This window comes from Lissotriton vulgaris, chromosome 3_1 (genome assembly GCF_964263255.1).
Source record: "Lissotriton vulgaris chromosome 3_1, aLisVul1.2, whole genome shotgun sequence".
NCBI classification, from domain to species: domain Eukaryota; kingdom Metazoa; phylum Chordata; class Amphibia; order Caudata; family Salamandridae; genus Lissotriton; species Lissotriton vulgaris.
In genome coordinates, this window is record NC_141689.1 from 1431740320 (window position 1) to 1431884498 (window position 144179).

Genomic DNA, 144179 nt, shown 5'->3' on the forward strand with positions numbered 1-144179 from the left:
GGCAGATAACAGAACAGATACATATACAGAAAATGAATCCACATATCTTGCAAAATCGCACCAAAGGGGAAAGCCAAGATTTCAGCTTCCACTTCTGAGGTTTGCAGCTTAGTTGCTGGATGTCGATTCCTGCAATGGAAGTACTAGTGGCAACCCATTACCTTCCATGCTCCATGAACATGTTGGGTGCATTTTGGAACTTCACAAGTGTATGGCTGCTGAAAGTGAAACATGTTTCTTCTTCTCTCCTAAAATAAAGTCCTGCGAAACAATCATTCTCCAATAATGTAACATGTTTTTCTAAACATATGTTTCCTTTTTATTAGGTCACGTTTGCCGACAGCATATGTGCTGTCCACTGAGAGAGGTTTTGTATAGTATAAAGGGCTTGGAGCCCGTCTATTGCTTACCATTCGTTGGCATAATTGTATTTCTTCTTTGCTGCTTCCTGATTGGTCAGAATGTGCTGGCATTACTTTATTTTCTTTGTGTGGAACATGGACCAAGCACAGATTGATTCATCTTAATTGATGTCGCCCGCTGCTCACTCTGTGATTTAGATACATACGGGCACATGCATCAAAGCCTTTTGCAATCGCAAACGGTGCGATTCGCAAAAATTGTACGTTTGTGATTTCAAAATTTGCTTTTGCGATGCATCAAGGGTCAAGGACCTCGCAATTTGAGAATTCCCAATTAATTGCGAGTTCTGAAATTGCGATTGCATTTAAGGAATCGCATTTTGCGATTCCGTAAATGCAATGCATGAAAGTAAAAAAATCAGCGATTTCGCTATTTGGGGGAGCAAATTACCATGAAGTTGAACTTCATGGTAATTTGCAAAAACTTTGAAAAATGCACTTTTGTGCATTTTTCAAATTTTCATGCTGTGCACACACATGCCCTTAGGGCATGTGTGTGCGCAACATATGTGCACGGATCCATTTCAGGGGTGCAACAGGGTGTCCTTTTGACACGCTGGCACCCTTGAAATTGCATTCTATATTTGCGAATCTCTAATTGAGATTTGCAAATTGAGAATGTCTTCCCATTCATTCGTATGGAATGAATGGGGAGGTATTACTTAATTACGACTCGCAATTTGCGGGTCGCAATTAAGGAATGTTTAGAAATCGCTATTTAAAAAAATATATATATTCGTCAATTTACACAATAGGCGCATGGCTATGCACACCAGAGTCCACTGCAGTATCACATTACACAGGTAAATGACAGCAATTGACTTTTTAAAAGAAAACAAGGTACCAGCACATTTGACAATGAGCGTAATTTAGGATAACATCCCCAAGTGTCCCAACTGTTCCCCCCACCCCCCTTCCCGGGTTGCGCAACCATCACGGAAACCCACCCACCTGAGCACACACACACGCCAGACTCCCTCCCCCTGCGCCAGGCCCAACCACACCATCCCTGCCCTCCTTCCGCTGAGATAGCGGTTGTTTCAGACGGAGGCTCCAGCCACAGGCCAATATATAGCCAGCCCACCGCTTCCAAATTTTATAACGCTTACGCGGGCACCCCCAAGCCACAAAGATTGGCCACTCCAACCCCATGCAGAAGTCCAAGCCATTTTTCCAGGCTGCCACTGAGGGGGCCCGCGCATCTTTCCACATCTTAGCAATATCGCGTTTCGCCAATGTGAGGCCCAGCAGTAACAAGTGCCGTTTATAGATATTGCCCCCGATCCCTTCCATCATGTGCAATAGGGCAAAATGTGATATACGCGGGAGCGACCACCCCAGGACTTCAGAGTGGCAGGCGAATATCCCTCTCCAAAAACGGTCTAACGATAAGCATTGCTAGACGGTATGTAGAAATGTGCCTTCCGTTCCACTGCACGGGAGGCATTCCGGGGAAGCAGCCAGCCCCGCCCGCCACAATCGTACCCGAGTAAAGTAAACCCGGTGAAGATATTTAAATTGAATGAGGTAGAGACGCAGAGCTATGGCTGCCCTGAGGTAGAAATCGCTATTTTTTTATTTTTTTTAAATAATTTTTATTTGGAAAACCTCACTGGTACATTACAGGTAAAAGCAGGCACAGGCCGAAGAACCACTAGTCAACAACACATAAGGATTCGAAACAATACGGTAATCTTCAGGCCGGCGTAGCCCATTAAATCAGGATTGGAGAATAAATTTGTCCACATTGTTCCAGGATATGAGAGGATTCCAATTTATGATAAGGGTAGAAGGATCTGATAGCATGCAATATTGCGACATCGTATACTAAGCTAGTCACAAAACAGGTTAGTAGTTTTCAATAGAGGCGCACCATTGGGATGGTAAAAACAGGATATGAAGCTATAACCACTTTGTACTGAACCACAGTGTCCTACTCATGAGAGCAAGAGGCAGCAACAAATTTTCAAAAGTACACATTACAGAAATCTTCCCAAGGAAACTGAACCCCCGTCCCTCATCTAGTAAAGAAGTATATAAAAAGAAGAAGAAGAGATACAAAGAGAGGAAAGAGAAAGAAAGTAGGGCCATAGAAACAAAGCACGTCCCATCCCCCAACCCCCCACCCTGCATACCAGCAGAAGGCCACTGCCTACCCCCCCCTATAGGCATGCCTGTCGCCCCAGCAAGAACCCCGAAAAAGGGAAAAACGGAGGAGGGCCCTAGCTCCAGCCCCGATCGCACCCCCCCCCCCCCACAAACCCGAAAAGCATGTAAGCCCACCAAGATGGAAAGTGACCATCACTTTACGTTCATCCCAATCCCCTTAAGTCACAAGCACAAGCCATGTTTCACTTCATCACCGGAATCATCCACAAAGTACCATAAACAGTCTACGTTCAACCCTGGCCAGTCCAAACCGAAGTCGACAAGCTCCGTGTTCCATGAGCAGGCAAACTCAGTGGACCAACAATCTCGGTAGGGGCCGCCCGGGCCATAAGTAAAAACAGCAGCATTGATACAGTAACGCATCTCCATGGTTCACTCTCTTTCGAGAAAACAAGGCACTGTAGATCAGGAGATGGAATAACAGACTGGGGGATAAAAAGGGCAGCAGACACACAGCCCCGGCCGCCGTGCTCACTGTTCTCACGATCCAGCACGACACACCCCAGGGAATTCTCGACGTCAACAAACTGGGAAAGGTCGGGCACCCGGTTCTCCTTGTGCCCGTCCGTCGTTAAAGATCCTGTGGTCGTCTGTAAGTCATCCATGACCAACCATTGACGTTTCAGGGCCGAGTGCAGGTCCGTGATAGCCAGAAGGATATCCCTCACCGTAGGTTCCATCACCCCTCCGCCGAAATGTACAACACTCCTCGTCTCCAGGGACCCTCCGAGCAGGATAGAGAGCAGACTCAACAGGCGGCCGGGAAGTTAATCGCTACTCGCTGCGTGCGAATGGGTCATAACGAGGCACACTCGAGCCCACATACACGCACAATGCCGCATACCGCTTACCAGCCGTACCTGGAATCTCCACCGAAGTCAGCCTCAGATGGTGTGTGGTCGCTCTCCGGCAGCCCCCGGAGAAAGTCCAGACTGGGCCGTTTGCTCCAACTAGCAGCCGGGTATTTACGCAGTCACAGGCACCAGCAGAAACATGTGCAGCAAAACTTGGGGGGTCCAGCGCCGTGTCCTGCCCATTCACCTACGGCCGTGTGCGTCTTCAAGTCCCGGTCCGGATCACCGGACCAGCATGGCCGACCGGGGCCGATGTTGATCACTTCTGAGTCAGCTGCAGCGCTACTCGAGGTCCCGGCTCGCCCACTGTAAGGGCCGGAAACCTAACGACGACGGTTCTCGGTCGTCCGGGGTGGTTGTCATGCCGGAGTTACATGGCCGGGCACCGCTTGCGTTCATCTACACGGGCCCGCGATTGGGATGCAGGATTGACGCCAGGATGGTGCGGGAGGCGAGGGCGAGCGGCGGAGCCGGGCGTCTATGCGGCCATGTTGGCCGCCGTCTTGGCTCCTCCCCCCGAAATCGCTATTTTTTAAGAGATTTCTGCATGCTTAGGTTTTTGCGATTCCTTAATTGCGATTCCTTAAAAATCGCAATTAAGGAATTGCAAAAACCAACAATGATGCATGTGCCTGTATATCTTTCACTGCTGCACTTTTTATATAATCCTCTTTTTGGTTTGCTTATCACTATACACATACCTGTTTCAGGACATTTCCTCCCTTTGCAATTATCATACTACTTTCCCTATTTGTTCTGTTTTCAAACACAGTTTTGGACATTGTTTATCTACGCCTACATCTTTTGACTTACCAGTACAACTAAAATAAAATGACATTTTACATGTGTTGGATTAAGCTGTTATGATATATAAATGCCACACTAACAGCACATTTACACCTTCCTGATGCTTGCTGCCAGACACCTATTTATGTTGCCTTTCAACTTCTTTATACTGCATACATTTGTGTTGATTTTAGGTGTGGTCCCTTGTTTAAGTTACTTACATCGAAACTGTACTACTCTAAGCCACGCCACTTTATGCCAATCCACTCTGTGCCACGCCACTTTACTTCACTCTACGCGACTCCACTTTATGCTGCCTCTCCACTCCGTGCCGATTCACTCCACTGTACTCTGCATCCCTCCACTCTATTCTACTCTATTCTACTCTACACAACTCTACTCTATATCAGTCCAGGCTGCACCACTCCACTGCTCTAGGCCACTTTCCTCCAGGCCACTCTCCTTTATTCAACTCTACACCACTCTACTCTATGCTATTCCACTTTCTAGGCTTCTCCACTCTTCGCATGCCACACAATTCTACTCAATGCACTCATTTGTACTCTACTATATACTACTCCATGTGACACCACTCCACTTTATGCCACACTGCATCACTCCAGTCCACGCCACTTCCCTCTTCACCACGACACCCAACTCCATGAAACACCACTCCATCCTACGCCGCTCTATGCCACGCCACTCCACTCTACACTACTTCACTCCACATCATTCTACAGTACACCACTGCACTGCACTCTATGCTGTTCTACGCCACTGTACTCTGCTCTATGCTGCTCTGTTATACTCCACGCCACTCCAGCCTATACCACTCTTCTCCACTCTCCTCTACACCACGCCACTAACTTTTAGCAATGCTGAACAGCAGCCACGCTGCTGTAGAGCTTGGCTAAAATATATTGGCAAAACCCATAGATCTCGCATAGGAGAGAGCCATTGGCTTTGCCAATGCTTGTTAGTTTTCTATGTTGTTAGTGTTTTCTTGTTGAGTGTATTAAATGAGGTACAGAAACGTAAAAGTGCAAATGATTTTTTTTAAATAAAGTTCGTTTTTAAACTTTTCGTGCGGGATGTAATTGCCCATCTATTCTACATCTTATGTTCAGGTGTTTTCTGCAGTTCATATAAAATCTCCCTTTTGAGTCAAAAATGTTATGTTTTCAAAATAGTAAAAAACAATATTATTATTAAGTACTAATGATTTCCTAAAGATACTCTCGGCCTCCTTCTCTTGCCTGACAATTGTTGGGCATACATATGAGACCACAACCCTTCTCTGTGCCCCCAAATTCTTTAGAACAGAGCAAGGCAGGTGCCTGGAATTTCTTTTTAGGTCGAGCAGACCTACCCTCAATGCGTGAGCATTGAAGGTGTCTGCTTCAGACCTATTGTGGCCCATATTTAGGAATGTGGACAGCTATCAGACGCGCGCTTTGACAATGTCAGATTTCACCTCGGGAGCGCGCGTCTGAGCTGCGCTTGCGCGGTGCAAAGCCCTTGCTCACACACAGACACAGGCAGCCCCCACCCCTCTGCATGCACGCACGCACACACACACACAGGCGCGTGCATGCACACGCAGGCACACGGCACACATACAGGCACACGGCACACTATCCCCCGCCTCGCATTCTCTCTCAATCACACACAGTCACGCATGCGCACACACATTCCCTCGCGCACACACGCGCGCACACACTCCTCCCCCCTTCCCTCCCCTCCCCTCCCCTCCCCCACAGGCATACACACAGGCACGCACGGACTTCACATCAGCCCTGGGCCCCACTCACCGACTGCGCTCTTCCGGCGGGGCTCCTCTCGCGCTCCGCTCCTCACGGCGCGGCGCGTCTCCTCTTCTAAATCGGGGCTCCCTTAGGTCAGAGGAGCCCCGCAACAGGCGCCACACTCCTCCTTCTCCCCGGCCCCCTCCTGGGGACCCGGGCTACCCCGGACCGGCAGGGAGCTCCATGCGCCGGCAGCTCGCGGACCTCGGGAGGCGGGACTTCCGGTCGTCCGCGAGCGGATTGGCCGGCCGGCCAAGAGCTTCCGGGTCGCCGCGGGCAGCGCGGCGGCACCCTATAATATGAACTTGTTTTGTATATAGTGGTATTGTAAAGCACTTTAGGCTGCATGTCTGCAATTTCTAAGTGCTATGAATAACGTATTAATATTACCGAGTATAATAACATTTCATTTACACGCATGAAAGAAAAGTGTTTTCTACTAGAAGTTGCACTCCTGACCTAAAGATCGTAGCATATACTGGTTGTTTAGTATGAAAGGAGTGGCCCGCATCTGCAAGTAATTATTTTGTTGTGCCATATTCCAAATAGAATTTGATAATTGCTTGAGTTCTCCAAAGTAAAATATAAGTCGCAGGTCATGTGCTAAGCGCTGGTGCATGAGTAAAGTTAGACAGGGGCTGACAAGTAAATAATATCTGGTTTCAGTCTCAGCCTTTATTTTGTAACCTGCTGCTCACTGTTCTAAGGGCGCAGGCCAGGCTGAGTCGGCTTGCTCTGGGCTTCTCTCTCAAAGACTTCCCCTCCCACACACAAACTCGACTGAGAGGTGTTTCTTAGCTCCAAGCTGATTTTCTCACATCTCACTCACCCTGACTAAAGCAGAACAAGCATTTGCAATGCAATAGGTCTCGTTGTGCCTTTCTGCCCTCTGCACCACCACATTATCACTCAGCACCACCACAGCACCACTCAGCGCAGCCACCACAGCACCACTCAGCGCAGCCACCACAGTACCACTCAGCGCAGCCACCACAGCACCACTCAGCGCAGCCACCACAGCGCCACTCAGCGCAGCCACCACAGCACCACTCAGCGCAGCCACCACAGCACCACTCAGCGCAGCCACCACATCATCACTCAGCGCAGCCACCACAGCATCACTCAGCGCAGCCACCACAGCACCACTCAGCGCAGCCACCACAGCATCACTCAGCGCAGCCACCACATCATCACTGATTCAAATATGTTCTCTCAATGTTTCAAACTTTATTACAAATGTCACAAAATGATGTTAATATTTCACTTCTGTTCTTGGATTTTCGTCACAATAAAATACACTGAACATAATCTTAAAGTTATTTACAAATGTTTAAGCTATTGCCATTATAAATTACAATCACTTTTATTTAGGTATTAATTATTTAAAAAAAATAAAAGCCATTGTTATTTGTAATATCAATACATCCAAGTCACGTAAATACAAATCATGTTGCATACAAATGCTATAGGTGTCACATTTGCGAATGTTATAACTATTGGCATTGTAAATGACAAAGCTATTAATTTAGCTATTTTTAAAAACACATAAAGAAAAAAAATTGCCATTTACAAGACCAATAGCTCAAACTTTCCTAATGCGAGACCTATTGCATTGCAAATGCTTGTTTACTGTGCAGCTAAAAATAACCCAGGGAGGCATGTCTGGCAACTCAAACCCCTGTGCCTGGGCTCCTCTTCTCACCATCCCACTGAAACCTCTTGGAGTGGTGGGGGAATAAATTGACCCAATCATCCCTGGTTCCTACCATACATTAGGGCCCATAGCACTCTTGTTATGCTGTTGGCCTTGGGGGATTGGTAACAGAAAAGGGCTCTGGGAAAAAATATGTGTGGTAATTTGATTAGAGCAAAAACAACAATTGATGGACAGAATGCAGAACAATGTACAGTACAAAGATCTGCGCCTAAATCCATCATTTTTTGGCCCATCATGCCATTCCAGTTTGAACCCAGCCATATGCAAATCAGTCTTGACTTGTGCCTAATGGGAACAGTCCAACCCGAACTGCCAGGCCAGTTCCTCCCTAAAATTGGAAAAAAGCATCATAGTACCGGTTTCGGGGGTTTACCCCTTTTCAGCCAGGATAGCTTGACTGCAGCGGCCCTAGCCCAAGGGGCTATACAGCCCTCTCCACAAACAGCAAAATCAGTCACGAAAGATCCTGGAGGAAAGGCTGCCATGTGCGAGGTAGTACTCGCATCAGAGCCCATCCTATGTGGTCAAGATAACGTAGCTGCTACTATTGCCACTGTTTCTACCTACACCAACATTCCCTCTGCTGCTACCACTACCACCACTGCTCTCGACCCCGAAGCGGCAAGAATGACCCCCTGGAAGGATAAAGAGGCTGATGAAAGCAGCCTTGAAAATCTGAATGCCAAACCAATAGACCCACAGACCCCAGACTTAGTAAATTAAATTTTTTTCTTTTTCTCAGATGGGTCTCTATCTGGAACAGACAATGAGCTATCAAGCTCGACAGCAAGCAGCAAGTCTGAAGGGAGACAAAATGGTTCAGTTTCCGAAACTATAAAAAGAAAGACCCGAAGTAAAAAACGTAGTCAGCTGAAGTGGGATCACTCAGATTTACACAGATCTTTATCCGTGGGTACCTCCAATACGCAACAAGGAGCTAGCCCACTGTTAACCACCTTAAATACGCCTGAACCTTCTCTGTCATCAATCCTTGTGTCTATCAAGCAGTTTCGGGAAGAAGTTAGAACAGATAGTCTCACCACAAAGGGGGCGTCTAAAAAACTCCATGGTGGCATCAGAAAATTAAACAAAATCTATACTGATATCAGCGACCGAGTCTCAATGGTTGAAGGGCGAACTGAGATCCATGAAACTGAAGTAACTCAAGTGAAAGAACACTGCACCACCCATGACGTTTGCCTCACCGACATGATGACTAAGCTAGAGGAACAGAAAAATAGGCTACCGAGGAACATTCTGAGACTACTAGGGATACCGGAAGGTTTTGAGGGTGAGGACCCCTGAGGGTTCATTGTAAAATTACTTCAGGCAGCTTTTCCTTCGCAGTCTAATTGGAACTGGGATCAGGAGATCCAAAGGGCGCACCGCCATCCTTTTAATCTGAAGAAGAACCGAGATGGCAGTAACTTCGGAAATGAGAAGCTTAGAGCATTTTTTTTTTTTGGGGAACTTTCTTTTAAGACAATTAGTATATGATCAGGCTAGGCCGAATTCCCAGAAAGAAGTAGACGGAATCATTTTTTTTTTCCAAACCAGACTTCAGTCACACAACAGTCGAGCGAAGATGGCGGCTGCGCCAGATGATAACTCCCCTACAACAACTAGGTGCTCAAGTTTTTCTGATGAATCTGGCAAGGTTGAAAGTAATACAAGAAGGTTCAACCCGGGTTTTTCTATCCGAGATTAAAGCTGGATAGTACCTAAAAAAAATAACGGGGAGGAGGAAAAGCTAAGATATCAACCCTATGACTCTGGCAAGGACTCTCCAGAATATAGTTCTAAGGAGTGGGGTTGGGCCCGACTGGTTTTCCCAAGCTAAAGGTAAGAAAAAATGCTTTTCGAATGCTCTTTTTCTCATTCCTTGTCTTTTCTCTTTTGTTTTTTCCCCCCTTTTCTTATCTTTTTCTTTGTATACAAGAGTACCTGTATTCTTTATCGTACTTTGCCTTTGGGTAGCCAGGCTAGTTCAATCTGGGTGACTAACGGATTAAATTCTGAGTGGGGTGGCGGCTGGGACCTCACACATGCTCACCATCATTCAGGGTTTCCCTGACTATCTACATTGAGATCTACATATAGACCATCAGTAGAATAAAACAATGAGCTCACCAAATAAACTTAGATTTGTCTCGCTAAATATCTGTGGTCTGAACAATTCACTGAAGAGACAGAAAGCTGCGCAGACATTACGATTGATGGGGCAGATATAATTTGTCTCCAAGAGACTCACGTCGAAGGGGGCCAGAAATCATTGCTGAATTCTTTAGGGTGTAAAGTTATCGGGCAACCTATCAGGGCACTAGGGTGAAGGGTGCCGGGATTCTGGTGCGGAAAACAGTACCTTTAGTAGTGAACCAAGTTAAATCCGAGACATTAGGGAGATGTGTTATAGCAAGATGTTCTCTTTCCTCTAAATTTGTATTTACGATTTGCTCTCTATATGCAAGTAATCTAAACGATCCAGGGGTAATAAACTACGTAAATGAAGAGCTAGTGCACTGGCCCCTTCCCATAATTCTATGCGGGGATCTGAATTTAAACCTGCCTAGCACCTGGGACTCAGATGGGTCTTGGAACTATCAAGGCAGGAAACCCTAAGTCTTCCGAGCTTTGCTTAATTTAATAAGTACTCATGGCTTAAAAGATGTTTGGCCTCACTCGAAGCCCGATCAGCACAGCTTTACTTTTTTTTCAGCCCCTCACCTGTCATTAGCTAGACTTGATTATTTTTTTGTCTCATCCGCTCTAATCCACGATTGCTCTATTGAGGCAGCCCCCGACTACTGTCGATCATAATCCCCTCATTTTAAATCTAAAGGGCTGGGTCAGTCAGGGGCCAAGTTCGAATTGGACTTTTGAAAAGGCATTATTATATGATAATAGCTACCGAGAATATATGGATGGCTGGATACAGGGATTTCTGAATATAAATGATGGGACTGCACCTTTAATGGTGGTTTGGGATACCCTTAAGGCGGGCATAACGGGCGAGACATTACGTTTCTCAATCAGGAGGATTAGAAAGGAGAAGACACAAATTAACTTGTTGCAAAATCAGATGATAGAAGCAGAAAAAAAATTAATACAGGCGGTTCAGGCAGGAACAGTAATAGAGGAGGCACAGTTAATGGTTTTGGTTGCTAAATCAGAGATGGGCGCAGTGCTAGTAGAGAAAGGTAGCTACTAAATGGGCAGCAGCAAGAGAGAAATGTTATGAGTTGAGTGAACTTATTGGTCATCAGTTCCCCATCTCTACTAGACAGCAGGTAACTCTCAATAACATTACTGCAATTAAGACAGACACTGATTGAATAACTTCGGAACCTAGTAAAATAGAGAAGCATTCAGAAACTTTTACGAGAAGATATACTTAGATGAGATAAAAGGAACAACTGAACTCTTGGAAATTAAGATCAGGGAATATTTAGAGACAATACAGGCCACTAAACTTAATACTGACACACACGATGTAATGGAAATCTCTCCAGTTTGGGAGGAGATCGCAATTGCACTGGCTAGTCTTCCGGATGGTAAAGCCGCCGGGTTGGATAGTGTCCCAGTTGAATTCTATAAAGTCTTCTCACTGCAAATAAAATATATTTTACTGATTTAGTAAGATCCATCTTTGAAGGGATTACACCACCGAATTCCTGGTTATCAGCTAAAATAGTGATATTTCCTAAAAAGGATAAATCACCCCTGGAAATGTCATCAGACAGGCCTATAACGTTAATCAATACTGACTCTAAAATGTTCTCTAAAATTATTGCCACTAGACTCTCTATAAATATTGAGCCATTAGTTTCTAGTTGCCAACATGGATTTATTCCAAAAAAGCCACTACCGAGCATATCCGCTGGCCCATCACCCTATTTGACGCCGCAGAAGTGTCAGAAGAACTGATCTCATTAATTCTTTTAGACGCTGCAAAAGCGTTTGATCGGGTCTCCTGGCAATTTCTCTGGGTTGTCATGCAGCGGACCGGCTTTGGATCAAGAATGATCCAGGCTGTGCAGGCACTGTATCAAAACTCCACAGCCAATATATTAATTAATGATCATTTGTCAGAGCAAATAAAGATTTCAAGAGGAACGAGGCAATGGTGCCCCTGCTCGCCCCTACTCTTTGCCCTCTATATTGACCCTCTGATAAAAAGAATCAAATTAAACTACGCTATCTGGCCAGTGAGTATGTTTGGCATAGATACAAAGATCATGGCTTATGCTGATGATTTAGCCATAATAACCCCGGAACCCGAGGCGGCCATCAGGGCCCTCTAGCAAGAAGCCCAGGAGTTCGGACTGATCTCTGGCTACGCCCTGAATAGAACAAAAACACAGATCACTGTTAATGGAAAAATAGCCTGGGCAGATAGCAGAATTATGGAGAAAGCGAATTACTTAGGAGTTAACATAGTTTCAGACCTAGATACGCTGGTGGCAGAAAACTTGACCCCTCTGGCTACTGACATGAAGAAATCACTCCGGAAAATTGATAGCCTACATCTAACTATTGCAGGAAAATGCAATGTTTTAAAGATGACTTATTTTCCTAAATTACTTTACTTTTTCCAGACAATTCCACTTGTTTTTATTAATCATATACTTTCAGTTTTTGAACAAATCTTTTCTCGATTTATTTGGGCCTACACACAGCCAAGAAGAGCCTTTAATCTCCTATCTCTACCTAGGGAAAGGGGAGTCTGGGATCTCTACAATTTAAAACTATATTATTGGGCTGCTGCCCTTCAACATTGCTGTGAACTAGTGCATGAGGATTGCACTTTAAGCTCTTCGGGTTTGCCTTCTCCTCATCTTTTACTCTTAGGGGAAAATGCAAGGGGGTGTCTCTGGCGTCATTTGGAATTCAGCTACTACAAGCGAGTTAGATTTAAAACGATGATTAGCGCTTACCGGGTCTTTTATAATATTAGTAAGGTATTTGGAATAACCAAGCTAAATTGTTATACCCCTATCAGACATAATGACAACCTGCCTGTAATATTTAAAAACACATATCTTCAAGAATGGTACTCGGCAGGTATTTGCAGACTAGGAGATCTGTTTAGCTCTGGCTGCATTCGGTCATTTGAAGATCTGAAAACCTGTTATAAACTGAACAATAATCAGATTTTTCAGTATCATGTCATTAGGAGCTATTTAAGTAATAAAACTGGGGGGCCCGCTAGGTTTGCAGCAGTCGGCTTTATAGATAAACTACTTGACTCTAACTTACCAAGGATAGGAAATATCTATTATATTCTGAATGAACAACAATTAGATGACTTAAGCAAAATAGACGCAAAATGCCAGCTTAAACTAAATACTCCACCTAATGTCTTCTGCTCCGCTTTGAGCTTAGCGCAAACATATTTGCTATCTCCTAAATTGCAAGAGCAATTTTGCAAGACGGCCTATTTTTTGTATATAACCCCCAGCAGGGTTGCCAAAAGGGCAACTGGTCCTGGAACTACTTGCGTGTCACTGTACAGAACATAGCGCAGATTCAGTACATATGTTTGCTGTATGCCCAAAACTTGACCCACTACTGAAAGAGGTACAACGGTTTTTAAGTAGAATTCTCTCTTTGGATATTTAACTCACGCCGATTACCATCATGCTAGGGCTGTTTGCAACGTATTGGAAAGATTTGAATCCCCATTCTTTCGGTCAATGGCAAGCTAGATTATTTGCTACCTACAGACTGGAGAGGGCAATCTATGCTAAAAAGGGCAGAAGGGCAAAAAAAAAAATAAGGGTCTGGTGGTCTGGGATCCTCTGACCAGATGGCTCGACACTGTGAATACTTAAGATGCATAATGAAATGGATTCTTTATATTTCTCTCTTTCTTTTGTACTTTGATTGCCTCTTTCCGCTCCCCTCCCCCATTTCCAGTTAGCGCCCCGTTACCCCCCCCTGTGACCCGCCACCCATTCCCTCCTCCCCCTCATCTCTTTTGGTGCTTTTACGTCTCTGCTCTTTAAGATATGATATCTTCTTTGTGTATCCTTTCTTTTCTAGTATCTGTTGATTAGCCAACACTGAAATGTTTATGTATATTGAATGACCATCCCAATGCTGGTAAGCCTAATTTGTCCTAATAGTAATTTATTTTTTAATCTTTCTTTCTCGAACCCGGGGTGAGGGGTGGGGGGGATGATGTTCGTAGATGAAATAATTGACTTTGTGATTTGCTGGTAAAGTGTAAAAAAAAAAGGAAAACATCTCCATGTTTTTTAATGTTTCGAAATGGTTATCACACAAAGTGTTATTGTTCCATAGACATACTCCTCGATCTCTCCGCCGCCTTTGACACGGTGGACCACACCATCTTACTGTCCCGTGTCAGGGCGGCTGGAATTGAGGGATCAGCCCTGGTCTGGCTTTCCTCCTTCCTGAGGGACCGCACCCAGGCGGTCCGGCTAGGAGACTTCACGACCACCTCACTCCCCGTCACCTGTGGTGTTCCCCAGGGCTCTTCTCTTTCCCCCTTACTGTTCAACCTTTATATCTTTCCTCTCATTTTCGCACTTCAGCAGCTGGAGGTCACTGTGTACAATTATGCGGATGACCTCCAGCTCATCTTTGACCTATCCTCCTCTCCCCTCTCTGTCTCTAACTTCCAGTCCACTATGATATTCATCAGGGACTGGATGAACCACAACCATCTCAAACTGAACCCGGATAAAACCGAGTTGGTTCTCACCGGTGGTTCTTCCAGTCCCTGGAACTCTCTCTTCTGGCCCTCCTCCCTTGGTCCCGCCCCCACTCCTTCAACCACGGTCAAAACACTGGGTGTCAAAATGAACAACCAACTCACCCTCCATTCAAAAATCAGCTCTGTAGTCTCCTCCTGCTTTCTCACCCTCCGAACCATCCGCACTGTCTCCCGCTTCTTTTCCCCCCAGGCACTCAAGTTGATCATGGCCGCACTGGTGATATCGCGGCTGGACTATGCCAATGCCCTATACAACGGCATCCCAGCATACAGCCTGCGGAGGCTCCAGATGGTCCAGAACCAGGCGGCCCGGTTGGTCTATGGTCTCCCACGTTACCACCACTCCACACCCCTCCTCAGGGAGTTCCTGTTAAGGAACGTTCCCTTTTTAAGACCGGCTGCATGGTTTTCCAGGCCCGCCAAGGCACTGCCCCCGCCTTCATTTCCTCGCTGATAAATGAATACGTCCCCACCAGAGAGCTTCGCTCTTCTTCCAAGTCTCTCCTTCAAATCCCACGTTTCAAACGTAAAAAGTGGGGTGGGACCAACTTTTCTACCTTAGCTCCCACTTTCTGGAACTCCCTCCCCGCCCACCTTCGTTCTGCCACTCATTATGTTTCTTTCCGCAAAGACCTAAAAACGTTCCATTTCAAACAGGCCTTCTCCGCGTACCTTCCCCTTCCTGCCCTACGACAGGTTTACTTTGCCTCTGTTGCCGAACCCTCCACTAGCGCCAAGAAACCGTACGGTGCACGTTGCGCTCTATAAATGTTTTAAATTGGAAATTGGAAATAGACATGCTGTAAAATATTCATCCAAGTACTAAACATGTCCCCACTGCATTTCACGCCTCGCAGGCACTTTATCAGTGGAATATACTGTGAACGAATAAGAAGGCAATGTCCACAAATGAGTCATGAATATGAACAGGGGAATTGGCACAGTTGGTGAAATACTAAGCGATGTACACCAACCTGAAATTTCTGATGTTTGATATCGTAGATATATAAAAAATGCAGATATTATTTTTGCTGACCTCTTGTGAACACCCGTACAGACATAAAACGTCTAACCCAATCTGGGGTATACGACCAGGGCCACTGGGAACCAACACCGGCTCTGGCAAAGTGCTCGGCTGGCCCCCTGGGGCATTGAGGTGTGTGGCTGAGCTGTTTGCCAGGGCCTCTTTCGGTCAATTTTGTTACAGGGGTCGATATTGCAGCTGTGCTGCAAAAATGGCCCTGTAACAAAAACGGCCCCCCAGAGGCCCAAAACTGGCCCCCATCCTGGCGGCCCACCGGGGAAATGCGCGGTGCCCGCTACGGCCAATCTCGCCCTGTATAAGACTGAAAATTAGTAAAGTCGCCACCAGTGTGAACCAGTTTCATTTATCAGTCATGCCAAATACCAAGAACATCCGTTAGTTGCTATGAAGCAGGTATTTTCAATGTGAGCCAATCCCATTTACCATACATGCAAAGTGCCAAAAGGGTCCTCTGGACCCTTGTTACATGGAATTTAAATTTGAATTGCTCAGTCCAATATAATGGGTAATTACATCTTGAAGATTATAGTCACCACCCATGTGAACCAAAAGCACAAGTTACTTACCTTTGGTAACGCCTTATCTGGTAGAGACTCTATCTAGCTGCGAGATCCTTACCGTAGAATATTCCCCAGGAGTCAGACTGGATCCGGAAACGTTTTGTGAGCAGTACCCCTGTGCACTGGTAGGTGGCGTCATCCATGTCGGAAGTGACATGCTTGATGTTTATATATGCACCACCCCAGCACATTGTCATCAGTTTCTTTTTGCGACTTTCCACACCAGAAGCATAAACCATGAAGAACACTGACTACTGGTACGTCAAACTAAGGCCCTTGAAAGGGGAACTGCCCTTCACCCTGAATCCGTTTGTAGAGCGGGGAGGATGGGTGGGTCGTAAGGAATCTGCGGCTAGGTAGAGCCTCTAAAGATAAGGCATTACAGAAGGTAAGTACATTGTTCAGATGATAGAGACTTCTAGCCGCGGATTCCTTACTTTATAATAGATATCCAAGCAATACCTCCCCAGAGGTGGAGCTTTGAAATGGATTATACTATAAATTCCTTTAGGAGCAAACAGGCAACATGTCTGTCTCAACGGACCTGACTGCCAAGGCTCTAGTGCTTTGTAAATGTGTGCAGAAAAGCCCACGTTGCCGCCTGACAGATATTCAGGACGGTTAATCCGCGAGTTAATGCATTGGTGGCAGCCATGGCTCTGGTGGAATGAGCTTGCAAAACTTTAGATTTTTATGCAGAGCACTATCCGTCGTGAGATGGTCCATTTCTGCACCACAGTCGTAAAGATACTAAACGCAAAACTAGATTTGTAGTTTGTGAATGGCAAAAAAAATTAAACTTACACCAAAAGTGTAAGATTACCTTTGTGAATAAGACCCAATATAATTTTCCTTGCAAAATGTAATAAAATACCTCATTCATTCTCGGTGAAGTTGTTATAAATCTTTTTCTTAAAATCCAATTTGCTTAAATCATTTTGAAATCGCGTCTCAAAAGTATTGAGAATTGTATGCACTATAGGAGGCATATAGGTTCTCTTTGGCTTGAATTCCATGTACAAAGGACCATTACTGCCTGGAGACGTGGTTTCAAGAGTCGTGAAAAAATATTTTAATCCAAGATTCTGCATAAATCTTAATACAGCTATTTCTGTTTCCAGCTTTTTAGACCTATATGTCGGCACAAAAGATGTCCCTTTGTTTAGTACCATCAGTTGTTTACTGAGAATACATGATATGAAATTGATTATTAAATTTTCATGCAACTGCGTACATTCATTTTATCTTTTTCTTGCTGTTTTTCTTTGTTGCTTTACGTCCTGATTCATTGTTGGATGCTGGACTCGTTGTAAAAAAAGACGTTTTATTGTTTGCAAATTTTTTGCAAGATTTTGTGTGGATCCTTTGGTTTTGTCTGTTACTATAATGGTAAATATACTTTTATTAGTAGGAGTTTCTCCATCAAATTCAATGTTTTCATCCAAGGTCACCAAGGTCGATTTTTTAAAAACTTTTCTTTGTGCTTAGACCGCCACCAGAGATTAAACTCCATCGACCTTATTGTGTCTCGTTTAAAATTTCTGAATTTTTCTATTATTTATTTCTTTGGAAGACGTATATTTATGTACTCTAGAGTCTTTTTAATTCTTTTTGTTCTAATTTTGTAAAACTCTGCTGGTCAGCAATTCGCTTTTTAAAAACCTAATTTCAGTAAGCTCAATATAAAAATTGTTGCAGCACCACTGAAATTTCTAATTGAACAATTTTAAATAATACAAAAAATTCTCAAGCCAGATCAAAGTAGAACGGTTTATGGTATATAATCCCAATTTCACGGAGAAATGACATGGGGCCCCCCCTGGTGTTTTTGTCTAACTCTCCACAAAAAAATGCTGCTGCTGGCCCTGTCTGCCAGCCGATGCACTGAATAATATACTGAAGGAGGAACTAGTGATGGCCTTACAGTGCATCAGATACACACGTTATTCATATGAACAAACTTCATTGATTTGTTTGACCCTGATTCATAGTGACTTCAAATTTATATGGGGCAATTACATGGCAACATTTGGCAAACTGAACTGGGGTGGCGAAGTGAGCCAAAGAACGATGATGGATTCAATCCAGATCTGTGACTAGGGTGAGTGTCTGAAAAGTTTCAGCGCTCCGACCATCATCTCCTTGAGTTTACATTTGGAAAAAGGGCATAGGAAGGTTCTGAAAAAATATGAACCAGGGTTATTTATTTTCCCGTTTGGCTTGCATTAACGTTGGCACACGTTTTAGGCGGGAAAAAACTAAATTAAAACCATTTTTTACTTTAAATATTGAGAATCTCTGACCAGAGTCGGCTGGCATGTATGAGTTTAGAGCCTGCGGGTTGTGATTCACAATGAGGCTTGTGGGCATGGGATGGGACACTGAGCGCAGATGTTGCTCTCAAAGTTGGAGTCTTGCCATCCATTATTAATAAAGCTGCAGCTGTGTGCGCGATACTCTGTTATGCATGGGCTCCTATGATCCATGCTGGTTTAGCAGGGAGGGTCTGCGGATATTGGAAGGTTCCCACCCCTGCTGCTATGACACCGATGTGCCACATTGCATGCACAGGCAGTGAATGTCTTACACATATCAGTGCTTAAAGTTACATTATTACCTCTAAATTTGGCGTGGAATATAAAATATGTACTTTGCTACCTACGCATTTCATAAGTGGTATAATTTGTGGTATGGCATGTGCCATCCCCTGCGACATCGCTAGATCAGGATTTCTGCTATTTGTGCACATACGGCACATTTTGCCCAGGTTTGTTTACCAAATGAGCGCCTGTTCATAAAATATCTTTTCTCTGACCTGTGATCCCAGAAATCAGGAGTACATTACATCCCTAACCCTTGTAATTGCCTCGCCTCATACCACAAGAACCTACCTTAGGAGTTGAACCCGCAAGGGATAGTAGTCGATGATTTTCTCACTCGCCGTGGCAAATTCCAGCGCTTGGATCACGTCCCCTATATCGATAGGTGTCAATTTCCTCCAATGTGTAATTTATTACCACATTACTAATGACAAGAGTGGGCTATTTTACGCCATGCCTTTTAACCACAATCAATGCAGTTTTGCAAATGGAAAAAGTAATTGCTCTAGGTTTGTCATTATTGATAACATACTGAGCAAACTAGTAAACCCATGCAATATGTACTAGGGGATTAAATAGCACTTCAGTACAAATAAGCACCACCCCCGCAGTTTATTTGATCCAATTCCATGTCTTCTATTTGAGCACAACAAGCTCAAATTTTCAAGGGTTATATGAAATTGAAATGTCAAAATGGACATAGGCATTTCTTATAGCTAGCCTGAGCTGTTATTGTCAGGATACATTATTCAGTTTCAAACCAACAAAGGAAAGGAAAAAAACGACCATATAAGACATACAACAAATTTTGCTTCATTTAATAACTTGATATATGAGCCCGAGCTCTTATACTATGGTGATATTGCTTCATTGGCTGCACCCATTCCTTGATGAATTCAGAATATTTTGTGTCTGAAAACAACAGAAAATATGAAAAAACCACACAAGTTAGGTATACCATTCATGCCCTCTAAGCAGCCTGTCTGCTTTTGTTGAGCCACCCCCTTTCCTTAGAGCCACAATACAAAACTTGATGACATTTATTTTAAATGTCAGTGTGGTCACTGAGCCCTTTTCACAAGTCAGAATAGTCTCTGCCTACTCTCGGAGCTGCAGAGCCGCACCTCCACCCCCGTCTTCCTGCACTAACCCTTGGAGGTGACTCCCTGCACACAGGCGTGTGGGAAACTGGCCCGCGCAGGCTGAAGCCTCTCACAACTCCCTCAATAATTACATCTGCATTTACTGTCTCATTTCATAACGCAGGTGTTTCCTTTGTTATACCCAGCAATTATATTGTTTGGAAGCAGATGAAACCTTCCAGGTACGGTACAGCAGAGATGCACACCAAACACTGTGTGGGCTAGACCAAACCTCCTCCCAAATGTACATTCAGGGAGGGGCTTGTGCTTCACATGGCCCTTCATGGTTTGGATAGCTACCAAAGCCGCAGAGCAACAGGGGTGCACTATGTTGTGCTGCGGTGATCAAGGTTGTGTCCCTCAGCATGCCTTCTTCAGCACCTGTGAGAAAGATGTTATGTTATGTTAATAAAATGTATACTGCGCACGAATACCCTCGGGTGTCTTGGCGTTTCCAGTGCTACATACTGTACTCGGTGCTACTACTGCTGAAGCAGCCAGGTCTTCCTGAATTCGAGAAGGGGGGACATTTTTCTGAGATATGAGGGAAGGGAATTCCATTCCTTGATGGTGTTAAAAGTAAAACTCCTCCCCCAAACAGTCCCCCCCCCCCCCCCCCCCGCAGTTCATCAGATGTGCATTAGCGGAACACCGAGTTTTATTTGGAGAATACTGTCTGAAATGTCCTCTAGAAATTTCGGCTCTTCTTTGTGTAATACCTTAAGATAACAAACCCTCCATGTCTACATGAACAGTTTTCAAACAAACATCCACTGATTTGCTCAGACACATTGAACATCCATTGCCATAGCCAACTGGTCTGACTTTTTGTTGGTGGAAATGTTTGGTTATAATTGGGAAACTTTGTATTACCTCTAGCTGTCCTACAATGAGAATCCCCTAATGAAGCACATACTAAGCCTATATCAATTTGGAAACTGGGAATGGGGCCTCTTTCATGAACAGAGTGCAATAAGAGAGTTAAGCTGCACCCTCACAGAACTTTACACCTTCACAGACCTTTGATTTGTAAGTGTTTGCAAAATGTTTCGTGGCACGTATTTTGGTCACAGGGCCAGTATTTCTGTTGCAGCATATAAGAATGGCTATATGCATGCGTGCCTTTATGTTGTGAGCAGAAAAACTGTAAATCCAACAACATGTTTTCATTAAGGTAAAGTAAAACAACAGACTGTGCAAGGGCAACATTAGTCAGTAGCATTGAGCCTTTTTAGCAGGTAAAGACAAGCAAACAGTAAGCATATCTTTAAAAAAGAGCCATAAATTAGCAGTTAAAATGTTGTTGTGTCAACTAGGCAAATACATCAAAGAGCACAACATGACTGTAGTCTACAAAAAGACCAGTTCAGCCCTATCACCAAAACATAAGGAGAGCAGAAATGGGATAATGTAACCATCCACCCAATGCAATGCCCTTGATTCACAGCTCTTCCAATCAATAGGAAACCCTGAAAAACCATGCAAATCAATTTCTGAAGGGAGGGAGCCAAAACTCATTTTATCTATACTTATTATGACACTTTCGTAAATAATCTATGACCTGAAGTCTGCCAGATGGCTAAAGTTGAGAGAAGAGCACAACTCTCACAAAGGTACATTTTCATTTTTTGCTTGTGATGTAGCATTTTTTGGTTTAGGAACTAGTTAAATAGCTCCAAGTACAGTAACAAGAGAAACCTTTTCAACAGAGATACACTTTCTGGCTTGATAATCTGAACTGTCTGGCCTCTAAAAGTCTGTTCAAGTCTGTAAACTTCATGTGGTCTCTTTAAACTATCATTTGAGGAGCACTAATGGGACAAATGAAGTGGAGCTGAACTTCTTGAAAGCATGTGTTGAGTGGGTTTGACTTAATATCCACACTATACATGAGAACAGGGCCTGGCTTTTGGTCGTTGTAAAATGAGTGCAAACCATTGAAGGGCCATGGTCAGGCTCATGAGGTTTTGAAACACTTGTACATGATTAAATGGGAGTCTGCTCCTTTAAGAATAAAGGCAGATCAACTTTCGGACATGCATGGCGTGGCAACACTATGCATCTCATTTTAAAATGACCAAAATACTGGCACAACTGACACCAGACCTTAGCAGAAATCAAGCTTTACAGAAACACTACTGGGTGAGTGGCCTTGTCTTGTCCACATTTTAATCATCCTTCCTACAGCATTTCATTGGAAGAAGCTTTGTGCTTCTGGATTAGGGTGCTTGTATTACACTCCATGCCATGTTGCAAAGCCTATGCTCAGTAAAGTAGGCCTGAATTGGTTACAGTGACAAACTGAGGATGCCATATCAGATGTCAAAGATCTGTTTATTGTGGGAAGTTATGACGACGGCCAGTAGGCCTGATTGACTTATTTAACAATAATATGTTAAAACAAATAGACATTTAAGGGTGGATTGACTTTAACTTTGTCAAAGCCAGTAGCCAGGTATTTAGCCATGGAATGTCAGAGATTATTGTAGGAGGCAAGGTATTAGGTTTGGGTGTACCCTTCAGACAAACTTGAGGGCAGAACATTGAATCCTTGTTCAGGGGTAGTGAGCTCTGAAACCGAGCTCCCGGCTCAGTCGAAAACGACCTAAATAAAGCCCCCCTAGCGCTTCCCAACACCAGGAATGCGACCGGAGCCCAAGACGAAAAAGTGCAGCCTGTCCCGCTATCGGAAAGCAGAGTCCTGCCGCCTGATCACGCTCACTGGTGATCGGCGCCCCTCTGCCTTCCTCGCGACCCCAGGACACTCACCCGCTTGTTGCCGACCGCTGCCGGACCCATCTTCAGCGCCCGCACCAGGAATCTTACACGCTTCAGGCCCACTCAACACTGAAGAAAAAAGTACCTTCACCGGAGCTCCCTGACTCCCGCCACTGCCAATCCCCGCGCCTGTCTTCAAAATGGCAGCCAAAGAGGACGTTGCCTGACCGGATCCTCCACGGAGCCGCTTTTCTTCACCCTGTAAGCTCACTGACTGTTAAGTGGGCGCCAAGCTACAGCCCCGACTGCCATTAAAAGATAATAGTCCCTTCACCGGAGCTGCGTGATTACCGCCGCTACAGACCCCACACCTGTCTTCAAAATGGCAGCCAAAGAAGACATCGCCTGACCAGAACCTCCACCGGAGCCGCCTCTTCCACCCGGACAGGTACCGACCGTTACATGGGCGCCAAGCTACAGCCCTGACTACCGTTGAATTGAAAAGAAAAGTCTCTTCACTGGATCCCTGTGATGCCCGCCGCCGCAGACCCCGTGCCTGACCTCAAAATGGCGGCCAAAGAGGAGGTCGCCTGACCAGAGCCTCCATCGGATCCGTTTCCTTTCTCGCTGTGAGGTACTGGCTACTAAATTTGTCTGGGGCGCCAAACAAGGGGGCAACGGGACATCCTTTTCCCATCATTTATAAAGAGATATAGAGGCCACTTGCCCTTCTTGTCAGCATAAGTGCCTGACTCCAAAATGGCGACCCGAGAGGACCTCTCCTGACCAGAGCCCACTGGTAGCCTCCTTCCACCCCTTCCGAGCCACCAGCTGCATCGGAGATCCACAACATGGGGCAAAGAGTTCCCCTCCCCTCCATCTAGGCAGAGGCACCTAGACTTCTTGCTGTGCCTTGTCCACCACTTACACGCCTGTCCTCAAATTGGCGGCCAAGGAGAACCTCTCCTGATCAGAGTCTCCCTCATACACCATTCCCATGGTGCTAGCCTACAAGGGTTCAACTGTCAATCAGAGACTGGTCACCTGCAAATTCCTAAGCGGAATCACCTGGGCTATAGGACCCTCCCCCCTGCCTGGAGCATCACCCTCCTCGCTCCTCGGGAACCCCACGTTTCGCCACCCAGGCTGCCTGCCCGGGAAGGACATTAGACAGGACGCTCCTGACTTCTGCCGCCTTGTATCTGCCTCTACCTGTGAACTTAAGCCCTCAACACCGCAAGCCTAGCTAAGTGACCCCTCGGCCATTGATCTCCAAACACATTGCCCCACAGGATCCCAAGTCTTGTGTCCTGATGAACCGCGCTGCCTCAAAACCCTAATTCAGCCTGTCGCCTGCCCTCCGGGCCACCCAAGCTCCAAGCTCCACACCACAACTTAATCAGGCTCCCCCCCTCCACTACCCTCACATTGGCCCGGGACCAGCCTCCCCCTCCGCCACCAGTCCCACTTGCCCACCTTAAACCTCACAGTCGGAACTCCTTCACCATCATCTTCCCCCCCTCCTCTCTACAAAGCTGCGTCGCACTTTCAAGCAAAAACTCATCCACAAACATAAAGAAACCCTAATCATTGACATCTACCACTCGGCCTCCAATGGACCGATGAAGATGGATCTTATATTCCACACTGAAAGACCTGAATATTGGGTCTCCGCGATCAGAACACAGATGTTCATCGCCAAAACTACCTCCACTCCTCACAGCTGCAAACTAACCGCGATTCTCCCGTTCAGATCAGTTGGTAGAGGCTATACAACCGTGACTATCTTCACTAATGGCACAGTCCTCATCCAAGCCTACAATGAGAACCTGGAAGCTTTCGAATCCCTATTTCCCTCACTTAGGTCAGCCCTCCCTACTCCTCCTCACCTCGCCCCTACGCCCTCTCCGACCACTCCTCTAGCTAACAGAGAAGACCTCGACACGCCCCTTCTCGATCCATACACAGCCCGACAGGCTCCCCCTCCCCCGCCATATCTCTTCCCCCTCGCACAGCCATCCACCACCAACAGGAAACTCAATTCTCACACCCTACCCCTCCCTCCAACCACCTCACCTCCCCCAGCCACAGCCACCGACCCCCTCCTACGACAATCACCTCCCTGCCAACAGGCAGCCCCCAGCCAACGAGCCTCCCCTCGAGTCTCCCCCAAACTCTCTAACCTCCCCTGTCTAAGCCTCCTCCTGTCCCTCTCCCTATCTCTCCCATGTCTAAACCTCCTCCTAGCCCTCTCCCCACCCCTCCCCCGCCCTCTACCCCGATCCCTATCTCCCAACCCATCCTCTCGAACCATAACACGCTCGGCCCCACTCCAGATGCCCACAACCCCTCCCTTGATTCCATAACAAAGCGGCTCACAGCCCTTGAAAACCAGGTCGACACTATCACCCAAGGCTTAATAGAAATCCTCTTTAACCTCGGTATAGCATGTAATCCCCTCAACCCCCCCCCCGAACCTCCCTCCTTGCCAACGCTAACATCACCCAGGGGCACACAGAAGCCCCCAGTGCCCAGCCTATCAATCCCTATCCCAAGGTCCTGGGTTCCGGTCCTAAAAAACCGAATCAACCAGAGCCCCATGCACCAGGCCCTTGACCTCAACCTCATCTTCCACCCCAGCGGGCTCAAAACACCTGACCTCCAGGCCACTTAGATCAGAAACTCCTATGTCAGACAGGGAAGCAGCCTTACTAGCCGCTACCTACGACTCTCCCATTTCAGATTCACCTAAATCCAAAATCCAAGTAATCACGGGTCACCGGAAAGATCTACCCACTTTCAAACGTCAGAGACTACCAGTCCTCACCTCTATACCCAGAGAGGCTAAAGACAAAACCACCAGCAATCAGGAGAAAATCACCAACTGCCTCCTAATCAATTGCAGATTGACCTCACTACACGCAACGGACTTAGCCGAAGCTATCCTCACCCATGACATTGACGTTGCGTTCCTCACTGAGACCTGGCTAAATAAGACATCTCCTCCCTACCTAGATATGCTGGTCCCACCTGGTTTCTCCCTTATCTCCAAAGACAGGATAGAACAACGAGGAGGTGGGGTCGCTATCATCCACAAGGACAGCTGGAGCATCACAGAAACCTCCTCCTTCGAGTACGACTCATTTGAATGTCTATCCGCTGTCATCAAGACCAAAGATAACGACTCACTACTGTGCCACCTACTCTATCACCCCCCGGGCAGAAACAATGAGTTTGGAGAACAACTATCCAACCTGATTGCACAAGACGCACTCGGCGATTCCAAAAATGTAATTCTTGGTGACCTGAATCTCCGATGGAACGAAACTCACAACCCTCTAATCAGATCGCTATCCAGCCTCCTCGCTGATAACAACCTTACTCAACACTGTACTGAGGAGACACATTACAAAGGAGCCACACTGGACGCCATCATTGCACAAAAGAATTCAATCACGGTCAACCACATACTTCCCGTTGACTGGCCAGATCATCATATGATCCTATATCATATCAATCAGCCCACCATCCCACTTAAACCTCCTCAAGACCCCCCTAAATGGTCGAGAAACCTCTCCCAAGTACCCCAAGATATCCTAGAAGGTCAACTAAGTTCACTTCTTCCAGACAACTCTCTGCACCTCTTGACCAATGATCTCATCGACCACTATAACTCCGAGCTAGTCTCCATTCTCGACAGTCTAGCTCCTCTGAAGCTCAAAAGAAGCCGTGCCACCCCATCTAGAACCTGGTTCAACACGGACCTCAACGCAGAAAGAAGAATCCTGAGAGACAAAGAAAGAAAGTGGAGAAACAACCCAACCACCATCCATCGCTTACAACTAATAACAGCCCGCAGGAAGTATAACAACCATATCAAAAAAAAGAAATCCAGCTTCTTCCGAGAGGTACTAGCCAAATCCAAAAACAGACCGAGGGAGCTCTACAACATAATCAGACATCAAACATCCAAGCCTCTGCCCCCACCCTTGCAGGCATCCAAAGAACTATGCGATAACTTCACCAACTTCTTCAACGATAAGGTCTTAAAAATCGAATTATCTCTAGACATCAACAACTAACACCTACAGAAGAGCAACTCGGCTATCCCACAGGCCCTCCCATCCGGTTCCTCTCCCCTCCTTTGGCGAAGCTTTCGCCCGTGCAGGAAACAGAGATAATCTCTTTGATCTCGACCTCCAAACCATCAGCACACATCTCAGACCCCATTCCTCCCTCACTAATCAAAAAAATGAAGCTCACCTTAGCACCTATCTGGGTCAAAATCATAAACAGCTCCTTAAAAAGCGTAGTGGTCCCCGATTGTCTAAAAATGGGACAAGTCACCCCTCTGCTGAAAAAAATAGGTCTTGACTCAACTGACTTGAACAATTTTAGACCGATATCTAACCTCCCTCTGCTCGCTAAAACACTGGAACACTGCGTACTCCTGCAATTGATGCATCATCTGGACAGCATCAATCTCCTGGACCCCCTACAATCCGGCTTCAGACAAGGCCGCAGCACAGAAACCGCGATGCTGAACATCATAGACGACATTCATGGTTCTCTTGACGCAGACAAGTGCTGCCTCCTCATACTCCTTGATCTATCCGCAGCTTTCGACACGGTGGACCATAAGCTCCTCATCAAGACTCTGCAAGTAAGAGCTGGCCTCGGCGAGGTAGTTCTCAAGTGGTTTTCCTCCTTTGTTCATAACCGCTCGCAAATAATAAAAATGAAGAACTTCACTTCCGAAACCCAGCAAGTCAACAAGGGTGTCCCCCAAGGATCAGTACTTTCTCCTCAGCTCTTCAACATCTATATGGAACCGCTCGCCAAACTACTCAGGAACGCCAACATCCACTTCCACCTCTATGCGGATGACACGCAGATCTACCTGGAAACCTCTTCTCTTAATGACATCCACAGACTAAATTATGTCCTAAATGATGTTCAAGATTGGCTGACGAAGAATCACCTGAAACTCAACCCCGACAAGACTGAAACTCTTCTCATCTCAAACAAAGAAGACAACCCTCAAATCATCGAGTGGCTGAAGTCAATCGATGCTCTTAAAGGTAATCTCACGCTAGCTGACTCCGTAAAATCTCTGGGTTTCACCCTAGACCCCAAACTAACCTTGACAAACCACATTAAGAACTCTGCAAAAAGTGCATAAAAAAGTGAATAAAATCAAACCCTTCATTCCCAACAAGGACCTCAAACTAGCAACGCAATCTCTAGTTTTATCAAGACTGGATTATGGGAACTCAATCCTAACAGGCATCCCCAAATCGCACCTGGCCCCCCTAAAAACAACTCTGCATGCGGCAACGAGAATGATCACAGGATGCAAAAAATCTGACCACATCTCCCCAGCACTCAAAGAACTCGAATGGCTCCCTGTGGAAATGCGTAGCACCTTTAGAATGGCCTGCCTACCCCACAAGGCCCTCCATACCGGAAAACCAGAATACCTGGCAAACAAGCTCAAAAAAGTAGGCCAAGCTAGAAATTTGAGAAGCTCTAACTCCTTGCTGCTCATCCTACCAAAAACCAGAAAGAAGAGAACTGCGGACTGCTCCTTCACAGGAAATGCCCCCAAAATATGGACCTCCAACCCCCACACATCAGAACCATACCATCCTATGCCGAATTCAAGAGCCAACTCAAATCCTTGTTCCTAATCCGTTCCCTAGGTCGTGGGTAACTAAGATCAGCAAGCATCCCCAGAACTATGTGGTATCTCTGTATCCTATTACCAAGAAGTCCTGCTGTCCGAACTTTTCCTCCTTCCAAATTGTCTTCGTTGATCGACTTTACTTGTTACGTGTCTTGTTGTGCACCTTTTCATTCCCTTTACTGTAAAGCGCTCTGCTACCTTCGGGTCTTGTTAGCGCTATAGAAAACTTCTAAATAAATAAATATTGCTTTGCCAACTGAAAGTTGGTAAACTGTTTTTAAATGTATAATGGTAAGTTGGAAAATTGGCTTGTGGGAAAGCACATGAGCAACATAGCAGACCGTAGTTCCTTATGATGACAAGCCCCTGGTAAAGGATATAGGCCGGATTGGTTTGTTGTGAAAATTGATGTCAGATACCACATTGTTGATATTTTTATAATGAAAGGTTATGGCAAAGGCAGCCGTTAAAAGCTTATGTTAAAGCCTGTAGGCATTTGCCACTGGATTTTTACCACCCTATGTTAAAGCTCCTATCATTGTGTATTATTCCAAGATGGCAAACAGATCGCTTCTTATTGTGGTGGTCAAGTTGAAATTTTAAAGCAATGATAAACTATGCACAAGCCTGCTCCAAAATGGCTGCCCATTGCTGTATTTAATTTTTTATTTCTTTTTCATGAAAACACATGCGCAGCATTTTTTTTCCGGCTTTTATTTCTGTTTTATCTTAGATATGGTTGTTGAGTTTGTGCATGTGTTTTGTTTTGGATTGGTCAATCTGTGAATGCATCAATACATGGATGAATGGGTTCATGAGTGCAAGGATGAGTGCGAGCAGTGCTTAATTTGAGCCAGAGGTTTCCCTTAGTGAACACCAGCACTTAATTGTCAACACCTGCGCTTTTGACAGTCTACCACAAGGTGACGCTGTCTGGCTAATTTAGAGATGACCATAACAACAGTTAATTATTAATTCAATATACAATAAAAATGACAATTACCTGCCACCCAAGCCATTCTTATTGCTTTAGGGGCCTGGACTAGTCCGAATTGCCACACTCGTAGGAGTGTGATGCTTAGTAGCTCTGTTGTTACTATTAATGGCAGCGCTGGCAGGGGCAATGTGTGGTGCAAGCTGCAGTAGTCTCCTGACAAGAGCCCTGACATTTATTTTTTAACAAATTAAGCACTGAATGTGAGAGTGTGTATGTGATGTGTTTCTGAGTACCTAAACTCACCAGTGAGTGAAGCGGCACTTTCAGATATGAACAAGACTGATGGGTATTGCCTATGTTTGCCTTTGCTAATATCTGCAAACCTGGACCACCTTTGCATTCAAATTCAAACAATCGTCAAACTACATAGACCCTAAGCCACTGGTGAAATCCATACGAATAATGCAGGAATAGGCACCATGTGGAATGTAGGTGGATGGCGTTGGGCCAGGAAGAGGCAATGGTGGCAGCTTCTGAAGTGTAAATGAGTATATACAGATTTCAGATGCTCAAGAAGCAAAGGAAGCCTACTACTAGACATTCCTCAATCCAAGAAACACAAAATGCCAAGGCAAGCATTCTACATAGCAGCGCCCAATACTTGGAGAAACGTCCCTGAGGAACTAAAGGGAAAGATATCCCTGCAGAGCCCAACCGAACACCTACCCAAACAAGCATTGGCATAGCCAATAGGTCTCGCTTTTGGGACCATTTAAGTGTTTAGCCATGCAGCACATTATCCTGGGTGCTGTGCTGCCAGGGATTGAAGAGCTATACAATTACTACACAGTGGCTCATGCAGTCTGAAATAAAAAAAGACACAGAAACTGGTCTATTTTTTGCCCTATATTGTAGTCTTTAAGTTTACTGGCAAAAACGCGAATTGATTTCTCAATAATGACCGACTCTAAAATCCTTTCAGGTAATCTCTAGCAGCAATGCAGCCTTTCTTTTAAAATGTTCCCCTCATCTTTAATTTCCCTAAAAGTATTTGTTTTTTTCAGATTCTGGATTGGTGGAAAGAGTGTCAAAAGATGACTCATTTAAAAAGCCCGACATGCCGCCATCACCAGCACACATTCCTGGTAGAGAGGGGACAGCAGACTGAATGCCCAGGGGTACTTTACAACTGGGTCATCGGCAGATAGCATGGGGCCCCTTGCAGAAAGTGACAAGGGGCTCCGGAGTCTCCCATATATCATAGTATATAATTAGTAAAAAAAATATAAAAACATAAGTGGAAGGGCTCTTGTCAAGAGTCCACTGCAGCTTGCACCACACATTGCCTGTGCCATGCTGTCACTGATAGTACCAACACAACTTCTAACCGTCACACACCTACAAGTGTGATAATTTATTTTAGGGACACTGATTTACTTCACACCTCTATGTTCCAACTCAATACACTTCCTAACTCCTCGTTCCGACCATTGTAGGTTAATGTAAAATAATCATAAAAGGAGGGATAATCCCTCCTTTTATGATTGTTTTACAATTTCCTGTTTTTCTTTGTCACTTTTCGGTCTCTCTTTTGCCTCGGGTCAAAGTCTGATAATGAAAAATAAGTCTAGTCCCCAGCTATGAACGCCAATGCCCACCATCTGCATCCATAGACAAATTAAGCATTGCTTCCTTCCCCACACTTAAAAACACACACTACGTCCCATATGGCAAATGTGCTAAATGAATGTACATTACTTGCGCATTGTATAACGTCATATATCAAAATGGAATAATAACATTTTGTAATTTGCGTTTTCTTCCGTTTTACTTTTCTGTAATTTGCGTTTTCTTGCATTTTACTTTTCCATATCTCTAAAATTGTCCCTTTTGTTCTTCCCTGTGCAGTTGAATTTCACATTTTCTTACTACTTCCTGTTTCTTTTTTAGCTTTCTACTTCACACACCGTAAACAGGATTTCCGATGTGTAGTGCTTCAAGGTTCGCTATTTTTTAGCACCCTGCATAATGGGACTTAATATCAACCAATACAATATATATGGTACTGAATTACCAGCCTCTGAAGGATGAACAGGTCGGTTTGCCTTGCTGGAACCTGATATCGAAACCTACAAGTCACAGCTAATGTCAACACTTAAAGTTTAACTCGCTGAGCCACCTTACACTGTTAGTTATTACCACTTGCTGTTACTACCTCTTCCGCCTAACTCGCTCATATTGCCTTTCTTATTTCGAACCCGCACCCCAAAACTGTGAAACTTAAAGTTTTTTAAGGAGTCGGAAGATCTGCGCAAAGGCCTCCAGTTCTTGAATATCCATTTTACGCACAAAGCAGAGATGGCTTCGAGGGAATAAGAACCGGATACACCTCCTGTCACACCCTCAGTAGAAACGTCCCTTCTACAGCTGGCGACGAGGAATGAAGATAGACCGCACTGGCACCTCAGCTTTGAGGCAATCCATTTCTAGCGCCGCATGCTGCACTTTGACTTCCCTCGAGTAGTGCTGCTGTCAGTCAGACCCAGCAGCACGCTGCTTCCTGACTCATGCTCCTTCAAGGCGGGAAAGGGCTGGCTCGATGCCCCCGCCATGTGTCCCGCTAAGAACCGCAGCTAAAGTGCGGGCGCCTGCTTTGTAGCGAAGCAGGCTGAGTCAAGCGCTACAACAAAGGCCACATTGACCCCTCCCAGGGCACTCCATGCTGCTCGAGCCCCTACAGCAACGAGGAACAGCATTGCAGCGCAATAGTAAGCAAACAAGCCAGCGAGTGGTGCGCGCTCGCGCCACAGCGAGACATCGGATTTCAATTATCGCGCCCATGTCTGGGCACGATAATTAAAACCACATGGCGGCCGCGCGGGTAACCGCAACCAATGGGCCATGGCCGGAGCAATACGCCCTCCTTTGGCCAATTGCGTGCTGTCTTTGTTAAAAAGACGCAAGCAAAGGCCAATAGCCTGGGGCAAGAGTATAAGCACACATGCGAGTGTGTGCGAGCATCTGAAGCGATTTCTGAAAGCCCTTACATAAACTCTTTGCCAGAACAGCGCATGCACGCTGTTACAGGCTCAACCTAAAAAGCTCTTCGGAACAGTGCCTTTAAAGTAACAACCCCTAAAGTGTCATGTCTGACATCAAGCGCAGCATTCCAATACTCTGCACCACTCCACAACAGAATGCCATTTAAATTGATACCTTCTAACCTGTACATACTGAATACCAAATAACGTGGCAAGGTCAGCCAAAGAAACAAAGATGAAATAGACATAATTGTACATTTTATATATCAATTTCTGGTATTTTATATGGTACATGACTTAATGCCACACAAAGATAAAAACACGGTCTGTAAAATATTTATGCGCCTGTATATTAGTGCTTTAAATGGGCCGGTACACACAGGTACTGAGTACCTGTACTTCTTTAATTTGAGAGGATAAGCACTGCACTTTTCATCAGGGGTTCAATATTTTTAATGGGAGAGTACCAGCACACAAGTACCTACACTTCTATAAATCCATTTCCTGAACCAAAAAATGCTACACGGCCAGCAAAAAATGTTATATAGCAACTTAAAATATATAAGCCTATCTGTACTGAATGGCATTTCTTTTTACCTCATGCACCATTTAAAGCGCTTCGCAGGGGTCTAAAGACAAAATCTGCACTATACAAAATAACATATAGGAGTATTTTATACCTCAAAAAGCAACAGAGTCCCAAAATGTTTTGGGGTTTGCATTGTGGGCTCAGAGTACCACTACAAATGATGTATCTCAAGGAAGATGAATTAATCTTTCCTTGATGTTGATAATAAACTGCCAGGAGAATGTAGTTCTGCCTCAGAGGAGATCTCTTTTCAGAGTGACTGGTGCCTGTGGGGGGTGGGTGGGTCTTCCATAAAATGTGGATCTGGAGGCAGGGTCCACCAGAAAAGGAAGAGGTGGACTCAAGTAGCACCACTACTTCTATATGTGAGTGAACTGTTTGGGAATATGACATGCTGCACCACCACACATATGGCAGAATGTAGTGTTTGCTCATTTGATTCCTGCCTATAATGGTGTATTGTATTGTTATTATTATTATTATATGAAATTTGTAATGCGCTCAGCTTACCCGGGGGCATCCCGGCGCAACAGACCCGAAGGAGAGATTCAATATCGTATAGGGCTTACTGCCCCTTTGTGGGCGTCTGACATGTTTACCTACACGGATAGCATGCTACTCTCTGAGGGGGTGTGCAATTTCAAAGGATGCTAACTTTGCTTGGAGCCTTTGACATTTAAAACGAGGGGCCAATATCGGATGTAATAACGATTGCACCAATAACAAGCATTGGCAAAGGCAATAGTCAATTGGTCTCTCCTTTGGGACCTATTAGTTTTACCAATGCCTTTTGGCGATGCCTTACAACATCGGAAAGATGCTGTGCAGCATGGCCAAAAGTAAAAACAAAAGCTAAAAAAGGCCCGATAACATGGGCGCAGGAGCTGTTTCATTTTGCAGGTGCATTTATGCATGATAACAAGCATGCATCATTCTGCACGCGCACCTACAAAATAAATCAAAGACTATCTATCTATCTATCAAGGCATTTATATAGCGCACTACTCACCCAGAGGGTCTCAAGGCGCTGGCGGAGGGGGGTCCGCTACTGCTCGAACAGCCAGGTCTTGAGTTGCTTCCTGAAGGCGAGGTGGTACTGGGTCAGGCGGAGGTGGGTCGGGAGGGAGTTCCATGTCTTGGCGGCGAGGTAGGAGAAGGACCGTCCCCCTGTGGTGGCTCTTCGGATGCGGGGGACGGCGGCGAGGGCGTGGCCGGTCGATCGAAGCTGGCGTTTGGGAGCGTAGAAGTTGAGGCGGCTGTTGAGGTATCCTGGGCCTTGGCTGTGTAGGGCTTTGTGTGCGTGGGTGAGGAGTCGGAAGGTGATTCTCTTGTTGACCGGGAGCCAGTGCAGGTCTCTCAGGTGTCCGGATATGTGGCTGCGACGGGGGATGTCCAGGATGAGTCGTGCTGAGGCGTTCTGGATCCGCTGGAGTCTCTTCTGGAGTTTGGCGGTGGTTCCGGCGTAGAGGGAGTTGCCGTAGTCCAGCCGGCTGGTGACGAGGGCTTGGGTGACAGTCTTCCTGGTCTCGGTGGGGATCCACCGGAAGATCTTGCGTAGTATGCGCAGGATGTTGAAGCACGACGAGGAGACGGCGTTGACTTGTCTGGTCATGGAGAGGGAGGAGTCCAGGATGAAGCCCCGTGGTCTGTTGGTTTGGGTGCGCTGCCTAGGGCGGGGGGCCACCAGGAGTCGTCCCAGGCGGAGGGTGAGGACTTCCGTCTTGTCCAAGTTTAGTTTCAGGCGGCTGTTCTTCATCCATTCAGCTACCTCTTTCATCCCTTCGTGAAGGTTGGCTCTGGCGGTGCCGGGGTCGATGGTGAGGGAGAGAATCAGCTGGGTGTCGTCGGCGTAGGAGATGATGTTGAGGTTGTGCTGGCGTGCGATGTCTGCGAGGGGGCTCATGTAGACGTTGAAGAGGGTTGGACTGAGCGAGGAGCCTTGAGGAACGCCGCAGATGACTTCGGTGGCTTCAGATCTGAACGGGGGAGGTGGACTCTCTGTGTCCTTCCGGCGAGGAAGGAGATGATCCACTCCAGTGCCTTCTCCTGGATTCCGACGTTGCTGAGTCGCTGCACTAGTGTACGGTGGCAGACAGTGTCGAAGGCCGCGGAGAGGTCTAGGAGGATGAGGGCTGCTGTTTCTCCGTTGTCAAGCAGTGCTCAGATGTCATCGGTGGCTGCGATCAGGGCGGTCTTGGTGCTGTGGTTGGTCCGGAAGCCGGACTGCGAGAGGTCGAGGGATCCGTTTGTCTCGAGGAAGGCGGCCAGCTGCTTGTTGACGGTCTTCTCGATGACTTTAGCAGGAAACAGGAGCAGCGAGATGGGGCGGTAGTTCTTGAGGTCGGTGGGGTCGGCTGATGGCTTCTTTAGTAGAGCACTGAGTTCGGCGTGCTTCCAGCTCTCCGGGAAGGTAGCGGTGTCGAAGGAGGTGTTGATGATGTCCCGCAGGTGGGGTGCGATGACAGCGTCGGCCTTGTTGAAGACGTGGTGAGGGCAGGGGTCGGTAGGAGATCCGGAGTGGATGGAGTTCATCGTGCGGACGGTGTCTTCGGTGCTGATCGGGGTCCAGGCGCGGAGGGTGGTGGCGGGGGGCGGTGGTTCGGTCGTGGCGTGCGTTGGTTGAGTGCTGAAGCTGTTGTGTATGTCCGCGATCTTGTTGTGGAAGTAGGAGGTGAGGGAGTTGCAGAGGTCTTGCGAAGGGGTGATGTCGTTGTTTCCGGCGTTGGGGTTGGAGAGCTCTTTAACGATGTTGAAGAGTTCCTTGCTGTTGTGTGCGTTGTTGTCCAGTCGTTCCTTGAATGCGGTTTTCTTGGTGGCGTGGATGAGTTGGTGGTGTTTTCGGGTGGCGAGCTTGAGGGCAGTCATGTTGTCCGGTGTTGGGTCTCTGCGCCATGTTCTTTCAAGGGCTCGGCAGTTGTTCTTGGAGCTCTTGAGTTCGTCGGTGAACCATGGGGCTTTCTTGCTACCGGGTCTGCTAGGCGGGCTCTTCAGAGGGGCGAGGTCTTCTGCGCAGTCGCTGATCCACTTCGTGAGGTTGGTGGCCGCCTGGCTTGGGTTCATTGCGCTGGTGGGAGGGTTCATGCTCAGGGAGGTCGCGAGCTGATCGGCTGTGATCTTGTTCCAGCTTCTGCGTGCAACCTGATGCTGGTGGATCGTGGTCCTTCTGAAGCTGAAGTGGACGCAACTGTGGTCCGTCCAGTGGAGTCCGGTGGCGTGGCTGAAGGCGATGTCCTTGCTGGATGAGAAGACAGGGTCGAGTGTGTGTCCGGCGTAGTGGGTGGGGGTGGTGACCAGCTGCCTGAGTCCCAGGTTTGCGAGGTTGTCCAGCAGGGTGGTGGTGTTGCGGTCGTTGTTGTTCTCCAGGTGGAAGTTTAGGTCCCCGAGGAGGATGTAGTCAGCGGAGATGAGGGCGTGTGGGCTGATGAAGTCGGCGATGTCTTCGCTGAATTGTGTGCGTGGTCCCGGGGGTCTGTAGATGAGGGTGCCTCTGAGGGTGGTCTTTGGGTTGATGTGGACCTGGAAGTGCAGGTGCTCGGCGGGTGCGAGGGTGTCCTCGGTGTTGGTCGTGATGCGGATGGTGTTCCTGTGGATGATGGCGATGCCTCCTCCGGTCTGGTTGATGCGGTCCCTTCGGATGATCTTGTAGCCGTCTGGGATGGCGATGGCGATGTCGGGCGCTGAAGAGGCGTTCATCCAGGTTTCCGTGAGGAAGGCGACGTCTGGTGAGGTTGTGTCGAGCAGGTTCCAGAGCTCGATAGTGTGTCTGTGGACGGAGCGGGTGTTGAGCAGGATGCATTTCAGGTGGCTGCTGTTGTTGCTCGTCTTGGTCTTGGTCTTGGTTGGTGCAGGAGTAGTGCTAGTCCGGATGCAGGGGAACTTGCAGGCGTTGCAGCAGAAGGGTCCCTGGGTGTGTCTCGGGGTGGCTCGGTAGCATCCTGGGATTCGGCCGGCGTTGAGTGCGTTGAGGGTGGAGGCGTCGTACGTCCGGCGGGTGGGCTGGGGTCTGCGGGGGCCAGGGGTCCTAGCGCTGGGCACGGTCCAGGCGCGGACGGGCGCAGACGGGCTTACCTTTGGCGCACCTTCGGCGCTGAATCAGTGCTCCCGCTGCGCGCGTCCGCTGCGCGGTCGCTCTGTGGGCGTCATAAGAAGGGGGACGAGAGGGCGGGTCAGCTGGGCGGCGGGAGCGGCTCGTCCAATGGGCCGGTGGTGGGCGGGGCCTGTGGCGAGCTGCGGCGGGAAACTGGAGAGCGGGCGGCTCTGCTGAGGCTGGGCCGCTCGGGGGGCCGGGGGGGCATCTGCGGCGAGAAAAGGCGGCAAGGCTGGCAGGCAGGAGCAGGCAGGAGCAGGAGGCGGCAGGAGGAGCAAGGGGGTGACCCGGCCTGGTGAGAGGCGCAGTGGTCACCTAAGACCTATTTTTTTAAGATGGAGTGGCTGACAGCAATATGCTGCCCTGTCCTCACCCAAAAACTCCGAAAAATATTAAAAAGAAAGTGGGGTGATGAAGGAGCTGGTGGGTTTGGGAAGCAACAGTAAGTGGGGGGAGGGGAGGAATCAGCACATGAAGAAGAGCAAGCAGAAAGCAAGACAGAGTGTGGGAGAGGCAGGGAGTTTGGTGGGGGAGAAGGACATGAGAGAGAGATTGCAATATTTTGGAGACAGCAACATGGAGTGCAGGAGGATGGGTATTTGGTAGCTGGGGAGAAACACACGAGGGAGCAGGCTGGAAAAACATTCACTCTCATAGACTGCTAATGCAAAAACAAAAAAGTAGTTCCCTAAAAGTGAGCAATGGAAGGATGGATGCCAGCCAATCAGAGAGATGGTTAAGAGGCACAATCACCTCATGGAATGTGGCAGGCCTGAAATCCACCTTGATGTTGAAATCTGGACGAGCCTACCTCCAAAACAGTGACATCATCTGTTTACAGGAAACGTAGGCACTAAACCCACAGTACTATATGGTTTTATGAGATCTTTAAGCCCGCCACACATACAAGCTTATTTGGTAGGCCATCAGGTGACCTCTCAATTTTTATAAAGCAATCGGACAAAATTGAAGAAACTCCATTTAACCAAAATTACTCTGCACTGCAAGTAGTATCAATAATAGGACTAATGTTCGGTCAGAAGGCCTTCTTCTGCTCCTTATTAATTTCTATTTTAATCCTCAAAAAACCTGAAATCTCGTGCAACTGCTCCTTTTTTTACTAGCTTAGAAGACATTCTTGTGTCCCATCCTTCCCATGAAGTAGTGATCGCGGGGGATTTTAACACTAAGTCCCTTGGCAAAGATCCCAAGTAGGTACAAATGAACAACAAACAGGAACAACTCAACAGACTACTCGATTCCTTCAACTTAATGTCGATGGATCAAGTTATGTCACGCCCAACTCCGAAAACATGTCCTGTCCTACATTTAAAGGTATTTCAACAATCGATTATATGTTTATGACCTCACCCCTGGCTGATCACCTGCTCAATTTTGAAATAACAAATTGAGACAAAGGTGATCACAATCTCCTTGCCTTAACATTGGACCTGGGGTTCCAGCAGCAGACACATTTCATGGAGTAGGCATTTCGACAAGAGCAGAATCAAAGATCCTAGTCAGGAGAAACAAATGGGGCCCGTTCTACTCTGCACAGGTACTCAAATGGCATAGCAGCCTAATCAACAACCACAACAACTTAACTGGGGGAGGGGGGGTCCATTTTAAATCAATGGGATGCAATGATCAAAGAACTGTTAGATACCACCTTGGGCACCAGGTGCTGTTATCACCCCCAAAGCCACCCCAATCCACTCTTAACAAACAGCCGCATTACCAAGGTATCATCTACTCACAAGGGAAGAATTTAAGGAGAGGACTCCGCCTTATGCAAGATCAACCCCATGAGTAAAAATGTAACATTAGTTAAAGACTCACGAAAATCATACAAAAAACATATGGGAAGCCAAGACAGCTCTGCAAGCAAAGGAATGGCTAAAGATGCACAGGATGCTCAAGGATAGATCATTTGCCCGTTTCTGGAGCTACATCAGTAAACAAAAAGCACCTTATTCAACGAGGGAAAATTGAGTTTCTGAAACTGGATGGGAGAGGCGCGTCTCTGGCTTATTCCGTCCTCATCACGAAACTATAACCTTATTGGACAAACAAGGGACCACTGAGCAGGTATTAGGGGGCCAACAGGAGTTAACCTCACCTTCTAAAATCGTAACACTCATCAAGAACATGAAAGGCGATGGAGCACCAGGCCCCAATGGCCTCCCAGCTGGTATCTTCAAATGTGCACCAGAGGAATGGGCTTCTCTTTTAACTCCGCTTTACAACTCAGCCTTTAGCTTGGGCTGAATTCCAGAACCTTGGAGAGGTTCCACTTTGTGCCCGATATTCAAGAAAGGCTATCCATCAAAGACATCCATTTATCGCTTAATAGTTCTTCTAGATTAGAGGCAAAAGCATATGCCTGAATCTTAATCAAAAAGCTGGAAACCTGGGTAACAAAAAATAAGTGGCTCTCTTACTTCCAAACAGGTTTTTGTGGAGAAGCAGCCACCACTGGCATCATCATCACATTAACTGCCCTCAGTCAGCAAGCTGTTCAATAATACATCTACTGATGCTTCATAGATTTTACTGCGGCATTCGATAAAGTTGACAAACCCACTCTGTGGAGGAAGCTAGCACACTGGGGTTTTCCACTGACCCTCCTAAGGGCCATAATATCGCTGTATTCTGCAACTTGGTTTGGGGTGAGAACGGCCCAAACACACTCACCCCCAAAATTCCCACTTTCGGGGGTCTGAAGTAAGGCTGTGTGCTAGCACCCCTACTTTTCAATGTATACACCACAGACTTGTGGAAGGCTTTAGTAAAGAGTAACCTTTCTCTCCCTCATTTGGGCCACAGACCTCTTCACATCCTTCAGTATTGGGACAATATTTTTATTTTGGACCATACAAAATTGGGGCTCCAGCGAGCACTGATCAGCCTTCACGCATAAAACAAGCAAAATTCCCACACTATCAACCCAGGTAAATCCAAAATAGTTGTAGGTGGCCTCCATAAGAACAAGAATATGTTGTCATGCACTTTGGGACATAGGACCATCACTTCGGCACCCACATACAACTATCTGGGGGTGTGGTTTACTGAATCCACTCAACCTTTCACCCATAAAAGCACACTAAAAAATCATTAGCAATCATGTATGCCTAGCCAGGCTTAACAATAAATGAAATAGCCCTTCTTACAGAGGAAATAATCAAAGTTACTCAAGCCTCCCTCCTCCCAGCATTACAACACGGACACCAAGCCTTCTCTGGAGCCTGTTCGGAATGCATGGAACACACCCAGTGCGTCGAATATATAAAAAAAAAAACAATTGCTGAGATACCTCTGCAGATCATGACTTAGACTGGAACTCTGCTTGGTGAAACAATCTCTAAACACTGAGGCAGACTTCCTGAAATTCTACATTCATATACTAAAAGCACCAGAGAACTCACTTAAGGCCTGTCTCAGAGCCATTTTTTGAGAAACCAGGATAACCTTGGAACAAACAACTGCAGAGAGCAGTAGCAACCTCAGCAAGCATTTGCACTTGATCTTATTTCCTATTCGACACGGAAAAAGAACAAATTTTATTGACAGATCGCATACATTTCGCAGAGCTCCATACCCCAGAGGTATCTGCAGGTCAAATATGTCACAGCAATGAAATCGCAATCCGCTTTTTGCAATAAACAAGAAAACATAAACTATGCTATAACCACCCCCCTCCCTCCCCAACTCCCCAACTCCCCAACTCCCCCCCCTCGACGTAGAGCTTGTTTCCAGATCTCAAAAACTACCTGCATGGCCGGCGGTAATGCCCTCCGGGTACGTGCTGCATATAAGATTGTATGCAGTGTGTGAGGTCCCATTAGATAGCGCTGCAGGGCTTAAGCTGGGTGTCCCCTGTCCCCATACCACCACTCATTTAAAACTAGAAGGCGAGAAGCTTGATAGTAGGACAGGACGTCCGAGGTCGCCAGACCACCACAATAAGTTGACAAAAAACAAGTGCGCAACGCCACTCGGACCGTACCTCCCGCCCAGAGGAATTGACCTAGCAATGAGTCCACCTGCCGGAACCAAGTGGGTGGGATATGAAAGGGGTAATTCTGCAATTGATAGAGCAGCCTGGGAACGGGCCACCATTTTAAAAATGGCCGACCAACCATAAATCGTCATGGGCATGCGTGAACATGTCTTGATATCCGCCCGGACCCGCTCCCAGACCGGCGCTATGTTCCGCTCCCACAAAACCATTGGGACTTCAGACAAGAACACCCCCAGATATTTAACACCCCCCACCGCTACCTGAAGTGCTGAGGCCCAGCTCCCCACTCTCGATCCCTCCCCAATACCCATACAGTGGATTTGCGTGGGTTCATGTACTGCCCTGAGGTCTCTCCAAAGATCTGTAGAATGCGTAAGAGGCGTGGCCCGACCTTTTGAGGTCCGTAAGGAAGAACAGGACATCATCGGCGTATAATGCAATTCTATCCGAGGGCCCCTGCTCCCATTCAAACCCTCGCATCTGCGCGTCTATGTACACCCACGGACCAGTGGCTCCATAGCTAAAGCAAATAGGTATGGCGAGAGGGGGCAACCCTGCCGGGTACCCCACCCGATGGAGAAGCTCAAGGATATAGCCCCAGCAACTCTAACCGAGGCTGTCAAATCTGTATATAATAGTCGTAGATATGACATGAAGCGGGGTCCAAGGTTGAGCCGCGGCAGGAGTGCGAACAGGTAGACCCAGCTCAGAGAGTCAAACGCCCTGTCCATATCGGCCAACAAAAGTGCTGCTTGCATTCCCGCAGTCCGAACCCCCTCCACTGCCACATTAGCTCGCCGAATATTGCATCTGGTTGCCCTCTGTGGCATTAATTCCGCTTGGTCGGGATGGATGAGATCTGTGATATAAGGCAGTAACCGATTGGCCAAAGCCTTGGCCAGAATCTTAGCTTCCACATTTAACAGGGAGATCGGGCGATATGATGCATGCTGTTCCGGGGGCCGGCCCGGCTTGTGAAATACCACCACTTCTGCATGTCTCCAATCTGGAGGGAGGCTGCCTCGCTCCCTGGCCTCCTCCACGACCGCTCTGTAGTGGGCACCAAGTTGTAGATGGTATTTCATATAAAATTCACTAGGAAACCTATTGCGTCCGGGGGCTTTTCCGGTGTTGAGTTCACCCAGGGCAGTGCCCAGCTCTTCTTCCGTCAGTGGAAGCTCAAGGTGGTCTTGCACCTCATCGGGTACCGCCCGTGGTGGTAAGTCTGCGAGGAACTTGTCTACCACGTCCGCACGAAGACATTCCTTTCGGGCGTATAGATCCACGTAATAGGCTGCGAAGCCCTCGGCCAAATCTTTAGGGTGTGTGACAGGGGATCCCGCACAATCCGGTATCCCCGGCAGGGTTTGTGACTGGAAGACGCCCTGGCATAGCCGGTGTAGCATCGTCCCTGACTCGTCCCCCACTGGTATATTCTGCTGCGCATCGCTAGCCATATCTGCTGCGCCTCATCTATCAACAAAGAGGCATAAGACTGTTGTGCCAATAACAACTGCCCTACTGCTGGGCCCTTACCCTCTGCGATTCCCTGACGCTCCAGCTCCTCAATCTCAGCCTCGGCCTGAATTAAGGCAGCTCTACGCTTCCTCCGGGCAGCCACGCACCAGGCTATGTCCACTCCCCGCAATGTGTGTTTCATGGCCTCCCATAACGTCCCAGTATCCGCAACTGACCCCGCATTCTCAGTCAAAAAGTGAGCTATGGCTTCACTCATATGCTTCTGGTAGTCCGGCATCTGCAGGTGCCAAACTGAGAGAGGCCAGCGAAACGGCTGTTGTCTCCTGTCTAAACAAACATCAATGGCGGTTGGGGTATGGTCCGAGAGTCCGCGTGGTAGTATGTCTGCTGACTCCACCCTACCAATCGCTGCCCTGGGGACAAACATGTAATCCAACCTGGACAAGGATTTGTGTAATGTTTTTAAAACTTTTTTTTATTAGTTTCATATAGCTCGAACTAGACCCGAGGCATCAGGTATCAGAGCGCTTTACATGAGCACCAGTTTTGTTACAGAAGGACACATTCATTTTTTGTTAGGTTCGAACTCGAGTCCCCAGCTTTGAGGCAACCGCTCTAGCCAAAAGGCTACATCCTCGCCCAATGTTACGTTATGTTAACCACATCGATGCTAGCGTTATTTTCCTGCTGTGCTGACTTCTCAGGATTACCATTGTTCATGACGAGCTCAGCTCGTCATGAGTGTATGGAGGTATACATCATGACGAGCTGAGCTCGTCATGAGTGTCCAAGGAGTTAACCAATTTATAGAGCGCAGCGTTTACCCTGAGGTGTCTTGGCGCTAATCCTGCAAACAATTGTAAGCCAGCTTGGAACAAGAGCCTACTGATTGAAAAGCCATGTCTTCAAATTTTTTTCTGAATAGGAGAAGGGATGGGGCTGCCCTTAGGGGTAGCGGAAGAAGGTTCCAAGCTCTTGACGCTCTCACCACAAAACTGCTTCCTCCCCATTTTACTTTTGTAAATCTGATAAAGTTGACTTTAAAGCCACCTAATGATCATACATTTCTAGTAGGTATATACCAGGTTAGTGCTTTTTTCAAAAACAAGGGTCCAGAAGAGCTCTGTAAGTAAGGCAAAGTGCTTTAAACATGCTTCTGTGTTTGACTTTCAACCAGTAAAGGTCTTTCAATGCCTGGGAGGCAGATTGGTATCTGGGAATTCCCAATAAATACCTGGCTGCAGAATTTTGGAAAACTTGCAGTTTGTTCCAATATTGGGCCTGTAGGCCATTGTAGAGACCATTGATCAAATCGATTTTTGATAAAACGAGTGAGGAAACAACTGATTTTCAAACTGTAATGGGGGGAAAGTCATTATTTTCTTTAGAATTCTTAGCACATGATGGCGAGATTACTGCATTGACTTGTTTGCCTAAGTTTAGGTGATCGTCCAAAATAACTCCCAAGCTCTTTGATTTGGTGGCTGGAATAGGGAGGGGACACAATTCGACCGGCAAGCAGGAAGGTGGATTGTTCCCAAACAAAATGACCTCTGTTTTCCCTGCATTAAGCTTGAGACAGTGTTTATCCATCCACATGTTAGTATGTCTCATGCATTGCTGAATGGGATGACTCGTTTCATTGGAAGTGTTATGCGTCGGAAACACAATTTGTGTAACGTCTGCGTAAGATGTCAAAGCAAAACCGAAAGATTGAACCAATGAAGCCAGTTCCGCAACATAAACATTAATCCATCAATAGACAAATGCGACTGGCCTCATTTCAGCAAGATCAGTCCTCTTTAAAATCCTCAGAGACTTTGTGCCTTTTAAACTCTTCATACTTGGTTGCAAGAGCCCAGCCTTATTTATCAGTTCCCATCAATCTCAGAACACGGTGAGAGATCATGTACATGCGTTTGCTTGGCCTACTAATAACAGATTTCAATCTGGCATGGGCCAACTAGGATAATGGAGGTGCCTGAAGGGTTGTGGGGCGGCTCTAGGCTCATGGCGGCCCTGGGCAGGGAGCATAGGTAGGGACCCACGGAAGAGGGGGTCCAGGCGGGGCGGAGCACGGAGGCCAGTGAAGAGGGGGGGGGGGGTCAGGGTGTTTGGAAGTGGAACAGAGCCAGAGGCTGCCAAATCCCTGCCAGGGGCCCCCACGCAAATATGTATCCATCCTCAGAGGATTATTATATTAAGGATATATATTGGTGTGGTGGCCCCTGGGGTTTGGTGGCCCTGTGCAGGTGCACATCTTGCACATGCCTAACGCCGCCCCTGGTTGTGCAACAATAAACAAGAATCATGGTTGTACCTCCTGTGGTGCTGTCGTGCCATGATCGAAGAACGGAGAGCCCTACTCAGTACCTGCATTGAGGCATTGGCAGCAAGTTTCTCACAAATTTGAAGTTACCATTCACGAGATTTGTAAAAAGACTTAGAGACAACATACATCCCTGCCAGGTACCCCTGTAGCGCCAGCACAAAGCCCACAAACTTATAACGGTCTACTACACTAAGAAAACGGGAACTAAACATCCTCACCTATTGTGTCCGCTACTGCAGGAAAAGGATCAAGACCGTCAATAGCACTGGACAAGCCCATGTGCAAACTTGTTGGCTGTACTTCCTGTTAATTTAACGGTAGGGCGCCCCTAGGCAACCTGACCCATCTTTTAAGCATAGCAACCATCATCACTTTTAAGATCTCAAAGATTTTGCTATTTCCAACGCACTTTAAACAATTTTTAAGACATGTCGTTCAAAAAACCCCTCAAAAAAGGTTCCTGAAATCATCAATTTTAGCACGCACTAGCACTTTATACTGCCAATAGTTTTTGAGAGGCAATCAAAATCCACATAATCTATTACTCCCAAATTAAATTGAACACGCATTTGTTAAAGTGGTTTGACGCAGATATCACACTTCGTGACAAATTGGATCTACACATTGGGAAGTGTTAACTTGCTGTTTTTAATTTTTTTTATCTCTTTTGTAATGGTTTTAATGAACTGATACAAATAAAGAATGTATTACTTACTTATTACTGGTAAAGAGGCTATGCTCTGGGGCGAGCAAACACAAGATGGGCACGCTGGTGAATGCCATTGAATAAGAAGCAACCAAATGAGAGCTTAAATAAAGCCAACCAGTGATAAGCTATGGACAGGCTGCAGTGTGTGGCAGATTTCTCTGGACTTTTCAGGCAGTGGCGTAGGAAGAGGGGTGCGGGCCGCCCCAGGTTGTCATAACTGAGGGGGGGGGGGCACTAAATGGTACTGGGGGGGAGAAAATGCAAAAATATGTGTAACCATCTTTTTTTCCTTATTTTAATAAATTCAATGTGGGCGGGGGGTGACAAGAAATTTTCTTCGCCAGGTTCCACCTGACCTTGCTACGCCACTGTTTGCAGGTACCTCTATTTGTATATACTTGTCAGCTGTGTAAGCTAGTATTCCTGTCCTCAAGCAGCGCCAATTGCTGTAAAGTATATTGCCACCCTTCATTAAAAAGTAATAAATAAAAATGCTAGGGTTTGTACTTGAGCAGAAGTTCTTCAAGAACGGAAACCCAATGAAATGAAAATGTCTCTAGACTGATCACACAGCTCTATAGCAAATATCAGAACAAACAATGGTATGACCTTTGCATATAATCTTGCCACACGTGAATGGGTGATCTAGAAACATTCGATGGAAAGGAAATCTAATATCAAACAATCATAAAGAATCACGAGAAAGAAAAGTATTCCGAACAAATGCAATGTTCTTTACTCTATTATGATACTTATTTATACACGGCACATATTGCATATATACCTAATGCCTGTCCTTGAAGGTCAGTAATCACGAATGTCAAAGTCTCTTTGGGTGTTTACTTTCTTTTAATTCCTCCAACCATTTTTATAATTTTCCATACAGATATTTTACAAATCCTGCACCAATTGCATTAGAATAACAGAGCAGATATTATAAACCTAGTATAGATGTTATTTGGTACTTGTCAAAGTGTCCAGTTGGCAATCTAGGATTCCGATCTCTTATGGAACAATCTATTTCAGCAATAGAAACTCAAAAATAAACTGGTATAACCAAAAACCTGGTGTTTTGTCCTGTTTTGTTTGTTCACTTGTATCCATACACAATAATTTATTCCCCATAGGTTATTAGAACTATCAGTTTGCCCCCATGTGTGCCATCAGACTGTGACTCGGAGAGAGGTGGAATAGTCGTCAGGGGCAGGGACCACCCATTAATGATTTCCCTTCCTCTCGTTCCTTAACTTGCATTAGATGCCCATTTCTGAGAAGCCCCCATCAGCCACATTCATATCAATTTGTAGTAAAATATACAGATTCTTATGGTGTCTGTACCTCAACCCACTATTTTGTTTAACAATACCTCACCGTTCTCCTCTTTAACCTTAACTTAACTAATGCTGCTTCTCTAAGTCTTCTTATCCTTTCTATATGTAGCACTGCTTTTTCAGGTGGATCTCTCACCTTCTCTCTTCCTGCGGGCCATACCGAGAGCTCTGGTTGCGTTCTAGTTCATGACAGTACCTCTTCTGCCTGGCAGTAGTCTGAGAGCTAGATATATGCAGCTAGCCTTCTTTTTTGGGAAGTTGTATTAGACCCAGGAAATATGTTTCAGCCACATTTAATCATGTCCTTTCAGTAATGTCCAGAAGGACCCTTGTTACTTCCCCCCAATATTGTGCTATAATCAGGCACTTCCACATTATATAGTAAAAATCAGCTTCCGTGTCCCGCAAGCTACTGCATTTTTGGTACAGAGTCTGTTCTATGTAGAATACAAAATTATAGTAACTTTAATCTAGAATTCTAAGACATTTTAAGGGTGTAGCTAAGAATTAGTTTCCAGTCTGTGTCTTCCCGTCTTATGTTTATATCTCCTGACTATTTTTGCTTCAAATTCAAAGAGTACATTTGATCAGTTTTAATACTGCTTGATATAGTTGAGTTACCAATCTTTCCCCTTCCTCCAGTGTGAACAAGAGGTGCAATACTCCAAGTGTGGGAGGATCCATTCCTTCTCTGCTAATAATTTGTGTATCTGCTAAAGATTTTGGCATCCATCAATAATTTCCCTACTGAGATGTCATCATGTTGCATGAATGTGGAGAATTGTTTGAGAACACCAGCAGCGTGCATGCCTCCCATTGAAGCTACTCCAGCAGAAGTCCATGCCACAGTTCATCTGGGCTCTCCTGATCCCCTGAAGTCATGTAAGCATTGGATTGGAACACTTGACACACACGCTTAACAGTCTACATTTTCCTCCTGACATTTTGATGTGACAAAAATGTCAGCCAATTGGCAGTCACTAAAGCAACTTCAAGGGAAAGTGTGGTTGAGAACCATGTCTTGCAGCCCATTGGAGTTGGGCTGCGATTTACCAAATTTTTTAATCTGAAAATCCCTGCTCTCACTTGGAGGGGGAAGTAAAGGTTTATGCAAAGTCACCCTGCTCTGTCCAACCACCAATTTCAACCAACGAGGATGACATGTATCTTCCTGAACAATCCAACAAGCAATTGACCAATCAGTTTGGCAAAATGAAATAATAGCTTTGGAAGAAACACCACTTTAGCCGCCACTATTCTGTCCTTTACCTGTAGTGGCAAAGACTTCCAGAGGAAGACACAGCCTCGGCAGACACACTGTAATTTTACCTGTTACGTCAGAGTCGGATAAACGCGCACCGTTACGTCAGAGTCGGATAAACGCGCACCGCCAAATATCTAAATGTGTCACACGTACCGCCAAATATCTAAATGTGCCAGGCTACTATGGAAGTGCCAGAGAGAGTGCAAGGCTAAAGCTCACAGCCGTGTCTGTGTAGCTGGGAATATGCACGGCTGTGCCCAATTCACTTTCAGGCCAGATAAATCCCCAAACGTCGCCAAATCTGAAATCGATGGGCCCAGTGCTCACTGCGCTGTCTCTCAAATCAAATCAAATCAAATCAAATCAAATCCAAGTCTCTCAGGTGGAGCTACATATGCTTCAACACAGCAAATAGGTATATGTGAGGGTGAAAGCTTTTTGTTCAAGCCTACAGACACCGCCACATGTTATGGATCTGAAGCAGGAGGCATTCTCAACACCTAAAAAAATACTTCTGATGTCTGGCGAAGCGCACCACCAAACTACAAAGCCGCTTTGATCCATATGCACAAGAAATAGCAGCTGAGGAAAAGTTTCTGCTTCAATACTTTCTGAAAGGCTCGGCTGCAAACAAGCAATCACCCAAAGTATTATCTGCAAGTAGCCACACAGGGTGAAACAGTATGAGCAACAACAGAGAAATGGTCACCGATAAGAGAGAGAGGAGGTAAGTAGTGGTGTCACTTTCAGGTCAGAGGTGTTTATCTTTAAAGGGGGGGCTCAAAAATTCCTTCAGCAAATTTGAGCAAGCTGAAAGCACTGGCACATCAAATGTGAAATAAAAATGAGTCTGTACCTCCACCTTTAGCCATCTGGCTAAAATGAGGTCTCTATGACGTGATGGTTAGCACACTGAACATTCCTAATCTACTAGCATCCCATGCTCATTTCATGCAAACGTTGTTGATGGTCCCTTGTCAGTAGCCAGCGAACACCTGACAAAAGCTAGAAAGCTGGAAACTGTGCACAATAAAGAGAAGTGATGTTCTGATGCTTGCTGTTCAGAGGATCATAACCACATGACACGTCTGGGATTCATTTAAGTCGTCAAAGTATACAAAGGTTTAACAAAGTTAGGTGCTCCAGAGTAAAGAAAAAAAATGGTTCCCTTTATTACTCAATGTGTTGTAATGTATGTCTGACGGATGCTGTTACACAATACTTACCTTTCAGAAAGAATGACATGTCCAGGTACCTAAATTTGTCATTGCATCGTTTATTGTTTAACCTTCTCTTGTCCATTGTTTCCTCAGTGTGTATCATTCACTGGTGACTGGTGCGCTTATCATAAATTACCTTGGGCAAAAAAGAGAATGCACAGGGGGGTAAAATAACCGGTGAGAGTAAGCAGCGGGGAAAGGAATTTGCATTAGGTGTCATTTGGTGGTCCATGAATGTTCGGGTTAGAGACTGGGTAGATAGAAATGCCTTGTTAATATGCGTTTCCTATAACACACTACTTCTGGCTTTCATTTGAGGATGGTCAATTCACTTTTCCCGAGTCTGGGTGTGCTTACAGAAAAGATACAGGTTATTTCAAATTTGCATAAGGTATGACTAGGAGGTGTTCATACTGTGCGCTGATGGAGGGCTGGGAGAGGAGGTGATTTTGCAGAAGAGTAGGGTTATGAGATGAAATGAAAATAAGTTTTATAAAGCGCTTGAATGCCCAAGGGCGTCTTGGCACTGGTAGCACAACAGAAGGATGAATATGACACCTAGTTATGGAGCTATGAGTTAAAAAGCCAGGTCATAGTATAGGTATAGTTTAGAAAAGTAGGATATTGTAATGTAATTGCATTATATAGCGCTTACTGCCTTTAACAAATGACTGAATGGCTTTATGGTGAGTAGCACGCTACTCCAGAAACTAAGATTAGTGGTTTACTTTCTGTTTTTTTTTTGGTTAATGAGCTTAGTCTTGTGCTGTCGGAAGAAACCCATATATGCATTACCCAAGTTAGTTTGTGGTGTAATCACAGGGAGGTAGATGTCATGGCTAGCATGGGTGTGAGACGTGTTAATTTATGCAAAAATTTGGTGGGGTGAATAAATGGCGTAGAGGAACCCCCAACTAGAGAGTTAAATGTCAATGCTAATGCGGGGTTAAGGCGTATGTTAGTTTGTACCAACAATTGGGGGAGTGAATAGGTAGGTTAGGAACCTTGTGTCAAAATCAACGAAGGACAAGAAATTTGGAATAGTAATTGAATAAGGAGAACAGAACATGCAGAGGACTGTAGATATTTAGCTATCCTAAATCATTGTACCTTTGTTTTGTGCAGACATTATGCAATATAGTTAGAGGTAGCTTGTTGAATTTCATAAACTCTTGAGTAGGTAAAAGTAGTGGAAATCTGAATATTTTCATGTTTGATAATACTTTAATTTCAGATGCAAATATACAGGGATTGGGTGAGAGGAGGAACTGTCTGCAGGTAGGACTGATTGAGTTCCTCCATACGGTCTTGACAAGTTGGCCAGGGCTTCCAATGATAGACAGAACATGCTTTAATCTTGTTGATGTTCCATTTTGTAGACAGTGGTACGTCAGGGAATCCATTATGATCAGGTTCGGAACAGCCATTACTTCTACATACCAGATGGTTTTCTGTGGTTCTTATTTTTGCTGGGATTGATCATATTTCGGCAGTTTGTACTGAGAAAGTAGTGCCATTGGCTATTTTCTTTTCGTTAGGTAGAATGATTAGTTGTGGTGTTATCCTGGAACTTAAATTGCTAGGTTAGGAGTATTTGTTGATTTTCATCTGAAGGTATTGAAGGCCTTTATGTAGCACAAACTTGACCTGAAGGTATCAGAGCGCTTTACATGAGCACCAGTTGCGTTACAGACGGACACATTCTTTTTGTTAGGCACAGGGAGATTAAGTGATTTGCCAAGAATCACAGGATGTTGAGCAGTCCTACTGAGACTAGAACCCGGTTCCCCAGCTTCGAGGTATAGTTTGAATGAAGATTTTCTTGTGACCGATGAATATTGAAGAGCCTAACCTTGCGACTGAGTCCCGAATTCTCATGGGTCTTCTCACGGATGAGAGAGGTATCCTGTGACACAGACCATTTGCATAATCAATTTTTGGGGGAGAATGAGTGATGATGTTGCTTTGGCCTTTCGTGGTAGTGTGACCTGCGCTCTGGCTTCCACAGTGACCAGTTGAAGGAGCCCCAGATGATGCATGATCAAGTCTGCAGGCTCTACCGATTAAACAGGCAGCAGTGTTGTGTGCTAACTGAATGGAGTCTAGAATGGAACTAGGGAGACTAGCCAACATGGCGCAGCTGCACAAAATAACATATTCATCGTATGGCTATCAGATGTTAGAATGATAGAGGTGAAATCGAAGTTAGTAATAATCACATTGATGAGAACTTTAATTCGCTTTTATGATGTAGATTCCCTAAATAAATGACTATTTAAAGGGACGTTGAAGGAGGGTGCTATGTATTTGGCAAGAGGTCAGTCGTCTTCCCCACCTCAACCCCTCCTACCCGTGCCATAAATTTGAACTGAGGAGATATTCAGTATATGTGGCATTCCAGGCCATGCAGGAAAGGGCTTAGGTGCTCAGTCCTTGACATCCATAATGGAGAACTTGTACTTTGTGTACTCGTGCACAGAGTGTGTGCATGGGCAAGGACTAGCAGACGAGGAACCATGATAAAAGTTAATGGACGGAGTTTTGACACTTACAAGACCACATAAAACACTATGGGTTGTCAGAGCACCCATCACTGTAGGGAAAACAACTTAGCCACTGGCTCATGGGACCTATGCAAAGAACGAAATTCCCCTGGCTGCTGTTTGAATTATAAAATAAAGCAATATTCAGGGTTCATTGGGGCCCTCAGACCCCTGGGTCCTGGTGCCACTGCACCTGCTGCCCCAACGGAAGCTGTGCCTCTAAACTTGAGCCCGGATGGGCAGAAACAGTTCTAGCCAGGTGAGGTCTTTAAATAGTGCCAGTGTTGGCTCTTACCAAATATTGGATATCCTCTACAGCGGTCCCTTTGTCATTGCTGCGGCACTAGTTCCCTCTTTGTTGACATGCACACCCCCAGCAGTGTACACACGCGGGACACATTCATTATGCAAGCTTTGCTTCCTTGAGGCAGAAGGCACTTTTGAGTTTCCTGCTTGGTGTGCATGATGTGCACATTACATAACACAGTTTGCTGGAGGCGGATGGCAAAGCAGACTGCAGTGTTCCCTGGCCGGAGCCTTGCATAAGCACATCTGTATTTACATGATAAACACAGACACACGCCCACTCTTTCTCTCTCGCTTGCTCTTCCTTTTTAGGTTTTGCCTGGCGAAAGCTGCGCTTTCTGCGCAGCTTTTTCGCGCAGGCGAAAACCTGATGAGAACAGTAGTGTGGCTTTGGTTCGGCCCTCGTCATTGATTGGCTGGCTCCGTAAACGGAGCCTTGCCATTGGACGAGGGGCCTGTCCGTCAATGCCGGACCAGACACGGGGGCGTTCCCGACATTCTTTGGCTTTTGCCGACGTCACGGGACGCCGGGAACGCCCCCGTGTCTGGTCCGGCATTGCCGGCACTACTGCGTCTCTTCTCCCCCGTTTCCCGCCCCGTGACTGGCCGGCCGGCCAATCCTAGCGCGGCCGGCCGGAAGTGCCCGCCCCCCGCAGCCCGGGGGAAGAAGGAAGACGGCAAGCAGTATGGCGGCGCCCGCGGGGCTCCCGTGGCCTGGAGGGAACCGCCGCCGTCGACGTTGCCGGTCTCCCATGCCGAAGAGGGAGACCGGAGAAGTGCCAGAGAGATTTTCGACGTTGCCGGTCTCCCATGCCGAAGAGGGAGACCGGAGAAGTGCCGCCGTCGCAAGGTGCAGGTGAGTCGATTTGTTTTTTTGGTTTTTTTTCCCCTCCTCTCTTCCCCTGCCTTCCTGCCCCAACCTCTCTCCCCCTGTCTCCTACCTTCACTCGTCATGTCCTCCCCGCCTTCCTCGTCTCCGGCCGGGCTCCCGGCTGCTGCTCTGGAGGCCTGAGAGGTGGAGCCCTGTCCGGGGAGTTCCCTGCACCGGCATGTACGTGCAGACACGAGCCGGGCCTCGGGGGTCTGCTGGTCTCGGTTTCCTGTAGGCTCCTCTCCTGTACCTGCTCAGAGTTTTGTCGATCGTCTTCAATCCCAACTTTACGTTGCATTGTAACATTCTCTTGTGGTTTTTTAAAGCGCCCTGATGCCTTACAGGCAGAACAGCGCCGTAAAAGTAGAAATAAATGTTATAAGAATCTCAAAATCCTTTGCAAAGGAAAAAGGAGAAAGGAGCGAGATGTAGAAATGTTTGCACATTTGACGACGGAGATACAGTAATAGGAGGGAGAGCTTTCCCTTCGGGGACTCATGACGTGCCCAGAAAGATTCCATGTCCTCCTCGTGGCGCTGGACGGCAGCCAGTCTCCAGGCAGGATCACAGGGAGTGGCGCGGAGGCCTGAAAACTGCAGACATTTAAAGGCATAGTTTTATTTTATAAACTACGGGTCCACTTTTGAAATATCAGATGTAAATGTTGAGCTGCGTGGTTCATAATTTGAATATATTTGTGATGGTCATTGTTCAACATTTGTTGAAACACTGCAGCCCACTTGTTCCACATTTGGACTTATTTGGCCCCAATCAATTTTATCAGACCAAGAAGCTAGGATTGTGGAGGGAGTCAACTGCGGCTGACAGAGTCCCCGACGAGTTCTCCAGGTGGCCCGGCGCACCTTGTAGAAAGTCGGTGGTCACTTCCTCCGAAGACGCACCTTGCTACCTTCCTGGGGTGGGGGGTGGGGAGGAGTCCGGGGTGCCTTGACCCTCTTGTGTCCGACAGCTACTGCTTACCTCCTCTTCAGTCCCCAAAACAAGTCAGAGTTCGGGTATTGTTTTGATGTTATTCAATATATTGATATGTTTACCCTTGTGGGTGTAATCTTGGTAATGTGCTTTGAGACAGGACGGTGTGCGCTGAGTACATACGAACAGTGTTTGTGTACGGTGTAAAGCATTCACTGCCCCCTGCTGGCGAATGCGAAGTCTACACTCATAGATGCTTGGTTTGTATTTTGGTATTTGCTGTTGACCTACAGACGGCTTGTTTTGGTTGGATCCTGTGCTTGTATAGCTCTGCTTCCGAGCCCTCGAGGCGCTGTAAACAGATGGGATCCCAAACCTATAGGAGAATGCAAAAAATGCGCTAAGTCTCAGTAATGGGGTGTCGGCAGGGCCTGTTGCCTGCTTGTGCCTCAGTTTTCGTGCCCCTGTTGCCTGATTGTGCCTGTTTTCGTGCCCCTGTTGCCTGCTTGTGCCCCTGTTGCCTGCTTGTGCCTCTGGGTGCCCCTGTTGCCTGCTTGTGCCTCCGTTTTCGTGCCCCTGTTGCCTGCTTGTGCCTCCGTTTTCGTGCCCCTGTTGCCTGCTTGTGCCTCCGTTTTCGTGCCCCTGTTGCCTGCTTGTGCCTCCGTTTTCGTGCCCCTGTTGCGTGTGCCCCTGTTGCCTGCTTGTGCGTCAGTGTGCCCCTGTTGCCTGCTTGTGCGTCAGTATGCCCCTGTTGCCTGCTTGTGCCTCTGTGTGCCCCTGTTGCCTGCTTGTGCCTCCGTGTGCCCCTGTTGCCTGCTTGTGCTGTGTGGGCGTGTGTGGAGGGCTCTGTGTGGCTGTGTGTGTAGGAAGCTTTGTGTGGCTGTGTGTGTGGGGGGCTCTGTGTGGCTGTGTGTGTGGGGGGCTCTGTGTGGCTGTGTGTGGGGGGCTCTGTGTGGGGGTGTGTGTAGGGGGGCTCTGTGTGTGTTTGTATGTGTCATTTGCGAGAGAAAGCTAGTGGCATTGTAAATGACAATGCCATTTATTTATGTTAAAAAAAACATAAATAAAAATAATGTCAAGAGCAATGCCAATAGCTCTAACTTTAACAAAGGCAAAACCATTGCATTGTAAATGCTTGTTACTAATGTGCTTCGTTTATCCGTGTGTGCCAAACAAAACAAAAAATCCACTCACTGGTCTTATTTGTTACAGAGATTACTCCTTGGAATGTGCAGAATTATATATGGTGGGGCTTCTAAATAAAACGCCCTTCTGTAATATTTGTGTTATTTGTGGCAAAAGAGACAGGTTGTTTCACAGACTTTTTTTGTACCTGGGAGGCGGGTTATGTGTAAACAATACCTATCCAAAATTTGCCAACGCAGCCTAAATTCAAGAGTTAATATCATAGACGTCGAATGCGTTACAGCTATTTCCTCTCCTTCGAGTGTTTTACACAGGTGACAATAGAACACAAACAAGCTCTAGCAGAGCCATTTGGCCATAGGGTACTGTGTTGAGGCCGTGGGCTCCGAGGATGTCTGCGAGGGGTGTCATGTAGACGTTGAAGAGTGTTGGGCTGAGCTATGATCCTTGAGGGACTCTGCAGATGGGTTTCTTGTGTTCTGAGGTGTAGAGGGGAGTGTTCTGTTCTTTCTGCGGGACTGGGGGAGTACCCACTGTGAAGTGAGACAAATGTTAGTGGTAGTTGATTCATAGTCTGGGACACAAGCACATTTACTTTAAGGAAACGTCTACTGACCCCCTTCATAAAAAAAACAGACTGTACCCTTACTGTGTCTACTCGCTTCATCATGAGTGTGTATTCTATAACCAAGCTGATATGGGCCGCTCATGGAGATCATGTGCAATATGAATTGTGTCCTTTTGCAATGCAACATTGCATTAAACAGAAAATGGTGGTTACAAAGGATGAAAGACACTCCCTCTTCATTGCCCCTAAAGCAGCTCATCGTGTTGTACCTTGGAGACCATGTGGCAGTTTCAGCTAGTTTCTGGTTGCAATATGTATTCAGCCTGGAGGCCGACAGGTTAATACAAATAAAGCTTGGGGACAGTTTAGTCCTACTCAGGATGTCTGAACTGTCCCCAAGGCTTCTGTGGTCTGTTCACAGTATTCAGCTGAGAGCGGAATAAGACACACCCCAATTGGATTTTTGCCTTATCTATTATGGAATATGCATCACTTTGACCACATGGTGCAAGATCCTTCCCCTAAAGTGTGTAAATGCACCATACGGTGTGAACTGCGCTTATTAAGCAGCAATTACAGGTTTTGAATCCTTGAATGGCCCTGGTTTTCAGTCAGTGCCCCCTCAATTGTATAAGAAGAAGCACACCAGAGCCAAATCCTTGTGTTTGCTTTGGACTGTGAGGACGATTGCCAGCTCAGGTCTGAGAAGGCGTTTGACTAGGAAAAAAGGCACCCATTTTGTTATGTTTCCCTAAGGGTCGGAACAAACTTATGTTCTGGAGGAGCACTGATATTGTAGCCAGCTATCTAGACTGGAACACAACTACCTTAACCCCTTCACTGCGGCGGCTATTCCGCCACAGTGCTAAGGGGGCAGGGGGGACGCGCGGCGCGCCCATGCTGGTGACGGAACCGCTCCGTCACCAGCCGCGGTTGGGCTGTGCTCATGACGGAGCGGTTCCGTCATGGCCTCGCCCGCTCAATGGAACGCTCAGCGCAGGCGCGGAATCAGCGCTGCGCAGGCGTGCAGAGCGGGCCATGAAGGAACTGCTCCGTCATCAGCACAGCGCGACTGCGGCTGATGACGGAGTGGTTCCGTCACCAGCAGTGGAGGGGTTAAAAAGGAGAAGAGCTTCCTGATTCTAAGATACAAGCAAGACCAGGCGGCAATGAAGCCTTTGTGGAGGACAAGCCAAACTGGGAGATTCTAACTGCTGGTCTAATCTGGGGAGCATCTGAAGGTTAATGACAAACCAGAACTAATTGGAAGAAAATGTTCCCCAGATTTTGATGCCTCAGGGGTACCTCCTAGGGGATCTCAGTCCTCCTTTACAAATACCAGTAGTCTCCCCTTCCTACTGGAAATCTGTTTATGAGGTTCAGTTGATCTACCCCAGGGGTCTCCAACCTTTTTTGTAGTGAGAGCTACTTCTGATCGGTGAAAGAATGTATGCCGAAATAATGCATGCCATTAAAACTCATGCTGTTATAACTCCGTCATTATAGCGCATGGTCTTTAGTACACATGCCTTTAAGACAAAAACGTTTCCCATGCATATACCTTTTGCACGTATGCCTTTACAACAAAAATGTCATTGTAAAGGCTTGCTTGCTAAAGGCATACGCATGGTTTAAGTTTTTCAAATTTGTGGGCTCCTTTTTCCGAGTGTCACATTTTCTTTCACTGTATCTTTTTTAGGTCTCGCCTGTCGATGCGCATGCGCATCGAGCAAGCGAGACTATGGGGGCTTATCCACTCTTTATCCACTGCAAGGAATCGTGGCGATTCCTTGCAGTGCCCGTGACTTTTAAGCTCAATGCGCATGCGCATTGAGCTTAAAAGCGCGTGCACGTCCGTCTTGTTTTACCCGCTCCGCCCCCTCCCCTTCCCGCCGTCTGTTCCCTCAGCCGTCTGTACCCTGCTGCTTAACACCCTCTCCCCCGCTCCGCCCCCTCCCCGCCATGTCGCATTTCTCCTCCCCCCTCCCCACAGCAATGCCCTCCTAACAACACACACACCCTCTCCCCCGCTCCGCCCCCTCCCCGCCATGTCGCATTTCTCCTCCCCCCTCCCCACAGCAATGCCCTCCTAACACACAGAAGCCCACCGCAATCTATCTCTTTTGAGCTAAAACATCGAAGACACATCCAAAATACTTCAGGTTGTCCAATGGATGTCACATTACTCCTTAGAGTAGCCAGATTGTTTCAAGATAGCAGGGCACCAAGTTTCCAGTCACTGTCTTCTATTTAACAAATGTGTTTATGCTGGGAGGTGTAGTCATAATTTTCTTTCACTGAAGCTACAAGCAGATGTAAAAACGACATTTTTATCAGGCATGATAAAAAGCATCAGGGAGCGATCTAGCAACCCTAATATGCCCAAGAGCATGACACTGCTTTCTGAATAATCCCCCCGCCACCCCCCCCCCCAAAAAAAAGCTCCTGTTCTCCTTCATCTGTGGGGCTTCACTCTTCGCAAGCCAAGCAAATGGTTGAAATATAGAAACATCTGCTCTGACCAAAAGATCGTGAGTTCGAACTGTGGCAGGGCCTGCTCAGCCGTTCATCTTTCTTAGATCGAGAACTTAGGCACAGTTTGGCTAAAATTGCGTATATTTAAAGCCCTCCTAAAGACAATAAATGCTATGAAGTGCAATACAGAAATATATCATAACATCAGTGAAACTAACATGCCTGCCCCTGCTTCTCTAGAGGTGGGAGCTACAGGTGAGTAGGAGCAAAAGCACCTCCCCTCCCCCAATCTCCGGCCCGCCTTCCTGATTGAACTATACGTAAACTAATTAGGCCCACGCACAATTCATCACAGGACTTGACGAGGTGGGATGCGTACGAACGAGTCTTTGAAGGTGGAAGATGTTTGCTCCCTCCTGATCTCACCCCGAGCATGAGCCATAACTGGAGCCTGTAGCACGGGAAGCAGGCGGGACCTACCTCAAAGCCTCGCATATTTTTTTTAACAATATTCACAGCAAGATAAAACTTGGACAAATGTCACAGCACCTTCACGAGCACAGTGGCGTCTAAGAAGGTGCATCGTGCGTGTGCCCAGTCATGCAGCCGTCTGTACCCTGCTGCTTAACACCCTCTCCCCCGCTCCGCCCCCTCCCCGCCATGTCGCATTTCTCCTCCCCCCTCCCCACAGCAATGCCCTCCTAACAACACACACACCCTCTCCCCCGCTCCGCCTCCTCCCCGCCATGTCGCATTTCTCCTCCCCCCTCCCCACAGCAATGCCCTCCTAACACACAGAAGCCCACCGCAATCTATCTCTTTTGAGCTAAAACATCGAAGACACATCCAAAATACTTCAGGTTGTCCAATGGATGTCACATTACTCCTTAGAGTAGCCAGATTGTTTCAAGATAGCAGGGCACCAAGTTTCCAGTCACTGTCTTCTATTTAACAAATGTGTTTATGCTGGGAGGTGTAGTCATAATTTTCTTTCACTGAAGCTACAAGCAGATGTAAAAACGACATTTTTATCAGGCATGATAAAAAGCATCAGGGAGCGATCTAGCAACCCTAATATGCCCAAGAGCATGACACTGCTTTCTGAATAATCCCCCCGCCACCCCCCCCCCCCCCCCCAAAAAAAAGCTCCTGTTCTCCTTCATCTGTGGGGCATCACTCTTCGCAAGCCAAGCAAATGGTTGAAATATAGAAACATCTGCTCTGACCAAAAGATCGTGAGTTCGAACTGTGGCAGGGCCTGCTCAGCCGTTCATCTTTCTTAGATCGAGAACTTAGGCACAGTTTGGCTAAAATTGCGTATATTTAAAGCCCTCCTAAAGACAATAAATGCTATGAAGTGCAATACAGAAATATATCATAACATCAGTGAAACTAACATGCCTGCCCCTGCTTCTCTAGAGGTGGGAGCTACAGGTGAGTAGGAGCAAAAGCACCTCCCCTCCCCCAATCTCCGGCCCGCCTTCCTGATTGAACTATACGTAAACTAATTAGGCCCACGCACAATTCATCACAGGACTTGACGAGGTGGGATGCGTACGAACGAGTCTTTGAAGGTGGAAGATGTTTGCTCCCTCCTGATCTCACCCCGAGCATGAGCCATAACTGGAGCCTGTAGCACGGGAAGCAGGCGGGACCTACCTCAAAGCCTCGCATATTTTTTTAACAATATTCACAGCTAGATAAAACTTGGACAAATGTCACAGCACCTTCACGATCACAGTGGCGTCTAAGAAGGTGCATCGTGCGTGTGCCCAGTCACGCAATACCCTCCTAACAACACACACACCCTCTCCCCCGCTCCGCCCCCTCCCCGCCATGTCGCATTTCTCCTCCCCCCTCCCCACAGCAATGCCCTCCTAACACACAGTGCTCCCTGATGCAATGTATCTTTTGTTAGTCGCTCGCACCGCATATGCAACCTATGGGCTTTATTTATAGAAGGTGCAACCTTTTTCGTCATTGCGCTGATAATTACTGAGACTTCTTTTGGCATCATTGCATTTTGGGCATAGATGAAAATTATGCCCATCTTACGCTTTTGATCTTTAAAATATCCTAACAATAATTAGGTTTGGACATAATGACTATCGCCACAATATGGCCGCTATGAAAAGAGCGAACTATATGACCCGCGATGGGCACGCCCCCTCCAATTGACGCAGGTGTTCCGGTTTCTCTAGGCTCGCCGCGTTATTTAAACAAACCCAATACGATTGCGGTTTCCTGCCCGGCACTCTGTTGCTGTTACGTGCACCAGCGCTCCAGCTGACCGCAACAGTCTTATCTCGGTAAGTCTTACGTTGGCAAGCTGACTTTTAGGCTAGTTCATTCTGTCGGTTTTTATGCTTCTTGCCGTGACGGGTGGCCCTCTCATTATCTTCGCTTCATACGACATGTAGGAATGAAGGGTGTTCTATGATGGGGGCTTTATTATTTATGACTGCTTGCACTATGCGGATTTGCTGTTTTTTCTTCTCGTTACCTTTGCAGCTTACATACTCCGCTGGTTAGTTTTGCTTCCTTTATTTGCCATCCTTGACCCACTTTCAGACCTGGACTGTGTTCTTATCATGCACCGGGATCTAGGGGGGGTCAGAATGATAACCGTATGGAATTGATGCCCACTTTCCAGGGGGCTGGTGATTTAACACCTCTTCTCTATCTATAATACAGTTATAATTCTCCCGTTCCATGATGTGGGTTAATATTTCTGGACTTCTTCCTGATTTTGTTTCTAACTTCTCTCATAGGCTGTTGGTATCCTGCCTATTTGGTATCGTTTGTAACTTAAGAGTTACTTGCAATGGGACGTCTTCTCTGCTCGGATGCACCATAGGAAAGATGCCATGTACCAGAGTAGGTGCTCTGGGTAGTAAGGAGTAGATAGCTATTTTATGGTTCTCCTTACTGAGCTTATAGCACTGTTTTAGTCAGTACACTCAAGTGAGCCTCATATCCTGGGACATGGAAAGGATGCTACTGATTTGAGTTAATTATTTTCATTTAGGTCTAGCGGTGCCCATTATTGTACAAGCCTATCCATTATCAAGTGGTTTTACTGTTCTTACCTCTAGGCCTTCGCGCGATATTTTGAAGGTGTGTGCATACTCATTAGGTTCCTTCATCTTGGCATGCTATCATGTTAATCCCACTGATTTTCCATCTTTTTAAGCTGAGTTGCTGTTAATAATACTTGTTTTTTTAATTCCATTCTGAGCCCCCCACTTCCTGTGCATGCTAACTGCTCTACTTGCACTTCTCTGTCCACTGCTTGCAAGCGTCTTTCATATGTACCATCACCTCTCACTCTGAATGGCATCTTCTTCTGCTTGCGATACTAAACTTCTATATTAGATTCTTGGTATATGTTACCTTTGCATGCCAGACTGTTTCTCCTCCTGCCTCCCTGCATGCCAGTTTCTCTCCGTCTACCCCAACATTATGTGCCCTCACCCTACCACTCTACCGCCCTCACTCTACCGCCCTCACTCTATCTATCGCCCTCACTCTATCTATCGCCCTCACTCTATCTATCGCCCTCACTCTATCTATCGCCCTCACTCTATCTATCACCCTCACTCTATTGTGGGGAGATATATATTTATATATCAATAAAAAGAAAAGCAGCAGCTTTCATAATACATTTTCGTCCCAGATACATTGTTTGATAATGTTCAGTATAAAAACTTTTATTTCATGTAATTTTTTAAAAGAAATTTGCTTTCCATCAGACTTATAAAAACGTTCCAGTCTTTTGTTACGTTTATATTCATACACATCTTAAGAGTTGCTCAAGGACCTTGACGAGTCCTTTATCTGTGTACAGGCCGTACCACGTGAATAACAGAAGCTCCTATTAAACTACACCTATCTTTGGACTCATCATATGGTACATGAGCAGCTCTCAAAATGCGTGTGACTATCAATGTAACAATAGGACTGGAAAGTTTTCAAGAATACATGGAAAACAAATCTCCTAAAATTAAATCGTTTTTGTATCGAAGAATTTATATGTGGATGAAAGTATATTGAGAATTCTGCTACTTATCTTTATTTATTGACATTAATATGTAGCTCCCCACAAAAATACAATAGAGCACTTTCTAGCAGGATGTACACATAATAAATATGTAACATATAACAGTAGGCACCCTCAACCCCTCACCCTCACTCACCCTCACTCACCCTCAACCCCTCACCCTCACCCTCAACCCCTCACCCTCACTCACCCTCAACCCCTCACCCTCACTCACCCTCACCCACCCTCACTCACCCTCACTCACCCTCACTCACCCTCACTCACCCTCACTCACCCTCACTCACCCTCAACCCCTCACCCTCAACCCCTCACTCACCCTCACTCTCACTCATCCTCACTCACCCTCAACCCCTCACCCTCACTCACCCTCAACCCCTCACCCTAACTCACACTCACCCTCACTCACCCTCACCCTCACTCACCCTCACTCACCCTCACTCACCCTCAACCCCTCACTCACCCTCAACCCCTCACTCACCCTCACTCACCCTCACTCACCCTCACTCACCCTCACCCACCCTCACCCTCACTCACTCTCAACCCCTCACCCTCACACAGTGCAATAGGTCTCGGAGCATTTGAGTTAGAGCTTTTAGAATTGTTTATGGCTTTTTTTATTTGTAATTCTTTAGCATTGGCTACAGGAAACAAAAATGCTAAAGATTTACAAAAAAACCCCATAAACAATTCTAAAAGCACTAACTCTAATGCTGCGAGACCTATGGCATTTCCAATGCTTGTTGTAGTACTGCCACTTTAACTGGCTCTTGTCCTTTGCAACCAAACCTGGTCCTGTTTTTTAGGTATCGCCTGATCCATCGCATGCGCTGGTCCAGCCGGGACATTTAGTGTACAGGCTTTCAAAGTGCTGCCTGTGGCCTAAAGCTTGCGTGCACGTGAGCTTGCACGTGCGCAGCCTGCATGTCTCTTTCCTCCGCTGGGCTTGATTGCGGTCGCGATCACTTTCACTTTTGCGAGCCGCGCGGCCGTGAAAGTGACAGAATGATTGTTCTGTTAGATTAAAAAAGCCTGGAACTAGCAAACAGGCGTATTACAGGTCGGGCAGTATTTTACACACACCACTGAAAACACGTGCAGAGTCCACAGCACTCTACTTAATATAAGTCCCTCCCGCCCCTAGACAACTACAAAAGACAGCCATTGCGATTCGTTGTCTAGTGACCTGGAAGCACTAAAACAACTGCAACTTTTATTTTGTTAAAGAAGCCAATCCTGGTTTTAAGGTTTAATTCACAGACTGCCTATATAAGTAGCAGACACGTGGTCACCTTAACCCCTTCCATGCTCATGAAGAGCTCAGCTCATCATGAGCAACGGTGCTTGTGTGCTCATGGTGAGCTGAGCTTATCATGGCCGTTAGAACGCTCACTCGCGGGAATAATTCCCCTGCTGTGCTGAGCGTTCTAAGGAAACGGTGTGGCCGTGACGAGCTCAGCTCGTCATGAGCACACGAGCACCGTGGCTCATGACGAGCTGAGCTCGTCATGAGCACCGGGGCACTGTGCGCACCTCCCCACCCCCCCAGCAAAGCGGGGGAATAACCCCCGCAGCCAAAGGGTTAATGTTAGGGTGTTTGTGTCTCACCCTTCCTTGGACTATACTTTGTAAAGCAGGTGCTCACTGCATCCAGATATGGGAAGGCCAGGGCAGAGGGTGCACTGGGTTACTGCTCCACAAAGACTAGCGAAATGCTCAGGCACTCAGTTCTTTTGAGCCATTTCGAAAAGTTTATATAAAATGATTATAAGTGTTTGAATTATGTTATTGTTAATATGCAACATTAGTGCTCGAATAAGGACCCCATTTATGTGCCGATTTATTTTGTTGATGCATTCCTTCCTTCACATCATGTATCTGATATTGCCTTTGTTATTTCATATAATACTGTTCTCTTACGATTTTTCTTCATATTATGTTTGCTTTGTTTCCAGTTCTAAAGTTCACTGCCACCAAAGCTGAGGTTTAAATGATTCTATATCAAACAATGCAAAATCAAGACTGCAGGTGCCCCGTGCTTAGCCCAGTCTATAATTCAGCTGTGCTTCTGTTAAAAGAAACAAGTACTTCAGCCAGTACAGCACTGTTGCTTGTCTGTATTTTTATTTTTTTTAAATTTTTGAAACCTTTATTTTAAAACAGTGCACACAGCTATTCAGCCTTACATCCCGGAGGCGAGGCAGCAGAGCGGAACACAATAAATCAAAGTGCAAGACTCAGTACAGCAGTACGAATGAAGGTTAATTTTTGAAATTTTTATAACAAGTACGAGAAAGAGAAAAAGGGAAAGAAAAAGGCCCCGAAACTGGTGCAAAGAAGAAGGCAATGGAATTTAAGGTACAGTGAGGCATAGTGAAGGGGCCGGGCAAGCACAGTGAACACAGTAATAACCAGTATAATAGGGATACTAGGAATGCAGGGGGAGGGAAACACAGGATAGCCGAGTATAAAATCTCCAGTTGGAATCATAGGCTATGGTGATACGTTTTCTTCCCGTGGAGCGGATTCTGGAGGCACGCATATGTCCCCCCTATATTCGTTCCAAGCCCCCCATATTTTATGCCACTTTTTAGGCTTACCCCTGGCAACATACACAGTCTTTTCCCGGAACATACACCAATCCATGTTGGCCTTCCACTGTACAACCTTAGGAGCCGTTGTAGCTCCCCACATCTGTGCGATGTCCCGTTTCGCAACCATATTACCCAGGGTCACCCATTGGGTCTGGGCCACGTTATAATCTGTCGGACCCCATATGTTCAGGAGGCATCTCCTGGCTTCTGCATGTACTTCCACCCCAGTCACCTCGCTCATAATCGAGTGCACGCGTCGCCAGTAAGAAGCTATTGCAGCACATTCCCATATAATGTGCATGAATGTGGCGAGGGCACCACAGCCGCGCCTACAGAGGCCATCAACAGAGTGTCCCATATGCACAAGTCTGGGGCCAGTGACGTAGACTCTGTGCAAGATTTTCAGCTGCACCAGCCGAAGACGGGAAGAGATAGCGACCTCCTTAGGGGACGATACCGCACTCTGCCAATCTTCGTCATCAATCTCTATCCCGTCCCGCACCCACTGATCCCTCACTCCCAGGATGAGGTCTGTACGGACATTGATAAGCTTCTTATATGTCAATGAAATGGCACTGTCTGGCATGTGGCCATCCAGTACCCTATCCTCCAAGGGAGAACTTTCGGGAATCGCCTCACCCTCTGGCATGGCGGACAGTAGTGCATGTCTCAGCTGTGCATACCTGAAAAATTCCGTCCCACCCAGCTGAAACTCTGCCTGTAACTGGGCGAAAGATTTCACTTCGCCACGCAGCAACATGTCCTCCACCCTGGAGATGCCAATCAGGTCCCACTTATCAAAGCCTTTGGTATGCCACAATCTACCCAGTATGTCCGAGTCATAAAGTGGGGTCACCTTTGTTAGCCTACCTTTCCATCCCTGTGCCTTTGTAATCGCCCTCCAAATATGTACAGCGGTTTTCATTGGACCAGACATCCGCCTGTCAAAAGACCTCGTGTAGAGTGCCCTATGATAGTTCCCACCACCCAGAAGCCACCGATCCATGGCATACCCCGAATTGTCCACTGGACCATATAGGCCATGATTAATGGCTGCTAGCTGGGAGGCCCAGTAGTACCTTCGCACATCAGGCAACGCTATCCCCCCATCGTACCACGGTAGCGTAAGCTTCGTGATAGCGATGCGAGGGCGACCATCCCAGAGTAGGGCGCGTTGTTGGCCCTCGATCTCACTGAAGTATCGGGCTGGGACCGGGTCTTGAGTGTTTTGTAGGGCGTAAAGGAACCTGGGCAGGGACATCATTTTAAACAACGCCGCGCGCCCAAGCAGAGAGAGCGGGAGTTTACGCCACCCCTCCACGTCTCGCCGAAGGCGGAGAAGAGGGGGAAGCAAGTTATGCTCATAGCGCGCTTTGGAGTTAGTGGAGATGTAGATCCCTAAGTATTTGAAGCCTTGGCTCGCCACCTGTATGCCGCAACCTCTCGGAAGGCGAGGCGTTCCCCCTTTCAGGACGTACAAATGTGACTTGGACCAGTTAATAACTAGGCCGGAGTACTGACCGAAAAGTCGTAACACGTCGCAGGCCACAATGAGGGACTTGCAGGGGGAAGTGAGGTACAGAAGAATGTCGTCTGCATACAGTGACACTCGGTCCTCGAAGTCAGGGGACCACCGGATACCATGCAGGTCGGGGTGGCTGCGTAACCAGGCCGCCAACGGTTCGAGTGCGAGTGCAAACAGGAGGGGCGACAAAGGACAGCCCTGCCTGGTGCCCCTCTGAAGAACAAAGGGTGCTGAAACTTGACCGTTGACCGCTACATTAGCCAGCGGATCAGCGTATAGGAGTTTGACCCACCCTACAAATTCCGGGCCAAAACCGAGCTTCGCCAACACTGCCCACAGGTAACTCCACTCAAGGGAGTCAAAAGCCATCGTGGCATCCAACGATGCCAGGACAGCCGGCTCCTCAAGCGTATGGGTCCTGGCCAGGGCACCGTGAAGTCTACGAAGGTTAAGAGCAGTGTTGCGGCGTGGAATAAAGCCCGACTGGTCCGGGTGCACTAAGTCGCCGATGACGCCAATCAGACGATTGGCGAGCATTTTGGCTAGAATCTTAGGCTCCGCGTTTAACAGAGAAATGGGGCGATATGATCGGCACAAATCTCTTGGCTTCCCTTCCTTATGGATAACCACAATGGTGGCCAACCTCTGGTCGTGGGGAAGCATGCCAGCCTCCCGCGCCTCCAAGAACATGTTCCGCAAGTGCGGGGAAACTACGTCCGGTTTGATTTTATATAGCTCTACCGGAATACCGTTAGGGCCAGGCGCCTTGCCAGACCTCAGAGAGCGAATTGCGAGTGCAATCTCGTCCGCAGTTATGTCCCTATCCAGATCGTCTCGATCTGCCTCCGACAGGCACGGGAGATCGATATCCGACAGGAGAGTACCCGAGTCGGCCTCAGACCGGTCCGAGACAGAGGAGTATACGCCCTGAAAGTAATCCGAGAATGACTCAGCGATTGCGCTCGGGTCAGTAACCAACAAACCGTCGTCTCCCAGTATCTCCGGGACGACGCGGCTGGCCCTCTCTTTCTTATCGAGCCAAGCTAGTAGCTTGCCCGCCTTGTCACCAATGTCGTAAATCCGACCCTGCTGTTCCCTACCCATGAAGAGAGCAGCGTCGGTGACAAGGTCTCGATACTCCAACTGCTTGAGGGAGGGATTATGTAGCAGCTCGGGCACGGGGCCCGCCTCCAATTGAGAGTCCAACTCCATAATCTCCGCCTCGATGCGCACCATATCAGCGTCTCTGTTCCTGCGAGATTCCGCTATGAGGGCAAATGCCTCACCCCGCAAGACCATTTTAAACGCCTCCCATAGGGTGGCAGCCGATGCAACCGACCCCACATTTTCAGTAAAATAGAGCTCGATAGCCGTGGCCAAGAGACCACGCATCTTTGGGTTCCGAAAGTACCACGGATTGACCACCACCGGTCGCTCCGTAAGAACAATATTAAAATCGCATGAGACCCACAACGGGGAGTGGTCCGAAATGCCCCTCGCCAAGAAGCGGGCCTCAGAGATCGCCGGTGCATGGGCAGCCAAGGCAAGAACATAGTCAATCCTCGAGAGGCTACCATGTGCGCCAGAATGAAAAGAGTATTGGCTTTGGGGGGGATGTAGGAGTCTCCAGCAGTCGACCAACCCCATAGTATCAAGGAAAGTGGGCAGCCACAATTGCGAGCTACGGAGGTCCCTAGGCGGATGTCTGTCCAAGGACCCGGAGGAAACCGAATTAAAGTCACCCCCCACAATAAGCAACCCTGCCGGCAGATTCAAAATGGCGCTTCCAAGGTCCTGAAAAGTGTTGTTTTGCAACCCCGGGGGAACATAAACCGAAACCAGAGTCAAGACACGCCCTTCCCACCGCCCTGCGACGGCCGCATACCGCCCCCTCTCGTCCACAATAGTGGAGTCAATCTCGAAAGGGAGAGACATGCGCACCATAACACCCGCCCCCCCGGGACCCCGAAGAGAACCCCGAATGAGCCACCATCTTGAAACCCTTCCTGTTGAGCGCTCGACACGTATTCCCCACCAAGTGTGTCTCCTGCAAAAGAACAACATCAGGCATATGTCTTTTAAACAGTTGCAATACCACCCCTCTCTTAATACGATCACCCAAGCCATTGACATTCCAACAAAGAACTTTCAATTTCCTACCCCCATCGTCGTATCCCAAGCCTTCGCCAGCCCCCAGAGGCCCCACCGATGCATGAAACAAAGCAGAGCATACGACCCATTGCCTAAGAGAAAAAAGAGAGAAACAAAGACAACACACAAAACCAACCCCCATACCGCCCCCCACCCTGCACCCCTGCAGCAGACTAAAAAGGCCCCCCAACCAGCAGTGTGCCTGTCGCCCCATAAACTAAGCTAAAAAAAGACCCTAGAGGAGTAAGGAACCCCCACAGTCCCCCCTGCCACCCTCCACGAGAGAATAGGATATACCCTGTAAAGTGCAACAGCTTGGCATTATCGGTCATAGTCAACGGTCACACCAACCGACAAAGGTAGTGCGAGAAGTACTATTCTTGAGGATCAGGGCCACCAGAGGCTCCTTCAGAATGTTCCTCCTGCTCCTCGCGCCGGTGCGACAAAGTGTCCAGCCAGTCACTCGCAGACTCAGGCATATCAAAAAACAGGGCGCGGCCATCGCGTTCAATGCGGAGTTTAGCGGGGAACAACATAGAGTATTTCAGCCCCAAGTCCCTGAGGCGCCGCTTTACTCCCGCAAAACTTTGGCGCTGTCTCTGAACAGCCCTGGTGAAGTCCGGGTAAAAGTTCACATCTGCGTTTTGGAACTTGAGAGGCCCATGTCGCCTCGAAGCCTGGAGGATCGCATCTCGATCTCTGAAGTTGAATAAACGGGTGATGATGGGTCTCGGTGCAACGCCCGTCTTCGGAGGGCCGCCCGGTATTCTGTGGGCCCGCTCAACCGAGAAGAAGTGACTGAGGCCTGCTGGAGCCAGATGGGTCTTAACCAAGTCCTCGACAAAGAGGTCAGCGGCAGCTTCCTCCGCACCCTCCGGTACCCCAATAATGCGCACATTCTGCCGTCTGGCACGTCCCGCGAAATCCTCCATCCGCCTCGAGAACAGGTCATTAACCGACCGCAAAGTACGGACCTCCGCTTGCAGGTCCGAGACATCGGTCGTGAGGCTGGAAGTTTTGATATCGAGAGATTTCACTTGATCGTTCGTTTTGCCCAGGTCGGCTCTGATCAAATTGAGATCGATAGCCAGGGTGTCCACCTTATGTGCCAGGACCTCGTGTTGTTTGTGCATCTCAGTTCTGATGCCAGCGATAGTCCCCATGATGTCACGTAGAGTGGGCTCCGACCCCTCGGGCGAGCCCGCCCGTAAGGAGTCCTTAGATTGAGCAACAACAGTGGGCGAGGTCCTTTGCTGGGCGTACCGGTCGATCTTGTTGGTCTGGGGCTGGACCGTCTTTCTGCTGGCCCGGTTCGCCGTCCTGTCGGGATCACCCCTGCCAGCCATGTTGGGTCCGGGCAGAACAAAGGGTAGTAGTGCGGTGTCGCTGTGAGCACTCAAACGGGCACGGAGCGTAGCCTCCCTGAATGTCAAGTCAACGGCAGGCAACTCCGTGGCTACGTTCACTCCGCCAGCAGGATCAGAAGGCGCTCACTGAGCATATCGATCATGCTCTGTGTCGTCTCGACCGCCGGCCATCTCCGGGACAATGGTGCATTCCTGGCACAAAATTTAACACAACATAACTTCGCCAAGAAATGTCGGATTCGGAAACGGAAAGCGGATCCCGTGTCTATGACCACTCGCCAATTCGAATCCACCACCGTGGATCAGGATTTCTTCCAGGATATGTGCGGAGGATCGGAGGGTCTGCGGAGCTCCGAGCTTACGCGGCCATCTTGCTTGCCCGCGAAGCTTCTCCCCGCGCTTGTCTGTATTAATAGCTCTGCGTTAACATCCCTGTTTGACCCTGTTAATTCTCATTTATGGTTAGTGCTTCTGTATGCCTCTGTCTCTCTAGAAATTCGGGCAGACATAGCAAGTCTTCACGTAATTCATTGTTAAGTCTTATAGCAAAAAACAGAAAGAAAATAACGTTTATTTCTCAACCCTGTACAGCCGACTTCACCCATTCACCTCTAGCTCCAATGGTATAAGAAGCTGTATACGATTTAAGGCTAAGGGCTTCCCAGAGATGACTGACAAGGACTGTACTGGGTAGTGGGGTGTATGTGTAGAGAGAGTAAATTGTGATCTTGTTGAGACAATGTATTTTGTTTGTGGCGTTAGTTTAACACCCAATCTGCCATTGCAGATGATTGGGTATGGCAGCAGTGACTCAACATATTTGGAGGCTTCCATTGGGCATCGAAGTTCAGTCACCCATGTTAATGTGTGCCATTAGAAGTATGAATGTGTATATTCCTCTGTTGGGTGTTTGTTAATGTCCGAGTTGCAGATTAACATTCTTGGTATTTGGTAGGTGAGGCTAGATGACTACCACATAAATGTATACATTTCATACATCGGTAGACTTGCTCATGGCCTTACAGACCCATGTATGTCTATGGCAATTTGTGAAAGCAAGAGTTGTTGGGTGCCGTAATAGCTAGTTGTTGGCTTATTTTGGCTTAGTCGCATGTATGTTAGTTCTGTCTTAATGCTTTTAATTGTTTAATAGTGTTTGGAGTGTCCTTGGAAAGATTGCTGTTGGTAGCACAATGGTCATCAACTACAGGGAATATCTGTGGTGTGGAAGATGTGTGGACCTTGTCCTGTCTAACATATACTTTTGGATGTGACTTGTGTGGATCATGAAAAAGGATGCATGCTGTAGTGGGTGCAACAATACACAACTGTGTGGCACATCTGTACTATTTCTGATGTTTGTTGTGTTCATCAAGGCTGAAAAACCAGATAATCCGCTATCACGCGTTTGATGCAGCGAGTAATTACGGCACCCGAGCGACAGGGAAACAGAAAACGTGGATCTTCGAGATTATTCTGGGCCACAGATTATCTGTTTTTTCAGCCTTGATGATAACACACGCAGGTGGATTGTATTAAAGCACCATTGACCTAGGAGAATCACAGAACTAAGGGAGCAATTACCCTTAGCCTGCAATAGAATCATGAGTGGCCTTGCTTGAGCCAGCCCCAGAGATACTCACCTGGCCCCACCCCCTGAGGCTGTCCGGAACCCCCCCCCCCACCTTAACTTGTCCTGATGAAGACCCGCAATGACACTTTAAGAGTGCTTTCCCAGGGTCGAAACGTCGACTATAGAACTATCTGGACCAGCTTTTTGGATTCTGCGCTGAGACTAACACTTGTGTTCCGCAGAATTATCTGAAGAACCTTGTATTACTGGCTGATCCCCCCTTCTTCCCCTTCCCTTATCACTGTATATAGTACACGTTCACGAATATCACAGAGCACCGAATGTCACAATTCTTTCACATATGATGCGCCACCACGTATTGTTGACAGCCATGTATATATTTGAATAAGGGTATTTATAAATGAAGCAATTTATATAAAGACTCTCTTGTCATGCCCTAGTTGGTTTGGTTTTGCATTTCTTGTAAGTTATTCTTTGATAAGATTGGTTTAAAAATTAATATTTGACTGAATAATGAGAAAAGTTTGAAGAAATAATAAGCCCCTGACCGAACCATTTGTATATCTTGTTAATACATTACTAAACCGCGCATCTGTTTTAAGTAGGATGCTTGTGCAGCATTTTGCCTAATATGTCCTGTTGGGATACTTTGTGTTTCCCAGCCGTTAGTTGTACTCAAAGCTTGTAGAGGGAGAGTTGCAGAGCTCCAAATTTCTCCTTACCCATTTAGAGTAGTTAGAAAGATTTATTGAAGTTTAGTGCTTTGAACTCTTTACTCAATTAAAGTGGTGAGTAAATTAATTTACCAGTTATAAATTACCTATGAATTTTTAGAAATTCTTGCAGGCCTGGAACCTTTGACACATGTCAAAAATTTCCTCTACACTTTTTTTTGATGTAGCACAATTAAGAAGCCTGGGTTAAGTACTGTATCTTAAATGCCACACTGGATTTGTGATAGTAGATGTCACACTGCCACCCTTTCAACTCTGCACGTCACTTCATGCGCAGAATACCCCTATAGGTTATTGCAAGCACAGAAACACCATAACAGGCAAGGCGGAAGCTTTCCTCTGCTTCTGAACTTGGTGGTGTCTTATAATCTTTTGGTACTACCCTGCCCACAAGTATTGGTACAGATGTAACAAATATATATTTTACTCTCAAAGAAAACAAGGCATAACAGAGATCTGATGGGCCTTTATTAAGTAACTCGAAATGAAGATCTTATAGCAGTGGATACATTTATAAAGACCTGGTATATCTGGATTTTGTCATATGTATTTGGAGATAGGGACCAAACCAGTTCAGCTTCCTGGGAAGCCCATGTGATGAAATGGGTGTAATCTACAGGGAGCGGTTCAGTTGTTATTAGACAATGTTTTAGAGGGCTTACCAGAAGTGGTTTGTTAGGAACATGGCAAATTATTCCATTGTCAAGCAAGCACATATCAGATCTACCACATAAATGACCTACAAGCTTCAAAGCAAGATGCTCAATTCCTACGAAATATCACCTGCAAGACCCACGGTATGTAATAACAAGCATTGGCATAGCCAATAGGTCTCGCCTTTGGGACCTTATACGTGTTTAGCTATCCAGCACAATATCCTTGGTGCAACAACACCACCTGTTGCATGGCTACACACTTATAAGGTCCCAAATCCTGAGCCCCACCCTTTTTAATATTTACATGGCCCCTCTGGCGGCGGTAGCGGAGGCCTTTGGTGCCCAGATCATATCGTACGCTGATGACACCCAGCTCCTTTTTACGTGCAAGAAGGGAGAGGATTTTGATGGCGGTCGGATCAAGGATTGCCTGGGCGCGGTCTTTGACTGGTTTCAGCGGCACAGCCTGAAATGCAACCCTGATAAGTCGGAGTTGCTTTTCTTCGGGTGTCCACCTGATCCCTGCTGGAAAACATGGTGGCCCCAGGACATGTCTCCGACTGATGAGGTCTCTACAAGAGCAAAAAATCTTGGTGTGTTGTGTGAAAACGGCCTCTCCTTCAGACCCCAGATCATCGGGCTGTCTGAAAAATGTTTCAGCATTTTGAAAATGCTTCGGAAGTTTCTTCCGCTGCTGTCCCTACAACACAAAAAGATTATTGTCCAGGCGTTAATAGGTTCGCGATTGGATTACGCGAATGCCCTTTATTTAGGGCGGCCTAAATATCTGTTGGCTCGTTTGCAAATTGTGCAGAACTCGGCGGCAAGAGCCATCTTTGGCCTTCCGCGCAGGGCAAGAGCATCTGAATTTCTCAATAGACTGCATTGGCTACCTATATCTAAAAGAATTACATTTAAGATCCTGACCCTTGCTTTTAAGGCCCTTCTTCTATTGGCCCTAAATACATCAGGAAGCGCATGGCCTTTTATGCGCCGAGGAGGATGCTACGGTCAGCCATGTTGGCCAAAGCCGATGTTCCTCCTATCAGATTTGCTCGGATTGGAGGTCGCTTCTTCCGTTTTTTGGCTGCTTGTTGCTGGAATGAGCTTCCTGTCTCTTTAAGGAAGGCCAACAGTCTCCGCTCTTTTAGAAAGGAGCTGAAGACCTGTTTTTTTTCCGTATGATTCTTAGTGACCTCTGCGAGTAGCTGTGTTGTGTTCTCTCTGCCTTAGCTCTCTTTGCTAAAGCGCCGGGACACCCCTTGGGGTAGCCGTGCGCTATAAAAGAGACATTACATAACATAACATAACAAATGCGAGACCTATTGGCTATGCCAATGCTTGTTTTTAGCTAGCCAACAGTTCACACTTTCGTTACACTCCAATATTTAGGAATACCTGGGTTCCTTTCACAGAGTTGCGCTTTTTGAACTTTCGGTTTATTTTACAAAAGAGATGCAATTAAATTGTGATTTATTGGTGAAGTTTTTAATTTATTGGTGAGTGCACATCATCTTGTTTGTGGAGAACCATTATGGAGTAGAGGACATACACTTCTCTACTTATACTATGCAATAGTTATAAATTGTAACATTTTTGACCACACTTTTTTCTAGAATAAATATACACTGGGGCCAGACACCACATTGTACTTTGCAATTGACGGTTTTAAAAAATACAGTCTCCCTCGTTATTTACAGTGAAACCAAGCGCGACGATCAATGAAAGGTGCCCACAAATTCGGAATGCGTTTACCATCAATATGCCTTTACCATTCATGCCTTTACTCTAAAATTCATAGTAAAAGCATGCATGATAAAGGCATATCCGTAGTAAAATCCTGTGTTGTAAAGTCTAGCGTCTTAAAGCAGGACAGGGCCGGACTGAGAACCAAAACCGGCCCTGGCAAAGTGCTTGGCCGGCCCCCTGGGGGTGCGACCGAGCTCTTTGGCGGGGCCGGTTTTCGGCCGATTTTGTTACAGGGCCGATTTTGCAGCTATGCTGCAAAAATGGCCCTGCAACAAAAACGGCCCTCAGGGCCCAAAACCGGCCCCCACCCTTGCGGCGCACCGGGGGATTGCCCGATGCCCGCAACGGCCAGTCTGGGCCTGTCTTAAAGACGCCTGTGTGATAAAGCCTTCGGTGTAATCGCTTGCGTGAATTAGACTTCTTTGAAAAGGCTGTTTACCTCAATGAAAATCGTCATTAGCTACTGAAGGATGAACAACTTGTGCATTATCTTATCAGACACCCCCCCCATGCCCAGCTTAATTGACTTTAAGGCTAATATCCATAGAGAATAAGTAAAGTTACCGAACACGGTAGCTCCACTGCGCACTGTGCTGAAATGGTCACTGGATGACCTTCCTACTGACTTGACAAAATCCGCTCAATATATCAAAAAATGAAAACCATAAACACCAGAATACTTTAAATGTAAATCTTTACAGGTAATTATGTTCAAAAGTACTCAGTCAATTATTTTTAAACAGAGCATACATATTCATAAAAATGATGAAAATAGAATCATAACATGGTAAACTGGTGAAAATACATTGCATACAGATGGGAGATTGTGTGCAATGGCCTAGTGCTGTGTATCATGTATATGGTCAATGGCAGGAGCATGGGTTCAATCATGAATTCTTGAAATGCAGCTTTGTCTGTACTTCAAATTCCATAGTTACAAAAAGATGTCATTTGCTGTCATGTGCGGTTCTTTATAGTCCACCGCATCAGTGTACAGGTCACCCAGTCTGGTCATTTGCATTGTTTTCGAGTTGTGCTTGAACACCCCTCTCCTAGTGAATTGGAGGCAGGGGCTCCTCTCCACCTTTACATCTGTTATGTTATGTTATTTTATGTTAAAATGACTTGGTATAGCGCACAAATCACCCTAGGGCATCTCGCTGCTGCTAGTGAGTCGATGAGGGCGTTTAAAATAAGTGGGCTTTGAGTTGTTTCCTAAATTTACAGTAATTTGGGCACAAACGCACGTGAAGAGGAAGCTTGTTCCAGTACTTGGGGCGAGATAGGAAAAAGTCTTTCCACCGCTGCGTATACATCTGGGAAGTATAGCATCCTCCCACAATTTTTATGAAGCAGCCAGTGCCAAGCATAAACAGTGGTACTACACAATGATATCTCCTACGAATCACTGACAAAATATCGACCTAGAAAATATCGACCTATATTTACAACAAGGGGTGGTGAGGGACAGAGTCTCTGAATTAAGCAGAAAGCTCTCACCCAGTCAAGAGATCAGGGCTAGATCCAACACCGTTTTTTAGCTCACTGCACCATCCCAGTTTCAGAATCTGGCTGTATGCAAATAGCGACCTACAGAAACATTGATGCTGAAATATCGAAGGCAAGAATATCGACATCCCATGGTAAGTACAAAAATATCGAAATAAAAATATAGATGTTAAAAATATCGATGTTAAAGATATTGTTTTCTTTTCTGTAAAAATATCAATGTAAAATAAAGTAAATAACACTAATAAATCAAATAAACATAGTTAAAAATATCTAATAATGTTTAAAAGTAATAAATAATACATATATAATAATAATACATTAAACATATACAGACAATATATAATATATAATATATACTTACTTAACAATAAGTTTTAATAATTGTTTTAATGATTTATACATTAATAACACATATTATAAATTACAAATATATTGCAAACATAAAACAAAAACATAAATACAAATGTAATCATTATTATTATTAAATTAAAAAATTACATATACTTTTAATATTTTTAAAATTAATTATATACTACATTATCTAAAATTATACAAAAAATATTAAATAGCTAAATAAATAAAAATACTATTCAAAACCCATAACTAAAAAAAATACAGTGATAAAAATGTGAACCTAAAATTACCATTCCCACTCCAGAAGGCGCAACAGTAGAGAAACCATTGGATAGCGTAGAGGTAAACATTACTATTCCAACTCCAGAGAGTGAAAAAGTAGGGAAAGAGTTGGATAGTGTAGGGGTAAAAATTACTATTCCCACTCCAGAGAGTGCAACAGTAGGGAAAGCATTGGATAGCGTAGGGGTAAAAATTACTATTCCCACTCCAGAGAGTGCAACAGTAGGGAAAGCATTGGATAGCGTAGGGGTAAAAATTACTGTTCTAACTCCAGAGAGTGCAACAGTAGGGAAAGTGTTGGATAGCATAGGGGTCAAAATTACTATTACCACTCCAATGAGTGCAACAGTAGGGAAAGAGTTAGATAGCGTAGGGGTAAAAATTACTATTCCAACTCCAGAGAGTGCAACAGTAGGGAAAGCATTGGATAGCGTAGGGGTAAAAATTGCAATTCCCACTCCAGAGAGTGCAACAGTAGGGAAAGCGTTGGATAGCGTAGGGGTAAAAATTACTATTCCCACTCCAGAGAGTGCAACAGTAGGGAAAGCGTTGGATAGCGTAGGGGTAGGAATTACTATTCTAACTCCAGAGAGTGCAACAGTAGGGAAAGCTTTGAATAGCGTTGGGGTACAAATTACTAATCCAACTCCAGAGAGTGCAACAGTAGGGAAAGCGTTGGATAGCGTAGGGGTAAAAATTACTATTCCCACTCCAATGAGTGCAACAGTAGGGAAAGCGTTGGATAGCGTAGGGGTAAAAATTACTATTTCAACTCCAGTGAGTGCAACAGTAGGGAAAGCGTTGGATAGCGTAGGGGTAAAAATTACTATTCCCACTCCAGAGAGTGCAACAGTAGGGAAAGCATTTGATAGCGTAGGGGTAAAAATTACTATTCTAACTCCAGAGAGTGCAACAGTAGGGAAAGTGTTGGATAGCATAGGGGTCAAAATTACTATTACCACTCCAATGAGTGCAACAGTAGGGAAAGAGTTAGATAGCGTAGGGGTAAAAATTACTATTTCAACTCCAGTGAGTGCAACAGTAGGGAAAGCGTTGGATAGCGTAGGGGTAAAAATTACTATTCCCACTCCAGAGAGTGCAACAGTAGGGAAAGCATTTGATAGCGTAGGGGTAAAAATTACTATTCTAACTCCAGAGAGTGCAACAGTAGGGAAAGTGTTGGATAGCATAGGGGTCAAAATTACTATTACCACTCCAATGAGTGCAACAGTAGGGAAAGAGTTAGATAGCGTAGGGGTAAAAATTACTATTCCAACTCCAGAGAGTGCAACAGTAGGGAAAGCGTTGGATAGCGTAGGGGTAAAAATTACAATTCCCACTCCAGAGAGTGCAACAGTAGGGAAAGCGTTGGATAGCGTAGGGGTAGGAATTACTATTCTAACTCCAGAGAGTGCAACAGTAGGGAAAGCTTTGAATAGCGTTGGGGTACAAATTACTAATCCAACTCCAGAGAGTGCAACAGTAGGGAAAGCGTTGGATAGCGTAGGGGTAAAAATTACCATTCCCACTCCAATGAGTGCAACAGTAGGGAAAGCGTTGGATAACGTAGGGGTAAAAATTACTATTTCAACTCCAGTGAGTGCAACAGTAGGGAAAGCGTTGGATAGCATAGGGGTAGAAATTACTATTCCCACTCCAGAGAGTGCAACAGTAGGGAAAGCGTTGGATAGCGTAGTTACTATTCCCTCTCCAGAGAGTGCAACAGTAGGGAAAGCGTTGGATAGCGTAGGGGTAAAAATTACTATTCTAACTCCAGAGAGTGCAACAGTGGGGAAAGTGTTGGATAGCGTAGAAGTTAAATATAACATACTTATAAATAATTGTTGTAAATAAAATTGTTAATAATTAGGCAATGGAAAGAGGGAGCTAGATCGTGACCTGGCGTTATTATTACTCCCCTCTCTCTCTCTGTCTTATTTTCTCTATCTTTTAACTTTCTATTATATTTCCATGGTTTCCGAAAAAGACTTGACTGTAATTGTATGCCTCTGGCTACTCATATAGCAAGATGAAAAAGTAGGAAGAAAGTGCTCTTGTAATTATATTTGCAAAATATTTATTTATTTGATTGTATGAATTTTTGATTTCATTGTCGTGCCCTGTACCAAAAAAGAAGGGATAAAAATGTTCAATAAAAATATATATAAAAAAAAAAAAGGATAGCGTAGGGGTAAAAATTACTATTCTAACTCCAGAGAGTGCAACAGTAGGGAAAGCGTTGGATAGCGTAGGGGTAAAAATTACTATTCCAACTCCAGAGAGTGCAACAGTAGAGAAAGCGTTGGCTAACGTAGTGGTAAAAATTACTATTCCAACTCCAGAGAGTGCAACAGTAGGGAAAGTGTTGGATAGCGTAGAAGTTAAATATAACATACTTATAAATAATTGTTGTAAATAAAATTGTAAATAATTTAATTTTTAAATAACTCTACATCATTTGCAAATAGTAATACCCATTAATAAATATTAAACACATAATTACAATTGAATAATTAATTAACAATAAATTAACAATAAATACGAATCAATAATAATTAATAAAAATTAATTACCAAATAATAAATATTGAACACTAAAATATTTTTCAAATCTAAAAACATAATTACAATTGAATAATTAATTAATAATAAATGAACAATAAATACCAATATATAATAATTAATAAATATTAGTTACCAAATAATAAATAATGAACACTAAAATATTTTTCAAAACAAAGACATATTCATATTTAAAAACTAATTAACAATTAAAATATAGTAAACAATACATTTATTTTAAAATCTAAAAATTATTTTTAATGAAACAATAATTACCAATTAATGAAAAATTATTTCCAATTAATAAAAATTAATTAACAACTAAAAATCTTATTTACCAATTAAAAAAAGTAATTACCAATTAAAATAATTAATTACCAATAATAATTAATTAAAAATAAAATAATTAACAATACCAATAAAAAAAATCATTACTTAATTACAATTAAATTACGTCTCACCCAATTCCCCTATAAACCCACAACCCGCTACATAACTTAAACGCAAAAATTAATTACAATTAATTTACAGTTACTAAAAATTAATAATTAACTTACTATGATTAAATTACTTCCCATCCTATCCCCCTATAAACCCACAACCCGCTCCAGTACTAAAACATAAAATTAACTTAAAAATAACATTATTAATATATACAAAATAGTACACATATCATTTAAAACAAATAAAATACTTAACAAAAACATAACATGTATATAATACATAATAATGTTAATGTTAATGTTAATGTTAGTAGGTATTTATAAGCGCTCGTACGCCCGGAGGCTTCATGGCGCTGTAGGAAGGAGCTAGCGCAGGGCCACAGGGGAGGGAGCGGCTCAACAGTGCGCCTGAGTGAAAAGCCAGGTTTTCAAGGAATGTCTAAAACTGAGGATGTTGTCATTCAGTTTCAGATGGAGGGGAAGGGAATTCCAGAACCCAGCTGCAAGAAGGTCAAAGCAGCTGCCTCCAAGACGCTTCCGCTTGTAGGATGGGACAGTCAGAAGAGATTTATGAGTGGAGCGAAGATTACGTGAAGGAGTATATCTCTTAAACATGTCTCTGATGAAAAGGGGGCCGGAGTCATGTAGAGATTTGAATACAATGCATCCTGTTTTAAACGCCACACGCTGCTCCACAGGCAGCCAGTGTAGCTGTTTCAGGCCGGATCTTACAGACTGCCTCTTAGAGAGGTTCAGGAGGAGTCTGGCGGCCTGGTTCTGAACTAGCTGAAGGCGTTTGAGCTCTCCAGCTTGAATGCCAAGGTAAAGGCTGTTAGAGAAGTCAAGTCTGGACAGAACCAGGGAGATGACTATCTGAGTGAGAGCGGCCGGGGAAAAGAAGCTAGCAATTTTCTTGATTTTCTTCAGCTGGAAGAAACTAGCTGAGACAACTGCACCAACTTGTTTTTTGAGGGAGAGGTCTTCGCTAATGTGTATTCCCAGACTCTTGACCGAGCATGACTTGGATGGGGGAGTTCCCATACAGGAAGGCCAGAAGCTGGCGTTCCAGCTGAGGGCGCTCAGCCCCGGCAGGACCAGTTCGGTCTTGCCAGAGTTGAGCTTCAGATGACTGCAGTTCATCCATTTCAAAATGTGGGACATAGTGTTTTGAAATTCAACCACAGCATCCTTGGTGTTTAAAGGGAAAATCAACTGCAGGTCATCTGCGTAGTTGAATATCGTTACTTTGGCCCTCCTGAGGGAGTGCAAAAGGGGGCGTAGATAAATATTAAAAAGCAGGGGTGATAACGAAGAGCCCTGCGGGACTCCGCAGGTAGAGGGTATGGTGGGGGCAGTGAAAGGTCCGAGTCTGACAGCCTGAGTGCGCCCCGTAATAAATGAGCGGATCCAGCTCAATGCCAGGCCCCTGAGACCTGCCTGTTCGACACGGTCGACCAAGATGTTATAGTCGACCGTGTCGAAAGCGGCTGAGAGGTCCAGCAGCACCAGAGCCTGATGTATTCCCTCATCCGCATTCCGTCGCAGGGTATTCTGCACCGAGAGGATGACCGCCTCAGTGGAATGACATGGGCGGAAACCAGCCTGATTCGGTGCAAAATACTCTGATTCTTCCAAGAATTTGGAGATGCTGTTACAGACATGAGCCTCCAAAAGTTTGGCACAGTAAGGCAGCAGGGAGATGGGCCTATAGTTTTGCAGGTCCTGTGGATTAGCACCTACTTTTTTTAACAGGGGGATAAGAAGGGCTTTTTAAAAATTTTCAGGGACTTTGCCCTGAGAGAGCGTGCAATTCAATAAAGCAAGTATACCCTCCGGAATACTGGCTCCCACTTCTCTCAGGATAAAAGGGGGGCAGATGTCGTCAGGAGAACCTGAAGTAACTTTGGCGAGGAGTTTGAGCAGCGTAATGCTGTCAACTAGGGGAAATGAGCTCAAGGTCACAGTGTTGTGATAATTGTCAGTCAATAAAAGCGGGGACTGAGTAGTAGGTATGCTTCGTTTGATAGCACTGATTTTATCCGAGAAGAAGGAGTTTAGTGAGTTACACAGCTCCTGAGTAGGGGCTATCGGGAGAGACGTTCTGTCGCTAGCACTCAGGTTCTCTACGATGTTAAACAGCTCTTTAGATTTGTTGTGAGCATTAAGGATCTTTTTGGAGAAGTAGTCAGTTTTGTGTTCCTGAAGCAGTTTTTGATAGTCCTTACGTGTCTTGCAATAGTTAACTCTGTCTACTTCTAAATAGTCTGTTCGCCACTTGCGCTCCATCTGACGAACTCCAAGTTTAAGACTTTTCAAATGAGGTGAGAACCACCTATGAGCGTCGTTGGGACGAGAGCGTGAAAAGTTAGTGTAAGGAGCATAGACATCGGCTGCCTGAAGTAGCCACATGGAGAATGCTGCTTCCATTTCTTCAGTGTCCTGATCTAAAAGAGGGCAAGAAGATCTTAAAGTGCCAATAAAAGCCGGAGTATCCACATTCTTCCAGGTTCTAGTTTTGCCTCCTGGCTGAATAGGAGGTTTCCTGTTGTTTTCAACGGTCAAGGTAAATTTGATCATAAAGTGATCCAACCAGATGCAAGGCAAGATGGAGTTGATGGTATGTTCTGAGACCAGATTTGGTCAAGACTATGACCTTTTGTATGAGTAGGGAGGTGGATTTGCTGAGTGAGGTTCATATCTAGAAGGACATCTTTCAATGCGGCTGCCTGGGTACCTAACTCCGCCGAGTCCAACCAAAAATTAAGATCACCTAGCAGCACTATTTTTTTATGTGAAATTATTAAGGGGGCGAGCTGTTCTGCTAAAGCAGCTGCGAAGCTGGGCATATTTTGAGGGGGGCGGTAAATGAGGATGATAAGTAGAGTGCCGCAATTGTTATCCAGTTTGATAATCAAGTTATCTGAGCATGTAAGGTTCAAAGATGGTAGAAGGGTGACTTTGTGAGACTTGCGTAGGATCACGGCGACCCCCCCGCCCCTTTTGTCCGCGGGTCTATCCACATGCAGAATATAATAATCTGAAGGGACCGCTGCCAAAATATCGGGTAGGGAGTCAGCATTCAGCCAGGTCTCAGTAAGGAATAGAAAGTACATATATAGAAAGTACGTATAAAATACATAACAATAAACAAATATCGATATTAGTATCATCGAAATGAGTAACATCTATATATTTGATATCGATATTACTAACTTCAATATTACTTACATCGATGTAAGAAAATTCGATATTACTTAGGGTCGATATTTTGTCCAACGATATTCTTGACCTCGATATTCTTCACCTTCGATATTTCCAACTTGATATTACTGTAGGTCGAAATTTCGGAATCAATATTTAGACTGTGCACCATCTCCGACAGGTCTTCCAAAATAGGTTTGCTGATAATTTTATGGGGGCAGCTGCATCCCTTTCTACTATTACATGTGATGCTGTTGATAAGGCGTGCAGCCAATTGCGCATAAATTGATTCTGTGCTATGATATTGCATTGCTCCACGTCAGGGGTTGCCAGGCCACCTTGCTCATAAGGTAGGACAAGGGTGGTCCTAGCGAAGCAGAGTTGTTTGCCAGGTCAGGCCAGCCAGATCATTAGTTGCTTTAGGATAGTAATAAAAGCTTTGGTGAGGGCAATTAATTTGTACAGAAAAAAGTACAGCTATTCTGGTAATGCCACCATTTTCATTATGGAAATTCTGCCAATCACTGTCACCTGGAATTGCACCCATCATCAGTTTACACGCTCAGCAAAATTAACAAGCAACTTCATAGTTAGTAGGTATGATCTCCCTGTGATCCATTTGCACTTTAATCCCTAGATAGTGGATGGTTCAGTGGTCCAACGTAATGGAAATTCACGTTGGCAGACTGTGGTGGCATCTGTCAGTGGAAAGACAGAGGACATGGTATAGTTAATTTTCAATCCTGATAAACTGCCAAACTGTAACATTTCCTGGACTACTAAATCTTTGCCATATAATAATAAGTTACCTGCATCTGAAGAATCATAGTCCTCTGTAACCATTACATTATCTTTGTATGCACACCAGTGGTTCAACCGCCAATCCATTTAATAGGGGAGATAGAGGCCATCAATGTCTATAACCCATGCTATAGTAACGGGTTCAGAGACCTGATCATTTATTTTGATGTGGGCCATGGGTGAAGTATACTGCAGCTTTACCAGAGATGCTAGTTCTTTCTGCTCACCTTTGTTTGTGTGAAATGAACGTGACCCTGCTTGTCTGAGGATACCAGCTAATCACCTTATTCAGATTTCTTTTTCCCACCACTTTCAGTCCCAGGAGAAGGCTAATCCCCAAAAATAGGGCTACTGTCTGCTGGCCAGTATAATAATTAATTTGGCCCAGCAGGGTAATCCAAAACCATGATTCTCCACAGATGGGGAGCAGGGAACAATTCCAATTTTAAAATGATTAAACAAACTCCTTTGGGTAAAAAGTGGTACTAAATATATTTAGGACCACAGAAAATATGGGAAAAGTCACGTCAATGGCTTTTCCATGTTCCATGTTTAAGCATTTTCATGCAATTATACATACAGTTAAAACACAAAAGACTTACACTTCAGGCAAAAATAAAGGTTGGGTGGGGGGTCGATTCCCAATTGATTTGTGTGGCCTAGGTAGACCCTAATACATTTATTCTGGACCAATTTGTGAAAGTGCTACCTGTGTGCTGATTCCTGAGTCACTCTTTAGCGTTTCTTGCTCAGCCTGTGTTCATGTATAACCCACCCAGAACCTCCTAATAAAGCAATGACTCATTTTAAGAGAAGGGCATTGGTGGGTCCAGTTTAAAACCATTTAACAGAAGCTTTGAGTGAGTGAGATTCTATGAGTGAGACTCACTCACAGTAGAGGTCCAAAAATCTGCAGTTCCAAACTGCAAACAAAGGCAGTTTATAGGTATACCAGATAGCAGTTGTCAGATTAAGATTGCTGTTGCATATTGGTTTCCTTTGCACCATGTTCTATAGTTGTTGTAGGTATTTGGTGGCAGCAAACAAATGTCTCTGAAGGAAGAAGATGAATCCTTCTGTAATAGCCCTCTGGTGCAGGGATCTTCAAACTGGGGAGGCAGGGCGGGACCCCTTATGAGGGCCTCAAGTGATCCCAGGGCGGGCTCCAAGCTCTGACTAAAAGAAGCATTATACTGATAGCAATGCTTTATTTTACGCGGGAAAATAAATAACCAGCAGTAATCTCTCTGAAATGGGTCATCATTAACATCTTTTGTCATAGATACCTGCAATGTTTAAATCTGCTTTGTGTTTAAATAAGTCGAGACATATTTAAACAATGCCAACTTAATAGAATTTTGAAGAGAGGGGCCCAATGAATTTTATTTTATCACTGGGGGGGGGCATTAAAAGTGGAGCAGTGCTCATGCTGGACATGTGTGAGGTTTGGGCCCTAATTTAGGAAATATAATCACAGCACATCATCTGTTACAGTAAGCCTCTCTGTTTGTACTTTTGCATGACCCCTAACTTAGACAATCTGAGCCCAAAGAGTTGAATTAAAGAGGACATTTAGGGGTGATGAAGCTTGCACTCTTAATAAATCTGCTTTTCCCTTCACAGTTTAGGGGTTGGGGAGCAGCTGATTGAGCACTGGTGCAGCCTCTGCTGGTAGTTAATCATTGGCAGTGGCCTTCCGCTGCAGGGCCAGACACAGAGTTTCCCTATCTGGGTCTGCCATGTGAGAAATGACAAAAACATGCCAGGAAAATCCATACTTGAGGAAAAACTTATTGTGAGTCAGGGAAGTCGTTTGTCAGAATCAAACTCCCACTTCTCGGTTAGTTCTGATAAATAAAAGAAATGCAATAGAGGCTGCCACAATGGGAATTAGAATAGAAATGAATTTGTTCATGCATTGCTCTATGTAAGTTAGCATTTGCGGCACCATTTTGTATTTGAGTGCAATTTTGAAACACGATCAAAACGAATCCTTTGCCATTTCCGAGAAAAAGCCTCTTCTAGGTTATGTTTCTTCAAAGCTGGGTTTTGCTTCACTAATGAATAGACTGTTCTTATTAGAGCATACCTCTCCTTTTAGATAGAAGCCTTCTCCCACTTGTCTAGTGGTGGGCACAGGCAGAATTACCTTGATTGCTAGATAATGTATGCCCGACTGCAGAATCGAAACGTATTTTTTGTATTTCACTGTTTTGCTGCATCTGCTTAGAAAATTCCATTGGGGGCATGCCTTCATTGGTTCTGAAATGTACATAAAGTATCTCTATGCTTACTGATGTCAGTCCCTCTGCAGCACTCCTAACAGACAGGACTCCACTCTGAGTGTACCTGAATAAATAGATATTGGTTTGTGTTCCCTACTGTCTGACCGACTCTTCATTTGATATGACCCTAATTGAGCTACTTCCTTCAGTTGGCGCCCGAACTGGAACTCCTTTGGTGAGTGACCTATCCCCTTCCGCTGACGGGGGGGAGGTCGAGACCATCGTCGGGTCGGACTGACGGTTCAGGGATCCCTGTATGAGGAGCATGGAAAGGGGCGACCACTCGGTCCCCCCGAACGTATGGTTGGGTGCCCCGATCCCCCCGGGAAACCATTTTGGGCGGTGGGCGTGGCTAGGCTGGTATGCCCGAAGTGGCGTAGCCGGGGCGCGCCTTTTCCCGCCCAAGAGGGGTTGTCCTAGACACCCGCACGGAAGACCACGCCCAGTAGGCGTACCGGAGGAGGGTACCCGCCCTCCCGCAGAAGGATAAATAGAGCGGGAATCCGAAGAAGCGTCCTCTTGTTCCTGTGCTCTGAAGGCTGCACCCACTCGTTGCTCGTGAGCCCTCGATGGAACAAGCAGCAATTTTGACCCACCCACCAGCCCCTTATGGCAATGTTTGTTTGAATAAAGTTTTGCCTAGAGAGAAATGTATAGGCCTTTTTCCTTTGTAGAGAGGTAAAGGAATGTTTCAGATAATGATGTGACGTCTGCCTTCAGGATAATGTTTTTCCTTTGTAGGAGAGAGCAGTTGATGACACATCAAGGCTATGTCAGAATTTTTTCTTTCCTTAGTAGGTAAACAACTGTCGTATTTATTTTTTGGCCGGGCGGTAAGGTCATGATCGGTGAGCAGTAATTTCAAGGTCCCTAGAGGGGGGCGCCACCCAGAATGGATGGGAGCGCCCCGGGGGGAGGCGGCCATTGGCCCATTCCACGGGGAGGCGGCACCCACTAAGGATGGGTCACCTAGGGGGAGACGGCCATAGGCCCCTTCCAGGGGGGAGGCGGCTAGATGCCCCTCCTACGAATTTCCCGGGGGCCGGATATCCACGACGGCGGATAGAGAGTGTGGGGATGGGGGGGAGTCCACGCTGTCCTTCCTACAGATACCTCACACGGGAAATCGGACGACCTTTAAGATGGCGTCGAGTGGAAAGGGGGCCCCCACCACGACAAGGGAAGTTACAGTTGGCAATGAGGGTAGAGTCCTCTGCGCATGCGCCACTCACACCGCGAGGGCGAGATTTTGGTAGTAGGGATCTGACACCGGTTAAGACCTTGCCGTTGGCCCTTAATGCTAGGATGTACAATTTTAATTTAGAATGTATGCATTTTCAGGATGCTAGACTTGGCTAGGAAACCTTTGTATTAGAGATCTGTTAAGGTTAGCCAAAGAACATGTTTTCATCGAAATGTAATAAATGTAAAATTGTACATAATTCATGAAACTTTTATTTAATGTTTTAAATTTTGTTTCATATGTTGATACATACAGCCGGGGGGGGTAACTCCCCCCCGCCTTCCAAAAGTTCAAACCTGTGTCCGACTTCTCCCATCCATTGGCGATTGGTGTTGGAAGGGGGTGGCGGGCATCCCGGCCATATTGATTGCTTGCAGCTACCCCTTCCATCCTGCTGGACAGTGTCTCACCCAGCGGTCATCCCGACTGGAGTCCTAAATAGCTAAATCTGACTGTTTGGTGTGAAGAGTCGGTCATGGAGAATTAGTTCGTTTTTGACCTGCGTATATCAGGTGAGTTTGTTTTGGTTCTTTGTGGATATGGTACCATTTTGGTTTGCATTGAGTACGGTCTGAAAACCGTCTTTGGGATGAAAGCATTTGCAATTGCTTTGCCAGGCATAAGTAGTAAACTTGTTTTCTTTTGAAAATGCCTGGAGTTAGCATTGAGCTGTCGTTGTTGTTTTGCAGATACTCGATTGGAAGAAGCTCAGCCGGCATCTCCAGAAGGCACTCCAAATTTTGATATGTATGTAAAACATAGTCTTGGCCCTATTATGCTTAGTACATTATGGCACAAATATACGAGGGACAATGCCATGTTGCAGTGACTGTTAACGTGCACTTTTGATGAACAAAATACTGGGTATTTACAGGAACAGTTATTTAAGCGACGAAGTAAACAGTCTATGTATTCTTCTCTTAGGACATGGCAGAAGGTGGCTCGGCAGAGACGACTGAAGTCTGAGAAAGAGACCCGGAAAGGAAAAATGTAGACACTGACTCAGAAAGCTGTAGCATATGATAGATAAAAACAGGAAAAGGGAGTTGAATGTGAAGCTAGGAGGTTCAGATTGCATATTGATAAATAGTATTTGGCTCAAGATGAAACTCATACTTTTGTGGAAGAACTGTTAGTTTCTCAAATCCCGTCCCCATATGCTCCCCAAAGGATATATCCCACTGTCCCTGCGCCACAACACGCGCCTGTTACAGCCGTTCTCTCTGTTCCTGTGTCTACTGCTGTCGTTTCAACGGCTGTGGCTTCGGCTCCCCCTCCTCCTCTTAATTCTGTTTCTTTGCCATCTGTGGCAACGGTGACTGTTAGTACTCTTGCCACACCTATCGTCTCAGCATCCTTGTCCACAGCTCTTACTCCTGCATCGCACCTGCCAGCGACAATTGTGCCTGCTACTTCTGTTGCTTCTTATTCTCTGGTTCTTCATCCCCCTATATCTGTAAGCACTGAGACACCAGTTTGTGGGTTCGAGGATAGAGACTTACCAAAATTTCATGAGCGTATGGGCCCTTATGTATGGTCTGCAGTGGGAGATAAAGAGAAGAAGGTTGTGGTTAATTAGGCCGCTAAGTGGGGTCGTAATCCCATTTTAAGTGAGGTGGATGTCTGGGATGTGAAGAAAGATTATGAGCCTTTTATCCAGCAGCATGATCTTAAGCATATGTGCTCTACGTTAATTGGTCTTTGGGAGCAACACTTTGGGAATGCTGTGCCGAAAATTGTATTCGATATTAAAGATCATGTGTATACTAATGGTATGGACCCACGTCAAGTTTTTAGTAGCATTATGACATTGGTTGCATATAGGGGCAGCTTACATGATAAGAGTCCCACTACAGTGTCCCAGTTTCCGATGAGAGAGGTGCATCCCATATATCACCCCGAGATACCGGAGTTAACGGACCAGCGTGGTAATGCTACTCGAGCTGCAGTGATAGCAAGGTTTCAGGAGCAATGGGTCTATACTCTGTGAAAAAGAAGTGAGGTTTTGTCCCTTAAGACTCATTTGCCCGATCCTAGGAAAAATCCTACTGCTTATTATAAAGAATTGACTGAATCTGCTTCTTCTACAGTAATGACTCTTGCTGATATCGAAATCTTTTTTGGTCTTCTTGTTCCGGTTGTTATTTGGAGGCAGGTCCATACTCAAGATGATGTTTCGGAGTTGGGCGGTACTTGGGATCAAATTAAAACATGGGACCAGGAGAGAAAACTAAGTGATAAGCCCTGAGCAGAAATGTTAGCGTTGCCAGGCCACATTATCATGTATATGCATTTAATATTTCGCCGAGATAAGTAGATTGGGATAAATTGTCGGCTTGTCGAGAAAAGAAAGATGAGAGTGTGTCTGATTTTTTCACTTGGTTTGAGGATACATTTTTGGATTACAGCGGCCAGATTTGTCTGTTGAGGTGTTCGGTTGTTTGTTAACAGATTTATCTCTAATTTGCTTCCTGAAATTGTGACTTGTTTGCAGGCTTCTGAGAGTACCTCTCCACCTCTTCCCCTTCTGGTATTTTGAATATGACTCATTATTATGAACATAGAGACAATGAGGAGAAGGAAACGACAGAGAAAAAGCATAATGATTTTATAACAAAGGTGTTGTTGCAGCAAGCTTTTGGAGGGAATGGCAGATGGCATGGTTGTCCTGCCCGACAGCTTCCACGTACTAGTAGGCAGCTGAATATGACACCTTTGGGTCCGAATCAGTGTGTATATTGTGAGGAGGAGGGTCACTGGCGTAGCGAATGTCCCGTGCTCCAGCAGAAGGTAGCGGTCCCCAGACTATGCGGTTCTCGTGGACAGGGTCATGGAGCTGGTGGGGCTGATAGGGCTTAGAGTGCTACGGCCTCAAAGGGTCATTCTGATAATAAATATTTTGATGACCCTCGTGATGGACAGTACTATCATGATTATTATGATATGGAGTAAGTGACAGAAAAGTCTGACAGCTAGGACAGCCAGGGACAGAGTGAGGGACCAGTTCTGATACCTGTAGACCAGCCTGGACCTTATGTAACAGTGGAATTGCAAGGTTCAACTAAGGAATTCTTGGTAGACACAGGTGCGACAAAAAGTTCTGTTTCTAGAAATATGGTCCCTGGGGCGGCTCTGTCTGGCCATAATAATGTTTCAATAGGTTTTTCTGGTGTACCGGTAGTGAGCCCCATTTAAAGACTCCTCTCATTGACTATTGGTCCTTTCACTGTAGATTCTCCATTTCTGTTGACATCTATTTGTGGTGAACATTTGATGGGTTTAGACTTGTTGAAGAAATTGTATGTTGCTATCTATTGTTTCCCGGAAGGTGTTTATATGACAATGGTCCCAAATGTAAGTACTAGACAGTGTCTGTCTCTCCCTCTTCCTGCTGAATTTGCTGACATACCATCCACTTTGTGGGCGACAGGTGATACAGATGTGGGACTGCTGCATATACTGCCGGTTTCAATAAAAGTTAAGGAAAATGCTTTTCTGCCTCGTATCCCTCAGTATAAAATACCACAGGCAGGAGAGCAAGCTTTATTGCAAGTTATTCAGGATTTGGTTAAGAAGGGAGCAGTTGAAGAGACGTCTGCTAATATTTGTAATAGCCCCATTCTTCCCATTCTTAAATGAACACCCTGAGGTTCCCCTGATGATCATGAAGATGTTTATTGTTTCGTGATTGATTTGCGCTAGATTAACAAAATAGTGGTTCCTCAGTTTCCAGTGGCCCCAGATATTACAACACTTTTAACAATGATTCCTTCCACTGCTACGTTCTTCTCTGTCATTGATTTGAAAAATGCATTCTTTAGTATTCCTATACATCTGTATAGTAGGTATTTGTTTGGGTTTATGCTAGCTGGCAGAAGCTTTAGGTTCTGTCAAGCTCCTCACGGCTGTACTGAGAGTCTATGTATTTATAGTCAGGCTTTAAAGATTCAATTGGATTCCCTTTAGCTTCCTATAGGTAATGTATTAGTACAGTACGTTGATGATCTCCTTATCGCTTCCGATACAGAGCAAAATTGTAAATATAGTACAGTTGAATTGTTGCTGCATTTGGCTTATCATGGACATAAGGCTTCTCTTTCTGAATTTCAGTGTTGTCGACAGGAGGTCACCCATTTAGGTCACCTACTGTCGAAGGAGGGTAGGAGGTTGACCCCTGAACGTATCAGTGCCATTGTTAAAATGCCCATTCCACAAACTCAGAAAGATGTGTGCGCTTTAATAGGTATCACTTCCTACTATCGGCAGTGGATACCTAATTATTCCCTACTAATCAAACCCTTGCTTGAACTAACGACTAAAGAAGTGCATGAGCCCTTGCCTTGGACTCCTGAATGTCAGCAGTCTTTTGAGGAATTGAAAACTGCGCTTTGTTCGGCTCCAGTACTCGGCACCCCAGATTACAATGAACTGTTTGTGTTGAACGTCCATGAGATGGCTGGTGGCGTGCTTTCTGTTTTAACACAAACATTTGGAGATAAGCAACAGCCGTGTGCTTATTTCTCTGCTATCCTTGACCCTGTCACAAGAACCCTCTCGAGTTGTCTAAGAGCAGTCGTAGCTGTGGCCACCTCGAACAGACAATCAGCCAGACTTGTGCTGGATACTGATCTCACAGTCATGGTACCCCATGCTGTTGATACACTTTTGAATAAGAAAAAGACACAGCACCTCACCAATGCATGTCTGACTGGCTATGAATTAATGTTGTTTGCTAAACACATCACGATCAAAAGATGTGTCACTCTGAATCCAGCCACATCACTGCCCCTCCCGTCTGGGAGTGATGAAGTCGACAAACATAATTGCATCTTCCGGACGGAAGAATAGACGAAAGGACGGGTAGACTTGACTAATGTCCCTTATCTGGTCCACAAGGGGAACTATATGTTGATGGCTCTTGTTTTGAATTACCAGATGGCACTACCACTGCTGCTTGTGCTATTACTACACTGCGTACTGTAGTAGAGACATCTCAAGTCCCTTATCAGTCGGCTCAAGCTTCTGAGCTTGTTACTCTTATACGAACTTGTGAATTAAGTGAAGGACTGGTTGTCAATATTTATACTGACAGCCAGTATGCTTTCAGGGTCGCGCACAGTTTTGGGCGACTCTAGGCTGCGAGATGGTTTCTTACTTCACATGGCACCAAAATCTCGCATGGGCACCTTATATTGAGGCTTTTGTCTGCTTTGAGACTCCCTAGGAAGTTGGCTATAGTGAAGTGTAGTGCCCAGCGGAAAGTCATTGACGATGTAGGAAGGGGAAATACTTTTGCGGATCAGATAGCTAAAGAAACGGCCCGGACAAAAACGAAAAGAATGTAGCAGGCCGGCTAGGTGGGTCCCTGAAGTTACCATGTTTGAGGACACACTTGAGAATGTGAAGGAGAGACAGAGCGAAGCCACAATATAAGAGTTAGCAGTGTGGCAGGAACGTACAGCACAATTGAACAATGAGGGATGTTGGATTGATAAGTCAGGAAGGCAGAGATGGATGTTGCCTGATGCATATGCTCTTCCTGTAGTTGCCTGGAGTCACTAGGTATAATTCGCACCCTCGGCTGGGGGACGGTGTACCAAAGGAGAAGTTAGTTAGGGATGGACTGTGTAAGTTACGGTGTACTTTGCTATAGTATCAACAAAGTTAGTTTGGGTGATGAGAGATTTGTGCACTGTTTGAGCATTGGACAGGATAGATCAAACGTATTCCCTTAGGGATATATTATCCTGGTCGACGTGGGAACAAGTGCTTAGGACAGAGCAATCCACTGCCGGTGCTCAAGAGCGCCAACGTTTTGATGAACAATAGGAGCCTGTACCAGTGAGGCTCTGACGGACACTGGAAACTTGTATATTTCTCTTGCTTGCATTTTGTTCACATTTGATAATTTGCTATGCATCTTTTTGGTAGAAAGGTTGCGGAGGAAGAGCAGCCAGTGTTTCTCCCTGTTCACACATATTTATTTTGGTCTTCGAAGAAAAAAGTTAGATGTGTTGTTTTTGTGGTTTTGTTGCTAATGATCCTGGGTGGGGTGTCATGGGTTTTAAAATGTGATCAGACTGAATCATCATGCACTAATTAGAAGGTTACCTCTCAAGTAAAAAAAAAAGAGCAGCCCCAAGTAACATATTTTTAGATACACACAAGAGGTTCTTTGGAGAAGGGACAGCTCGTTACTCCACTGATTCTGCCACCAGTTTATGGACGCCATACCCGTTCTCCTTAGTGAATTATACATATACTGAACCCCCTGATTTTGAAGAGATAAAAGGAGTATTTGGATCTGGGTATTCTGGACCATGCCTGTAGCCTCGAAAACCCCGGGGGGGGGGTGGCTATCCTGGCTGTGATAATAACTCCTTTGGTGATAATTTCTATATGTGAGGTTCCGTGACAATTGTAAGTGGTGTTTTCGACTCGTACAAATATGGTCGAGTCTAGTATCTATGAACCGCAAATGACGAGTTTAGTAAGTGTGCGCAGTTTCGCTGTGCTAGCTTAAACCGTTCGTTTGTTACGTGGGTTTTTCATCTGTACCCACGGGTTCCATCTTAGATACGGCATCCATTTTGTCTCTTGCCCTCAAGTAGTCAGCGAACGGACGCTGTCCGCTTCGCGACCCTGGGACTCCCAAGATATTTGCGGAAGACACATGTTCTTTGAAAGTGTCTTTATGATGAGGGGGTTGCTACTGTAAGGCAGATGGCGCCGCTCGAGGCTCATCTTGCCGCACGGACTTATTGTCTCAGCCGTGCATCATTAGGCACGTCCCTTTGATGCCTGTATCTCGTGCTTCTCGTTACCTCCCCTTTTACACCCTTTCCGATCTCCCCACTGTCTCCGTCTTCCTCTGCACCTGTCTTCGTTCCTATTTCGATCTACTTTATTGCTGATTGGAATTTGCTAATGGTGGGAAGATGGGTTTTTACAGTTGGGAACCGCCAAATGTTTCCGTACTTATGTTCCGGACCTTATGTGTTTCAAAGTGACCAAAGCGACCCCTCTGAGAGCAAAATGTGGGAACCGGGTTGTAAACTATTGTGTCTCATGTTATCTTATGGGTAAAAACTGTATAAAAGGAGCGATCCACAAAACCAATTTGAAGCAGTCTCCCCGAACTACACTCGATGTACTTCCTGTGACTTCTGTGTTCCCTGCAGTAAATAAACCTTGACTCTTTGACGCCGAAGGAAGTGTCCCGTGTCTCTGTGACTTGTACGCCGGAGCAGGTTACCCACGAAGGTTTCAGGTGTTGTGCCCTGGCACCGCTGGGTCCAAAAGAGCCCAGTCCTTCAGTTGGCGCCCAACGTGGGGCTGCATCAGTGGTACCGGTCCAAGCCCGACGATCGTGAGGAACTTCGTGTGAAATCTCCGAGGGAAGGTGCACCCCGCTTCATCGATCCTGTTGTCGAAATAAGTGGCCCGAAGACTTTTCCCGCGAAGATTCCCGCCTCCTAACGGCTGCGACGGACTGCTGCCCTGACTGTAGACCTGTTTTGGCGCCTGGCGTAGACCTTGGTATAGCGAGACGATTGACGGGCCTTCCTGAGGACGCCATTGATCTTTGAGTTAAGTATTTGTGGGTCGCTCCCAGAATCCTTGGTTGTAAACACTTTAGCGAGTGTCTTTGTTGTAAACACTAGTGTTTTTGTTGTACACGCTGTGTGAGTGTTTTTGTCGGTGACACTTTGCTAGCGTACTTTGTTGTTGTATTTGTTTGACGACTGCAGCCGCCAAAGACCGAGGGTTTTGTTCTTGCTGGGACTTGGTAAATCCCGTAACCCTTGAAGTTTGTGAAACTCGGCTAGTGTGCAAGATGCCTGGTCGCAGTACTTTGTTCAGTTGCTTTAGACCTTGTGGTGCGGATTCCCTGCTGGAGGACTCGTGTCCGATACCTCCGGTTGGAACTCCTACTTATGACCTATATAGCAAACATGGGCTAGGCCCGATTGCTTTTAACGATTATTGGATAAAATATACAAAGAAAGACGGTGATCTTCGTTGGCCACCTCACGGTAGCTTCGAAGCGTCGATCTTAGATAATTTGGAAATAAAGTTGTTCGAACGCAAATCTAGGCCGGCCATGTTTGATGCCTTTCGGTTCTGGCGCAAAGAAGCCCGACAGAAAGAAATCAGACAGAATAAACGTAGTGAGCGAGATAATGTTGCTACCATAGTGAAGAAAGCTGAGCAGTTTCAGCGTGATAAGGAGGATAAGGATAAGGAAGTGTTTGAGAGGCTACAGCGTATGTCTATAGATAAATGCTATCCTGCTTTGCCTACGGAGTCGGATAAGAAGGAAGAGGCAGTTGAGGATTCTTTAATGTCCTATCTTATGAAGTCGCCACCTCCGTACGTACAGGGTATCGCAGCTCCTGTGGTCCCTGCCGTACCTGTTCTTCCACCTGTTATTCCTCCACCAGTTCCTCAACCTGCACCCGCTCTTCCGACTGTTCCTGCTCCTTTGCCTGTTTCTATTCCTACTGCTCCTCCGCTTCCACATACTCCTGCTCACACTACTGCTCCTGTGTTGTTAACCCCTGTTGTTACTAATGTCTCTACTCCTTCTCTTGTTAGTCCTGTGTCTTATTCTTGTCCCTCTACTCGTAACCGTAATTCTCCTAGTGTGCCAAACTTCTTTCAGTCGCTTGGACCTGTTTTTGGGTCTGCTGGTTCTGATGGTCCTCAGAGACGTAGCCAGCTTCCTGCTAATAGAGAACGTGTTGCGCTATGCAATATGGCGATGGGTTGGATAGTAAACCCTGTTAGAAATCCACCTCGTGTTGTCCTCGAAACGTTTGATCAATTCAACATACCTACTCAGAGATATGTGTTTGATGAAATGTGCAAGTTCTTACATGATCAGATAGTGGCCTTTGCGCCTGACGAGGTGCTGTACGCCCTGTCTGAACTTCGGCTTCAGTTCGCAACTGGACTGATAGTCGACACTAATGTCCGACGCGCTATTGAGCGGTTGTTATCTCTTCGTCCCGCTCCTATTCCTCATGCATTGTTCGTTGAAGACATTGAGAAAGGAGATGAGTCTGGCCAATACCCTATGCGTGAAGTTCCGCCAGTTTGGATGCCAGGTAATCCTGGGGCGAATCCCCCGGTTCCGCCATTCTTCCAGAGAGTGTGGATACACCTCCCATGGAAACGATCGGAAGTGCTTCAGGTGAAACAAACTTTGCCCGATCCTCGCAAAAATCCTGCGGGGTATTACAAAGAATTATCGCAGCTCGTGGATGCTACGGTAATGAATCTTGCTGATATCGACATGTTGTTTGGCAATGTCGTACCGCAACCGGTATGGGCGAAGATTCGTCAGGAGAATCACGCAAACGAACTAGGTGGTACTTGGGCGGCCATTGTAGCGGCAGATGGGTTGCAAGTTAGTGGCGCTAAGCCTGAGCAGATGATTGAACTTCTTCCCCAGCGAATCATTACATTAATGAAAACGCTCATGCCAGCTATGAGGGTGAATTGGGACAAGTTGTCAGCCTGCAAGCAGAAGAAAGATGAGAGTGTTTCAGACTTCTTTACGAGGTTTGAGGAAACATTCGTTGATCATAGTGGACAGGATATGGGTACTGAGGGTGGACAACGGTTGTTTGTGGATAAATTCGTATCGAACTTATTGCCCGACTTGAGCAATAAACTGAAGAATTCAGAAAGTGCGTGGGCCGTTTCTACCTCAGCTCAGATATTGGCTACGGCACAATATTACGAAAATAGAGAAAAAGAGGAAACTGACCGTGCTGATAAAAAGACGAAAGAGCTGAAAACTAAAGTTTTGTTGCAACAAGCATATCCGCCGCGTTCTAATCAGAATGCGTCTCAACAGAATAGACCACAGTCGCAATCGAATCGATCGCAGCCGCGTAATGATTCCTCTTTCCAAAGATCTTCGTTAGGGTACAATCAATGTGCTTATTGTAGACAGGAGGGACACATTAAATTTGATTGTCCTGCTTTAAATGACCGTTATAGTGGTAATTCGTCTAGAGGAGGCCGTGGTGGTTCACAGAATACATCACGTGGTAGAGGTCGTGGTGCTCAGAACGACCGTTCTGACAATTCATCTAATTCTAATAACTGTTTCGATCAACGTGGATCATCACAAGGACGATCTGCGCAGTACAATGTAGACGATTATTACGTCGATCAGGGAACTGACGATAGTAATTACTAGGACAGCCAAAGACAAGGAGAGGGAGTGGTATCAGTTCCGGTTGATCAGAGAGGGCCTTACGTCGCAGTTGCTACATCGGGCGTCGTTGAGCCTTTTCTGTTGGACACTGGTGCAGCGAAAAGTTCTATCATGCATTCGAAACTCCCTGGCGCACCTTTGTCTGGCTTAACAAATGTTTCCGTTGGATTCTCTGGCGCCCCCATTAGCAATCCAGTTTCATGCCCTTTGCCCCTTAAAATTGGGCCTCGTGAGCTCGAAGCTCCGTTGATTTTAACCACGGGTTGTGGTGAAAATCTTTTGGGTCTGGATTTGCTTAAACGTTTGTATGCAACTTTGTATTGTTCTCCTGCGGGTGTAAAGCTTACGTTCGGAGAGAGAGTAGTCTCTCCCATGTATTTGTCTCTCGATAAGCTTCCACCGGAATTGGATTCTCTTCCTGCGTCTTTGTGGGCGACGGGTCCAAATGATGTGGGCCTACTTGATATCTCCCCTTATGTTGTTCAGTTGAAATTGAATGTGCGATTGCCACGTATTCCCCAATACCGTATCTCCCTTGATGGTGAACGAGCTTTGTTAGCGATCATCTATGATTTGATCGAGAAAGATGTTATTGAGGAGACTCGGGGAAACGTGTGCAACAGCCCTGTACTGCCCATTCTTAAACGTACTGACCCTACCAAACCGCCTGTTTATCGTTTTGTTATCGATTTACGGGAGGTAAATAAAATTGTGGTTCCTCAATTCCCTGTTGTGTCTGACATCACGGCGCTACTGACTCTGATTCCAGCTACTGCTTCGTGGTTCTCGGTGATTGATTTGAAAAATGCGTTTTTCAGCATCCCGATTGCCGAAGAGAGCAGGGACCTTTTCGGTTTCTCTCTTGGTGGACGTAGCTTCCGGTTCAAACGCGCTCCTCAGGGCTACTGTGAAAGTCCATCGATTTACAGTCAAGCTTTGAAGGGTCAACTGGATGCGTTTAGGTTGCCGGTTGGTGCGGCTTTAATCCAATATGTCGACGACTTATTGGTGGCTGCTGATACTCAGGACATTTGCAAAATTGCTACGGTATCGTTGCTGCAACATCTCTGTGAGTTAAATCACAAGGTGTCACCTTCTAAACTCCAATATTGTTGTCAAGAAGTCACCTACCTCGGTCACTTATTGTCAAAGGAGGGAAGGAGATTGACCCCAGAGAGAATTGCAGCGATTGCGCGAATGGCTGTGCCACAAACCCAGAGAGATGTGCGTGCCTTTCTAGGTATCACGTCGTACTGCAGGCAGTGGATTCCTAATTTTTCATTGCTAGCGAAACCATTGGTGGCTCTTACGTGCAAGGATGTTTCAACTCCTTTACCATGGACGGAAGAATGTCAGAAAAGTTTTTCTGAATTGCGTGATTCATTGTGTTCGGCTCCTGTGTTAGGTACCCCTGATTACAGTAAGCCGTTCACGTTATATGTTCACGAGAGGGAAGGTTGTGCGTTGAGTGTCTTAACGCAACCTTTTGGTGGTAAGCAACGTCCATGTGCATATTTTTCCTCGACCTTAGACCCAGTAGCTAGAGCATTGCCGAGTTGTTTGAGAGCAACTGCGGCAGCTGCGGTCTCTATCCGACAATCAGCAGGATTGGTCATGGATAATATGCTTACGGTGATGGTTCCGCATGCAGTCGATACTCTTTTGAATCGAACGAAAACTCAGCACTTGACGAGTGCGAGGTTATCTGGGTATGAATTGACGCTCTTGGCAAGCCATATTCAGATAAAACGTTGTAATGTCCTAAATCCGGCAACTTTGTTACCAATTAGTGCAGAGTCAGATGAAGTAGCAGAACATGACTGTTACTTGCGGACAGAGGAGGAAACAAAAGGTCGAGTGGACCTTAAAAACACCCCATTGGAAGACCCGGAGGGCACTCTGTATGTGGATGGGTCATGTTTTAAATTGCCGAATGGTGATGTGACTACTGCTTATGCTGTTGTGACGTTGAATACTGTTGTTGAGACTGCGAGATTGAATCAGAACTCTGCCCAAGCTGCAGAGCTGATTGCTCTTACTAGAGCATGTGTATTAGCAAAAGGTAAACGTGTGAATGTGTACACCGATAGTCAGTACGCTTTCGGTGTAGCGCATAGCTTTGGACGGTTGTGGCGAGAGCGTGGTTTCTTCACGTCACATGGCACGAAAATACAGCATGGCCAGCTCGTGAACGATCTTTTGGATGCATTGACTTTGCCTGCTCAAGTTGCAATTGTTAAGTGTAGTGCGCATCGTAAAGTGACGGATGATGTTGGTCGTGGTAATGCGTTTGCAGATGAGATTGCTAAGGAGACTGCCCGGAACCTTAGCACTCGAATGTATGTGACGAGTTCGGTTAGGTGGCCTACAGAATTGAGTATGTGTGAGGATACTATAGAGAGTGTGAAAGCAATCCAGAATGAGGCCACCGACACTGAAAAGATGAAGTGGAAAGAAAGTACGGGAAGGTTGGATGTGAATGGTTGCTGGATTGATTTGTCAGATCAGAAAAGATGGATGTTGCCTGATGCGTATGTACTGGCCGTTGTGACAATGGCACACGGGTTAGCACATATTAGCGCGAAAGGTATTTGTAAGTTGTTGGCTGCTGTGTGGAAGAATGATGGAATTACTAAGTGTGCTGAACGCTTGGTGAAGAATTGTATGGTGTGTATAATGTACAATCCTGGCAAAGGAACCCCAACTCCCCCTGGCAGTTTTGCTCCTCCTTCGTATCCCTTTGAGGTGATCCAATTGGACTTCATCCATATGGAGCGATGCAATAACCTGAAATATGTTTTGGTTGTGGTTTGCGCATTCTCCCGATGGATCGAGGCCTATCCCCTCAAGGATAATACTGCTTTGTCTACTGCGAAAATCCTACTGAAGGAATACTTTCCTCGGTATGGAATGCCTAGAGTCGTGTGGTCAGATAACGGAAGTGAGTTTGTTGGAAGTGTGATGAAGAGTGTGTGTAAGGGCCTTGGAATTAATCAAAAATTCCATAGCGCCAATCATCCCCAGTCAGCTGGATTGGTTGAAGGGTACAATGGCACCCTTAAACTAAAACTAGCGAAGATTCAGGCTACGACTGGACTTTCGTGGCCTGACGCTTTGCCTCTAGCATTACTGTCAACTAGGGCGACTGTACACTCCCGAATAGGGCTTAGTCCCTATGAAATAGTGTTCGGCCGTCCTGCGAATGTGTGGGGGGTTCCTAGGCCAGGAATATTCGTTGATCTTGAGTATCCGATGTTGATTGATTACTTACATGACTTGACTGCTAAACTGAGGTTAATTCATCAACAGGTTTACGACGCCTTGCCGACGCAGACGGAGGGTCCAGGCCACCAGCTCCAGCCCGGAGATTGGGTAGTTACCCGTAATTTTTCACGCAAGAAGAATCTGGACCCCCGTTTCACCGGACCTTACCAGGTGCTCCTGGCCACGAGGACTGCCGTTCGTCTTGAGGGGCGGAAGAATTGGGTACATGCTACCCATTGTAAGCGAGTCCCTATTCCTTTGCCGGCAGACCCGTGGGTGAGGAAAGGCATTGCGTCAACAGAAGCAGAGACATTGCCGGCGTTTGTACCTTTTAGCGACGCACAGCTTGTTGAAGAACCCTCAGCGCAGCAGAAAGCCACTGTTGGAACATTGTCAGCAAAAGACTCAAGACCAAATCAACAAACTGATCAGCAGGACGTTGTCTCTTCAACGGATCCTTTGTTCGACGAGCAGACACGTCCCGGGAAACATCGATATTCTTTGCGTTCTCATACTAAGGACAAATAAAATTTTCTTGCTTTGCTGAATTGATAACTGCAATATCCTCGTTTCCCCTGATCAACTTTGAACAATTCGTATCATTGAAAATTGTTTTGTACATATAATAAGCTTCTTCCTTGTATCTTTTTCCTTCCACAGCTGAAATATTGTGCTAAATAAAATACATATTGTGTATTGAGGGCCGTAGGGCCGCGCGCGTACTTCCTTCTGGACAGTAGGTCTTGACGCTAGGTTAAAGGCCGTCGGTTCCTAGGAACTCCTGGGGATTGACTATTGCTGCACAGAACGAAGTGCGTCAAGAAACGTTGCGGACGGTCGTAGGGAAATGGCATTTTCGAAGCTGAATGATTTGGAAGGAGCTCAGGCGTATAGAGTCAGACTGCAGAAACTTAGTCGTACTAAATGTTTTGTATTTCCATTGTTTGTATTGTTTCTGACTGCTTCTGCATTCTTGGCGGGTGGGGTGTATTACACTATGTCTTACTTCTTACTTCCTACCCCTACTCCTACTCCTTACCCTAATCTTACTTCTACTGCTTCTCCTCATTCCTTTCATATGTTACCGGAACACGAACAGGCTAGACGTGTAGAATTCCGCAACAATTCCTTTATCCAGCTCCTCCATCAGCATCAGTTAGTGGTTAACACTACTAATTGTTGGGTGTGTGGGTTGATGCCACATACTACGGGTAAGGGAATTCCATATCTGGTGTTACCGTATAGTTCCCAAGGGTCAGCTCGAGCATTTCAAACAATGCTTCGAAGCGCACTGGGTTTCCACCCCACTCCAGAACAACGTTCCCCCAACCCTGGTCCTACCTCGTATCAGTGGGTGCTATCGATGGCAATAGCGGATATGGAAGATGAGATCCATGATGCTTTTCTCATCCCTAAAGAAGAGGTACAAGCCTATAGGGTCCTAAGTAGAGGGGAATATAGTACGTTCACTAATGAAAAGCAGCTTAAAAGCTCGTCTCCAATATGGGTCGTACCCCACACTGGTAATCTTTGTCTTGTGGGTCGTGGTTCGCAAGCCTCACTTGGAGCAAGTGCTTGCACTGAAAGTTACCTTCTGCCAATGTCCCCGACCCCTGTGTTTCTGGCTGCCAAGGGTACATACTTTATCTGTCATGATCGTGCATACACATGGTTGCCCACAGACTTCATGGGCTCATGTTTCGTTGCAAATCTGTTGCCTCCGACGTTCACTGTAGATGCCGATTATCATAAGACTAGAGTTGTACGAGGCGTAATTAGCGAAGAGGATACTGCCGGTCAAGAGGCAGGAGACTTTTTCAAGGGTTTCCTCCCGTTTTGGGGACCTATGGTTAATAGTAGGAACCTGAGACATTTGACTCGAGTGGTAGAATCGACAGCTAATATTACTGCCAGTGCCCTTGGTAATATCACCTCAGAACTTCAGGCGGAGAGACTTATGACGTTGCAAAACCGTATGGTTTTAGATGTCGTCTTGGCAGATCGCGGTGGGGTATGTAAAGTGATCCATTCGAGCTGTTGCATTTTCATACCTGATAATGCTCCTACTGTCTATCAAGCCATCTCGAAGTTGCATAAGATCTCCGAATCCATACACGTGGATGTAGGGGATTGGACACTACTTGGATGGTTTTGGGGCCTGGTATCGACTTGGGGTTGGAAGATTCTGATGATCATCGGGGTTGTGGTAGTGTTCCTGTTCACGTGTTGCCTTTGTGTGCAGTGTGGTCCTGCCTTATGTGGCCTCTGTGCTACAACGTGTATGAGACAACAATCTGTTACCAAGGGGACTCGGTTGGACAGAGCTATGCTACAACGACATCTTGATGGTCTGATGAATATCGAATATGATTCCGACTAGTGCTTGCCTACATGAGGGCAAAAGGAGCGTCTGAGGTTCCGTGACAATTGTAAGTGGTGTTTTCGACTCGTACAAATATGGTCGAGTCTAGTATCTATGAACCGCAAATGACGAGTTTAGTAAGTGTGCGCAGTTTCGCTGTGCTAGCTTAAACCGTTCGTTTGTTACGTGGGTTTTTCATCTGTACCCACGGGTTCCATCTTAGATACGGCATCCATTTTGTCTCTTGCCCTCAAGTAGTCAGCGAACGGACGCTGTCCGCTTCGCGACCCTGGGACTCCCAAGATATTTGCGGAAGACACATGTTCTTTGAAAGTGTCTTTATGATGAGGGGGTTGCTACTGTAAGGCAGATGGCGCCGCTCGAGGCTCATCTTGCCGCACGGACTTATTGTCTCAGCCGTGCATCATTAGGCACGTCCCTTTGATGCCTGTATCTCGTGCTTCTCGTTACCTCCCCTTTTACACCCTTTCCGATCTCCCCACTGTCTCCGTCTTCCTCTGCACATGTCTTCGTTCCTATTTCGATCTACTTTATTGCTGATTGGAATTTGCTAATGGTGGGAAGATGGGTTTTTACAGTTGGGAACCGCCAAATGTTTCCGTACTTATGTTCCGGACCTTATGTGTTTCAAAGTGACCAAAGCGACCCCTCTGAGAGCAAAATGTGGGAACCGGGTTGTAAACTATTGTGTCTCATGTTATCTTATGGGTAAAAACTGTATAAAAGGAGCGATCCACAAAACCAATTTGAAGCAGTCTCCCCGAACTACACTCGATGTACTTCCTGTGACTTCTGTGTTCCCTGCAGTAAATAAACCTTGACTCTTTGACGCCGAAGGAAGTGTCCCGTGTCTCTGTGACTTGTACGCCGGAGCAGGTTACCCACGAAGGTTTCAGGTGTTGTGCCCTGGCACCGCTGGGTCCAAAAGAGCCCAGTCCTTCATATGGAAGGACATAACATAACATTAATGGATTGGTATTACAAAGAATTAATTGACACTCCCCCAGCAGGCTGGTTATTATCCTGCCAGTTGTTCTATTACCAATAGTACTGACAAGTTATTGTACATAAATTGTTCTGGATTTGTGATGCATAAAGAGATGATCTCTTTGGTAAGAGCAGACGTTTCTAGCACTGTTGGAATGAATGCTCGATATTCTGCTGTAGATTATGATAGACCGATTTATTCCCATCTAGGTTTCTTCTTTTTGTCTAATGGAACTTATTCTAGTATGCATAATGGTACACAATATGTATCACTTGGGATGGTGTTGACTTTGGGTGTGCCTTGCAAACATGCCAAGCCTGAAGTAAAATGGGTTTAAAGGACACTAACGAAGAAACAGTGACGGTTCTTGAAGTCAATAGTTATAGTAATGGTTTAACTTTTGGGTATATTCTCTCCTCCATCATTACCTTTAGTGGTACTGCTATGGCCAGGGGTGAAAAAGCTAGAGAATACTTTGGATGTAAGCTGCAGATATTGTCTAACTCTACAGTAGCAGCTTTGCGTGATATCACCACCCAATTGGAAAGTATGCAAATATATTCTGAGCAGAAAAGATATGCAGTTAGCTTCATCTTAGCTAAGAGTGGTGGTGTGTGCGCTGTGCGCAGTAGTAGGAGACCAGTGTGTAGTCTGGATCACCAATACGGAAAAGAATATTACCCAACACATATTAGATATTCTAGAAAATGTTAAAGGAATGGAGAGTGGAAACTGGAGTTGGTCTCTCTTTGGTAGATGTGGTTGGATCCTTGTAAAAGTGATTTATTTCATTGTGATTTTGATTTCTTGCTGTGTCCTAGTCCAGTGCCTTCCCTTCTGTTGCTCTTATTGTACCACCTTTCATACGCCTAAGAAAAGTACATCAATTCATGCCACAAATGCTGCAGTCATGTTGCAGAAGGAGGTAGACGATCTGATGCAAATAGATGAGGGCATTTTCGAGACTCCTCTCCTTTCAGCCTCCCTTCCTGATGTTGAGAATATGGAATGTGTATAAAATATGATTATATATATATTTGTTCTTTCCTTTTGATACAAAATGGTTAGTTCATACTAAAAGAAAGGTCTGTTGGAATAGAAATGATTTTGTTCGTGCATTGCTCTATGTAGTTTAGCATTTGCAGCACCGTATTGTATTTGTGTGCCATTTTGAAACACAATCAAAACTAATCCTTTGCCATTTCCAAGAAACGGCCTCTTCTAGGCTATGGTTCTTCAAAGCTGAGCTTTGCTTCACTAATGAATAGACTGTTCTTATTAGTGCATACCTCTCCCTTTAGATAGAAGCCATCTCCCATTTGTCTAGTAGCGGGCACGGGCAGAATGACTTTGACTGCTAGATAGTGTGTGCCTGGCTGCAGAATTGAAACTTTTTTTTTGTATTTCACTGTTTTGCTGCATCTGCTTGGAAAATTCCATTGGGGGTGTGTCTTAATTGGTTCTCAAATGTACATAATGTATCTCTATGCTTACTGATGTCAGTCCCTCTGCAGCACTCCTAACAGACTGGGCAGATTGGGCTCCACTCTGAGTGTACCTGAATAAATAGATATTGGTTTGTATTCTCTACTGTCTTACCGACTCTTCATTTGGTATGGAAGGCTGAGAGGTGGTCGTGAGTGACCCGGGAGACCCTAATCGGGCCTCTTCCTTCAGGATGGCCTGCCCAGAATTAAATATGTATGATGGAAGAGCTCCAGCTTTGCCATTTGACAAATTTCATCACAAATTAACCACCACTATGACAGTTAAGTCTTCATAAGGAGGGCAGTCTTCCGTGGGATGGGTGGCAGTGGGTTCTCTGACACTCTGGTCACTTAGAAGGTTAAACATCAAGGTCCACAAGACCATGATAAATAAGTGGAGTGAGATGACATTTTATTCTACAATTTGGCCTTAAAGTTTGCAAAATTAAGTCTTGGTGCAATTCTACTTTGTTGCTGACAGTCACCAGGGGTTATTATTGACATTGTTGTAATTCCAACTTAAACACTGATAGAACTGCATGAAGGGATAGGTAGTTGTTGAGCATCCTTTTGTGATTAAGTGATATAAGGTCATTGGAGATGACCATGCCCACATTCATTCCATTTTGTTGGCACAATTTCAGTTGTCTTTGGAATGAACCTGAGAATGTCTAGCAGGCCTGTCTACAAATCTGGTTAGAGAACCCCTCTTTATTTGCAGGATAGTCACTCTGCAATTAGTACATGTGGATCTACACTTAAATCACCGCCCTGACAGCAAGAGTTACCGTCTCCTTTAGTTAATCAAGTAAGGCACCCTCTACCATTCAACTATCCGGTATACTAACTAATGCCAGATCTATAAACAAGAACACATTACATATGTATGACGATGTAACTGATCTTAATGTGGATTGCTTTTTTCTTACTGTTAAGACTTGACAACCTTAGAGTGCTCTTCCCCCAACTTTTTGCCTGCCTCCTTCATTTTTTTTGTACTCATTTTTTTCTGGCTTTAGGACTCTGCGCACGTTACCACTGCAAACCATTGCTAAAGTTCATGTGCTGTCTCCTTCAAACATGGTAACATTGGCTCATACCCAATTGGCATATTTAATTTATTTACAAGTCCATAGTGAGGGGCACTACATGTGCCCATGTCCTGTAAATTAAATGCTACTAGTGGGCTTGCAGCACGTCTTGTGCCATCCACCTAAGTAGCTCTCTGACCATGTCTCAGGCCCGCCACTGAAGGGCCTGTGTGTGCAGTTTGCTGCCACTCTGACTTGGCATTTAAAATCACTTACCAAGCCTTAAACTCCACTTTTATTACACATGTCACCCCTAAGGTAGGCCCTAGGAAGCCCTAAGGGCAGGGTGATGTGTAACTAAAAGGTAGGACATGTACTTTCATGTTTTATATGTCCTGGTAGTGGCAAACTGCTAAATTCATTTTTCACTACTGTGGGGACTACTCCTATCATAGGCTAACATTGGGAATTCCTTAAAATACCTTTAAGCATCAATTCCTGATTAGAAAGGAGTAGCTGCATCATGTTTCATATCTTTAGAATGGTAATGTTAAATCCTATTTATTGATAAAGTTGGATTTAACATTACTATTTTAGAAATGCCACTTTTAGAAAGTGTTTTTTTTTAAACTTTTAGAATGTGGGCAATTCTCTGTTCTTACTATTCTGTGTGACTTGCAGTCTGTCTCCTACCCACGTCTGGGCTGGGTGACAGTTACATTTTCTGCATTCCCTCCAGACAGCCACAAACACAGGAAGGCTAGATGTGGCTGAGTACCTATCTACATACATCTATATTCTGATGGCCCCTCCTGGGCAGGAAGGGAGGAAGGGACTCACACTTACACTTCAAAGGGTAATGGCCTGATCCCACACAAAGAAATGATTACGCCCCACAGATAGTCTGGCAGGCAGGACCTGGTTGAAAGGGAAACTGTTGCATTTCAAAGCCATTCTTTGAACTCTCCCCCACTTCAAAGGCATACTTGGGTATAAGTACTGGATCTCTGGCCCCACTAAATCAGACACTTGAGGACCTCTGTCAAAAGAACTGCAGTGCTGCTCAAAGGACTCAATTGGACTGCTGGTCTGTAAAGCCTGCTTTTCTGTTTGGTGCCCTGCTGCTCTCTGACTCTGCTGAAGGAGAGCTGGACTCTGCCTTGTTCCAAGTGATCTCCAAGGGCTTGTTGGCTTTCCTCTGTTGCTTGAGACTCAAGGCTATCGAAGTCTCTACCCTGTGCCTGGCTCTCTGGAAGTGGCCTAGATACTTGCAACATGGATTTCCATGCATCTCCTGTCTGCGTATAACAGAATCAGCGCATCACTTCGGAACCTGAGCTTTGCGTCCAGAGATCTACACATTGGACAGCATGTCGCCACCACTGCTGCTTGGTGAGTTCGATGCACCCGCTTGACTTTGTGTCAGAAACCGGTACAATGCTTAATGCCTCTCAACTCCGGAACTGACGCATTGCCTTCACTGCATAGAGAAGATTGACGTATCTCCCGGCCTGCGACCAGGAAATGTGCTTTGTTCACCAAGCCGTACATTGATCCTGTACCCGGCCGGCACTCCATTGCAGTCAGCCTGAACTTTGACTGTGCCCTGGTCCAGCTCGACCTAAAGTAACCTTTGTAGCGCTACTTGTTTCTAAGTGCTTTACAGCATTTATTTCTTTAAAATTCAATATCTCAACTTCTACACATTGGAATTTTGTTGTTTTGGTCTTGTTTTATTATTCATAAAGCTGTACCTTATTTTTCTAAACAGTTTTGAAGTCTTTTGTGGTGTTTCCACCATGTTACTGTATGAGTTATTGTACAAATACTTTACACATTGTCTTACAAGTTTAGCCTGCCTGCTCTGTTCCAAGGTACCAGAGGGTGAGGACAGGATAATTTAGGTTGTGTTGTGACTTATCCTGACTATGATTGCAATCCCTATTTGGACAGGGTGAATACCTCTGCCAACTAGAGACCACATTCCTACCACTCACTGTAATCTCACTTGGGGATGATGCTGCATCTATTCTGCATCATGCCGCCTCAGTACAGAAACCACACACTCAAAAACAGCTGTGGTGGGCCACAGGTGGTTAGAAACAATACCATACCAATGTCCATCATGGAAGAACGGTCCGTCTAAAATGTAAATCCCAACTTCCTCAATGCTTAACATCCTCAACCTTCTTGACTGCCTTCCTTCTCATCTATTATCCACCTGCACACAATCCAATTTTTACTAATGCTCTTCAGGGCTCAAGTTTGGAGATTACCATTGACCACCGAAACCTTTGTATATTAGCAAATTTCAACACTTGGTATGACAAATCAGAATGGCATCACTCTTAAAACCACCTTGCTATCCTCGAGTCATTGTACTTTCTTCAGCTAGTCATGGGGTCAATGGATTACATGTTATCTTGGAACCAAAAGTTCTGATCACAATCACAGGAAAAATGTCTACAACGTGGAGAAATCACCATCTCCCTGCTCCCTTTACCGGCAAAGGTCATTAGGAAAATCACCAACATACAGCTAACCCGCCACCTCGAGGACAACAACATATTGGACCCATCCCAGTCCGGATTCAGAAGAAATCACAGCACGGAGACCGCCCACATCGCCGCCACAGACGACATTAGGCGCCAACTTGACAACGGCGAAACCTCAGCCCTCATCGTCCTCCACCTGTCAGTCGCCTTCGACACGGTCTGCCACAGCACACTGAAGACACGCCTCCAAGAAGCCGGAATCCAGAAGAAGGCCCTGGACTGGACCACGTCCTTCCTCTCTGGCAGAACCCAGAGAGTCCGCCTCCCACCCTTCCGATCAGAAGCCACTGACACCATCTGCAGTTTACCCCAAGGCTCATCCCTCAGCCCGACCCTTTTCAACATCTACATGGCCCCCTCGTACAAGTAGCCCGCCAGGACAACCTGAACATCATTTCCTACGCCAACGACACCCAACTCATCCTCTCCCTCACCAAGGACCCTCACACTGCCAAAACCAACCTCCACGAGGGAATGAAGGCCGTCGCCGAGTGGATGAGGAACAGCTGCCTGAAACTGAACTCGGATTCCGCAGGATCCACAAGTGGATCCTGAACAATACCAGAAGAATGGTGACCCAAGCCCTCGTCAGCAGCAGGCTGGACTATGGCAACGCACCCTACGCAGGAATCCCGACCAAATACCTACAAAAGCTGCATCAAATCCAAAAGGCCTTCACACTCCTGATCCTCAATATCCCTCGACGCAACCACATCACCTCCCACCTAAGAGACCTGCACTGGCTCCCCGTCAACAAGAGGATCACCTTCAAGCTCCTCACCCACGCACACAAAGCACTTCACAACACAGGACCAGCCTACCTGAACAACAGACTCAACTTCCACACCCCCGCCCGCCAGCTCCGCCAGCCTCGCCCTCGCCGCCGTCCCGCGCATCTACGAACAACATACGGCGGCAGATCCTTCTCCTTCCTCGCCGCCAAGACCTGGAACACCCTCCCAACCCATCTGCGGCAGACCCAGGAATTCAGGAAGCTGCTCAAGACCTGGCTCTTCGAGCAGTAGCAGCACCCCACCCCACAGCCCCTTGAGCCCCTCAGGGATAAGTAGTGCGCTTTACAAATCCAATGATTGATTGATTGATTGCAATTGACTTTACCATTAACTTCCATAGGACGACAGCTTTGTCAACAGGTACGTATTTAATTGTGATAACTAGACTGTAGAAGAAACTTGACATAAACAGCTTGCAGGAATAACTTACTGCTACCGTGCCACTTATCCATTCAAAATCCATAAACACCCAACAAGACAACTTTACATCAAATTTGTCAATGGAAATCGGGATGGTAACATTCTGATTTTAAAATACCCAAAAAGGAAACCAGAATCCTCGGGAGACAATGGAGGAAGACATATCGCCAGAAAGATAACAGTTGGCTACAAAAAAGGTGAAGAATCTACAGAACATCTGTGAAGAGAACTCAAAAGGTTCTACTGTGTACTTCATATTTCCACAGACTACATGCCCTAATAAGACAATTTAAAAATATTCTCTTAGAGGCATAGGCCTAGAGTCCCACTATGGCGTTTACAGACGACTACCCTATGTGATCAGTTATTTAAAGAGGAGCTCAGAGAGGTCATTACAGGTTATTTTGCCTCCAACTGGTCGACCACCAGCACTAGGGGTGTAGAATGGGATGTGTTTAAGGTGGTTACCAGAGGTGACTCTTTGTCCAGAGGGGGGGCACCAGGAAGAGATTGGAGTTGGAATTGGCAGCCGCTGAGGAAAGGCTGGCTACGCTACAACACGGGGAAAGAGTGTCAGGGCTGGACCAAGGTTCACTCTTGCAGGCACAATGACAGGTCGGAGAGATCTGGGATAGGTTGGACTGCCTAGTCCACCGGGAATATCGACAACTCTTACATAGAGAGGGTGACCGCTCTGGGAGACTGTTGGTGTGGTTAATGAAGTGAGAGCGGCCACCCCGCTGATACTAACGTTGTCGGGCTGGACTGTTCCCATGAGGCACAGGGTCAGACTGATTTGCATATAGCCATGTCTGAACTGGGGTGGCAGAGTGGGCTAAAGAACGGTGATGGATTAAACCCAGATCTTTTGACTAGGTGTTAGTGTTTGATTGATTCAGATGCTCCGTCCATCACCACCCCCTTTTGTACCGCTTTTGGCCACCATAAGTGTGGCAGGGTATGCTCAGACGTGAGTCCCTTGCTCAGTTTGCCACTGGATTCAAGCAAGCCGGGCTGAAGACGGCTGGAATGCCAGAAACCGGTCCTCGGAAGCTTGTTTCCGGTCCAGGGAAGACATGGCTGGCAGTTCGGGCTGGACTGTTCCCATGAGGCACAGGGTCAGACTAATTTGCATATAGCCATGTCTGAACTGGGGTGGCAGAGTGGGCTAAAGAACAGAGATGGATTAAACCCAGATTTTTTGACTGGTTGTGAGTGTTTGATTGATTCAGATGCTCCGTTGATCACCACCCCCTTTTGTACCACGAACGTTGCACCGACCTGACAGAGTTTTGGCAACTACTCAGGGCAGTATTAATCAGGTACTATTTCATCAGCTAACTGAAATATATAGTGAGGTCCAAGAAACAGAAATGCCTGTAGATAGGGGGTACCTTCCAGGTGTACCACTCCCGTGTCTCACAGATGAGGAGAGGGAAGAGCTGGAGGCAGGAATCTGCCTAGAGAAACTGCAAGAGGCGTTATATGGCCCGTCTTAAATCGCCGGGACCGGATGAACTTCCTGTGGAATTCTATCAGACATATGCCAATGTTTTGTTTCCACGCTTATTAGAAATCTTACAGGAAGCTAAAAAGGCTGGGTGCCTACCATGGTCCATGACAGAGGCGCAGATAATCATGCTTCCTAAGCCTGGCCGGAACTTAGAGGGCCCGAGGTTCATATAGACCTTCATCCATGCTGGGGGTGGATGCTAAATTGCTCGTTCTTGGCCCTAAGATTGAACAGAGTTGTGATCTCTTTGGTTCATGAGCATCAGTGTGGGTTCATACCTGGAAGGGCTACGGACATGAATATACGCCAGTTGTCTCATGTCCTTCACTCAGTGGCTAACAGCGATATCCGGGCGGCAGTTGTTCCCTGGATATTGAAAAAGCTTTTGTTACACTACGGTGGGAATATCTATGGAGGTGCTAAGAAGAATGGGGTTTGGACAAGAATATATTGCATGGGTTAAACTGCTTTACAACCAGCTAAGAGCCCGAGTGCGAAATGGAGGGCAGGTATCGGAAATTATAAATATTGAACGAGACACGCACAGGGGTGCCACTATCGCCTCTGCTTTTTGCACTGGCCTGGCTGTGAGACTGAGGAGTGATATGGCACTGTGTGGGGTAGTGGTAGATGGCTGCACACACGTGATTTCATTGTATGTGGATGACGCGTTTCTATACGGTAGACAGCCGGAGGAGGCGATCCCAGTACTCCTGGACATGCTGGCCTCCTTTGGTGCGGTCTCAGGTCTTTATATTAATCATCAGAAATCTATATTGTTCCCGCTAGCTGCCCATGCGAGGGGGACACCCCTGGACCTTCCTGAAGTGGGACTGACTTGGGAAATGGATCATTATATATATCTGGGTATTTAGGTATCTCACCTGCCAGATGCTCAATATGAACTAAATATGGGTAGGGTCCTTGTGTGACTTAAAAAGTCGATACAACTCTGGAATAAGCTCCCGCTTTCTATCATGGAAAGGGTGGGTGTGTCAAAATTGGCAATGGTACCTTGCTGCCTGTATGTCTTGCAGAATTCTTTCTGCAGTATCCCGAAGTCCACATTTGACACACTCAATAGCCTACTGATTTCACTGGTGTGGGCAGGGGGAAGGAGCAGAGTTAAGCCGGAAACACTAAAGCTGGACTTGGGCTCTGGTAGCTTGGGGTTACCTGACTTTAGGTTGTATTATATCGCAGGATTGTTACAGTATGTAGCGCAGTGGTGTATGGAAGGTCGTACAATGGACAAAGAGTTACTGGGGGACTTGAACAATAGGATTTTAATGATGGGATCAAAGGTCCCCAGGGATTGCCCCCACATAGTGAGCAACTGACTGTGGCCTGGGAACAAGCAGTCCCTTTAGTGCTCCGTAAGGCACCCTACGGGGTAGCACTCCGGCTCCGATGGGTAATGGGATTTCAGAGCATTCAGGCATCTATGGACATTTCACAATGGTATGAGGGAGGATGCACTTCAGCAGGGGATCTGTACCTAAATGGGAGCTTCCTGACTTTTGCTGAGGCTTGTGATTTCTTCCAGGTATCAGCAGGGCATTTTTTACAGTATGCCAAAATCTCGCATACGGTTCACGAGACATGGACCTCTTTCCCAGAGAAGCCACAGGAGTCGTGCATATTGGCAACACTGCTAAACCCGGGTTCTAGTAGGGCCCTAATTTTGCGTCTATACAAAGCCCTGAAGAAAGACCTCACAGCGGATTTGTCGATAATCTGGGGAAAATGGAACGAAGATCTACCCCTCCCATTGAAAGACGGGGAATGGAAGAGAGCACTGGTGCAAGTGGCTCAAGCAACAAGTAATGCTAGATTCAAGCTCATCCAATTCAATTATTTGCATCGCACGTACCAGACCCAGCAATATCGCACGCTGTTTACCCCAGGGCAGGTCCCATCCTGTCCTCAATGCGGCACGGACCCTGCGATGATTCTCCTTATGACATGGACTTGCATACGATTGCAGCAGTATCGGAACCAAGTGGTACAGACCATCCGCTCTGTTACTACAATAAGAATAGAAGTCACTATAAAGCAGTGTCTATTAGGTGTATTCCCAACCCAGAAGAGGGAGATATGTATAAGGCTTAAATTTGCGCTGCTAGGATTGGTTCTGGCAAAAAGACGAATTGCAATAAATTGGATCCTTTCTGTGCCCACTACACTGGATAACTGGTGCACTGATATGCATGAATGGGGTGTGAGGAAGAATGTCGCCTATGGCTGTAAGAGTCGATGAGAATGCTGAACGAGATCTGACTGAATGGGGACAGATGCTGACAGAAATGTCCTCAACCATAGCTCAGGAACATGACACCACTATGCCCACACAGTCGCCCACTCAAGATACGTTGTCACACAGCACAAACAGTACGAATGCGTCCTCCTCACCTATATTACATTAATAATGCCAGTTCTCCTGTCAATCCAGATTATGAGAGTTATTACTGCTAGAGGGGTTTAACCATTTGTTCTTTTGCTGTTTTTCTTGTTTATCTATTAGGTTGGATGGATGTGTAGAGCCAACGCACATTGAAATGTACAGTGTACCATGGGATGAGTGGAGCTGATGTTGGTTAGCATGGACACCTCTTTCATAAAAGTACGACGGTTTTCCATGTAAAATATATGTGCTATTTTTCAAAAAGCTGTAATGTGGCGAACAATAAAAACAAGTTAAAAAAATATATATATTCTCTTAATTTCATATCAATAGGCAAAGATGTGCATACAGATGACATTTGCAGTTCTCTATTAGAGTTTATCAAGGTCCACCAAGGACTAATAAGGAGGCCCACCAAAGGGTAGGGGCATACTATAGAAATTGTACTTATAACTTAAATTTTAATTTGCATTGATATATACAACAGAACAGTACAATACAACCATATGTTTTGGGATCAGATGCGCACTGTGAATCTGCTACTTTATGTGAGTGTAAATGGAACCTAATGAGCAACAAATAGCCCTTGTTTTCCAGTTCTCATTTGGAATATGCCCGGGAGGGATGATGCGTAACATTGACATTTATGGAGTCACAAGTTAACAGTGATCACAAGACTGATGAAACATTTCTTTCATTTTTTTAAACCATAAAAATATGTTTTGAGTAATGCTATGACAGGCTGACTAACCAGGCCCAACAAACGTCAAATGACTAAAGACGTAACTGGCCCAATTTATTTTTTTTTTTTACTTCTTCTAGTAATGGGCCACATGCAAAATAAGGTATATATTCCCCACAGGATCACAGCTGCAGAATAGTGACTGAATCCTGTGTGTGCTTTGCTAAAGCGATAACCAGCTAATATAAAGCATTTGGTTATTATAACTTGTCCCCTCACCGAGTCACGGTAGTCATGTGCTCATGACAGTCGGGAGCCGTCCGAACGTTGCCGCTCCGCCCATGCGCGATTAATTTCCAACCTGTGCAGGCGAATTAATCAGTGGGCGGAGTTCGGCGACTCCCGGCCGTCATGAGCACTCACTTTGCTCTCCACTCACAAGGGTCTCTGGAAAACAAATGCAGTTGTACAATGGAAATGTAGAAAATAAATTGTCATCCAGCCTGTTGTGATTAAAATTACGCTTTATCCCTTGAAACACGTCTTAATTCACTTGGGGCTCAATCAACATGGCAAGACATTGCAACAGGTTGTAAGCTTTTTCTTGAAATTCCATAATTACTCTACTGGGCCACACTTTCCAGTAGCTCTGCCTATTGTTTTGGAATCCCATCCCCTGGGGCTGGCTCTTTAGCTGTGTCCTGGGGAGCCAACCCCTGAGACACAGTACTTATGTTTCCCACCTGCTCTCTTGTGGGCTGGAAAACTCTGGTTGCAAACACATATATTTGCTCCCGCCAGGCAGGAGCAATGCTTGCTCCCATGCAGGTGCCCTGGGGCTCCCCCTGCAGCAGCAAACATTGTTATGTGAGTGTCCATGCTCACTGTGCCACCGGATTCAAGCTAGCCTGGTTGATGAGGGGTGATACCCCAAAACCTGTCCCAGGATGCTTTGCTTCCAATCCAGGTAGGACCTGGCCTGGCAGTTTGGGCTGGAGTGTTCCCACGTGGAGCTGGGTCAAGACTGATTTGCATATGTCTGGGACCAACTGGGGTGGCGTGGTGAGCAACACAAAAATGGATTAAACCCAGATCTGTGACTGTGAGTGAATGTTTGATACCTTCAGCATTCCATTCATCATCTGTTCTTTTTGCTTTTGTTGCCCTAAGTGTGAAGGGTATGTCCAGATGTAGGTCACATGCTCATTGTGCCACTGGATTCAAGCTAGCCTGGCTGATGAGGGGTGATACCCTGAAGCAGGTCCCAGGATGCTTGTTAATGATCTAGGGAGGACCTAGCCTGGCAGTTTGGGCTGGACTTTTCCCATGGGGAGCAGGGTCAAGACTGATTTGATTCGCAGATGAAAGGTCCATACTGGGGTGGCGTGATAAGCAAAAAACAATGGATTAATCCCAGATATGTGACTGGGGTGAATGTTTGATTTGTTCAGCAGTCTGTCCATCATCTGTTTCTTTTGTTTCCCTAAGTTGGAAGGGTATGCCCAGATGTGGGTCCCGTGCTCACTGTGCCACTGAATTCAAGCTAGCCTGGCTTATGAGGGGTGATACCCCAAACTGGCCTCAAGATGCTTTTTTCCTGTCCAGGGAGGACCTGGCTTGGCAGTTCGGGCTGGACTATTCCCATGGGTGCAGGGTCAAGACTGATTTGCATATGGCTGGGTCGAAACGGGTGGTGTGGTGAGCAAACAAATTATTGATTAATCTAAATCTGTGACTGAGGTGAATGTTTGATTTTTTCAGCATTCTGTCAATCATCTATTATTTTTGCTTCTGTGTGGCCACCAGGGCACCCACTATTAAAGGACAATGCCCAAGGCATCTAAGGCTTGAGGAGGGTGTCCATGTGCTCTCTCCCCTGCAATTAGTTTTTGGCCCCAAAGGATGGGGTCCCCGGGGTCTCTAAAGGCTCAGTGAGGAGGGTCACATTCACCCCTACCCCTATAATTACTCTGTGGCCCTGGGGATGTAGTCCCCAGTTCCACTGGACTCTGAAATCAGAGATGGGGTTACCTGGGTCTACAGAGGCTCTGAGAGGGGTCCACCTCCCCTAATATCAATGTTTTAACCCCGGGGCCTCTACAGGCGTGGAGGAGGGTACAACTTGCCCCCTCCTCTAATAATACATTTTGTGGCCCCAGTGGATGCTACCAGGGCCAATAGGGGCTTGGGTAGGGAGGCCCAATTGCCCCTCCACTTTATTTTTAAAAAAAGGGCCCGAGGGACGGGGTACCTGGGGATTATAGAGGTATGCCACCCTCCGCTTTTTAAAAACAAAAGGCCCACGGTATCAGGATTGCATCCCACCTCACTTACCTCGTCCGAATCCCAGAAGCGCGAGACGCTCTGAAGAGGTCGGGACAGCCACTCTCCTTCCCCGCACCGTTCGACCGGCAGAGCGAGGAGTGTCATCACAGCGCATCGGACTTCATTTCCCAGCAGGCCAGCCGCGGAGCATGCGCAGGCCGGTCCGGGTTTAAAGGGCGGCCGTAAACCAGGAACAGCGTCGGATACTGCCGAACACTAGCAGTGCTAGTTTACCCCTGGGAGAGGCGCAAGGCTGGCGCTTGTCTCCCTTACACCTAGGACAACATTGTGCTTTATCAGAGGCTCTCGAAACCTGGAGAGAAAGCGGAGCCTTCGTTCCTGCCGAGTAACCACCATTGACCCGTTTTTAGGAGCATTAGCGGTGATTTACCGCGTGTGTTGTGACTCAGCAGATAGACATCCCTGCCTCAGCAAGCGGAACTTGAGCGGCATTGTTGGCCGCTGCTTTGCACAGTGCCCTCCGTTGGTGGGCATACCAGGACGGGTGCTCTTGCGGAGGACGGTTGGTCTCAAGGTTCGCTCGGCATGTCGGCCGAGGGGGTTCTGCAAGGAATTGCTTGATCGTGAAGGTTATCGTTGACTTTCAGTTCTTTATGTCTTCTTGTGAAAGTAACCTCTATTTCTTTATGCATTAAACAGCTTAACTGTAGCTTGTTGTTGACTGCATTACTCCTTGCCGTACCACGTTGTTCAAGGAGGGGCGAACAATCCCTTTACTTAGTCTAAATCTAACAGGGACCCCCATAGGCGATATTGGTCTTTGGGCACTGTTGTTCTCCTTTCGGACCAGGTCTTACTGTGGCAAGCTGATCCCGAAGACCTAGAACATAACAAAATATCCGACCCCACTATATCGTCTTCTTGGTCGGTTTGTCGAAGCAATGGCCACTATGGAGGACATACTGGCGGCATTGGCCGCGGTCAAGGTCGAGCTAGACGCTTCACGACAGGAAACCGCTGACCTGGATGGGAGCCAGAGGAACCCTTTTGGTGCAGGGGCTGCACACACCACCCCACCGGCGGCAGTGGTAGTGGAGATGCCGGTTTCCATACCGCTGGCAACACCAGAGAGATATAACGGGGAGTCAATCACAGTGCAGGTGTTTCTGACGCAAGTGGCGTTGCACTTCTCGTGCAAGCCCAGGTCGTTCCCCACCAACCAAGCAAAGGTTGCTTTTATGATCTCCTACTTGGCAGGCGACGCAGGTCAATGGGCTCTGCCTTTCGTGAGCAGAAACGATGCTCTACTGCACGACTGGGAAGCTTTCAGGGAGGAGTTCATCAAGGTGTTCGACCGCAGAGCTGACTCCTACACAGTGGACAGGGAACTGCTGGAGCTACGCTAAGGCAGCAAGGGCCTGCTACACTACCTAAACGCATTCAGACGCCTGGTGGCGGAAACTAAGTGGCCTGAATCCAAGAGGGCAGCGCCCTTTCATCAAGGGCTGAGCGAGGAGCTGAAAGATGTCATCGCGCAGATAGACCCCCCAGCCAGACACCTGTGAAGGATTGACCGGTCTGGTCTTGCGGTTGGAACATAGGATGGGAGAGCGACAAGAAGACCATAAAAGGAAGGACAAAGCGCCGCTTGTGGGTAGCCATATGGGGCCGTCGGAAACTCCTCCGACTCAAGGGCCTGAACATATGGACATCGGGGCTATCAGAGCCAGTCTTACCACGACCGAAAAGGAATCACATCGCAAACAGGGCCTTTGCCTGTACTGCGGCAAGAAGGGCCACTTCGTGCGCGAATGTCCTGTGAAACCAAAGACCAGTCGTTTCGTTCCGGTAGGCTGGTTACTGCAGCAACAGTAGAACCAATGGCGGAAAACTAAAGGACTCCCGGAACAGAGAAGGGGCTTCTCGGAGTCGCAACTACATCCCTTCGCTGCAGAACGCTGACCAGGTGAATCAAAGGCACCTGTTTATCCCCCTGAAGATACTAGTCCAGGAGACATATGGGTTTCTGCGGCGGCAATGGTTGATTCAGGAGCCACAGGCCTGTTCATGGATGCAGAAGAGGCACGCCGGATAGGCATCCGCCTGTTGCGAAAAGACGTACCGGAGGACGTGTACGCAGTGGATGGGCGCAAACTAATCTCGGGACATATTGGCCACCACACTGGAGAAGTACTAGTCCGATACGAAGGAAGACACCAAGAAGCTATAGACTTCAACATCATAACGGCTCCTCAGTACAGAGTCATCCTGGGGTTGCCCTGGCTCCAAAAACACAATCCGTCAATCGACTGGATCACACGAGTGGTGAACATGCATTCACAGTATTGTCTTCTGCAGTGCAAACCGACGTCAATCAAGGGGAGGCAATCACAGGCTCTGTCTCAGGTAGTAGCCACGGCAGCGGAGAAAGATGTGTGTCTTCCTGAGGTGTATCATGAGTATGAGGATGTTTTTAACGAAGTCCAAGCCGAAGCACTACCTCCCCATAGGCAATTCGATTGCCAGATAGACCTGGTGCCAGGAGCATGCGTACCAAGCGGGCGTTTATATGCACAGAAACAGAGAACCTCCACTTGCGCTCCTACCTTGATAACATGCTGGGCCTAGGGTTCATCCGGCCTTCCAAGTCTCCGGCGGCGTCCTCCCTTTTCTTTATACCGAAGGCCAACGGAGAACAGCGCGCAGGTGTTGACTTTAGGGCCCTCAACGCCATTACCATCAAGAACCGTTACCCCTTACCCCTCATCAACGTGCTGCTGGAACAGGTGAAAACAGCCAGGATCTACACCAAGCTTGACCTTAAGGGCGCTTACCATCTGGTCCGCATGAGGAGCGGGGACAAATGGAAAACGGCGTTCAAGACAAGATACGGCCTCTTCGAGTACCTAGTGATCCCCTTTGGACTCTGTATCGCCCCTGCTGCGTTCCAGTACATTGTAAACAACGTGCTCAGGGAGATATTGGACGTCTATGTAGTGGTGTACATAGACGAAATCCTGATATATTCGGAAACAGAAGAAGCCTACGTCGGACACGTGTCAAACGTCCTACAGATCCTAAGGAATAACAAGTTGTTCTGCAAGCTCTGCAAATGTGATTTCCACGTCTCGTCTGTGGAGTTCTTAGGAGTGATGTTGAGCCCAGAGGGGCAGGAGATGGCGGAGAGGAAGGTGAAGGCGGTGAAGGAATGGCCTGCTCCCCAAAGCGTCAAGGATGTTCAGTGCTTCGCCAACTTTTACAGGAGGTTCATAGACGATTTCTCTGGTCTCGTTGCTCCCATCACACAGCTGCTACGGAAGTCCCAACCGTTCCTTTGGAACTCTGAAGCTCAGGCAGCGTTCCTTGAGTTGAAGTGAGCTTTCATAACGGCTCTTATCCTAGCACATCCGGACCCGGAACAACCTTACATCGTGGAGGCAGACGCTTCTGCAGTGGCTATAGGGGCAGTTCTATTGCAGCCGCATGCCTCTTCGGGAGTCCTACACCCTGTGGCTTTCATAACACGGAAGCTGAACGATGCGGAGAGAAACTATCACATCACTGAGAAGGAGCTCCTAGCCATAAAAGAGGCTTTCACAGACTGGAGATACCTGTTGATGGGGGCGAGACATGTGGTGACAGTGTTCACGGACCATTGGAACCTCCAGTTCATGACCACGGCTCGGCTCCTCTCTCCCCGCCAGTTGAGGTGGATGCCCTTCTTCTCTGGTTTTCATTTCAACATCACGTACAGACCAGGTGCGGAGAATAGGAAGGCGGACGCTCTTTCTCGTCCAACGGAGCTGACAACACAACCCTCCTCGACGATAGGACCTATCATCCACCCGGCCAAGGTGTTAGGGGTGATACAACCGGACTCGTTTATACGAGGAATACAGCGGGGAGTCCAGTCAGTTGCTTGGAAGGCATGGTTGCGTTACCACAGGGAGTGGCAGGTGAAGGATGTCGTTGGTTCCCAGCTTGCATCTACGGAAACAAGCTTTTCATTGGTGTCACAATGCACCCAGCGCTGGACATTTGGGGGTTGCAAAGACGTTTGAGTATCTTGCCAGACAGTTTTGGTGGACGTCCATGAGAACGGATGTCAAGGAATGGGTCGAGGAATGTGACACCTGTGCCTCCATGAAATCCGATCATCGCAGTCCACAAGGACTGCTGCAACCTCTTCCAACACCCTCGAGGCCTTGGGAGAGCATCTCGTTGGACTTCATAGTGGGACTACTGAGGGATCAAGGATGCACCGTGATCTTAGTGGTGGTAGACTTTCTGACGAAGATGGGGCATTTCGTGGCTTGTAAACAAGTGCCTTCCGCAGGACGACTGGCCACACTGCTATTGATGCATGTAGTAAGGCTGCACGGGCTGCCAAGCATAATCGTGTCCGACAGGGGTTCGCAGTTCACGGCCCAGTTCTGGAAGACATGGTGTTCATCACTATACGTCCACACAGCCCTGTCCACGAGCTACCATCCTCAGGGAAGTCCTACTTGAAAAACAGATTAAAGAGCAGAAGGAATGTATTCCGGTGGTTACCACCTTTGGCCCACACTCAACAAAAATCCGCCAGATAATTAGGAAGCACTGGCACTTGCTGAGTACCAACTCTATGCAAATGTCGCAACCGAGATTTGCTTTTAAACGATCTTCCAGTCTGAGGAACCGGCCGGTCCACTCACGACGCTTATCAGCGGTGAAAGACTCGAGTATCCCCCTGGGCCATTATCCATGTGGGGGCTGCACAGTATGTGCACTCACCAGCAAATCCAAATCGATCACCAGAGCAAGTGGAAAGATCTGGCACTTAAACAGCTTTAGTAATTGCAATACTACTAATGTGATCTAGAGGCTTTCGTGTCCTTGCCGACTATACTATATTGGACTAACGACTAGAAAGCTCAAAGACAGAATCCAGGAACATCTCAGCACGCTCAAAGCAGCCAAACTTACAACTAAACTGGTGCAACACTTCACAACTCAAAAACACCAACCCAGGGATCTGCATCGGATGGTGATTGAAAGAGTTTTGGGGGACCAGTTTAACATGGAGAATAGACTACTTAGAAAAGAGGCGCGCTGGATTTTTGAAGAAGCCACGGATCGTCACGGTCTTAACGACATTATCGAATGGAATAGGGTAGCTGCCATCTAGTGGACCTGAATGCAGCACATATATCTAGATAGGCATGAACACATATATTCCACACCGAGGGTATGGGTCAACCAGTTGGTCGAGTGAGGACACATGGCATCCACTGACCTTAACATAATAAATCCCCCCACCTCAATCGCCTTATTCCAGAGACATATGCATTAGGACAGCCACCATCATACTACCCAAGCCCTGTTTAAGACAATCAGAGCGGGTGCACCGTGTTCTGTTGGTATATATATAAAACAATACTTTTATTATATGCCCTTCATGGAACTATCTGGTTTCAGGCTACACAATAACGGCCTGGATCTAAATCCACAATGAACCACCACTGTATATTAATTAAATCTGGCCAGGAATTGTTTGAAACCGAGAAATCTAAAACATTGTCGAAGTCGAGTAATTTCCAAAAATCCTATGTGGAGATTACCCCGTTCCAAGATGGCCCCCATTTAGATACTTCGCGTCGATCACGTTATTGTGAACGTGTCGTGTCGACGGATGTGACCACCATGTGACCAATGCGCCGGTTTTAGAAATACACACACCGGAAGCATTTGGGAAGACGAAGGGTGAGCGGAGGCCACACTTACACGCACAACCGGTAAGGAGATTAACTGTCATCAGTTGGGTGCCTCGGGTGGGGCACGCTTAAAAATGAGTCGGAAATATAGACGAAGCCACAAGGGTGGGGTAGCTCCTCGATAGCATACGTCAGGTGGCCCGGACTCTTCGCTTTCGGATTGTCTGACAAAGCCACGGCGATATTGTCCCAGCAGCTAAATCTTAAATACAACACTGGGACACCGCTTGCTACCAGCGGTTGAGAAACGTTAGGCCTGAATGCATGGACTCCGGCAGCAAATAATGACATGATTATGAGCCGAACATAAAACAATGGGACATCGCAAATGGCAACACCGGCCATTTGAGATGACTCACAGAAACATGCAGCAACCCATAATATAAGCACAGTGATTACAACGCTTCGGGATAAGGGCTCATGAGGGGGATATTCAGAAAATGAATCGATCATGCTCTGTGTATCTAACCTCATTTATCTTTTCAGATACCGACTTAAGGGCGGTCTACGGAACCCACTAACTGTCTAAGGGTCCGATAATTCCAGATTCTTTTACGGGGGCCTGGTAGGCTCAATCAAATAAGGCCACCTGGTAATGTATGAATAATATTAGCACGACCAAGTGTTCAGTTGCCAATTTTTATTCCCATAGAGACACAGTGAGTAAATGTATGTGTATGTGTGATTGCATCCCATGTGTAACTACAGGTACAATAAAGGGAAAATCAAGACGTGCAGGATTTACGCTGACCCAACAAAAAACCCTGATGAAATCGCCGATAAAGTAAATTTCGGCGATGAAACATGTTGTTTGTTTTTAATTCGAGCGGGCATACAGCACAGAATAAAGTTGTAGTTGCCAGTATAGCTCAGCTCTTTTTAAGGTGGTGGGTCCAGATCTTGAGCACAGGAGGTTTGGCATACTTCAGTGGGTCACTAACACTTGGAACATATAATTTATCCCCATTCTTTTGTGGTTGGTAGTAGCTGATGATGAGAACGTGAGGATCCAGGCGAGTACCAGTCTGCCAAATCCTCCCCGGGTGTTGCTCCCGTGAGGCTCTGCTAACCTTCCCTCCCCTTTTTTCATAGGAGAAAGGTATAGTGAGGTGTGAGGACAGCACTGGGGTTTCATACATACACATACTTTGTTTTAATGTTTTTACTTCGGGAAGTAGTGACTGTGATCAGCACACACAGATAGATGGCTGTAGAGTACCCTCTGTTTGGTTAAGCAATATATTAACAACTAGGGGTCCCCGATCCCATAGCGTTTAGGGGCAGGCCATTAAGTGTTTATGATGTAGTGAGTGGGGGGAGGCCTGTATTCACGGTTTCTTCCCCCTGAGGCTCCTTGTAGTTCAGAGATCACGTTTCGATGTCAACCAAGAACCTGCGATTCCGTAAACACAGCGTGTTCCACCCGCGATACATTGGTCCTTACCGCATTACCGAATGTGTCAGCCCAGTGAACATGCGGCTGCAACTCCCGTCGCATATGCACATACATCCGGTGTTCCATATTTCCCTACTCAAACCGGCATCCAAGACCCGGCGGACGACCCCTTCCCCGGTGGTGGTAGAACCGGACAAGGAATACGAGGTGGAAGGTATACGAGACTCCAAGTGGCGTAGGGGCAAGTTATGGTATCTGGTGGCATGGTAGGGCTACGGCCCTGAGGAGCAGTCATGGGAGCCTGCTTCAGGAGAGCACGCTCCTCGGCTCGTGGAAACGTTCCACAGGAAGCACCCTACAAGGGCTGCCCGGGGCTGGGTTTTGATGGGAGGGGGATGTACTGTCAGGATGACATCCCACCTTACTTACCTCGTCCGAATCCCAGAAGCACGAGACGCTCTGAAGAGGCCGGGACAGCCGCTCTCCTTTGCCCGCACCTTTCGACCGGCAGAGCGCGGAGCGTCATCACAGCGCGTCGGACTTCATTTCCCAGCAGGCCAGTCGCAGAGCATGCGCAGGCCGGTCCGGGTTTAAAGGGCGGCTGTAAACCAGGAACAGCGTCGGATACTGCCCAACGCTAGCAGTGCTAGTTTACCCCTGGGAGAAGCGCAAGGCTGGCGCTTGTCTCCCTTACACCTAGGACAACATTGTGCTTTATCAGAGGCTCTCGAAACCTGGAGAGGAAGCTGAGCCTTCGTTCCTGCCGAGTGGAACCTCGGAACCTGTCAGTTGCATGGGGTAGTCTATGGAAGTGTAACATAACCAAGCAACCACCATAGACCCGTTTTTAGGAGCATTAGCGGTGATTTACCGTGTGTGTTGTGACTCAGCAGATACACATCCCTGCCTCAGCAAGCGGAACTCCAGCGGCATTGTCGGCCGCTGCTTTGCACAGTGCCCTCCGTTGGTGGGCATACCAGGACGGGTGCTCTTGCGGAGGACGGTTGGTCCCAAAGTTCGCTCGGCATTGTCGGCCGAGGGGGTTCCGCAAGGAATTGCTTGATGGTGAAGGGTATCGTTGACTTTCAGTTCTTTATGTCTTCTTGTGAAAGTGATACAAAAGGGGATGATGGACGGAGCGTTTGAGCAAATCAAACACTCACCCCCAGTCAATTGATCTGGGTTTAATCCATCACTATTCTTTAGCTCACTCAGCCACCCCAGTTCAGACATGGCCATATGCAAATCAGTCTGACCCTGTGCCTCATGGGAACAGGGTCAGATTGATTTGCATATGGCCATATCTGAACTGGGGTGTCTGAGTGAGCTAAAGAATGGTGATGGATTAAACCCAGATCAGTTGACTGGGGGTGAGTGTTTGATTGTCTCAAACGCTCCGTCCACCATCCCCTTTTGTATCGCTTTGTTCGACCTATTCGAACCACAACAGGTATAACAGGTAGGCATCTATCCTTCGTATAATAGAATAAGACAACCACACTTAACTTTTGATGATACTAATCTAGTAAACCTGGTCCAACAGGATAGCACACTGGTAGCAGATACTTTAGAAGGCTCAAGTGATACTGCTTTCTGGTTTCAAGAAGTTAACTCTGAAGACTAATAGTAGTCCATCTTTCATCTCAGGGTAAGGTGACTTTCTTTTAATCGCCTCAACTTTCTCCCTGTGAATTCTGGGTGCTCCACCAAATAGACAATATGAAGGCAGCCCCCTGTCTCCCCCTTTCCATTTATGTCTTTAACGGTCCATGAATAAGCATGTGCCTATAGATTAAAGCGACAATTGTCAGAATCCCAGATCAAAGGCACATTTTTCTATGTGTTAACTATGTCATTTGTGTCCCTCTTTACCCTCTTTAATCAATAAGCAGACTATTGTGCAACTAGGATTATGTCAACCCTATTAAGAGACTGTATTCTTTATACTACTGCAATTGCCACATCTCAATTCTAAATGTAATGTAACAGAATTTATAGTCAAGTATCTGATTTAAAAGGGAAAGTATTATGATCATATGTATGAAAGGGACCATAGGACAACGATGTGAATCTTATGGTTTCACTAGGAGGGAAATATGGAGATAAAAAACTGTATAACTGTTTACTTAACCTTTAAAACCATACGATCTGTGTATTTTGACCAGTTAAAGTGCATGTTTTTTGGTGTGAAATTGTAAAATTCAGCCCTTATGCAAAATGTTTACTGCATTAGTTTGACGTATATTATTTGTACGATATCTATTTCAGGGCGAGTGTAAACATTCCCTGGTGAGGACAGAATAAATCTTGTCTTGATAAAGGTGGTAACCAATAAGAGAACACACCGAAACGCGTCGACGCCACTTACCGTACAATTCAAGTCTCCAAAACCAGATTTGATATGCCGATGTCGTAGCAGTACAACACTGGTTGTTTAACCACGGAGCAGGAATTTACAAGTTGTAACCAACAATTTTTTATGTTGTACCCATTTTGTCCGTTCTCGATAGTGCGGGTCATTATTGAGTGAATTGTTTTATTGTGTTTTATTCTTAGGGATCTAGATTAGTTTGCCCTATTGTGTGTTTTCATTTATTCAAAATAAATTAATTTTTAACTTGCATATGTTTTTGTTGTATGTACCTTTGACACTGTAAGGTTTAGTATTCTAAACCTCCACTTAGCTTTGTCTCAAGGGAATCCTCTTCTTTCCTTGGTTCTCCTTTCGGGCCAGGTCTTACTGTGGCAAGCCGATCCCGAAGACCTAGAACATAACTCCGGGTGATGCTCGGTGAGGAGGGCTGCATGCCCCCTCCCTTTAATTAAATAAAATGACACCAGGGATAGGGTTCACAGGTTCCTAAATGCTTCGGGAAAGGGGCCTGGCTAGGGGTTGGTCGTCTGTGGGGGGAGGGGGCGGGGGTTTGGCTGCTCATGGTGGTGAACACAGTGCCTAACTGCTGGCCAGGGCTTGCTGCCAACTTTACACTGCTCATGGTCAAAGGTTGTGCATGGTGTGGTGTTGCTTGCCTACGGGCGGTTGGCTGTGCATTACGGAGATTACTTTAAAAAGCCTCTATATTTAGTGAGACACTTTAAATTAGTCACTTACACAGTCAATCACAGTAGTACTAAATCCTCCATCTAGACACTTCTACATCCACTCAGTCTTCAATGCAGATTCCTATATATATAATATTTAAATAACAAACCAAACCACATTCACTAGATGATGTCATTAGTGATGTCATTTGAGATGTCATCAGTGATATCACTGACCATGTCATGAATTATGTAATATGTGACATTATCAGCAGTGGATTGAGGGCGTGCAAGTTATAGTTAGAACAACTAAATATAACGTAGGAATTTCAATGGTTTTGAACGGTTTTTCAAATCCTAATCCCTAACTATAACAGGCCTGAAACATATGTTTTTTTCATTAAATTTCAAAAGTTTTTTAAATGCTAATTCCTAACTATAACATGTCTAAAACCTATGTTTTTTTCAGTGAAATTCAATGGTTTTTTTCAATGACAATTTTTAAATGTATTAATTGTTATATTTTTTTTTTTTTACACTGATTTACTACATTTTTTTAAACTTTTTATTTTTAGATATATTTTTTTTTAATTACATTACATATTTTTAACATACATTGAAAAAAAAGTTTTTAGAAATATTGAAATTCTATATATTTTTTTATTTTATATTTCTTAAAATGTATTTATAATATATGTATATATATATTTTTTCAGAATTGTTTGGGGAATTGCGCACCCAAAGCGCACATTCCTTGATTATTGCGCGGAACCTAGACGCCACTTTAGGATTGTTGTGTAGGATCTGCGTAGGGTATACGATGGGTGCATATTTTCCTACGCGACTGCTATGCCACTCGTACAAGACTCCTGGCACATATGCGACATGTACGTATTACATTATGTGATGCTCGCGTGTTTCCGCGTGACGTCATCTACGTGTTGGAGGCGGTGGATGCGTGACTCCCATGACATTTTTTAATGTCAAAAAAGATATATATATATATTTTTTAACCATTCTTTTTATTGGAACAGAGCATCAGCTAAAGACACAGCTACAGAGGATTATGTCATATTAAATATAACATCTATTGGGGGTACAGGGAACAGGAAAAAAAATTCGTCAGATATTTACAGGGATGGGGGTACATAAAAAACAGCATCCCTGGGTGGTACACAAATCTCACCTCTGTATTTATTCCAAGGTCCCCATATCGAAGCCCACTTTTTCTTCTCACGAAACATACACCAGTCTAGATTATTTTTCCAGATCTCAAGGGTGGGAGGCTGCGCAGATCCCCCATTGCTGGGCAATATTCCTTTTAGCTATCATAAAAGTCAATGTAGCCCACTGAGTTTGTGCAGAGTTGAGGTCAGTGGGTTCCCATATGTTAAGGAGGCATCACCTCACCTCTGGTAGCAAAGAGATCCCCAAGACCTCATGTATAGTGTTTTGAATCTTAAGCCAGTACTCAGAAATATATTGACACTCCCAGATGATATCGAGGAACGTCCCCACCAGACCACAATTTTGTCTACACAATTCGGTATCAGACAATCCCATGTGAACAAGACGGGCCCATGAAATAAACCCTGTGTAGCATTTTTAACTGAACAAGCCGTAGCCTTGCAGGAATGGCGACCACCTTAGGAGAGGATTTCCAGTCCTCATCAAGTTCTATCCCATCTCGCACCCACTTCTCCCTCAACTCCACCAGTAGATCCACCCTGTGATGAATCAATTTCTTATAGATCAAGGAGATAGTTTTCTCGGTGAGGTGTCCATCCAAGATTCTATCCTCAAGAGGTGAGGCCTCTGGAGGATCCCCGTCCCCAGGCAGAGCCACCTGTAGCGAATGCCGAATTTGCGCATAGCGGAAATACTCAATACTCAACAGCTCAAATTCAGCCTGCATTTCCTCGAATGATTTAACCATCCCCTTGCCCTACATATCTTTAATGGTGGAAATTCCTATCAAGTCCCATTTTTCAAATCCTTTCATCTTCCAGGGCTTACCCAACCGCTCCGAATCGAAGAGTGGGGTAGCTAGCGTCAACCTGTCCCTCCAACTCAACGAGTTTGTGGCATCATGCCAGATGCGGACGGCATGCTTAGTGGGACCCGTCAGGTCTAACTTTGCCGGCTTTGAGTACAATGCTATATTATAACTGCCTCCAGGGAGAAGCCATCTATCCATGGCATATCCAGGATCGGTGATGGGGCCGTACATTCCGTGATTGATCGCGGCCAGCTGTGAGGCCCAATAATACCGTTTAATATATGGGAGGGCAATGCCACCGTCATACCAGGGGAGCGTCAATTTAGCTAAAGCGATACAGGGTGATGTATGACGTTACAATGCATACTTTTACCACGCATACCATTACAACGCGGTATTTACAACAAATACCGTTACAACGCATAGCGCTTAGAGGTGCTGGATAGTGGTAAGTATAATTTTATATTCCAACTCCAGTCCCCGTGGACACTAGGGAAGGTGTTGGATATAAAATTATACTTATTCCCTATCCTAGAGCGCCCCCCAGCGCAATGCGTTGTAATGGTATGCGTGGTAATGCCTGCGTTGTAGTGGTAGTGCGTGGTAAAAACTTCGTTGTAACAGTTGTATACCTACAGGGTCTGCCCTCCCATAGGAGACTACGCTGCAACCCTTCCACCTCACGGAAATAGCTGGCTGGCACTACATCAAGGGTATTTTGAAGAGCATAGAGGAACCGAGGTAGTGCCATCATTTTAAAAAGGACCGCTCACCACCAAAGGGGGAGCGAAAGTTTTCTCCAATTAGCTATATCACCTCGAAGCCTCTGCAAAGGGGAAAGGAGGTTATGGGCATACCGGACGGCGGGGTCAAGAGAGATAAAGATCCCCAAATACTTAAATCCAACTTTACTTATTTGAATGGGACAGTTACGCGGAGGGACAGGGGGTTCCCCACTAAAGACAAACAACAAGGATTGCCCCCAATTGATGGAAAGCCCTGAGTTCTTCCCGAATGAGGCCAGGACATCACATACGACAATAAGGGACTTCCGGGGAGAGGTCAGATAGAGCAGAATGTCATCCGCAGTCAAGGAAACTTGGTCCTCCCAGTCAGAGGACCACCGAATGCCCCGGATAGATGGCTCCCAGCGCAACCAAGCCGCCAGGGGTTCCAAGGCTAATGAGAAAAGAAGAGGTGAGAGAGGGCAGCCCTGTCAAGTGCCACGACCAAGACAGAAGGGCGCCGAGACCCGAGCATTAGGAGAACATCTTTTACAATGCGGTGTTTACCTTAACAACGCTGCCATTACAACGCAAGTCGTTACTACAACTTGCGCTGGATAGCGCTGTTGGTTAAGGAATATTGTAATTTTATATTCCAACACCTTCCCTACTGTTACGTGGACTAATGTTGGAATATAAAATAATAATATTCCACAAGCCGCGCCCTCTAATGCAAGTCGTTGTAACGACTTGCATTGTAATGGCAGCGTTGTAAAGTACCGCGATCTAAAAGATCCCGTTGTACTGATATACATCTCGAGCATTAACGACTATTTGGGCGAGCGGCTCAGTATATAGCAAGCGCACCCAGCTAATAAATTCAGGACCAAATACAAATTTGGACAGAACTGCCCACAAATAGGACCATTCTACAGTATCAAAATCCATACTGGCATCAAGTGATCCAATTACGGCTGGTTCTTGTAAAGTGTGGGCTCTTGCTATAACGCCATGCAACCTACGTAAATTTAGGGCCGTGTTTCTATGGGGAATAAAGCCCGACTGGTCTGGATGGATCAGCTTGCTAAAGTCTATTAGAGAGAAGTGTAGACAGAATTTTGGGTTCCACATTCAATAAAGAGATGGGCCTATAAGAGGCACAATCGGTCTTTGGTTTACCCACCTTATGAATCACTACCATGGACGCAACCCTCTGATCTCTGGGCAGGATGCTTTTTCCCATGCCTCGACAAACATGGATTTGAGGTAGGAAGAAAGCTTATCAGGTCTGAGCTTGTAGAGTTCGATTGGAAGCCCCTTTGGGACCCAACGCGTTACCCACAAGGAGCTGACAGCTAGGGCTATTTCATCCGCCGTTATGGCACTATCCCTAAAATCATTATCTTCAGGAGAGAACCGTATATCACGAAGCAATAGATGAGAGTCCTCCTCGGGTCGGTCGGAGACTGAGGTATAAACAGTTTGGGAATGCGCCGCAAAGTTACCGACAATACCCTGTGGATCTGTAAGCCGAGCTCCCTCCGCTGTAACGAGTTCTGGGACAACACGGTCAGCCCAGTCCTTTTTATCTAACCAGGCGATAATTTTACCCGCCTTATCCCCGAGATCATCAAACATGCCCTGTTGCTCCCAACCAAGAGCCCTCACACTATCAGTGACTAGAGATTTATAATCATATTGCTTAAGGCTTAAGAGATGCAGCCTAGCTTGTGTTATCTCATATTCCAGCTCCCCCTCCATCCGACCAATCTCAGTCTCTGCATCAACAACCTCCCTATTCCTTTCTTTTTTAGTTCCAGCTATCAGAGATAGGGCCTGACCCCTGATGACAGTCTTAAAAGCTTCCCAAAGAGTCAGGGAGGAGGACAACGATCCCTCATTTTCCACAAAGTATTTATCTAGGGCCATAATAAGGTCTTTACAAAGTTTGGGGTTTTGTAGATTCCAGGGGTTAATGGGGGCTACCCTACCCGCCACTCCCGAAGCGATACAAAGCCGAAACCAGAGCGGGGAATGATCCAAAATACCCTGGGCCGCCGGAACAAGAAAGTAATCCAAACAGGAAAGGCTATTATGGGCACCGGAATGAAATGTGTATTGTTTCTGGTCAGGATGGAGCAGTCTCCACCCGTCTACTAAACCCATAGCTTCAATGAAGTCGGATAGCCATTGCATGGCGCGTCCCAAATCTCGCGGGGGATGTCTATCCATAACTCCAGAGACAACCGCATTAAAATCATCACCACCCAAGATCAAAAGCCCAACCGGCAATTCGAACAAAAGCTTTCCCAGATTAGTGAATGAGGTACTCTGCATGCTTGGGGGGACATAAACAGACAAGAGGGTAAGAACCTGTCCCTCCCACCGTCCCGTAATGCCAACATATCCGCCCCTGTCATCCACCCACATGGACTCTATCACCAAAGGGAGCGCCTTCCGAAGCAGGATACCCACCCCTCTGGAAACAGAAGTGAAACCTGCGTGGGCCACCAACCTATATCCCATTCTGTGCATGGCCCTACATGAATTTCCAACTAAATGTGTTTCTTGGATCAAAACCACGTCTGGTGCCTGGCGTTTAAAATACTGGATAACCACACTACGTTTAATTTTTTCCCCCAACCCATTCACATTCAAGATCAAAATCTTCAGTTCCCTACCCCCATCATCATATGCGGAAAGGGTTTGACAATCCTCTATCTGCTGCATGCTGACACAACTAACAAACCATCCAACCAATGAAACAAAATACCCCCCCCCAACACCCCCCCACCCTGCTGCCCTGCCCAATAGGCTTAAAACTGCCCCTTGAAAACCGCAGAGTGCCTGTCGCCCTTAAACATTCAAAAGAAAGAACAGAAAGTTACGCATGGGGTGGAAGATCAAGAGCCCCGGACAGCGCCCTATCCTAAAACAATACCAAGCCCGGGGTCCTGGCCCCCAGTGCCCATTAACAGTCCCCGGCACCCAACAAACCAAATTAGTGATACATACCCTTTTCCCCCCCGCACACCCACATACACCACCCGCCTCCCCCAACAGTCGTTCAAACCCCCCACTGGCCCCATATTCATGAAGTCTGAGGGTCCGCATCATCGCCATCTCCTTTGTCCGCTGGGGTCCGGGCGCCCCGAAATTCGAGCCACTCCATCACAGCCTCCGGTTAGTCAAAAAACCACGCTCGGCCCTCCGCCTCGACCCTGAGACGGGCCGGATATAGCATCGAGTACTTCATTACCCTCTCCCTCATGTCTCGCTTTACTGACAGAAAGGATTTCCTCTGCTTTTGCATTCTTTGCGTGAAATCCGGGAAAAAGGAGATGGTAGCGTTTTTTCATATTTGAGAGGGGCGTTGGCCCGCGAGCTCTGGAGGATAGCGTCTCTGTCTCGATAATTGAGGACTCGGGCCAACATAGGCCGCGGGGGAGCACCCGGTCTGGGACGGCCGCCCTGGACCCTGTGCGCCCGTTCAATTACAAAGAATTTACTGAGGCCCTTCGGTTTCAGGTGTTTGACGATTAGTTCCTCCACGAAGAGGTCAGGGGCCTGACCCTCTGTCTTTTCCGGTACACCTAAAGTGATTGTTGTGGCAGAGGCGACCTTCATAATCATCAAGCTTGAGGCTGAAATCAGCACTGGAGTCTCGCAACTCTTTGACCTCCAACTGCAGTTGGGAGACATCTTCCACAAGGCTGGAAGTAGTTAGTTCAACCTGCTTTACCTTCTCATTCAGCTTCCCCATATCCGCATGAGTCAAGGTAATGTCGATAGCCATGGAGTCTATTTTGTGTTCGAGCGATGTTTTAACCCCTGATATCGCGTCCATGACATCCTTTAGGGAGAGCTCAGGCTCCTCCCCAAGCAGAGTCCCCTTCAAAGAGTCTTCAGAGGGCCTCCCCTTTTGCTTGTCTTTCTACATCGTGTATCGATCCAATTTATTAGTCTGGACCGGTTTCGGGCCATTTGCCCCAGCACTTTTCACCTGTTTCATTCTGCAAGCTAACGTACTCAGCCGCAGGAGGCAGACAAAGAAGATGCTCTGTACAGCACACAAATATCCGGCTACCAAACCAACGCTGTAATCAATGTGGTCAGTAGCAACGGGACCGTCCACACAACCCAGACCAATCACACGATGCAGAGAGGAAGCCCTGTGGGGGGCGGGGGGTTCACCACCTGTGTCCCTTCGGTGATTCGTGTGTCCTCTACTACTGAAGCTGTAGTAGCCGTGCACTTGCTTCACTCCCAATCAAGTTTCTAGGCGCCCCAGTGCTCCATGCGGGGATAAAACCCAATATGGGTGGATTAGACGCAGCAGCGCTCACCTGCTTGTACCTAAGCGTTCAACTCAGGCAGGGACAGGAGGGGTCCATGTACAACTCCCCACCACTCCAGTCACAAAGATCGTGCATCTCAGGTTCGGCGATGCAGAGCCCTGAAAGTCCTATCTCCGACCTCCCAGTGTCTCAAAGGAGCACTCCAACTCCGCTGCCCCCAGTACCAGAAGGAACAGTGAGATCATCACAAACCCGCCAGCAACTGTCCACCGGGGCCAGTGAGGAGGCGAGGGGGGGGGGGCCGGGGAAGACACCAATAGCCCCACGGGCGGCCGGCCGTCTTTTCTGGTCCCGCTGCAGTCCGTGCGACCAGAAACCACCAGGACCTCTGCTTTAATACTGCCTTCTTTCACAATCCGCGTCCCCACACTCCAGACGCTTGCCTCGCCAGGCCATTACAGGGCGGGGCCACCGTCCGACACCGCCCGGCACCCGTCGCGGCTGCCCCCGGCTCACCGACCGGAAGTCGAAGCTGTCGGGCACCAATCCGCACTGTGGGTCCTGGTCTAGGGCCCAGTCTCGACCCCACTCCGTGGTCAACTCCAGCGCCGTGACGGGACCAGCCGAGGACCTTGGGGCGGGCAGTCTGGGCTCTGCTCCCTCTCTGGCACCAGGTGAGGCACACCGGGACTCAGGATAGGTGGCAGGATAGTCAAAAGGGCTCACTGCCTACCAAGCTCCTTCGCTATGCGGCCGTTCCTGTTTGCGCTTGGCCATGCCCCCCATATATATGTATTTAATATAAATATTAAGGCAAGACATTATCTGAGCTAATCAAAAAAATAATATTATTTTAGTTTTAATAAACTTAAATTACTTTTAAATACAATTTCGAGAAGTTGCGGTGGGTGCGTACTGCGTGTGCGCACCCTACGCGGATCCCATGTGACCAGAAGAAAATATTTGATTGGTTCATAACACTTCATATTCTAACTATTGAAGGACCCCACCCATTTCAATCACTCTTCCTAGATCTTCCTTGGGAGAAGACCTGTGCTGAGAAGAACCTCATTTTTCTTCATTGGAGACCTGAATTTCCTTTCTGCAGAGACAAATGGCTACACCACTGCAAGAGTCATCTGATTCTGACCATTCAGATGCAGAGGGATTTCTACCAGAACCTCCCCGTCTCGAAAAATACTCATCCATCGTATGGATGGACAAAAACAAGTTAATGCCACCAAGGTGACATGTAAGATTTGCAAGGCTGTGCTATCCAGAGGAGATCCTAATAAAAAATACTTTTGTGGCACTGCAAGTATGCGGAAGCACCTACAATCCCTGCATCCAGTGAATTACGCTCATGAATAATGCAGAAAACTCTGCCAAAATGCACCTCCACCATCGGTAATTCCAAGTACCTCTGGGGTATCACCTTCAACCTCACAACTGGACATACGTCCCCAATTTGGAAAATAAAAATGCACTGTGTGAAGTGTAATCGGTTGATCTGCTATGAGGAGCAATCAGTAGACTTAGTTTGCATGGTAATCGATAACCATTGATGCTAGAGTTTTTTTTCTCCCAAAGTTCATAGTTTTGTTCATTCAGCTGACTTTTTTTTCCTTTTAAAAAAACCCCCAAAAATCAAAAAAATGTTCAAAAAATCAAATAAAAATATATAAAACTACAAAGTTCTTTTCAGAACTAAACACTCTGGTTAAAAAAGAGCTACATTTGTATGCTAGTGTGTGAAAGTTTAGATGAATGTATGTGTAGTGCATAATTGACTGAAAGAATGCATTTGAGGTGTATGGTGAATGTATAAGTGCAGAACTATAAGGAAGTGTTGCTGCATGACACTGTAAGCTCTTTAGGTACAGCGTGCTGTGGTACTTCCGAAGCATAGGGATGCAACATATGTATATACATTTGTTGCAAGTCTATGCTTCCCTCTGCACTGCTGCTTGAACTGCAGTCATGTGGTGACACAGGCACCTTTGCACCATGGTGCAAGGATATCTGTGTCGTGTGGAGTTTGTTTTTGTGCAAAAAGGCACACATTCTGCACAAAAACAATCAGTGACGCAATTTTTCTCCTGCAATGTATGCTGTGCATTTTAGCATACATTCAAAGAGAAAAAACGAGGAGAAATGAAAATAATTCTCCTTGTTTTGCCTTGCTACACCGATTGGGGGGGTGCTGAGGCATTCACACACATGTCCAGATTTATAATTTCTGATAAATCTGGAGATGTGTCTTGTTCTAAGAGTGTTCTGTGCAAACACGCACAACAACACCTATAGAACGCCCTTTCAATGCAAAGTGGTATGAATGATGAGGTCGGATTTACATGGAGAAGAAAAGGTACACAGACTGCTTTTTCCTCTCTTTGTAAATATGAAAGAGTGTCTTGTGAATGTTACAAAGAGTGACATATTGTTAGTACAGAATGCTTCTAAATTTGCCCCATAAGTGCTTAGGTATTGGCAGACTGTTACAATAACAACATATTGCTAGTTAATGTTTTGATAAATTGCATGATAGTGATAGGAGGTAAGCACAGACTTATGTCTGCAAAGATGCTCAAAGAAGAATTATTGAAATGATTGTGGTTCTTCAAAAGGTCCAATAGGAAATATTATGAATCAATCAAATCTTTTTTTTCAGGTCACACAATATCCTAGGACAGTGAGATTCCAAAACAATATAGGTTTAAACTGGGTGTTTTCAAGACTGTATTATTACTTTGTAGCTTCTTGCAGGTCTGTTTGCATAGTATCTAAAGAAATTAATTTGTACTAGAATTAATGGTTAGGCCAACCCTTAACTATACAAGTAATAAGTACCGTAATTTCAGTACTGCAAACAGAAAACAAGATACATTTATAAGTACTTACTTTTTGGCAAACTGTCACAGGGTGTTTGCTGGAGTGTATGGATACTGATTGGGGAATTGTAGGCCTGAAACACAAGTGAAAAGGTGGTTAGACCACTACATGCATAGTGCATAGGAGTTTAAAGCAGTCAAAGTCCTAAGGCCTGGCTCGCTGCATGAGTACATAGATACTGAATGGATGATTAGAGTACAACAAGGAGATACACTGGGTGAATTATTAATTGGTTGAGTTTTACTTTAGTGAATGGGTTAGTACATAGTATTGAAAGAGTCACTATGGGATTGCAAGAGCAGTCACAGGATGATTGCTGGACTGTATGGACACTGACTGGGGAATTGCAGGCCTGAAACACAAGTGAGTGAAAAGGTGGTTAGATCACTACATGCATAGTGCATAGGAGTTTAAAGCAGTTCATGTCCTAAGGCCTGGCTCGCTGCATGAGTACATAGATACTGACTGAATGATTAGAGTACTACAAGGAGAAACTCTGGGTGAAGTTATAATTGGTTGAGTTTTACTTTAGTGCACGGATTAGTACATGGTACTGAAAGAGTCACTATGGGATTGCAAGAGCTGTCACAGGATGTTTTCTGAATTGCATGGATACTGACTGGGGAATTGTAGGCCTGAAACACAAGTGAAAAGGTGGTTAGACCACTACATGCATAGTTCATAGGAGTTTAAACCAGTCCATGTCCTAAGGCCTGGCTCGCTGCATATGTACATAGGTACTGACTGAATGATTAGAGTACTGCAAGGAGATACACTGGGTGAATTTATAATTGGTTGAGGTTTATTTTAGTGAATGGATTAGTACACAGTACTGAAAGAGTCACAATGGTATTACGAGAGCAGTGACAGGGTGTTTGCTGGAGTGCATGGACACTGACTGGGGGATTGTAGGCCTGAAACACAAGTGAAAAGGTGGTTAGACCACTACATGCATAGTGCATAGGAGTTTAAAGCAGTCCATGTCCTAAGGCCTGTCTCGCTGCATGAGTACATAGATACTAACTGAATGTTTAGAGTACTACAAGGAGATACACTGGGTGAATTTATAATTGGTTAAGTTTTACTTTAGCGAATGGATTAGTACATGGTACTGAAAGAGTCACTATGGAATTACAAGAGCAGTCACAGGGTGTTTGCTGAAGTGAAACAGACACTGACTGAGGAATTGTAGGCCTGAAACACAAGTGAAAAGGTGGTTACACCACTATATGCATAGTGCATATCAGTTTAAAGCAGTCCATGTCCTAAGCTCTGACTCACTGCATGAGTACATGGATACTGGCTGAATGATACTACAAAGACACATGAAGTTACCAAATGCTTCTCTTACAATGGTTCACAAATGCACACACACTCACAGTGTGATTCTAGACAACTAACACTATTCACTAGTGTAGAAAAGTTAAGTTCACTGCACCCATTCCACATATTGCATTACTGCACTTTAGAGTAGAAACCTGACACATTTTCAAATACATAAGCAATGACTGCTTACAAATTCTACCAACACTTGTCAACAGGATACATTTTTAACCAGTTATGTATCTGCGAAACATGAAGTACCCAAATGCTTCTCTGAAAACGGGTCCCAAATGTACACAGACTCACAGTGTGATTCTAGACAACCAACACTATCCCTTGGAATTTATCAAAACACATTTTCTGATGTAGAAAAATTAAGGTGACAGCACACATTCCACATATTTCAGTACTGCATTTTAGAGTCAAAGCCTAACTCATTTTGCAAACACATAAGCAATGACTGTTTTCTAATTCAACCAAAACTTGACAACAAAATATGAAAAGTTTTGAGGTGTTTTTGAATTGTAAAAGATACCTTCATAATCTCTAATCTCTAGTCTGTCTATATGCATTATTCTTAAGCACTTCTGCACTTTATAATTACTTTTTGCACTTTATAATCATGTCATGGATACTCGATTATTGATTATTTGAATATGTATGTATAACTATATGCCATGTATTGGACCAAAGCTTTTAACAAATGTATTCTGTAATGTTGATCTTGTTTTATGAACTCTCAATAAAAATAATAAAAAAATAAAAAAAATTGATTTTTAAGCAGTTATGTGTCTGCAAACACATAAAACATCCACATGCTTCTCTCACAATGTTTCACATGTGCACACAGACTCACAGTGTGATTCTAGACAAATAACAGTATCCCTTGGACTTTACCCAAAAACATTTACTAGTGTGGAACAGGAGAGAAAACTGCACACATTCAACATATTTTAGAACTGTAGTTTACTGTGAAAGAATAACTCATTTTGCAAATACATAAGCAATAACTTGTTTCTAATTCTACCAACACTTGAGAACAGGATAGGTTTTTAAGCAATTTTATGTCTTCAAAATCATGAAGTACCCAAATACTTTTGTCACAATGGTTTCCAAATGCACACATACTCACAGTGTGATTCTAGACAAGCAACACTATCCTTTGGACTTTACCAAAAATCATTTACTAATCTGGAAGAGGTAAGATGACTGCACACATTCCATATATTTTAGAACTGTAGTTTAGTGTGGAAGCCTGACTCGTTTTGCAAATTGATAAGCAATGACTGGTTTCTAATTCTACTAAAACTTGAGAACAGCATAGGTTTTCAAGCATTTATGTATCTACAAGCACATGAAGTATCCAAATGCTTCTGTCAGAATGGTTCCCAAATGCACACAGACTCACAGTGTGATTATAGACAAGCAACACTATCCCTTGAACTTTACCAAAAATCATTTACTAATCTGGAAGAGGTAAGATGACTGCACACATTCCACATATTTCAGAACTGTAGTTTAGTGTGGAAGCCTGACTCATTTTGCAAATACATAAGCAAAGACTGTTTTTTAATTCTACCAAAACTTGAGAACAGCATAGGTTTTTAAGCAGTTATGCATCTGCAAGCACGTGAAGTATCCAGATGCTTCTGTCACAATAGTTCCCAAATGCACACAGACTCACAATGTGATTCTAGACAAGCAAGTGTACTCCCTGGACCTTTACCAGGAAAAACACATTAATCTTATTAAAAACAAAGATACCACATACAACCCCTCATAAATTAATAACTCACATTTCAAATTGATTTGTAGATTAAGAAGTATGTCAGTCACACATCAGATTTTCTTATTCAGAATATCTGGACTGGACTGCTCTTATCAAAACCAAAAAATGGCAAAGTTTCCCTCTCATTCTGCATACATATATATATGTAAATATCTAATCAAATTGCTTCCCATACTAATTCAAAAGCTAACACATTTCTATTGGTTACACATTTCAACCCTTTGCAATTGACATAAGTTTGAACTCTACCCCCAATCTGCCTACTGCTTGTTACCATAGTAACAGTTCATGGAACACTCAACTGAGCACACAGGTCATAAGTTCAGCAAACAATGTTGCTAATGCAAACAGCAACTTTTCAAAATATCAGCTTATCCTATATAATGTTCCTCTCAAACACTTTTTTAACCAATAAGAAACATGCTTTTAAAAAAACAGAAACATGCAGCCTACTTTTCAGTCTAGAATGTTGTCAAACAGCTAATCATTTCTTTTCTTTTTTCAAAACTGCATCTTATCCCTCATTTTAGAAAAATCTTACTTCTCAAACTGCCATTTCACATACAGACACCTTCTGAGTGCATCCAGACCTCCTTTCAAGATGCTTACAGTTTGGATTCTGGGACACAGCTATATTTTCTGGAGCTAAAGGTATGCGGAAAACAAAGGCATTGACAAAGACCTAGCTTTGCCAAATGTAGACATTAAATGGATTGGACAGAGATGGTTAAAGTGGCACCAATTGATGCCATTTAATAAGTCCTTTTTGCATCTCCAACACCCTGACCTCATAATTGTGTACTGTGGTGGCAATGACCTAGGCACTTTGACTGGGGTAGGTCTGGAAATGATTATGAAGGACACCTTTGGAGAATTATCCCTTTTCCCCCAAACTGCCTTTGTCTACTCCAACATATGCCAAAGGCAGAAATGGAACTGGTCCAATCAATTTTGTCCACAAATTGAGAAAGCTAGGAAACATGTCAATAAAACTGTTTCTGCTTTTCTCAGAGATTATAAGATAGGGTCCATTTACCACAACAATCTGCGTTTCAATATGGATGGCATCAATAGGAGAGATGGTGTACATTTTACAGATGAGGGTAACTGAGTCTTCCTCATGAACTTTAGACTCCGAATAAGTACTTACTTGTAGGTACCAAAATCACACACAAGCTTGATATATATCTTAAAAAAATATTTTTTTTTTGCTTGGAGTCGCTCACCCGACGCGTTAGAATTGTGCACCTAACGCGACAAGATCATGCACCCAACGTGCTCGAGTCGCGCACCCAGCACGTTAGGAATTGTGCACCCAACGTGTGCACACCAGGAAGCTGTGCTGAGCGCCGCGCTGGGTGCACAACTCCTAATTTTACCGTAACAAATATAGCACCTATCACTAATTTTAATTCTCCCCGAGGACCCCATCCCCTGGAGCTTATATATAACGTTGGGAACCGTGGGGGGAACCCCAATGCCCCCACGGTCGCAGCCGGCTCCCGGTGTCCTTTGGGAGCCGGCATCGCTTTTCCACATGGGGAGATTATAACATGCAGCTCCCCGTGTGGAAAAGCAATATGGTTTGCATTTTGAAAGAGAGAACAGGCATCCCTGCTCTCTTTCAAAATACAAACAAAGTTTGCTATACAAGGAGGGAGCCGAGGCCCTGCTATAGCAAACAACAGTGTCCCGGGGTGGGCACCCCAGGACACTGCAGGACCAGGGCCCTGGATCGCCCCTCCCCCAATATACAAAGGCCTGTGGGGTGGTGGTCCCCGGGGCTTCGGGGGACCTTTGAGCCCCACACCCATTTTTTTGAAAGCCGGGGGGGTAGTGCTCCCCGGGGCTGGGGGGCCGTTGAGGCCCCCCAACCATTTATTTTGCTGGGGGGGCCTTTGAGCCCTCCCAACCATTTATATTGTAGCCCCGGGGGGTGGCGGTCCCCGGGGCTGAAAGGCCCCTCTGGGCCCCCCATAAATGTAATATTTTTCCGCCGGGATTTGTCCCCCCGGGGACTAATTACTAACCCAAGCTTCATTTTCTTATTTTTTTTTTACGGCAGGATGCGCGCATTTTGTCATTTATAAAAAAAAGAAAGATTTTTCCCGGGCCCTGGGTGTCCTTGTGGGACCCCCTAAGCAGGTCTAGGCTCAGGGTGTTTCTACCCTGCCCCCATTATATGTTTTACACACTTGTTCCACTGACTTCTTCAGCCTCGCTTCTACCAAGGCACAACATGGCTGCCAACAGTTCCTGGTTTCGAATGTTGACAACCAAATGACAGCCAATTAGCATTCAGCGCGTGATCGGGATGATGCGCTTAGGGTGCGCTCAGGATGCGCGTATCCACTGCGGCCATTGATATATACAATTGATTTTACTTTTGATTTTCTCAACGAATTTACACCATTTAAGCAAAAGGCTATGTGAAAATTACTCACCTGTGAGACCTGCTCAGGCAGAAAGCAAATCAGGAGCACATTGCCGGTTTTCCTTCCATTAAAGAATTCAGTTGAATTTGCTGCTGTTGAGTGCGTCCTTGGCCTCTTGGATAAACTCTTGGAACTAAATTACACAGCGTCCAAGCCGTGTGGGACTGCACCACTTTCAAAAGTAAGGATTGGGCTACAGGGGCTTGAACCAGCGCAAGCTCCACTGTGGCACAACAGCTTTGCACATTTTAAAACGGCTAATTGTGTGTCTGAGGCCCACTGGAGGGCTGGAAATAAAAATTGAAACACTGGACTATGCGAAACCCACTAGAGGGGAATAATGTTTTTCAAACACACTACAACAACCAGCATGCTATGTGAAAATTACTCACCTGTGAGGCCCACTGAAGGGCAGGTACTTAATTAGCATGCAGCCTTGAGTGTGCTTTTGAAATGTCTGCAGGAATCCTGTGATGCCTTTGATGAAGGAGCAGGGAGGCTCTGAAACCAGTCAGGCAGAAAGCAAATCAGGAACACATGCACGGTTTTCCTTCTATTAAAGAATTCAGAATTCAGTCGAATTTGCTGCTGTTGAGTGCGTCCTTGGCCTTTTGGATAAACTCTTGGAGTGTCCGATACAGATATTTCACATTCATTTTCAACAATTTATATATTCTACATTTTATGCAAGATAGTCATGTTTATTTCGCCCATTCAGGGCACTATAACGGTAGTAGATGTGACATAATGGGCACTACCACTTAGGCCTAATACTGTGAACCGAACAGTTAGAAGCTAAGAGGGGCACTTGTGATTTAAACAAGTCAACGCCCATTCAGGGCTAAATAAACATGACTATCTTGCATAAAATGTAGAATATATAAATTGTTGAAAATGAATGTGAAATATCTGTATGAAAAATAATGATTGACTTGTACTATTGAAAAATGGTTATAAGCATAATATTTTCGGACACTCCAAGATGGCCGCCATATATCAATGAATGTAATTGAAGTGCCCCTTTTCTATGTTAGTTTTTATTTTTTGGTTTTTATTCACATGACTATTGTAGGGAAGTCAATAATAATCACACTGGAAGATTGTGGTTGTAGACGGAGTTTATTCAGTCCTTCACGTCTTCAAGTCCAAGTCAGTAATGCAGACAACAGTCCCGAGTCCTAACTCACCACATTCTACATATTCAAGAAATAACACACTCTCTCAATGCACAAGCTTGTCACGAGCTGCAGGCACAGCTGAGCGCTCGTGACAGCTCACATGA